The 139,778-nt window shown below is 50.5% G+C and overlaps 18 protein-coding genes across 18 annotated transcripts; 10 read left to right on the top strand and 8 right to left on the bottom strand.

Annotated features, from left to right (window-relative positions):
- Positions 1 to 6,495: 6,495 nt before the first annotated feature.
- On the top strand, positions 6,496 to 7,784 carry EI90DRAFT_3082535 (uncharacterized protein). Its single transcript, XM_039062015.1, has 3 exons — positions 6,496 to 6,997; positions 7,058 to 7,676; positions 7,744 to 7,784. The coding sequence occupies exons 1-2, from the start codon at positions 6,991 to 6,993 to the stop codon at positions 7,477 to 7,479; spliced, it is 429 nt and encodes a 142-aa protein (XP_038909989.1). The 5' UTR covers positions 6,496 to 6,990; the 3' UTR covers positions 7,480 to 7,676; positions 7,744 to 7,784.
- Positions 7,785 to 8,400: 616 nt separating this feature from the next.
- On the top strand, positions 8,401 to 9,041 carry EI90DRAFT_3002177 (uncharacterized protein; the record flags this gene model as incomplete). The annotated part of the gene is made up of 1 exon (XM_039056343.1): positions 8,401 to 9,041. A coding segment is annotated over exon 1 (459 nt), but the record flags the coding sequence as incomplete, so codon positions are not given.
- Positions 9,042 to 17,797: 8,756 nt separating this feature from the next.
- Positions 17,798 to 19,045, bottom strand: EI90DRAFT_3020847 (uncharacterized protein; the record flags this gene model as incomplete). The annotated part of the gene is made up of 6 exons (XM_039057556.1): positions 17,798 to 17,969; positions 18,021 to 18,041; positions 18,210 to 18,355; positions 18,407 to 18,535; positions 18,567 to 18,992; positions 19,031 to 19,045. The coding sequence occupies 6 exons, from the start codon at positions 19,043 to 19,045 to the stop codon at positions 17,798 to 17,800; spliced, it is 909 nt and encodes a 302-aa protein (XP_038909987.1).
- Positions 19,046 to 19,325: 280 nt separating this feature from the next.
- On the top strand, positions 19,326 to 21,736 carry EI90DRAFT_3257004 (uncharacterized protein; the record flags this gene model as incomplete). The annotated part of the gene is made up of 8 exons (XM_039066602.1): positions 19,326 to 19,436; positions 19,491 to 19,814; positions 20,049 to 20,290; positions 20,325 to 20,405; positions 20,434 to 20,645; positions 20,703 to 20,749; positions 20,833 to 20,871; positions 21,018 to 21,736. The coding sequence occupies 8 exons, from the start codon at positions 19,326 to 19,328 to the stop codon at positions 21,246 to 21,248; spliced, it is 1,287 nt and encodes a 428-aa protein (XP_038909986.1). The 3' UTR covers positions 21,249 to 21,736.
- Positions 21,737 to 23,176: 1,440 nt separating this feature from the next.
- Positions 23,177 to 26,765, top strand: EI90DRAFT_3002174 (cytochrome P450 monooxygenase pc-bph). The gene is made up of 15 exons (XM_039056342.1): positions 23,177 to 23,467; positions 23,542 to 23,710; positions 24,309 to 24,379; positions 24,521 to 24,534; positions 24,598 to 24,640; positions 24,719 to 24,751; positions 24,824 to 25,100; positions 25,180 to 25,381; positions 25,452 to 25,515; positions 25,573 to 25,739; positions 25,801 to 26,022; positions 26,113 to 26,256; positions 26,321 to 26,392; positions 26,450 to 26,549; positions 26,626 to 26,765. The coding sequence occupies exons 1-15, from the start codon at positions 23,330 to 23,332 to the stop codon at positions 26,695 to 26,697; spliced, it is 1,788 nt and encodes a 595-aa protein (XP_038909985.1). The 5' UTR covers positions 23,177 to 23,329; the 3' UTR covers positions 26,698 to 26,765.
- Positions 26,766 to 50,056: 23,291 nt separating this feature from the next.
- On the bottom strand, positions 50,057 to 50,612 carry EI90DRAFT_3020844 (uncharacterized protein; the record flags this gene model as incomplete). The annotated part of the gene is made up of 2 exons (XM_039057555.1): positions 50,057 to 50,539; positions 50,595 to 50,612. 2 exons carry the CDS (start codon positions 50,610 to 50,612, stop codon positions 50,057 to 50,059), a joined length of 501 nt encoding a protein of 166 aa, XP_038909984.1.
- An 8,768-nt stretch (positions 50,613 to 59,380) lies between these two features.
- Positions 59,381 to 59,917, bottom strand: EI90DRAFT_3132776 (uncharacterized protein; the record flags this gene model as incomplete). The annotated part of the gene is made up of 2 exons (XM_039064504.1): positions 59,381 to 59,805; positions 59,869 to 59,917. The coding sequence occupies 2 exons, from the start codon at positions 59,915 to 59,917 to the stop codon at positions 59,381 to 59,383; spliced, it is 474 nt and encodes a 157-aa protein (XP_038909983.1).
- A 1,261-nt stretch (positions 59,918 to 61,178) lies between these two features.
- EI90DRAFT_2685635 (uncharacterized protein) lies at positions 61,179 to 62,668 on the top strand. The gene is made up of 2 exons (XM_039053466.1): positions 61,179 to 62,174; positions 62,228 to 62,668. The coding sequence occupies exons 1-2, from the start codon at positions 61,424 to 61,426 to the stop codon at positions 62,497 to 62,499; spliced, it is 1,023 nt and encodes a 340-aa protein (XP_038909982.1). The 5' UTR covers positions 61,179 to 61,423; the 3' UTR covers positions 62,500 to 62,668.
- Positions 62,669 to 63,722: 1,054 nt separating this feature from the next.
- EI90DRAFT_3282387 (mitochondrial carrier domain-containing protein) lies at positions 63,723 to 65,586 on the top strand (the record flags this gene model as incomplete). The annotated part of the gene is made up of 9 exons (XM_039066900.1): positions 63,723 to 63,804; positions 64,035 to 64,143; positions 64,338 to 64,401; positions 64,538 to 64,706; positions 64,777 to 64,903; positions 64,986 to 65,124; positions 65,193 to 65,321; positions 65,377 to 65,403; positions 65,459 to 65,586. 9 exons carry the CDS (start codon positions 63,723 to 63,725, stop codon positions 65,501 to 65,503), a joined length of 891 nt encoding a protein of 296 aa, XP_038909981.1. The 3' UTR covers positions 65,504 to 65,586.
- A 331-nt stretch (positions 65,587 to 65,917) lies between these two features.
- On the top strand, positions 65,918 to 66,662 carry EI90DRAFT_3082505 (uncharacterized protein). Its single transcript, XM_039062014.1, has 2 exons — positions 65,918 to 66,086; positions 66,152 to 66,662. Exons 1-2 carry the CDS (start codon positions 65,949 to 65,951, stop codon positions 66,536 to 66,538), a joined length of 525 nt encoding a protein of 174 aa, XP_038909980.1. The 5' UTR covers positions 65,918 to 65,948; the 3' UTR covers positions 66,539 to 66,662.
- Positions 66,663 to 93,245: 26,583 nt separating this feature from the next.
- Positions 93,246 to 94,542, bottom strand: EI90DRAFT_3082498 (uncharacterized protein). The gene is made up of 3 exons (XM_039062013.1): positions 93,805 to 94,542; positions 93,338 to 93,705; positions 93,246 to 93,265 (listed from the first exon to the last, which is right to left on the bottom strand). The coding sequence occupies exons 1-2, from the start codon at positions 94,451 to 94,453 to the stop codon at positions 93,338 to 93,340; spliced, it is 1,017 nt and encodes a 338-aa protein (XP_038909979.1). The 5' UTR covers positions 94,454 to 94,542; the 3' UTR covers positions 93,246 to 93,265.
- Positions 94,543 to 97,496: 2,954 nt separating this feature from the next.
- On the top strand, positions 97,497 to 98,473 carry EI90DRAFT_2685519 (uncharacterized protein). The gene has a single exon (XM_039053465.1). It carries the CDS (start codon positions 97,831 to 97,833, stop codon positions 98,356 to 98,358), a length of 528 nt encoding a protein of 175 aa, XP_038909978.1. The 5' UTR covers positions 97,497 to 97,830; the 3' UTR covers positions 98,359 to 98,473.
- Positions 98,474 to 99,312: 839 nt separating this feature from the next.
- EI90DRAFT_3132768 (uncharacterized protein) lies at positions 99,313 to 100,004 on the top strand (the record flags this gene model as incomplete). The annotated part of the gene is made up of 4 exons (XM_039064503.1): positions 99,313 to 99,375; positions 99,416 to 99,604; positions 99,685 to 99,757; positions 99,817 to 100,004. The coding sequence occupies 4 exons, from the start codon at positions 99,313 to 99,315 to the stop codon at positions 100,002 to 100,004; spliced, it is 513 nt and encodes a 170-aa protein (XP_038909977.1).
- A 1,853-nt stretch (positions 100,005 to 101,857) lies between these two features.
- Positions 101,858 to 105,501, top strand: EI90DRAFT_3132767 (uncharacterized protein; the record flags this gene model as incomplete). The annotated part of the gene is made up of 6 exons (XM_039064502.1): positions 101,858 to 102,276; positions 102,333 to 102,662; positions 102,718 to 102,863; positions 103,223 to 103,299; positions 103,359 to 103,582; positions 105,171 to 105,501. The coding sequence occupies 6 exons, from the start codon at positions 101,858 to 101,860 to the stop codon at positions 105,499 to 105,501; spliced, it is 1,527 nt and encodes a 508-aa protein (XP_038909976.1).
- A 1,687-nt stretch (positions 105,502 to 107,188) lies between these two features.
- Positions 107,189 to 107,731, bottom strand: EI90DRAFT_3132766 (uncharacterized protein; the record flags this gene model as incomplete). The annotated part of the gene is made up of 1 exon (XM_039064501.1): positions 107,189 to 107,731. One exon carries the CDS (start codon positions 107,729 to 107,731, stop codon positions 107,189 to 107,191), a length of 543 nt encoding a protein of 180 aa, XP_038909975.1.
- A 480-nt stretch (positions 107,732 to 108,211) lies between these two features.
- EI90DRAFT_2837337 (uncharacterized protein) lies at positions 108,212 to 108,373 on the bottom strand (the record flags this gene model as incomplete). Its single annotated transcript, XM_039053667.1, has 1 exon — positions 108,212 to 108,373. A coding segment is annotated over one exon (162 nt), but the record flags the coding sequence as incomplete, so codon positions are not given.
- Positions 108,374 to 108,926: 553 nt separating this feature from the next.
- Positions 108,927 to 110,186, bottom strand: EI90DRAFT_3132765 (uncharacterized protein; the record flags this gene model as incomplete). The annotated part of the gene is made up of 4 exons (XM_039064500.1): positions 108,927 to 109,296; positions 109,356 to 109,438; positions 109,490 to 109,570; positions 109,635 to 110,186. The coding sequence occupies 4 exons, from the start codon at positions 110,184 to 110,186 to the stop codon at positions 108,927 to 108,929; spliced, it is 1,086 nt and encodes a 361-aa protein (XP_038909973.1).
- An 18,757-nt stretch (positions 110,187 to 128,943) lies between these two features.
- Positions 128,944 to 130,137, bottom strand: EI90DRAFT_3082480 (uncharacterized protein). The gene is given in 4 exon segments (XM_039062012.1): positions 128,944 to 129,520; positions 129,790 to 129,850; positions 129,879 to 130,042; positions 130,053 to 130,137. The coding sequence occupies 2 exon segments, from the start codon at positions 129,848 to 129,850 to the stop codon at positions 129,312 to 129,314; spliced, it is 270 nt and encodes an 89-aa protein (XP_038909972.1). The 5' UTR covers positions 129,879 to 130,042; positions 130,053 to 130,137; the 3' UTR covers positions 128,944 to 129,311.
- Between the last annotated feature and the right edge of the window lie 9,641 nt (positions 130,138 to 139,778).

Below are 139,778 nucleotides of genomic sequence, written 5' to 3'. Positions count from 1 at the left end.
TGTAGGTAGACAGAGATAGGGTGTCAGTCATTGGAACAAGTCCGGAGGCGACAGGGAAAGGCGATGGTGAGGAGGAAAGAAGGTGATCTCATACCCGGACAACATCTACTCGGGTCCATTACTCAACGGAGTCTCAGGGTGAGCAGGCATCAGCCAGATACTTGAGCACAAACTTATCCAAATGGGAGACGTTAGACGTCTACAGATGGGATCCTAACTCAAAAGAGAGAGGACGGAGGGAACGGGTCAACCAGCGGAGCTAGGTCCGGAGGCGATGGAAAGAGTATGGGGAGGTTGCGGTGGTGTGTCCGGTGTTTCGGGGGTACTGCTCATGATCTAGGCTCAACGGAGCACATAGGTGAGACAGTTATCCTAGCAGTGGATCAATGACCGAAGGCAACGAGGCGAGGTAGAGTCGGGATTGGAGTGTGAGGTGGTCAAACTGGGGTGTCCGAAGTTTCCGGGGTAATGTACTGCAGTACCAGTCGCTCGACGGAGCAAGGAGGTAGAGTACCAGTGTCCTAGACAATAGACAAGGTCCATTTGACAAAGGCAACATATGAAAACATCTTCGAAGTTGGTAAGGGGGTGTGTGTGTCAACCAGCGGTGTGGGGTCCGGAGGCGACAGAAGAGTAAGTAGAGGTGGGTGAGTTGGGTTGTGGAGTTCGGAGGTCCGGGCAAGGTGAGCTCAAGAACTACCACTCAACGGAGCGTGTAGGAGAGACAAGTTATGCCATGAGACGACCGAGACACTAGCCAAAACAGCCAGGGTGGCGTAGAAAATGTCATCGAGAGAGAGGAGGATGTGGTATCAACCAATGGTGTGAGGTCCGAAGGAAGATGGGGCCAGATGGGGGGAAAGCGGAGCGTGGCTCGCTATCCTGGAGGAGGGCGCTTGGCATTACTGATGGAATGCCAGGCAGTGGGGAGTGCAATGGGAATCAGGTGAGGCACCTACCGACGGATGAAGTCCGAAGGCAAACTGGGGTGATATATTGCGGAATAGCCTGGGATGTTCAGAGTATGGACCTGGTAACTGCTCTTAAACCCCTCGACCAACGGGTCGAATAGTGGGCGAGTCAGTAGGTGTCCTAGAACTAAGAGACAGGGTCCAGCTATGGGTGACAAGGGATTGTCCAGGGTGATTCGATCCAAAGCGAAGCAGATTGGGTGGGTCGATGGCATGGGTACTGGTGTGCCAGCAGTGCCTGTCGACGCTTGGATGATGACCAGCGAAGAGCCGGTGCATCGGAAGGTGGGGGAGGTCAAGGACGAGGTGTCCAAGACGGGGGTGTGGAGGTCCGGAAGGACCAAGAGGCAGGGGGAAATGAAGGGCGAGGTATGGGAGTGAAGGTGATAGAAGGCAGCTCCCAGGGACCTAAAAGTGGTGTTGGGGTGTGTGTCAAACGCGTCTGACAGTGCCGAAGGGTACGGACCAGACTGGTCCATACGATGGAAGGCGGTTCCCATGCGACGCAGCGGATGGTGTGTACTGCAAAGCGACAAGGGACCGAGGAAGAAGGAAGGTGGGGGTTGGGTGGCCTACCCGAAGCCAAGACAGAGGGTGCGGTCAACTGTGGGAGGTGGAGGCAGTTGGGTGCCAGGTGCTCGATGTCGGAACTAGACAACAGCAATGTGGAGTCCGAAATACTGTTAGAGATGGGCGGATTCAGACAACTCCGGAGTGGAATCAGAGACTTAGCATGGAGGGACCTTGGCCTCAGCGACTCAAGCGGAGCGCTGTGCCATTGCTGTTTGTCCATTTGGTCCTTAATTTCACAGTAGGTGAGCAGGAAGTCTCTAGGGGGCATTTCAGGTCGGTTTCGGACTGAACCCATGAGTATGTACAAGCGCTGATATATATAATGGAAGGGGCAAAAGCACAAGGAAACTGTCAGGGCCCAGCCTCGGACTTGGAGGCTCCCTGACCTCAGCCCCCATCTAACCTGTCCTCACACTATGCAGGGCATGAGATGTATAGTAAAAGAAAGGGAATATATACACTTGCCTATGTGGGGCATGAGATGAGAAGAAGGGTAAAGGTCTCATCTCCCTGCATGGTTGCTATATATAAAGGAATGGGTCACATGCCCACAACTATACAGCTCCTAGAGTTGTGTAGTGTGACCCGGAGGGAACATCCAGGTGGCAGTGCCCAGTAAGCGTGGGAACGTTCTGGGCGAGTTGCTCGCCCAGAACTGTGGCTGTGACCCGTGGGAACATTCTGGGCGAGCTGCTCACTCAGAAAGTTCCCACGCTATCCCGTGCGCGCGCATGTACACAACACACAAAGGCAACAACAAGGCAACAGTCAAAGAATAAAAGGGGGTAAAGTAGGTGGGGAGTCCGGGGCACCCTAAGGCAGGGTGCTGAACCCTGACAGAAACAAAGGGGAACCGAATCGGAACGAAGACGTCCGAACGGGGACAAAGGGAAGAAGGAGCGGAGCGGTACCAAAAGGTCATAAGGGAGGACCTGTGATACATCCGAAAGGAGGTAGGGAGAGCAAGGCAGGAGGATGAGGAGAAGTGGGGATGATGACTAACTGGCTAGAATGGGAAGAAGCAGTAGTCCAAATAGGGATGAGGGGTAAACGCGAGAGATACATTACAAGCGGTGAAAGTGCCGAAGGCGATCCGCGAAGCTCAGGGGTTGCAGAGCTTATGGGGGTTACGGGAGCGGGGTTGAAAGTCCGAGGGACATTGGCAATGGTGTTTACGTAGTATGAGGTCACCAATGCAATGGACTAAGACCAAGGTGGAGTCAAAGTCCGAGGTCGTGACTATGATGGAGGCTCGGAGCGAAGATACGATCGGCATCTGAGTAGGAAGTACGGGACAGTGGCGGAAGGTCGTAACTTGGCAGAAGGGTGGTGGAGGAGTACCAGAGGGAGGAGAGAGGGGAAAGGTAAGGGGGAAGGAGTGGTGGAGAGGAGGGTTGTCAGGTCTGAAGGCAAGTATTGGAGCGGACGGGGGAAGCATAGGAGGATTACGGGAGGGTGGAGGCGTTGCGGAGGGGGAGTGGAGTAGGAGGAGGAGGAGTAGAGGTGGTGTGGGGGGTAAGGAGGAGGTGTGTTGCCAAGACCGAAGGTGAGTATCGGAACGGCAGCGGTAGGTTATGACTCTGGAGGTGAAGAGGGTGGAGGTCCGGAGGTCAGGTCAGGGTCGGGTATGCACAGATATGACATATACCTCATGGACAAAGTAAAATCCCTGCATAAAGATATACGCACACATATCAGAAAAGCAAAACAGGAACACTATCGTAAGCTCACAGAAGAAGCCAACCCGAGCAACTTGTGGGACTTCCGAAAGGCCAAAGAACATATATTTCACCCCCAATCATGAGTGATAAAAACCACCCGGCAGTAAACCACAAAGACAAATGCAATATACTACATGAAAACCTCTTCCCCCAACCACCCCAATTACCTGACGCCCCAGAAATCAACCTCACCCCCTCCAATGAGGATATGGAGTACATCAGTGTAACCAAAAGAGAAGTCCACGATGCCATATTCACAGCCGCCCAACTCAATGCACCAGGTATATCAGGCCTGACGGGCCGAGCATGGCGATGGGCATGGCAAACAATGGAAAATGAGATCTACCACCTCCTGAGACTATGTGCCGACTCAGGATACCACCCCAAAATATGGAGAACCGCCATTGCGGTAGCCCTGCAGAAACCCAACAGGGACTATGCACTCCCCCGATCCTATAGACTCATCCAGCTCCTAGAGGTCTCAGGCAAAGCCTTGGAAAGAGTTCAAGCACGCAGACTAGCCTTCCTAGCTGCGAAACACCAGCTATTCCCCAACACCCAGTATGGTGGCCTACCTGGAAGATCAGCGCAGGATGCTCTACTCACGATCACACACGACATAGAGGCTGCCAAAGTGGTATCAATGCTTACCTTTGACATAACCGGGTTCTTCGACTTCATCCCCCATACACACCTCATCGACACCATGAGGAAACACCACATCCCCATTCCCATAGTCAAATGGACCCACAGTTTCCTAACGGACAGAAAGGCGGCCATCTGTCTCGACGGTAAACGTGACAAACTCAAACTGATCACAACAGGCGTCCCACAAGGATCATGTGTCTCCCCAATCCTCGCCGCATTCTTCACCTCCCCGTTGTGCAGAGCAGTAGCAGAGGAGACCATGGAAAAGCTGGCTGCAGACCCAGAGCTAAGCCCGCAACTCAACAAGGGACTAATAAAACTATCGCCGCTAACGCTATATGTAGACAATGGCTCACTGGCAGCATCAGCTCCATCAAGAGCCGAAGCGTCAAAAGTAGTTCAGCTGGCATTCACAGCAGCCCACGGCTGGCTGAGGAGGAGAGGACTCAAAACTGACCAAGTAAAGAACGACCTGATGCACTTCACCAAATCCAGGACCGGCAGAAATGCAGGCCCCGGCCCATCGATCACCATACCCACGAACGAGGAAGGCACAACCAGAACGATAAACCCCTCCAGCCTAATGAGATACTTAGGCATCTGGTTCGACCCACAACTCAAGTTCACCGAGCACATAAAGAAAACAGCCGCGAAGGCTGCAAGCGCGGCACAGGCACTGAGAATGCTGGGAAACTCAGAGAGAGGAATACACCAAACTCATCTGCGCCAGATGTATATAGGAGCCGTCCTCCCAATCGCCCTCTATGGGCTCCCTATTTTCTGGCGCTCCAAACCCGGACTCATACTAAAGACTTTGTCCACCTTACAGAACAAGTGCCTCAGAATGCTAACTGGAGCATTCTGCACAACCAGCATCAATGCCATGGAAATAGAAGCATCCATCCCTCCCATTGACCTATACCTAGATTACAGGATGGAAATGGAGGCCACCAGACTTGCCCACCTCCCCGATGACCACCCGGTCATCAATAGACTGTACCCACACCAAAGAAGATGCACCACCCCCTCCACCCCACCACCCCTCCCAGTCTTCGACCCCAGCAAAAGACACAAGGCAGACCCGAAAAAACGATTTTCCACCTGCATAACCCGGATCGCCAACAACATCATCTCAGGGACAGAAAGGATCAACCCCCTCCTTGAAAGCCCATGGGCCATCTCCGAACATGACATCTCCGAACGCATACAACTCTTTACCCCACCCAATAAACCCAGCGACTCAGTAAAACAGGAATGGGCCGATGACCACTCGGCATTCACCACTGAATGCGAAGATGACCCAGACCTCCTCTTCGTATACTCGGACGGCTCCCGATACAAAGAAGATGGAAGGATCAAAACCGGCTACGGCACAGTAGGATATACCTGCGGAAAAGTCATATTCGAGGAAAAAGGTGCCATGGGAGAATACATGGAGGCCTACGACGCGGAAATGATGGGCCTAAAGACGGCTGCAGACAATATCAGATGAGCAATGGATGACGGTAACATCACCAAAAAACCCACACACATTGTCATATACGCAGATAACACAGGGGCACTGAAACGCATATTCCAAGGCAAACCACACAAAGCACAGGAGACGGCGAGAGAATTCAGGAAAACAGTATGCAAAATACTAACCGAATTTGAAGACGTCAAAATTGCGCTGCACTGGTGCCCAGGCCACTTTGGGATACCAGGCAACAAGAGAGCGGATCAACTAGCCAAGGAAGGTGCCCACCTAAGCCCAGCCCGGCCAAAATTCAAATCCCTATCTTACGTGGAAAGCCTATGCAAGAGAGAGATGAACGAAGAATGGACGCACCGATGGGTGAATGCCCCAAACCCCCCAAGGTCAGGTTTCTACGAAGCGAACCAGTTCGCACCAAAACTCAAGCCCACCAAACGATTCCGCAACCTCAACAGAAAAACCTTCAGCCAAGTCCTCCAATTCCGAACAGGACACGCCCATATAGGCGAATACTATCACCGATTCGGCATCACAACGGAGAGTAGTGATTGCCAGTGTGGCAAACCCAGACAAACGAGGACCCACATCCTTGCAGAATGCCCCCGAACAAGCAGACACAGGCACCTACTAGGACGCAGCAACCAGACCAGGTTCAGAACCCTCGTAGGCAGAGTGAAAGGCGTAGAGAGACTCTCGTCCTTCATCAAAAAGTCCAGAACAGGCGACAAGCCCAGATCCGACAATCGACCCAGGGAAAGCATTGCGACTCCTGAGATAAGGGATGCAGGTTAGACCAGGAAGCGCAACGGACTCAGTAAGGAAACACGACACAGCTGGAGAATGGAGATGGATGAAGGGAAGAGGCGATCGAGGTACTGAGGCGGGCAGGGTGAACAGACGAGAGCGTCAAAAAATTTTCTTTCTTTATTTCTTTTTTATCTCTATTATCAACAACACGACAACACCCACAGATACCACAAACCCCGAGGATCACTATCACCCGACGATACCACCCAGACTACCCACACACTATGTATAGAAAGTCCCTCATGTACGCCACGGTGTACCGATGGGACAGCCGCACTGCCACGTCATCACGAGGCCGCGGGGTATTAAGATAGATTTATCATCATCATCAACCCTCTGCTTTGCTGGCTGCCGGGTTTACACATCCTGCTTTCCCTTATGGCTGTTTGGGCGCCCGTGGACTCCGACGACCCGTTGTATACCTTATGGATTTGACGCGCCTTGCAGGTTCCATTGACAGAGGGGAGTAGACAATAAAGCGGAGGCAAATTGAGTAGGGAACCCATACACGCCCCTTTCTATCCAATGGACGCACAGTGAGAAAGAACGACCCGCCTTCCTTTCTGCTCCAACACATTTCTATCACCTGGTCTCGACGTGTGCCCTTGCCCCGGGCCATTCCCCTTGAAGCTCTCAGCTTTTCGGTCACAACTTACTTTCTTTGGGGCACCCTGTTTCCGGGCTTATTCTGTCTTGGATCTCTCCCTTCTTGTGTAGCTCATCGATCAGCGTTATACTCTATTTCTGGGCCATACCTACATGTACAACAAAGTGGCGAACACATCACTTCCGTCATATGAATAGTACGTATCGTGTTTTTTTTTTTCGCTCGCAAGCAATGTTCATTGAATTCGTTCACACAGTGGTATATTCCATTTATTTCGGGAGAGCGGAGGAGGGACACTTCGGCGGGACGCCCTGTGGCGTCGGTATGGACATGTTCTCACAGCCCCCTCCTGTTAGGGTGGGACCGTGCGAGCCAGTTGGCTCGCATGATGTCCACCCAACCGTAAGTATCATTCTCCTCACTCGTGCTGACATCCTTGCATGTCCAGGAATATCTTACGTTCCCTCATTGTTGGGCAAGAAGAAATTTTTCAATGGTAAGCCGATCAGGTCCACTTTTGTATTTTTTTCGCCATGGCATTGGGTTACGCCCCCTGCATTAGTCGATTTTATGGCTCGGCCCCCCCATATGGTGCGCTATTATCCAGGTAGCTGCGTACAATATTACTATTACTTCTTATTGCACTGTTTACGAGAGACTGAGACGTGTGCCTATTGAGCTCTACGTTACTTCCTTTGGTCTATCTCCAATGCGCTGAAACTTAACTTGCTGCTATGTACCGGGCCGCTGCAAGTGGCATGGATGCAAGCAACGCTGGGTTATCAATAGTTAAATCCACGTTGCTTATTTGATTATCTTGTGGTCCTGCGACATGCGAAGGCGAGCTAGTCCCCCTTCTCACCACCACTTCGAAGGTAGTGGCTTCGTTTCTGAATGTCAAGTGCTTAAATCTGATGCCCGTTCCGGGCGCATGTGGTCCAGCTCATCCTTTGTATCACATTAATCGTTGGGTCCAGTTCGCGTGGCGCTCCGAAATTTCGGGATCTGCATCACGCAATCAAGTCTGCTGTTGTTAACTTGGTGCCTACTCTGCTAGCATAATATGATCACTCACATGCATCAGACACCAGGTCATGCATCCGGCGTACTGATGATCATAACTGGGTCGGAGAACGTTCATTTGTGTTCGTGTATGGGGTTCACCTGAAGTAGTAAAAACTAAATATCCCTACCTACATGCAAGTCCAACTCTTCACTAAGACCGAGATGGCAAAGCTAGGGGAGGCTCGGGCTTGCGAGCGCCATGCGCGAAAGGGTTAACGCTCCCATTCATGGATGGCACGATTGGCTTCGGAGTGGGATTATGCTATTATCAGCGTGAAGAGAAGTTGAACGGCAACGAGAGTGGAAAGAAGGCATTATTCGAACGAGGGGCTTCGACATCATCGACGAGTTGGCACGCTTCCGCCTGCTCCTGCTTCTCATCGCAAGGTTCGATCTGGCGCGCTGGGATTTCTTCACTGCGTTCGAGATTCAAGCATTCGCCAAGAAGGGGACATTGATGGTTCACAATGCCTTAAAGCCACCATCGGCGATAATACTTCAACAATCCCATCTACAATGGGGTCAGCCTGGTTGGGCGTTCGACGGGCGTGTTTGGAGCTACCCCCAAGGGTGACTTGACCACCAAGTCTTCCTGGCCGGAGGAGACGCATACCAGTGTGAGGTGGACATCATCAAGGAGGCAACGCAAACCGGTGAAACCAACGACCTGACGAAGGATCACATCCCCCCGATGTTCGACCATATCGACCCTCCGTATGCAACGTGTTCGACGAAGTTCAGCTGAGAGTTCCTGGATCCAGAGACGACTGGCGCGCGAGTGCTCCGGATCAACATATCCAGATATTTGGGAAAACTCAAGTATCTGGGCAAGGAAGACATACCAATCGCATTCGTGGACTGTTTCTTCTGTAAGGTTTTTTTTTCTGCTCATTCATCTGTTGGCAGGCCATTGGGTACTGTGGGACAACGAGATCCAGCATGGGGACATCAGCGTAGACAACCTGACGCACACTCCAGCCACGAAGCAAAGGGTTCTTAACGACTTCGACCTGGCCCGATTGGACCAACAGAATCGGAAACCAAGTGGAAAGGACAACACTGGGACTATGCCACTCATGACTCTGGACCTATTCAGTGATCAGGCATCCGAGGGTTTGGCTCCACGTCACTACCGACACGATACCGAGTCTTTCGCCTGGTGTCCCATTTACATCTGCATCTGCATGGAGAAGGGTGATGACGATCAAATCCGCACCATCAATCCCCATCTGTTATTATGGTTCGGGAACCTAAATAGCTGCTGTCGCTCCAGGATGGAAGATAGAATAACATGCCTTCTTCAGGAGACCCCCCTCCCCCAGAACTTCAGTATACCGGGTTCGGCGGTACCATGAGCAATTAGCAGCCCAAAACCAGCAATGAATGACGGGCCGTTCAGTGTAAGCAACCACCTGGGGTGTTTGCTCTAAGTTTGGCACATCCACTCGGGAAAAGGGGGTATACCAGATCGTGAATCATTCTAGCAAGTTTCTCGGCTATCATGGGAAAGATTGGTGTGCTAGATTCCGAGGGAGCTTTTGACCTAGAGTGCTTGCGCTTCAAGCTTCGCCAAACTCTGCACTACTCACTTGTTCCGTTCTCATCAAATAACTATGTTGTTATGTTGCAAGCGTCAATGGAATTCGATCATCTTTCTCGCAACAACCCGATACAGGGGAAAACATTCAGCCATGGCAGCGAGTGAAGGTCATACATGGTGGCCTTCAGATATGATGGTACTGATCAAACTGAACCGATACCAAGGGGCCAGTGTTGCACAGACCTGGTCCCACGAGGTCCCAAAGACCGAAGTCCATGGGTCCGACTCAATGGTCGCAAGTCAATCCCACGGTCCGTGCCATCTTTCAACAGGAAATCCCAACATTCAAAGTCGTTCACGACCTTCCACATCTCACTTCTTTGCACAGGATGTATGCTACATTATGCATTAGATACCGCAATGACTGAGTAATTTGCAAATGTGGCCTTTCGCCACCCTGAGTTGCCACGCTTTAAGTTTGTGTTGGGATTTTCCAAAATGTCGGAGCATGATTCATTATTCACCTATCCTCACCATCCTTCCCTAGCACAACATGGGTGTTCTTAGTCCCATGTGGGGACATTCCTATCATCTTGATAGGTTTTTTGGAAATAATAACCACCAAGTCGCAAAGTGCAAGGGATATGTAGCTTTGCATACAAATACACTGGAGGCTCGGGATTCCGAGGGTATTTCAGATGGAAGCATTACAGAAAGGCGCTCAGCAGAAGAACTACAGGTGACTGGTATGCAGACATCTCGTAAATTTGATTCAAGCGTATTCATTACCATACTGATGAATCCTAAGCTCTCGCGCTTTCACCTGATATTCAAGGCACAGTAGCAAAGCTAGCTTGTTATCTTGTGAAATGCATGCACCAACATACAGTGGAAGGCTCACACCGGAAGAGAATTCGTCACTCATTTGGACTTGCTCCTTCCGCCAGTGATTGTGATCCTTCTGGGTGTCAGGGCTCGGTCCTCGATCAGGGACAGCCCGACCTCAGGCCTAGGTGTGTGTGGTGTTCCGGATGGTTGGGCACTAGACCCTGTCCTCAGCTCCTCAAACTCACTGAAGGGACTAAGCGGGGATTGAGTTGTCATGTATTACAGAGGGTAACTACAACTTGCCTAAGCGGGGATTGAGTTGAGAAGAAGGGTAAGTTTCCCTATTCCCCGCTTGGCTACTATAAAAGGGAAGTGTACTGTACAGTTCCTAACGTGACTCCGGGTAGAAGCCGAGCATGTTCCCACGACTCGGAAAAGGTGTCACATGGGTTAAGGCGAGTTGCTCGCCTTGACCCATGTGACTTTTCCCGCAGGCTCGCATGCGGGCTGAAGTTGTGAGGGATATGTAGGGATATGTAGGGATGGGGAGGTCTGGGAAGGTGGTTCTGGGGTGTGGTTGGGTGCCCTGACAGCGGGGTCAGGGGCCGATCCCTGACACTGGGAGTCGTCTGGAGCCTGAGCATGGGCATCCCACATCCATCACTGATGATGTGAACCACGACTATCATCCATTCCATGCCCACCTTCTCCAAGACCTCACAAGTGACAGCAACATGGAACATGCTGAAATAAATTTTGCACGGAACCTCCCATCAAGATCCCCAAGTAAGTCTCATTCCCATTCTTCTCGGAAGATTTATTCATGATTTGCTTTCAGGGTGTAAGCTTACAGGGGAAGAGGATACAAGATATCTTTAATTTGACACACAATACAATGTGGGATCTTTATTGGATCCAGGGTGAGCGCCACTTAGCGCTGGAAACAGAGATGGAAGATCTCTTAGCACGAGAGAAGACTTTAGAGATGGTGGCAGGATGGCAGGTTGGTGCAGGTGCTTGTAGCTAAATCTGTTACTCCATCATAACTCCGTTTGTTCAGACCAACAGACCCGGGACACGCAGTCCGACCTCGGACCTGACCGGGGTCCCCATGACCACGGGTGTGGACACCTTGAAACGTAAGAAAAATTATGTAAAGTGAAAAGAAAGAAACCAAAAGGGGAAAGAGATGACAAATTTTCAGCATCGAAAAAAGCGTAATATTGCTATGAGTGTATGACTCTGTGCAGAGTAACACTCCAAAGCCTGGGTATGACCCTAACAGATATGAGCGTTTTCAGGTGGAGAAATCTGTCAGGGCACGCCGCCACCGCCACCTCCTTTTCCTTTTGTCTCATTCCCTCATTCTCTCTCCTTTCCTTCTTCTCTTTTTCTATCTTTATACAGACGACCTCTCTTTCTTTCCTACCCTTGTAGCATGGATGCGTCCGATGCTGAGCACCCCGTAGGGGCGCCGCAACACCGGATGCGCCGCGCACTTCTACTTGTACTTCCCCTCCAACACTCGGGATCGACTGCGGAACCACCAACGGTAACCCGGCTTCATCCGAGGGTGACATGGCAACCCCACGTGACCCATTCACACATGTATATAAACTAAGCCAAAGCAGGACTGAAGAAGCAACCTTCTTCTCATTTCCCGCTTCAGGCAAGTACCCTAGTTTAGTCTGGCTTCTCACCCTAATAACAATACATTTCCCGCTTCAGCCTAAGAAGCCACACAGGGACGTAAGCCTGAGTAAGGGCTATCCACTATACGGTCTCACCGCCCCGCCACCGTCCGGGCCGCTAGCGCCAAGCGTTACACCGCTACCTCTGCCTTCCTCGAGCCATCCCTGACAAAATCCTTCTGAGTCAATTGTAAGTAGAAAGAAAGAATATGTAATGAAGAACAGGTCTGAGCGCAGGCAAGTCTTGTAGGAAGTTAATAAATTGACGAGTTAAGCATTGGTCAGTGCATGTCAGGGCACACACCCTGACTAGCCCGGACCCAGACCCGCATCCGGACCCGCATCCGGACCCGCATCCACCCACTGCGCTTCCCGCATGCGTGCACACTCCGCGCACCGCATGCTCCGGGCCCGGTCCCTATCCCTTCATGTGACTTCCGGGTATCCCCAGAAGTTTGCTTGATATTGTGGCCACTGTGGGAAGATGAGAAGTTAGCTTCCTTCTCATCTCACCCACAGTAGGCAAGTGTACCTTACCTACTGCTTTATCTATTCATCTCCTTACCCACAGTAGGTTGTGCCCTGGATAGGGCTGGTTACACCACAGGCTGTGGACCATAGGGGAGGGTCATGGGGACCCGGGAGTTGTCCCCTGACAGTGCAGGAATGCGAAAGCGGTCGCTGAAATGAAAAAAAAAAAATGGAAAAATCAGTTGTTTATTCTGGATATTTAACCTGCAAACTGTAGGCTGCTCGTGAGAGCGCCTGTTAGAATGGGGCGGAACAGACGACTCCGGAGTGGAATCGGAGACTTAGCGTGGAGGGACCTTGGCCTCAGCGACTCAAGCGGAGCGCTGTGCCATTGCTGTTTGTCCATTTGGTCCTTAATTTCACAGTAGGTGAGCAGGAAGTCTCTAGGGGGCATTTCAGGTCAATTTCGGACTGAAACCAAAACGAGTATGTACAAGCGCCGATATATATAAAGAAGGGGCAAAAGCACAAGGAGAACAAAGGGTGACCGAATCGGAACGAAGATGTCCGAACGGGAACAAAGGGTAGCGGGAGTGGAGCGGTACCGAAGGTCATAAGGCAGGACCTGTGATACGTCCGAAAGGAGGTAGGGAGGGCGAGGCCCAGAGGGGCAGGAGGATGAGGGGAAGTGGGGATGATGACTAACTGGCTAGAATAGAAAGAAGCAGTAGTCCAAATAGGGATGAGGGGAAAATGCGAGAGATACATTACAAACGGCGAGAGTGCCGAAGGCAGTCTGTGAAGCTTGGGGGTTGCGGAGCTTACGGAGGTTACGGAGGCGGGGTTGAAAGTCCGAGGGATATTGGCAATGGTGTTTACGTAGTATGAGGTCACCAATGCAATGGACTAAGACGGAGGTGGAGTCAAAGTCCGAGGTAGGGACTATGACGGAGGCTCGGAGTAAGGTATGAGCAGTGTCCGAGTGCGAAGTACGGAACAGCGGTGGAAGGTCGTAACTTGGCGGAAGGGTGGCGGAGGAGTAACAGAGGGAGAAGAGAGGGGAAAGGTAAGGAAGAGGGAGTGGCGGAAAGGAGAGTAGTCAGGTCCGAAGGTGAGTATCGGAGCGGGTGGGGGAAGCGTAGGAGGATGACGGGAGGGTGGAGGTGTTGTGAAGGGGGAGCAGAGTAGTAGGAAGGGTGGCGAGTGGGGCGGTGTTCGGTCTGAGATGAGTATCGGAGCAGACGGAGATAGGGTCAGAGAGGTAAGGGGAGGTGTGTTGCCAAGACCGAAGGTGAGTATCGGAAACGGCAGCGGTAGGTTATGACTCCGGAGGTGAAGAGGGTGGAGGTCCGGAAGTCAGGTCGGGGTCAGGGTCGGGGTCGGGGTCAGGTATGCACGGATATGACAGTGCCAAGGGCAGGGGTCGAGATAAATACACAAAAATAAGGTGAGAAAATAAAGAAATAAGTCCGATTCGGGTGTCCTTAATCTCTCTGATAAGGCATTGCCCAAATGCTGCTCCACTTTTGAGTTGTCGTGTTGGGTTGACCGTTTTTAGGTGTCGGTTTCGAAAATGGGATGGGTTCCGCCTTCTGTTGGAATATGGGATGGAGTAACCTCCCACCATCAGGCCATCAGCAAAAAATTGTTATGCTCCTGAGTGCTCCAGAGTATCAAGAGCACTGGGAGAATCAGGAGGAGATTGGCCGGTCCAGGAACAGCCCATTTCCTCCGGAGTTGGCTAGGTACTCCAGGGCACTCCCAGGAGGGCCTGGAGCATTGCTTTGTGCACAAACATATGTATCCAGTAAATACAATTTAAATGCTTCAAAGTGTATAGGGGTGAGAAGTTTCTGGGAGCTCCTGGAGCATTTGAAAATGAAAAGGAAAAAAAGAGGGAAGATCCCCCATGAATACCTCCTACCACAAGACTAGCACAACAAGACACTGCTTAACATTTAGATCAAACACTATACTATATATCAAGGACACTGAGACTCACCAATACACAATCAAAATTTATGGCCTGATATATGATTAATCTGGCAACTTAATCACTTTCAGGCTGGCAGAATATGGGGGAGGGGGAAATGGGGGAGAATGAGGGGGGGAAATGAGGGGGAAATGAGGGGGAGAATGAGGGGAGAATGAGGGGGGGAATGAGGGGGGAATGAGGGGGGAATGAGGGGGGAATGAGGGGGGAATGAGGGGGGGGGATATAGAGGGAAATGAGGAAAATTTGAAAAATAGGGACTTCTAAAAAGTTGAAAAAAATAATTAGGGAAAAAATAAAAAAAAATTCAGGAACTGTAGTGCCTTTGAAGTGCTTTCAGGATATATAATTATTTGCAAAATTGAGGAAGAAATGATGGAGAAAAATGGAAAATACTTTCGGAGACCCAAGAAATAATGAGAACTGAATTGATGGGAAAGTCTGAAAATTGAATAGGGAAGTGAGGGGAAGCCTTGTAGCATTGTTATTTTCTGCTGTTCTAATTTTTCCTGATTGTTCTTGGTCTCACTCCCAGCTGCTACTGGATACTCCTGGATACTCCTGGAAGCTCCTGGGAGGGTCCAGGAGCAGCTAATGGAAAATACTTTTGGAGACCCAAGAACTGAATTGATGGGAAAGTCTGAAAATTGAATAGGAAAGTGAGGGGAAGCCTTGTAGCATTGTTATTTTCTGCTGTTCTGATTTTTCCTGATTCTTCTTGGTCTCATTCCCAGCTGCTCCTCAATACTCCTGGAAGCTCCTGAAAGCTCCTGGGAGGGTCCAGGAGCAGCTGGGAGTGAGACCAAGAACAATCAGGAAAAATCAGAACAGCAGAAAATAACAATGCTTACAAGGCTTCCCCTCACTTTCCTATTCAATTTTCAGACTTTCCCATCAATTCAGTTCTCATTATTTCTCAGGTCTCTGAAAGTATTTTCCATTTTTCTCCATCATTTCTTCCTCAATTTTGCAAATAATTATATGTCCTGAAAGCACTTTAAAGGCACTATAGTTCCTGAATTTTTTTTTTCAACTTTTTAGAGACCAAAAATTTTCCTCCCACTGCTCCTGGCACATTACATACTCCTCACCACTCCCAGCTGCTCCTGAACCCCCTCCCAGGAGAACACTATTGGCTCCAGGAGTGCCCAATCTGCTGTTTTGTCTTCCACATGCTCCAGCCACTCTTGATGCTCTGGAGCATAACAGACTTTTGCTGATGAGGGATGGAGTGACCTCCCTGGCATAACGGGCGAGTAGTGTATGGATGCACGCTAGAGGTCCTGGGTTCGATACCAGGCCTGTCCATTTTATGTCATTTGTCCAGTCACCTGGTTTACCTCAGTTGAATTCATGACATAAGTCTATAGCGCTAGCAGTGTTGAATTTCTTCACCTTCCAGCGGTGTCATATCTTGGGGTGTGTCTATTCTGTCCTTCTCTCTTTCTCGTATGCTCCACTCGCTGACAGAAATCCTGCTACCCTCTCTATTCCTTTCTCATCCACCAGGCGGTCGGCAAGGATCAGTTTACCTTCATCGTCTGGGAGCAAGTTTCGGTGGTGTTCGTGCTTGGGACATTCGAGAAGTATGTGTTCTCGCGTTTCTACGGGTTCTCCGCATGTGCAACTGGGGTTCTCTTCTGGTAGGAAGCGTTTGTAGAATTGTCCGATGAACGCATGGCCGGTGCGAAGCTGTACTAGGCGGCTGAAGGATTTGCGGGAGTGGGACTTAAACTGCTTTGTTGGTTGCAGTTGCGGTTCTATGCGGTTACAGCTTCGGTATTCTGATGGCTTTTGTTGTATAGGGTCAGTGTTCCAGCGAGAGATCCATTCGTCCTTATATTGGCGTTTGTTTAGGTTTCTCATGAATGCCGCTGAGGTTCTGTACGGGTATTCGGACGGCAGGTTGGAGCCTTCTTTGGCTAGGGTGTCTGCCCGTTCGTTCCCTTTGATATCTTCGTGTCCTGGGACCCACTTTATAATTACGTCGCAGAGGGGGCGTTCTGAAAGAAGGAGAGAGATGTTGTTGCGGAATCGGAGTGATTGTTGGATGTCCAGTCCTGGGGACGTGGCCATTATGCGCTGGAGTGCTCCAGTGTTATCGGAGAAGATTGAGAGGGTGAGTTTGTCTCCTTTTTGGTAGTGCTCGTCGAGCCAGATCTTGAGGTTAGCTGATCCTTGCGCTAGTCCCTCCATTTCCGCATCATACACCTCTGCTCTAGGTCCTGTTCCCCCCTTCCCACGGAAAAATCGGTTCAAGTAAAATTTCTGCCTCGCACGCTAGCTGCCGGGTGTCCTGAATTGAATCAAAGCTCAACAAATCAAGTGTTCACCCGAATTGCACACGTTCATTCTCGCATGGTGAACACGACAAGGAGAGCACTCACTCGTACGGAGCGGTACGGGTGGTTCGGTTAGGGAATAGACAAGATTGTTCCTACGTGAACCGGTCGCGGGAGTTCGGGCAGTGTCGGGGTATATCCGTCTCCTACCGGTAGAAGCGCCTGGCCAGGATAATGCTCTGGAACCATTGGCCTCACACACGGGAGTGGGGGGTACCGTTTCGGTGAGATCACGGAATTGGGGATGCACCTCAACAAGCTTTCGCTTCCTCCGGGATGTCACCCCCGAGGTGAGGAGACGAAACAACAGCTACAGCAGTCCATATGGCTGTCGTTAGCAGGAAAACCAACATGCTGTAGTCCTCCAACGCTCGAGATGAAGGCAAATGGAAGTAAGCGAGTGTGGAAGGAACTTCCATTTAGAGTACTGGGTCGCCAAATTCATCTCTCTCTCACCTGGTTTCCAGGTCCCATTCCTCTCGCAGCACAGGACTTTGCCTTGTCCATCCTTTCAGATGATCGGAAATTGAGTCGGTGTCTCTATGCGAAATCGCCATACTCCAGCTGATGGTTGGGACGACATCCTGGTTCTAGAGACTTTCTCAGACCTGGTGGCGGTAAGTAATCTCGTGTCTCAGAATAGAAGGATTACCTTGCGAGGTGTGCACGATGTTTATGCTCGTAATCGGGGAATATGCGTCAGCGTTCAGAGTCGGAACATGATTTGAGTCGCTCTTGCTGAACTGACTAGCACCCCTATGCTAATAGCGGGCACCACGACGATTCATTCGCTGCGCATGATCCAGGGCTCCGCGGGCCTTTCGATTTTTAGGACAAGCCGGGTGGGTTCGATGTCCATCAGTCTGTTATGTGACCTGAAGGTCAATGTCTCCGTTGTTCAACGGAATGGAGGGGCAGAGTGTCTCTCCATTCCGGTGAAAACAAAGACTAGACCTTCATCAACCACCATATTGGCCTGATGTCTATTGAAATTTTTCAGGCGGTCAGAAATCGCCGCATCATTCCTTGAGAGCATCAGTGGCGTTTACATTCGCAGACTACGGTGTCAGGCAGCCTTCACCCCAATGTTCGATCGCGTGGCAGTAACGGGTCGAAGGGGTGGCTTCGTTCGACTAGGTGGTGCAGCCCATCGGTAGACGGGTCCAAGTCTAATATTCGACACGTGAAGACGCATGTACGAAAGGGGGGTGTTCTCTGCAGCAAATGTGTCCCTAAAACTGTCAACTTCATGTGGCAGACGCAGGGAAAAGGTTAATGATGAGACTTACGTCGGCGTTCCACCACCCATCCTGTAATGAATAGAAGCTGTTCGTGGACGCTAACATTAAGCGGATAACGGGGGGTAACTCTATCAGTTATGGATTCAACGTATATAAGCCGAGAAACCATCTCGCCACCTAGGGGACTGGAAGCGCTTGTCACAAGATTTCAAAGCTCTCCCCAAGCTAGACGTATACTTCTGCAATTGCTTAGTGCGGCTTGCCATTGGCGTGTTTTGTCTGTGCTTTGTGACGTCTGGTGCAGTTGCACCTTGTGCTTGTGCTTGCCGGAGTGTGGGTCCAATTTCCATCCATTCATCGCAGGGCAGCCGGTGGGAACGAACCTTCCACATTGATCAACACCAGCTAATACTAAGGTAATCTTTGTTACAGACCTCCGTTTTTTGCGTGGCATTCCTGATGAGATGGGCTTGGTTTCCTAATTTTTCCGCGACGTTCAAACACCAGATCGTGAGCTCATCTGGCCCGTCCTCTTCCAATCGCTCAGCTTCGTATGAGCATTTCTACACGCTCAAGCTGAAGGGTCCATGTCACATTTGTGGAAGCGTCGACGTTGACTGGAATTTCCTTTGCCACGAAGTGGCGTCGGCGACACCGTGCATCGTTACACTCTTCAGCGAAGGTCCTGGTGTATTCAGGCGTGCGGCAAACTTTGTACCCCAGTGCAGCAACGGTTTTGGGGCATGGCCTTGTCAGGGGTGCGCAAATTCTTCTATATAGAGTGAATTCGGATAATAATCTATGAATAACCAATCTGGCTAATATGCTGATGCATTTCCTTGATGACTGGATCCTTCCTAGCCATCTTCCTAGCCAAAGAGTGAATATGTCTTCCCAACGGGCCTTCTCTCCCCCTCCTGGCATCGTCTTGTATCGTCCCCTAATCTCCTGCTCACGGATATTGTAGCGGGACGTTTTGGGAGCCGTTTCGCGGTTGAACAATGCTAAACGGTACACTGGCTGACGAGAAATTTCGAAATTTGTGAAATATTAACTACGTATTCCGGGATCATATCGCTGGTTGGAATTTCGACGAAGCAAGTGGCTTGATTTGGAAGGTTTTATTCATTCTTGCAGCAGTCCGGAGCGTGATCATCACAAGGAGAGGATTGAATAGATCTGAGAGGCATAAAAGCGTGGTCTGAGCATTAGTTCCCCCCACCAGTTCCTTCTTCTCCCCCCTCGCTTTCGGGCCCCCCAGTCGCTACTCGCCTTTGCCGTCCTTGGATTGTCTCTCGAAGCCTGGTCTGCAGTCATTCCGAACCTCTTTCGCTCCATGGATCAAGGCCCTCGATGTCCCACTTGTTGTCCACGTTAACGTTCCCCAATCGATCTTTTACCCCTTCACTTGACACCCTTAGCGCGTCACTCATGCTGCCATTCGAACCATCCGCCATCCTTAAAGTACAGGTCCCCTGCCGATTACACAACAACTCTGATGTTTCGGATAATCTCTAGGCTGCCGATCTTCGCTCACTACACTTTGGCACCTTGGCCTTCTCATCGACCTGTGACCCACGCGCCTTGTGGATTGAAGCGAACAACAACCAACTGAGTCGAGCGCAAGGAAGCATGGAACCCTTTCAATCCGATGGATGCGCAATCGCAGAGCACGGCTCGCTCTCGCTCCAAGTTCTGACACATCTGCTAGTTCGTTTTTCCCTGCGCCCTTGCTCCCGGAACTCTAGTCGTCGCGTGACTTCACCATCCTTGGACCACCAATGCCTCGTTGGTAGCCACTCCAAACCTTTTGCGACGTCAACCCTACCGGATCCTGAAGCTGTGGGTTATATCTAGGCTGTCGATTTTCCACTTATTAGAGATGCCCCCTTCGTCTATCCAATCGACCTATGATCACAGCTCTCAACATGGCCGTGTCTGCTTTGGCGAACTGCTCAGGGATCAGTCTTACTGATTATCGGGTCTACACATCCTGCTTTCCCCCTATGACTGTTCGGGCTGCCCATGGACTTCGACGACCCGTTGTATACCTTATGGATTTGACGCGCCTTGCAGGTTCCATCGACAGAGGGGAGTGGGCAACAAAGCGGAGGAAAATTGAGTACGGGAACCCATGCACACCCTTTCTATCCACAATGGACGCACAGTGGGGAAGAACGACCCGCCTTCCTTTCTGCTCCAACATGTTTCTATCACCTCGTCTCGACGTATGCTCTCGCCCCGGGTCGTTTCCCTCGAAGCTCTCAGCCTTTTGGTCAATCCACTTCGGAGTACCCCGTCGCCAGGCTTCTTTCTCTGTATTTCGTCTTGGATCTTTCCCTTCTTGTGTAGCTCATCGATCAGCGTTATACTCTATTCCTGGGCCATACTTCCAACAAAAGTGGCGAACACATCACTTCCGTCATACGGATAGTACGTATCATGATTTAATTTTCGCTAGCAAGCAATATTCGTTCACGCAGCAGTATGTCCCATTTATTTCGAGAGAGTGGGAGAGTGGGAGAGGGACACTTTGGCGGGACGCCCTCGTGGCGTCGGTATGGACGTGTTCCCACAGGCGCTTGCGCCTGTTGTCCATGCCCCTTTCCTGTCAGGGTGGAACTTTGCTGCCGGCCAGTTGGCTCGCATGGTGTCCACCCAACAGGTTTGGCCGTAAGTATTATTTCCCCTCTCACATTGAGACCCATGCTGACATCCTTACATGTCCAGGAACATCTTATGTCGCCCCCATTGTTGGGCAAGGAGCAAATTTAATGGTAAGCCGATCGGGTCCACTCGTGTATTTTTCGCCCCTAACATTGAATTATGCCACTGGCGGGAGCTTCCCTCGATTTTATAGCCCAGCTCTCCCATATGGTGCGCTAGAGATATGTTGACTGTAAGTACAGCTCCTTTCTTATACCTGGATTCGTGCTGGGATCCGTTCCGCTCTGTTTCACCTGTTCTGGAAAACGTGTATTTATCCAGGTAGTTGTGTGCAATATCTGAACTGTTTACGAGAGACTAAGCCGCGTACCTATTCAGCTCTACGTTACTTTGGTCTATCTTCAATGCGCTGAAACTTCGAAGCTACTATGGGCCGAGCCGCTGCGCGGGGCATGCATGCAAGCAACGCCGCGTCAGGCGAGCTACCCCCCTCCCCACCGCCACTTCGAAGGTAGTGGCTTCGTTTCTGAATGTCAAGTGTTCAAACTTGACACCCGTTCGGCGCCTGTGGTCTGGCTCATCCTCTATCACGTTAATCATTGGGCCTAGTTCGCGTGGTGGTCCGACATTTCGGGATCTGTATTACGCAATTAAATCTGCTATCGTCGGTGCCCACTCCGTCAGCATAATATGATCCCCCACACGCATCAGACATCAGGTCATCCGGCGTACTGATGATCATAACCGGGTCGGAGAACATTTGTGTTTGTGTACGGGGGTTTGATCACCTCAAGTCCAACTCTTCAATTGTGAAGACCGAGATCACAAAGCTAGGGGTGGCTCTCGGGTTTGCGAGCGTCACGAAGGGTTTAACGCTCCCATGCATATGTGGCACGTCTGGCTTCTTCATCCTCGAAGTTCAGGGGCGGAAATTATGATCAGAGTGAAGAGAAATGATTGAACGGCAACGAGAGTGGCCGAAAGAAGCAAACGACCATGTAAAGCGTGTGAACATAAGCGATTTGTGTACATCTGCCTCTCTTCCGAGATTCCCGCCTAACGATAATATTTATGTAGTTCTTGTGCATGGGTCACGATGGTCTGCTTATTTTATTAATCGCAACGGCCTAGAGGGGGGGGGGGAACCAACCCCTGATGTATGATCCAGTAAGCTGGGAGGCACGGCAGATGACGAGGCAAGTTGAAGTGAAAGGAGGGAAGATTGATTTTTTTGATTTACCTGTTATATTGGATAATGAAGGCACGGCGAACAGCCTTGGAACGCAGCAGCGTCCGAATTTTGGTGGCCATCGACGCGGAAAGAAAGCGTTTGATGCCGCGTGGGCGATGGGGTCATGTAAGCGGGGGCGATCAATCCGGATTATTTCACATGAGCTTAGCTAGAGGAGGGGAAGGTCCATCAACTCTGTGTAGGATATACATAAGGCCTGCAGAGATGAATGCAGGAGCTGATGACCTGCTTACGGAGAAACATTGGCGGCAGGGCTAATGAGTTTAGGCGGTACCCTTCGTGTCGGCTGATGGTGTGATGACCTTTCACCTTGTAAGATCGATTATTCATTAATTAACCAGAGGACGGTGACCTATCTAGGTCAGCCAAAAAGAAAGCCGGTCACGCCAAATGAAATCCGCGGTGATTACTACACGTCGGGCGGGGGATTCATGGAAAGATCATGAAGAGCTTATGTAATGCAGAATCGACGTTATGTATCATCCAACAAGCTTGTTATATTCTGATCAGCCTGACCGGTGGAGTCGGTGTCACCCCACAGCCGAGGGGTCAAGGAGAGCTGATCTTCGGTGGTCTCGTAAGCCGAAGTGTTCGGACATCTATATGAAGCTTCGCGGAGGGTATGATATGGGGAATCCATGATTTGCGCATGCAGAAGACGATCTTCCTTTGCTGATCACGGGCGAAGTGCCCTTACCCAACAGGAATGGATGCCACGGTTTGAATGCAAGGTTCTTCCGACCGTTCAAACTTGGCGGTTCCATTCGGAAGCGAGCCCACGCCATAAGGCCTCACGAGATGCGAAAATAGATGGGAAACTGACACAAGCGTCCGATGGAGCATAGCGGCAAAGGCGGTTTGTGTAAAAAGTCGTATGTAGTCAGGGCAAGGCACAAACCGAAACCTCTTGAGCTGAAATAAGTAAGTCCATTTTCAGTCAACTGAATTGGTAAGGTATATTGATAAATTCGGTCAAGTATTACATAACCAATTTAGATAGAGCGATCTCGTGATGGCGGAACGATCTGCTGCTGAATTCAAAACAGAGACAATAGAGACATTAATATTATATCGGCCCCTCGTGTGAATTGGACTCATGATGCTGCCCGTGCAGGTTAAAAGGAAGCTAGACGGTCAACTGGCAACGCCTCTGGACATCTTGTAGCACTCATCTCTCCCACCTCACGCCAGCTGGTTCTATTCTTACGAAAACTTTCTTCACACCCGAGTCGTGAGATCGCCGAGAGTCGCAGAATAATATTGTGTTCCTAACATACAAGAGTCTGGGAATCATCCTCGCCCGTGTCCTCTCTTACAATACTTGCTCTGATCTGCCTTCAACTCACCACCGACGTCGCGCCTTGAGCACTTTTTTGTGCCCGTTGTTAAACACTTGCAAAACACACAAGTTCACGCCTGTGACTGTGATACAATTTTCATGCAGAAAGGGAACATAGTAGGAATTGCCCTCGGCTCGGCACTTATCACTGCCCTCCGACCATCTGGGCTCCTCGCGCTCATCCTCACCATCCTACACTCACCTCTATACATCCTCCTATCTACCCTCTTCGGAATCGTGCGTCTTCTGCACTTTGCTTATCCCACGCACCTACTCACTAACATTATTTCTTGGTCCTGTTTTGTCTGTAGATCGCTTTTCACGTCATCGAGTATCTGAACGATCCATACGGCTATAACACTTCAAGTCCAACTCCCATTCCTGGACCATGGATCGCAAAATTAAGCGACATCTGGCTTTCTCGCAAAGCTGCACTGGGAGATCGTTCGGGCCGAATCCACAAGTTACACCAGAAGTACGGTGCGTTTTTTTCTTTTTCAAATTTCCGTCAACACAGGTTATGCATTTTACTGATGATTTGCGTGCAACTTTTTTTTCTTCCCCTATTTCACACGACCGACCGCGTCTCGTGAAAATGCAAACGCAATACACCCTTTTCCACATATCGTACCAACATTTTCATCTCGCCCTTCCTTTCATTTCCCGGACATTAACAACTTTTCCCATACTCCGTCGCATTCGTTGTTTGCGCGATTCACGGACTCGTGGATTCCTACACGTTCGACCTCTTGCCATTCTACTTGCTGTTGCCTCCGCCTGCGACGCGGATTTGGTTCCCCTTCGATTTTGAACCTAACGACCATCTCTGGTCCAATCGCCATTTTGGGGATTCAAACCGCTTTGGACAACCCAATCCTCCCATCCAAAACCTTTTGCTTCGCGCGTTGGACGGAAATGAAATATTCGTGTAATGGTTATCGATGTACCCCACACCCCACGCCCCACGCCCCGCCCTCTGTCCCCAATGATCACGCATTGAATTGCCGCGGGGGGTTGGGCCCTTTCATTATGTCTTCATGTCTCTATGCGTCCCCGGGGTTTTTCCAAATTCATATAGGCAAAGTGGTTCGTATTGCTCCGAACCACATATCCATTGCGGACCCGGAGGCACTTCAGATCGTTTATGCGGTGAGTAGATGATGCTCTGTATTTCCCCCCCTCTTTCGCACTTTCTCGCTACGCCATTACTAGTCATCAGTTTTGGCGGTGGTAGTTGGAGAATGAGTACTGATTTTTTCCTTTCCTTTCTTTCTTTTTCACAACTGTTAGCATGGTAATGGAAGGTTAGTATTTTTTTTTTCGGTTTTCAAGATGATGCACTGCTAATCCCCTGTTTTTCAATATAGTTTGAAATCCGACTTTTACGATGCATTCGTTTCATTGCACCGAGTACGTGTTTCTCTCCACTCTCCCTCGATTTTTTTCGATAGTTCGACCTCATTGCTGATGAATTTGCATCATTTATAGGGACTTTTCAACACGCGTGATCGTGCGGAGCACGTACGTGATCCTTTTCTATCCTTCCCATCCATTTTTATTCGTAACTCTAACAATCTCCCTCTACCTGAACAGACTCGCAAACGCAAAATAGTCTCAAGTATCTTCTCGCAGAAGAACGTCCTCGAATTCGAACCCTACATTCAAAACTTGATTGCGCTGATGATGGTGAAGTGGGATTCGATGACGGGCGAAGCGGAGGCGTGCAAGGATCATGAGCAGGTTAAGCAGGAGTTCGATTTGAACCAGGGTGGGATCGGCAATGGGAAGAGTGGTGAGGGGAAGAAGGTTGTGCCCCTTAAAGAAGGAACGTATGCCGAAGGTGGACGAGTTTGGTTTGATGCTCTCAAATGTGAGCCTTCCCCTCTTCTCACGAGCATGAGGATTGTGAATTGGTCATTTGCTGATGAAATTTATGGCGCAATATATAGGGTTCAACTACCTCGCATTCGATATCATTGGCGATCTCGCTTTCGGTTCGCCCTTTGGAATGCTTCAAGCCGAGAAGGACGAAGCGGCTGTGTTGATGCCTGGTGATACGCCCGACAAGACGGTTTACCTACCTGCGATCCAGATTTTGAACGATAGGGGGAATTATAGTGCTAGTTTGGGGGTTATCCCTCCTGTCTTCAGGTGAGTGGGAGGGCGTGTTAAGAAGTAGTTCGAATTGGTTCATTGATTGGCTTTTTTGGGGGGGGCGTAGGCCGATTGTGAAGCAATTCCCGTGGTTCAAGCGCGGAACTCAGGCGGTGAAGAGTCTTGCTGGTGTGAGTTTACTCCCCCATGGACTCTATAACTCGAACTCATTTCCAAAATTTCGTCAGATTGCTGTGGCAGCCGTAGGGAAACGTCTTTCGGAACCAAGTGACAGGAACGATCTTCTTTCCAAGCTTCAGAAGGGGAAAGATGTTAATGGGAATCCTATGGGCCGCGCGGAGCTTACGGCTGAAGCTCAGACTCAGCTCATTGCGGGGAGCGATACCACCTCTAAGTATGTCTTTTCGACTTCATCGCTCGGAAGCTCCTTCTCACTTTCACCGATAATAATTCAGTTCATCATGCGCTATAACGTACTTCCTTGCCACTCATCCTGAGGCTCAGAAGAAGTTGCAGGCGGAATTGGATGAAGCGCTCGGACACCCTATTTGTCCTAATGTGGGTCTGGAGGCAACGGTCTCTGAGCTCAAGTCGGACGTTGCGCCGTACGATGCTATCAAGGCGCTGCCTTACTTGCAGGCATGTATCCAAGAAGGGCTAAGAATGCACTCGACAAGGTATGTGGTTTTATTTTTTTTCGGTCTCTCGTGGCGGAGTGGATGATGCGACTGATTGGCATTATTATTGTTATTATTGTTGCATGGCAGTGGGATCGGATTGCCGAGGATCGTTCCGGCTGGTGGGTTAACGGTTATGGGGAGGTTTTACAAGGAGGGTAGTATCCTTAGTGTTCCGAGTTACTCGATTCATCGTGATAGGGATGTTTGGGGCGAGGATGTTGATGAGTATAGGTGAGTTTTGTGAATCAGCTCTCAGGTATTGTTCTGGCTTATCGATATATATTCCACTTTACAGACCCGAGAGGTGGTTCGAAGGAGATGAGGAGAAGATGCAGAAAACATTCAACCCGTTCTCGTGGGGACCACGGTATGTTCTGTTCTTTCTTTCACCGGTGTATGGGGCTTCAGCTGATGTGACCAACAGGGCGTGTGTCGGCAAGAATCTAGCGATGATGGAACTTTTGATGATCATTGCCTCGGTGTTCCGGAGATATGAGTTTGTCCCAGTTGAGGAGGACCAGAAGGTGAGTCATAGTCGCGCTTCTCGTACACGCCATGGAACAATGGGAAATCTGATGACATGCGTGTACTTTTGCGTAGATGGAAACCCTTGAGGGTTTTTTAAGGAAACCTCTTGAATGCGTGCTTGGAGTGAAGAGACGCGATATTTGAATCTATTTCATTGTGCAACTGCCATATCTACGGGTTGATCTGATATGGTGATGGTTACTGTATTTTAGCTGGCTGCTTGGCGAATCCACCTGCATGTGGAGGGCCGTATTTGTACCATTAATGCAATTCTTTTCTCTTCTAATTGAGCAAATCATTCACTTGGCCTATGCACGCGTTATCGTTCCCCGCTGTCCATCTTTCAACCCTGATTCTAAGTGCATGTTATGTTGTCGGACAGTGGTCTAGATAAGATGAAACGAATGTCTAGTACCACCATTCTGTTGGACCACTGTGGGAAGTAAAGCCCCGTAAAAAACCATTTTTTGTCTAGTTTTTCACCATTTTCGTGGTATTTTTATCATGGTAAATTACAATGTACGTTAAATACAAGACTCAATCCGTAAATTACCACTCAATTCATGGTATTCGAGCTGCGACATATTATACAGAGTTCAGATGTGCGGATGATGGGAAGTGGCAATGTTCGAGTAGTCATCATTGTCAACGCTAAAAATTGGCCTCGTGAGTTCGCAACTGCGATCAATGCGGCCCAACTAGGGGTGCCACGGTTCGGTTCGGTTCTGGGGCCATTTTTTGAGAACCAGAACCAGAACCGGTTCACATTTTGACAATAGTGTCGAACCAGAACCGAACCAGTATCTGAACCAAACCGAACCGCATTTCGGTTCGGTCCCGGTTCAGTTCGGTTCAGAACGGTTCAACCAGGCCTGTACCACCAACCAAGTAATGCGATTTTTGGTCCATATCGAACTCGCTTTCAGGCCCCCATAGATTCATCTAAAATTTGCCAGATTTGCGCCACTGGTGTCCAAGACTCCAAATATGTGTAGCCAATTTTCCTTTTCAATTTTTTTCAGCCATCCCCAAACGCATCCAACACAAAGACTTTAATTTCTGAAGCCATGAACAAAATACTTGATGAATGTATGCGCAATATCTGTTTATTCAACATCATGGCTGAGGCTACAATCCTTCAATGGTTCTGTGGTTCAGTTCAGTTCGAACCGGTTTGCGATACCCTCCCAACTTAAAGAACCAGAACTGAACTGGATTGGAATCAGATCAGAACCAAACCATGGTTTGGTTCCAGTATGGTTTGGTTCACAATTCGGTCCCGGTTTGTATAGAAAACCATAGGATGAGGCCGCAATAGGGCCGGGGTCGGACCAGATGAGAGTAGACCACTAAATAGAATTGTCGGCACAAATATATGTAAATACATGTTTTGAGGTTGATCTCTAACAGTTCGAACCGGTTCTCTGAGAACTGCAGCACCCCTAGGCCCAACAATGAGAATTTGTGTGTAAGGTCGGTTGGGGTTCTGACCTGGGTGACTCCTCAGTCCTCTGGCTGTCGAGATCTAGGCTGTATTGAGCTTATGATTCGACAAGCAGGTGAGGGTAAAGAGTGAAGAACCCTTTACCTGAGCCCGAGCCATACATATGTAAATACAGTTGTTTTACGTTGTATACAACAAGAATAAAGAGGAATAAACAAAGAATAAAGCACCACACATCCATTCCCTACATCATGCCACAAAGAAAGAGGCCACAGACTGATGAGACTTGTCAGAGACCAGGTTGAGATGAGGGAGTGTCTCCATGATGGAGGGCTTCGGCCTCAGCGACTTGTGCCAGGAGCGCTGTGCCAAGTAACATGTCTGTGCCCTAACTTACTAAACTGGCAACCAGAACTGAAGGGGGGTAAACTCTAGTCGATTTTATTACTGAGGTGTAACCTATGTACAAGTTGAGTATATATATGGTTACAACGAGAGCAGGCCTGCAAATGGCGGAGCTGAGTGGAGTGGAGCTAATGGGGTTAGACATTAGCTGATTGAATATTACCGACGAGTCAGGTTATGGGGTTAACGGAATGGCAGGCGATAACCCAGAAACGGAAAGGAGGGATAGGCCCAAAGGAGGGCTTGCAGGGCAAGCAAGTGTATTGCCCAGTGGAGGCGGGAGTGCACTAGCAGATGTCGGAGCTGTCTGGAAGCCTTCGGGGCTCCGTACTTAGGGAGGCATAGGTAATAAATTGAAAGGAGGGGGTGGTGTCAGGGCACACACCCTGACTAGCCCGGACCTGGACCCGCGTCCGGACCTGCTGCACTTCCCGCATGCGTGCACGCTCCGCGCGCCGCATGCTCTGGGCCTGGTTCCTACTCCTTCATGTGACTTCTGGGTATCCCCGGAAGTTTTCCTGATATGGTGGCCACTGTGGGAAGATGAGAAGTTAGCTTCCTTCTCATCTTCTTACCCACAGTAGGCAAGTTGTATCTTACTTGCCTTTATCTATTACATCTTCTTACCCACAGCAGGTTGTGCCCTGGATAGGGCTGGTTACACCTCAGGGCTGTGGACCATAGGGGAGGGTCATGGGGACCCGGGAGTCGTCCCCTGACAGGTGGTGACCATCGAGAGGTACTGAGGTGATTATGGAATACAGGAGCTCCAAGGTTAGTGAAGAAGGAGCGGAGGTAGACTGGAGGGATCGGAGGGAGTGGAAGTCGATGGCCGGGGATGGATATGACAAGACTGATGTGAGTGTGATAATTTGAGTGGTGTTGGAGAGCTTGGTGAAAGAGGTTGGTGTCTGCTTTGGATAACCGATATCTAGGCCTATAGAGGGTGGTTCTCAGCATGTTCAAAGTGGAGGATGTTGTCCTTGATTCAAATTGAAGTCACATGTCTGTTGCTATCCACTTCTGTAGCTGTGTGCATCCTAGAAATTGCAGAATCTGAGTTGGAGTAATAATACGAAATAAAGAGGAATTTTAGTGCAAAAAACCCAATGGAAAATGGTTGAGAACTGATGGAGAAAGAGAAATGTGTGATTCTCAGTTCACTCAACACTGCACAGGAGTGGCATGCATGGGAAATGACATGCAAGGTCAAAGCTCAGTGCCTCTCAGCATGTCAAGACATTGTCCCTTGGATAGGTCTGATCGCTATCCAGGCAACACTGTTGGGCAGAGCTCAGTGTTCCAGGTCATCTGATGGTGGGTTGGAGACAGACCGGAGGTGGGGCGGAGCTCCGAGGGTGATGGGGTGTTGAAGGGACTCGGCTTCAGCGACTCGGAATGGAGCACTGCGCCTGGTACGTTCTCATTGTCCCCAATTTGTTGGGGGAGCTGGTGATGGAGGAACCAAGGCTGCCAGCAGAAGGGGGCCAGAAGCCCCCCCCTCACTACTTAACGATGGAGGCGTTTAGTGAGGGTCAATTGTTTGTCACATGATTCGTGTGGGTTTTATACCAAGGCGTCTCTAGATGCGCCTGTTACTCAGTTCTTAGTTCTAGGGTGGAGCAGCAGACGAGTGGGATGCGATAGATGTCCTGGAGGAGGGTTTGGAGGGTCTCAAGACTGTTTTTATCATAACTGGGGGGAGCTATTTACTAGAGGGTATGCACATACATATAGCGGAAACAATTGGATCTGAATGTAAACAAAAGTTACCAAGGGGAAGGGGAAGTAAATAGGAAAAGGCTCCACAGGACAAATAGGAATAGGTGAAAAGCCCGAATTACGTCTGAGGTTTGTGGAGTGAGAGAATTAAAGGCCAACTGAACAGCAAGGTCTGGAACCATCTAAGAATAAGCAGGGGACTACAGAGAAAGACATCTGGAAAGGTCCAGAGCCTGGAAGTTGTAGTCCGGAAGATTGGGGTTGTAGGAAATATCAAATGGTAAAACAATAAAGATTATTGAGCCCGGAGGTAAGGTAGGAATAGGAAGGTACTGGAGGTAAGGAGTTACCGGAAGTGAGGAGGTACCGGAGGCGAGGAGGTACTGGAGGTACTGGAGGTGTGGAGACCGGAAGTAGGAAGGAGGGTGGATAGGCAAGTTGAGGTTTATCCACAACAAGCAGGTCCATCTCCTTTGAACAAGGGGTCTGAGGAGGTGGAGGTATGGTAGTGGAGGTCCGGAGGTGATGTGGACGTAGATGGGAGGCAGAGCAGGAGAGAGTTGAAGGAGGAGGTAGTCCTAGGGCTGTTGGCATCGACTGGAGGCAGCAGAGAGAGAGAATGGAAAGGCTGGGGGGGGGTCGTTGGAATCGTAAAGGGATAGGGCAGAGGGAGGCAGAAGATCTGGGATATGACACAGCACACCAGACTGTAAGTGTTACAATGGTGTTAAGCGGTAACCGGAAGTTGCTGCTTAGCCACGTGACTCTAAGCACACCATTGTTACATCAGACTCGGGGTTCAGGGCTATTGCCCTGACATTCTCCCTCTTTGCATTGCATATGGCAATGCATACATGGTTTTAAGAGGAAGGAAATGAATTCAAGGTAAAAATATTTTTCCAAAGAAAGTTTGTTATTGCCACTTTAAAGTGGGTGATGTGTACATCTAGGAAGAGGATGGGAAATAAGAAGAGAAAAAAAAATGAAGGGGTGTGGGGCCATTACTTTAAAGTAAATGGCTGTCAGGGGACGGACCCTGGGTCCCCATGACCCCTCTCTATGGCCCACAGTCTAACCTGTAAACACAGTCCATCTCAGGGCATAACTACTATGGGTAAGAAAGTGATATAAAAGAAGGGGCAAGTGTCACAACTGACAAATCCTGGGGCTCCATGTGAGGCCCCAGCTCATGTCTATATTCTGCCCATGACATCAATTGATGTTGTGTTGTCTGATAACTATGTCGCGATGCTAATGTAGCATCATGGAAGCTTGGCTATTTATTTGTGCCAAGAATGTATTCAAATGTATATAAACCCTTGGGGTAGCTGTAAAAGGCAGACCAGCCTTTACTTCTACCCTGTCAATATACAGCAACTAAAAGCATATACCTAGATGGACCAACTGAGGCCTAAGGTGAATGGGGGAATGGAACATACTGTCCCCAAACAAGTAAGACACCCTTCACTTTTTTACACTATATTTCCTTTCCATTCTCGGCACTGTGTTACCAGTGCCGAAACTCCATTTGGGAATGTGTGTCAGAGACCAGATCGAGACAAAGGAATGTCTCCGTGGTGGAGGGCTTCGGCCTCAGCAACTTATGCCAGGAGCGCTGTGCCAAGTTACATGTCCATGCCCTAATTTACTTACTGGCAACGAGAACTAAAGGGGGTCAACTCTAGTCGATTTTATTACTGAGGTGTAACTTATGTACAAGTTTAGTATATATAGTTACAACAAGGGCAGGCTTGTAAATGGCGGGGCTGAGTGGAGTGGAGCTAACGGAGTTAAACATTAGCTGATTGAATATTACTGACAAGTTGGGTTATGGGGTTAGCGGAATGGCAGGCGATAACCCAGAAACGGAAAGGAGGGATAGGCCCGAAGGTGGGCTTGCAGGGCAACCAAGTGAATTGCCCAGCAGAGGTGGGAGTGTGCTAGCGGACGTCGGAGCTGTCCAGAAACCGTTGGGGCTCCATACTTAGGGAGGTGTAGGTAATATATTGAAAAGAGGGGGTGGTGACCATCGAGGGAAGCGGAGGTGATTACAGAATACAGGAGCTCCAAGGTTAGTGAGGAAGGAGCAGAGGTAGTCCGGAGAGATTGGAGGTAGTGGAAGTCGATGGCCATGGATGGATATGACAACGTGTGCATCACCGGCCCCTGACAATGTGTGACTTCGATCAAGTTCTCATGCAAACTTGTTGAACGACACATCCTCTTGATGTCGAGGTATAACACCAGGAGCACTTCTAACGCTCCTGCCAACAGGGCCGGTCCCTTCACTGGCTGTAGGGTGGAAGACAACACCACCTCAGTTGATAGTGGTGATCTGGACCTGCAAAGGCCCAGCGACACGTCTCAGACTTGTTGGATTTATCTAAGAGATGTTGACCAAGTTACAACATCTGAAGCCCTTGTAGCTGAGACTCTCACAGCATACGTCCCAAGGCACGCATCGCATCCTCCATCCCCAACCCACTCTCTCATGTCTGAGACAGCACGAGTATTAAGAAATTGCATTGACCAAGTTGACAATGACATCGCCGACTTGAGGGGCGATGTTCGTAACATGAATACCCAGATCTCTGGGAATAGCGACAACATTGCTTGTTTAGATCGCAACATCATTAAGGTGGAAGAAAGATTGAATGAGAAATTGAACGAAATTCTCCTCGCACTCTCTTGATGCAATGAGCCAAAGCCACCTGCAGTAATGGTGGAAAACCCACCTCCAAACCCATCAACTGATGGGGATCCCATTGTCATCTCTGAGCAGACAAAAGAACCCACTGTTGAGGTGCAAGTGCCCCAAGAGGTCCCTGCAGTCCCTGTCAGTCAAATGGGTCAACCAATCATTGAGGTCCCAGTACCTGAAGGGATCCCCACTGCCACCGCCATCGTCACAGAGGTGGCAAATTCATGCCCATCCGTTGAGGTACAAGAACCCAATGGATGATTTGTTCCCATCTTTAGTGGAACTAAGCCACCTACCCTGTTGATGGCGCCAGTAACCACTGACGCCAAGGGGAAAGGTAGGGAGATCGACCCAGGACAACTGGCTGGATTGTCAACTGCAGGGGAGAGTGGAATTTTTCCACTCCATTTCAGGCCAGGCTTTGTGCCTGCGCCATTCATTCTGTTGTTGCAACCCATGCACAGTGGGGTGAAAATACCACGCGTTGACATTACTCAAACACATAATCTCCCTCCTGACTATGGGAGGAAGAAAACAGTGCCAATGAAGGCCACTGTGGAGACGATACAGGAGGAGGATGATGCGGAAGTCGTCAATGGTCCATATGATTATCACACACAGAAAAAGCACCTGATCCATGTCCAGGATCGTGTGGATGACCTTGGTGGATGGCCAGCCAAGGTCAGACCAATCTTTGCTGAGTGTAGTCTCAGTGAATCCACTTTCGATTTTAATGCCTGTCTGGATACAGATGCGGCATTCGTATACTGTACAACGTGGGTCATGGGGCAAACAGTGAAAACCCTGAAAGACTGACCCATGGCACAGCACTCAGATGGGTGCTGGACAACTACCACTGTTTCTCACAACCGGCTGCAGCTCCAGAAGGGAGCAAGAGGCATGTAGACCAAGTATAACTCAGGAAGAAGTGTTGTAACTCAGGTTATGGCACCTCTGAGATGAACTGTAATGTTTATACAAGAGTAGAAACAGATAGAGTTCATCTCTGCAGTCATGTGACACATAAAAGGAAAAGAAAAGGAAATCAAACAAGAGGTAGATGTACTACAACAAGAAGGCCCCACCATCTGAATGGGGATGGTGATGACAAGGATGGTGGTGAGGGTGGCTCGTCCTGGCCCAACCCACCATTCCCTGACCCATTTGGCACTGAGATAAAATTGGAGCCTTCATCTAATTTCCCAAACTGCTCGTCTGTATGACCAGGTTTGTTTGATTCAACCATGCATTCATATGCAGCTCCTGTGGCATGAGTAGTGCCTGATCTGTCTGAGTTCATGGCTTGGCTTCTTGAGTCTGCATGCCGAAGTGTAGAAGTTCAGATCCTGCAGCCACTGCCTGCAGATGTCCGTCCAGAACTGCTCAAAAAGATGCAGGGACTAACTCCAACCATTAAATGGTCTGGAGAAAATAACTCAAAGTTATTTCACAACTGGCTGCACTCCTGGCTAGCATATATGTCATCATGTGGGTGGAAGGGTGAGGCATACAACGAGTTTCATGTCCACACTTTGACAACCACCATCGAAGGTGAGGCACTGTAGGAGTGCATAATGGGTGGGCTCAATTTCATGGAACCTTATGCAGCAAAACGTCAAAATTGGGCTCCTGCACTTGTACATTATTAGGAAAAAGGAATCGTAGGAGGGAGTAATAAGAAGGAAGAAAGAAGGTTTTCGTACAAACCGAAAGAGTCTTCTCGCGAAGGAATTGGTTGAGATTTGGTGGAGAAATTCAACCTGAGATGTCCTCATGTGCAAAGTCCATGCACTTGACTGTGACCATGGGAACAAGGTCAAAAGTTGACGGAAGAGGACGATCTTGGGGTCATTAAATCCAGAAAAATGCCCAAAGACTCAGTGTTGAATTTCATCCTAATCGGTTCAGTGGTTGTGGAGATATTCTGATTGTCGGGCATGATGGGAGTCATGGGATGATATGAACTGTTTGGATGCTCACATGCAAGCTAGTCTCAATGAAAATATGGACTAGTCAAATAATATAAATGCTGAAGAAGTCATTGGAGGAGTCTTGGAATTATCGCATTTTATTTGGACCAAGTTTCCCTGTGCACAGATAATCGAGATATGTATACTGCTTCTGAGAATTCCTGTTCTCAGTCAAATCTCCACCAAATTTCACAAAATCGGTATCGTTAGAAAGCTATGGATAAGGAGAGTCGGATGAAATAAAGGGACGGAGGTTTAACGCAGTGTTTGGAGTGGTATGAGGAAGTTTGTGTTCTCCTTTTCAGTTTCTTTTGTTGTTTGGAATTTTATTCTAAGTCAATGGCAGCTGAACCTTACTGCCATTGTTGGTGGAGGCTTAGCTCAGCCAAACCCGTATATTTTGGACTCTTTTCACAAATTGTATGATTGCTGTATGAATATCTGTACATAGCGATTGAAACGGAATAGGCGATTTCCCCCCCTCCTGCTACTTTTGAAGTCCATGTACTTGGGTGCTGTGAGTGGCCACACGATTGGTAAAGGGCTATTGTGATCTTTAGGGAAATCCACCACAGAAAGAAGATAAGCAAGAGTTACCAGAGTTATATATTTCCCCAAAATTCCCCCCCCTCCCCATTGATTGTACAGATGCATTCTTACTGCAACACCCTTTCAGCCCCCTTTCTCTTTCTTCCCTAGCTTTTGGGGAGTGGGTTGGAGTGCTACCTTCCGTTCTCAGGGAGACAGTAGCAGATTTCCCACTTGCAGTGCAAGACCTCCTAATGCACTATATATGCATTGGAGTGCAGAATGGGGAAACTCCCACATTCTGGGATCTGCTAGAGATCCTTATCTGCACTTTCATCAAGAAGTCTGCAGCGGTAGCATCCACAAAAGCGTTCAAAACGCTTCATATGATTCCACAAAGGGAATCAAACACTTCTATAATCAGCTGTATTGTGCAGCTGAGGAGATGATCACACCTCCCGACCAGGCAACGTTCAATGAATGTTTCCTGAATGCCATCCCTGGCAAAATGTGTTGGGAGATGGTTATGTGCCACAAAATTTCCATGGATTACACAACGAAAGATGAGCTGTGGACTGCTGTGCTCTGCCTGGACCATGCGTACGATTCAATTAAGGCAATCCCTGTGTATTGTAATGACTCACAGGTGCCAACCACATTGAAAACAATGCAAAAATCCAATACCAATACTGCAGCAGCAACCAAAAAGGCTGCTGATTCCTCATCCACCAAGAAAGTGTATAAAAACACCTTCAGCGGGAACACATCAACTCAAAAGAGCAGGCAATGCTTGACCTTCCATGCAAGCTATTTGCTGGCTCCAAAAACAGAAAAGTCAACGTCATCTACAACGACGAAATTGATGCCATCCTTGGATAAGGATGGGAAACCGTGTTGTTATAAATGCGGGAAGGTAGGGTATCAATGTGATTGCCCAAATCATGACAAGCCCAAGCCACGCATGTACAATATAGCTGTCAAATTTGACAAGCAAGACCTACAGGACTCAGTGTCATATCCATCCCTGGCCATCAACTTCCGATCCCTCCAATCCCTCTGATTACTCCCACTCCTTCTCCACTAACCTCGGAGCTCCCGTATTCTGCAACTCCCTCAGTACCCCTCGATGGTCACCACCCCCTCCTTTCAATTTATTACCTATGCCTCCCTAAGTATGGAGCCCCAAAGGCTTCCAGACAGCTCCGATGTCTGCTAGCGCACTCCTGCCTCCGCTGGGCAATTGTCAGGGACAGCTCCGAAAGCGGTGAGGTCCCGGCGCGAGGGACTCGATGGGACAGGTGTCGGCTATACGTAGCGGCGGTCCCGTCGCGGGGTGAGCGTCCCCGACCACTTAGGCTGAAGTGGGAAGTTGAGTTATCATTAAAGGGGAAAGCTATGGTACTTACCTGAAGTGGGAAGTTGAGAAGAAGGCTGCTTCTTCTGTTCCCACCCCAGGCGCTATTATATACAGGTGGTCAGGGTCACGTGGGAGAAGCCATGTCATCTCCGCACACAGCCGCGCCCCCCCGGGTGTCTCCGCGGGAGATCCCAGAGGTGGCTGCTCAGTAGGTGGGAGAGTGTGCGCAGCGCGTGCGGCGATCAGGGGAGCGGGGTTAGGTACATAGTGGTACATGGAGAAAAGGGAAATTGACTGTAGAATAGAAATAGAGAGAGAAGGGGAAAGTGAGAAAGGAGGGGTGGGGGGTGATAGCAAGGAAAGCGGGGTAGGCGCGGGGTGCGGCGCAGGGTTGGGCGGGTGTGCCCTGACAGCAATACACTTGCTTGCCCTGCAAGCTCACCTTCGGGCCTATCCCTCCTTTCCGTTTCTGGGTTATCACCTGCCTTTCCGCTAACCCCATAACCTGACTCATCGGTAATACTCAATCAGCTAATGTCTAAACTCCATTAGCTCCGCTCGGCTCGGCTCCGCCATTTGCGGACCTGCCCTCGCTGTAACTATATATATACTACACTTGTACATAGGTTACACCCCAGTAATAAAATCGACTAGAGTTTACCCTCTTCAGTTCTGGTGGCCAGTTAGTAAGTTAGGGCATGGACGTGTTTACTAGGCACAGCGCTCCTGGCATAAGTCGCTGAGGCCAAAGCCCTCCATCACGGAGACACTCCTTCGTCTCGACCCGGTCTCTGACAGTATTTTATTACTCCCTGACTAGTACACGTCTTGTATGGCACCAAAAGCCCCTTGTGTCAGGGCACATACCCTGACTTAGCCCGGACCCGGACCCACGTCCGGACCCGCTCCACTTCCCGCGCACTTCCTGCGCCGCACGCCGCATGATCCGACTCCCGGATCCCACCTCATGTGACTTCCAGGTATCCCCGGAAGTTTTCGCCATATTGGGGCCACTGTGGGAAAGTGAGAAGTTAACCTTCTTCTCACTTTCTTACCCACAGTAGGCAAGTGTATCTACTTGCCCCTTTGTTTATATCACTTTCTTACCCACAGTAGGCAAGTGTATCTACTTGCCCCTTTGTTTATATCACTTTCTTACCCACAGTAGCTATGCCCTGAGATGGGCTGTGTTTACAGGCCAGACTGTGGACTGTAGAGAGGGGTCATGGGGACCTGGGGTCTGTCCCCTGACACCTTGCACTTGTTCGCAACTATGCACATTAGTTCCCAACTCTGCCTCGCTGTCCCCAGAACCCTCACAGCCTGGTCCTAGTCAATTGGCGAGAAACCCAGTTGAGTTTCGAAGCTTTTCTAATCTTGAAACCCCTCTCCCATCGACCCTGATCATGCGCCCCATTAGGAATCGATCACCAGTTGCAGATTCCGACTTCGGAGACACCATGGAACAACCCATAGACCCCGTCCACTTCTTTGGACTTGGTTCCAAGGTCCCTGACTTCATCGACCCTCCTCCTGCTGATCCTCCCATCCCCAATGTGGCTATTGCACAATTAGCCCAAGCCATTGCCAGCTTGGCTCGTCACACCGGTCATCCACCACCTCCACCATCCTCTGCTCTCCGGACCAAGGTCCATGAGCCCGAACAGTTTGACGGGAAAGATCCCCGAGAACTCCGAGTATTTCTGGTCCAATGCAAACTCAATTTCCAGGACCGTCCCCTTGCTTTTGCTAGTGACTGCGCTAAGGTCATCTTTGCGCAGTCCTACCTCAAGGGAATGGCCCTCGATTGGTTCAAACCGGATCTATTATTCGACCAAAATTCTACTCTTCGTCCGCGATGGATGAATAACTACAAGAGTTTGTCAACGAACTTCAAATGAACTTCGGTCCTCATGATCCTGTGGGCGATGCCAAAGTTCAACTAATGACCCTGGACATGAAGGATGGGCACCACATCAATAAATACGTTGTCGAGTTCAACCGACACGCCTCTCAACTTCATGGTTATGGAGAAGCTGCGCTTCGTCGTTTTTTCTATAACGGATTGCCGGAACGTATCAAAGACGATATTGCCAGAGTAGGTAAACCTTCTACTCTTTCGGAACTTCGCACCTTGTCACAAACTCTCGATGTGCGCTATTGGGAGCGTAAATCTGAAGTTACACGTCATGCGAAACCTTCCTCCTCTAATGTTTTCGACAAGTCCAACACCGCTTCTTGTTCCGACCCCATCCCTTCCTCCTCCTCTTTCAACTCCGCTTCTGGTAGCAAGCCTCCGAAGGACAACAAGAAGTCCGAGGCCAGCTCCGCTAAACTGGACCTTTCATCTAAACTCGGAGACAATGGCAAGCTCACGCCACAAGAGCATAAGCATCGTCTTGACAAGAAACTTTGTATTTCTGCAGTCTGTCTGGCCATATGGTCAAGGATTGCCCCAAGTCTTCTTCTCGTGCATCTAAGGCCCGTTCGGCCCAGACCGAGGAGCAAGGATCCGCTTCCGCAGAAGCAAAAAATTAGTCCGCACCCCTGTGGACTCCGCATGGACCGGGGGTTGCGATCCTTCCTTCCATGCGCTCAAAGAAGTGCATTTAAATGTGTCTTCCATCTCCGACTTATCCTCCCTCCATATTCCTGTTTCTTTTTCTCTCTCAAATGGTCTATTTTCCCCTCTCAATGTTGACCCCCCGGTTAATGTTCTACCCGTTGTAGATAGTGTTGCTGATGTACCACTCTCTCCTCTGCCTCCTCCAACTACTTCCGTAGATCGATCCACCTCTCTCTGTTTCTCCTCTTTCTCTTCTCCTGTTCCTTCTCCTCCATCCAATAATAGGACACAAAATAAACTTTTTCCCTCCTATGAGAACGTACCCACACTCATAGACTCTGGGTCTTCGGACTCCTTCATCGACAACACATTTGTAAAGAAGTTGGCCTTGAAGACATACCAGATTAAACCCCTACAACTATGCCTAGTTGACGGTAGCACCAACTCAATCATAACCCGTGCCATTGATATTCCCCTCCGCTTCGCTTCCGGAAACATCACCCCCACGACTTTCTTTGTCACGTCGCTGGATGGATCTTGTTCCTTAGTCCTAGGACACAACTGGCTTACCCGCTACAATCCACCGATTGACTGGGTCTCAAGCAGTATTACGTTCCGAACTTCCGAACCTACCAAGACAGTTACTCCGAGCTCTCCCCTGTCATCTCCGGTACTATTGCTGTCATCCAACATCCAACCATCTGATGTTTCGCCAGCACCTCAGTCACAGGCTCCCATTCCTCCATTACCATCTATCGAGTTTGTCAGCCGTTCCGCATTTGCGAAGGCTTGTCGACTCGAAGGATTGGTATCCTTCAGCCTAACCATCCCTTCCGAGGAAAGCCGCTTGAGGGCTGCCTCATCCCACACCAAGTCCGTCGACCTCTCGGCCATTCCGAAGGAGTATCATGAGTTTGCGGATGTGTTCAGTAAGAGCAAAGCCTCGATGCTGGCACCGCACTGTGAGCACGACCTAAAGATCGACCTTGAGGAAGGCACTTCTCCTCCCTTGGGTACTATGTACTCTCTCTCTACTTCGGAACTCAAGGCCCTCCGGGCGTTCTTAGATGAACACCTGGCCTCCGGGTTCATTCGTCCTGCCACTTCCGCTCATGCAGCACTGGTCCTCTTTGTCCGCAAGAAGGATGGATCCCTCCATCTTTGTGTTGACTTCCGAGGGCTGAACAAGATCACCAAAAAGGATCACTACCCACTCCCCTGCATCTCCGACCTCCTTGACGCACCTAGCCATGCCACAGTCTACACCAGACTCGACCTCCGGCATGCTTACCACCTGGTTCACATTGCAGCAGGCGATGAATGGAAGACCTCCTTCTGCATGCACTATGGTTCCTATGAGTGGCTTGTCATGGCATTCGGTCTTACAAATGCACCTGCAGCCTTCCAGCGATTCGTCAACACGATCTTTGCCGACCTCTTGGACGTTTCTGTGGTAGTCTACCTAGACGACATCCTTACCTACTCGGAAGACATGGCTTCACATCAGGAGCATGTCCGAGAAGTTCTTAGGAGACTCCGCAAACACGGCCTATACACCAATCCGAAGAAATGCGAGTTTCATATGGACACTACAGAATATCTCGGATACTGCCTCTCTCCCTCCGGACTCACCATGTCCATCGAGAAGGTTAAAGCCGTCCAAGATTGGCCTGAGCCCCGTAAAGTCAAGGATGTCCAATCCTTCCTTGGCTTCGCTAACTTCTATCGGCGTTTCATCCACCAATACTCCGACATTGTGGTCCCCTTGACGCGCCTCACGCGTAAAGGAGCCCCCTGGTTATTCTCTGACGATTGTTGCTCTGCTTTCAACACCTTGAAAGAAGCCTTCACTTCTGCTCCTATCCTCACACATTGGCTACCTGACACCCCCCTCATTGTAGAAACCAACGCCTCCAACTATGCAATCTCTGGAATCCTGTCCATCTGCTGTGATGACAGAGAGATTCACCCCGTCGCTTTCTGCTCTAGAACACTCTCGGCACCGGAGCTCAATTATGACACCCATGATAAGGAACTGCTTGCCATTCATGATGCATTCCGATCATGGCGTCATTACCTGGAAGGTTCAGGAACCCCAATCGACGTCGTCACCGACCACAAGAACCTCGAGTATTTTTCCACCACCAAACTCTTGACCCGGTGGCAAGCCCGCTGGTTGGAGTTCCTCTCCCAGTTCCACATGACTGTCCAATTCCATCCTGGAAGACTCGGAGTAAAACCGGATGCATTGACTAGATGTTGGGATGTCTATCCCAAAGAAGGGGATATGGACTACGCTTGCGTCAATCCGCAGAACTTCCGACTGGTCTTCACTTCGGAGCAGCTCACTGCGTCCTTACGAGCTATGTTCCTAGCTGCCACAGTAATCCAAGCAGCCATACTCATCGACACAGAGGCTCTTCATCGAGACATTCTAGCCTCCCTCTCCTCCGACACCACAATCTCTTCTCATCTCGCTTCCCCCAACCTCCCCAATTCCCGCTGGTCCGTTGATGCTGAAGGCCTGTTAAGGCTGGACAACCGCATTTACGTCCCGGACTCTAACGATCTCCGTCTCTGCGTTTTGCGAGACAAACATGACCACCAACTTTCTGGGCACTTCGGTCAAAACCGGACCCTGGATCTAGTGCGTCGTGAATATACCTGGCCGGGCATCTGTAACTTTGTCAAGAGTTATGTATCCTCCTGCACTTCTTGTGCCCATGCCAAAGTCCCCCATCATAAGCCTTACGGCTTACTCAAACAACTCCCCATCCCTGAACGTCCTTGGAACTCCATCTCCATGGATTTCATCGAACAGCTACCCTCCTCTTCCAGATTCACTTCCATCTTGGTTGTCGTGGACTGCCTGTCCAAACAGTGCATTTTCATCCCTACCCACGACACCATCACCTCTCCGGAACTGGCCAAGCTCTTCCTCCTCCATGTGTTCTCCAAGCACGGAGTTCCTTCCCACGTCACCTCTGACAGGGGTCCGGAGTTTGTCTCTCATTTTTCCGTTCACTTGGTAAGGCCCTCGACATCTGCCTCCACTTCACCTCCGGTTATCATCCAGAAGGACACGGTCAGACCGAACGGATGAACCAGATGCTCGAGCAGTACCTGCATATCTACAGTAACTACCAGCAGGACAATTGGTCCGAACTCCTGCCTCTCGCAGAGTTCGCATACAACAATGCTCCGAATGCCACCACAGGTGTTTCCCTGTTCTTCGCCAACAAAGGCTACCATCCAAACATCACCGTTCACCCAGAGCGAGACCTGACATCAGTACGTGCCCAAGAGTACTCCGTAGATCTCGACTCCCTCCATCACTTCCTTTGCGAGGAAATGCATCTTGCTCAGATCTGTTATCAGGGCCCCGCAGACTCCCACCGGAGTCCTGTAGGAACCTCGGTCTACCTAAAGGCCAAGTATTTCCGCTCCACCCCACCCTCCAAAAAGCTCTCCAAGAAGAACCTTGGCCCATTTGAGATCATTGCCCACGTTGGAACCCACTCCCTCACCCTCCACCTGCCGGAAAACATGTGAGCCATTCACCCAGTTTTCCATGTCTCGCAGATCGAACCCTCTGTCCCGAACACCATTCTGAACCGCCACCAGCCACCTCCACCTCCCATAGAAATCAAAGGCGAAATGGAGTACAAGATCGAGGAGATACTCGACTCCAAGATCAACCAACATAGACGCAACAAGTTGCTCTACCTGGTCAAGTGGCTAGGTTATGAAGGGACCGACGAGGAGACACAATGGCTCCTTGCCAGGGAACTTGATCACACCTCCGACCTCGTCGAAGTGTTCCACTCTCGGTACCCAGATAAGCCTGGACCCGAAGCCCCTTAGGAACCCCGACGCCTCTCTCCTCTCTCCTTTCTCTCCACTCCTCATTTCTGTTTTCATTTTTTTCTTTTCTGTAAGTACAGCTCCCCTCACCTTACTAATTCTGGGCCTTCAAGGGTTCAGGCCTAAGAAGGGGATACTGTCATATCCATCCCTGGCCATCGACTTCCGATCCCTCCAATCCCTCCAATTACTCCCGCTCCTTCTCCACTAACCTCGGAGCTCCCGTATTCTGCAACCCCCTCAGTACCCCTCGATGGTCACCACCCCCTCCTTTCAATTTATTACCTATGCCTCCCTAAGTACAGAGCCCCAAAGGCTTCCGGACAGCTCCGACGTCCACTAGCACACTCCTGCCTCCACTGGGCAATACACTTGCTTGCCCTGCAAGCTCACCTTCAGGCCTATCCCTCCTTTCTGTTTCTGGGTTATCACCTGCCTTTCTGCTAACCCCATAACCCGACTCGTTGGTAATATTCAATCGGCTAATGTCTAAACCCCGTTAGCTCCGCTCCGCTCGGCTCTGCCATTTGCGGACCCGCCCTCACAGTAACTACATATACTACACTTGTACATAGGTTACACTCCAGTAATAAAATCGACTAGAGTTTACCCTCTTCAGTTCTGGTGGCCAGTTAGTAAGTTAGGGCATGGACGTGTTTACTAGGCACAGCGCTCCTGGCATAAGTCGCTGAGGCTGAAGCCCTCCATCATGGAGACACTCCTTTGTCTTGACCTGGTCTCTGACACCACACCTCATAGAAGAGTTCCACTGGACCCACCCCACAGCCCCCAGGCAAAGGGAAACCAGAAGGCCCCCACAACCAAGAACCTCAGCCACTTCGAGGTGAAGTGGCATAGAGGGGGGGTGATGTCAGGCCCAGCACCCAAGCCCTGACCCCACACTACCTCCTCCCCTTGTTGTTTCACTGCCCTGTACACTTGTGTGAGCACAGAAGTGTGAGAAGACCTCCAGACACTGCCACAGTTCTGGGTGAGCTGCTCGCCCAGAATGTTCCCATGGGTCACAGCCACAATTCTGGGCAAGCAACTCGCCCAGAATGTTCCCACACCCTCTGAGTACTGCCACCCGGACCCTCCCTATAGTCACACTGCTCAACCAGGGAACTGTACAGTCTTTCCTTTTGTGGGCACCGTGCAGGGAGTTGAGAAGGTTACCCTTCTTCTCAACTTAGTGCCCGCATAGAGTGCCCACATAGCATAAGAGTACTTCCGGGTCCCAGGTCGGGCCCTGACACAATGTCTCAACAAGTGGAGGCAGATACTGCCAGTACTAGTGCTACTAGTGCAAACACTTAGCCAAGAAATGGAAGTGGTGGGAAGGGCCCAGCAAAGGACAAATGGCCAGCCAATGGATGGGTGAGTTGCATCTACCAGTGGTGGGGTGGCCCAACTGATCCAGCCTTGGGTGCCCAGGACCCGGTGTGAAAGGCACTGCATGATGTAATGGGCTGTAATGTGAAAAGGCCAGAGGCTGAAGATCTTCCTTCACCTTTGCCAGAGGGTGCCTTGACACCATGTAGAGAAGATGGGGATCCACTCCTGATCCCAGACTGGCGGTCGGGGCTTAAGGGAAAAACTAATTGGAAAGTGATAAATGAGGCAGTTAGGATCAGTTTGAATGATCTGGTGTGTGAAAGTGACCCACTAGTGTACCCTTGCACAACTCCTGATGTCTAGCACAGACAATCAAGATCTACATCGCTGAAAAACAGATTAGTCAGAACGATGTCAATGATGCAGCAGAGCAGTACTTCACTTCCCTCAAATCGAAGTGGACTAAGTCACAGACTGAAGCCGGTTGCCAAAGTCTGGCAAACACACGACTACAAAACACAATTATTGCGTGGTTGAAAGCAGTGAGTTGATCCTTGCTTGATGATTGGCAATCTTAATGTTAATCGAGTTTCTCTCCAGAAAGCTGCCAGGAGACATGATGTCACGACCATGCATTCTGACCCGGATGCCGGCCCTTGTTCTGTGTTCTTTTGTTAATTCATCACCTGACCCATTCAGTTCCTCTGACTATATATACAATGTATAATACATTAGTATAGCTTTAGTCTGAATATCGACATGGTTTGTCCCCCCTAACAAGGCAGCCTCAAGTCATCTTGAAATGTGGGCACTGAGACAGTAGGTGGGCACAGTGCTCCTTCAGAGTCGCTGAGGCCGAAGCCCAACCCCCCGGGGCCTTGTTCCTTGGGCCGTCGATCCAGTACCTAACACATGAAGGCATAGCAGGCTTAGTGGGTAAAGTCAGCACCACACAGGATGAGATGGAGTCAGTTATACTTATGGACCATATGTCTTCCGACAATGACATGGAAGCCGAAACTCCAACCACTGAAGGCCCGAGGCATGACAATGTCCTGGTTCACAAACAAAACCTGTGGAGAAGCTCTAAAGTAAGTCATAACCCAAAGCTTTAATATTGCACAACACTAACTTGTGTGCCAAGTTTGTTAAGTTCCTTTATGCCTCAGATAAAAGTTGCAAGTTGGAGATGGAGGCAAGGGTGCATGCGAAGCACAAGAGAATGCACCTCCAAAACACCCACAAACCTGCAGAACATGCAGATTACAATGGAAATACATTATCACAGCGACTTCCGAGGCTGCCAGTCCCAAGGTCTCTAATACGCCCAGCAATCAAAGTGGAAGTGGAGGAGAGGACGACAATCATGGAAGTGTTGCCCTGGTGGGACGCTATGGATGTTGCTGATGCATTAGTGGATGGGCCAGACTTGGAAATCCTTCAACAACTCGAGGAGCAAGAAAGCGAATCCACTCCCAGTACTAGTACTAGTACTACTGTTAGTTAAGTATCTGTTCACAGAAACTGCTGTAAAATATCTAAATAGTCTTAGCAATGTACTGTGCAAAAATCCAGATATGTAGGTCAGAAGTACATACTGATGAGTGAAGTCACATACAGGGCTGTCGGCTGCATGCATCTGGGTAGATAAAGAAGGTTGCTTGGACAAAAGACTCTGGGCTGGGGGTTGTGCTGGCCATTGCTTGAACGAACATCGTTGGAGTGAAAACATAAACAAACAACAACATATACATATTGAGCAACGACAAGGACTTATGGGCTATATACCTTCTCCATGCTAGAGGAAGAAAAGAGCATTAGCTATTTAAATCATTAGGGCTTAAGTTTAGATATCACCCTTACAGGATCAATGGTGATGGTCAGCCAGAGTTTGATGCCTTCAACCTCTACCTCCAATCATGCAAGATGGCCCTTTATGCAGTCTAAGGCGACTATGGTCAATGCACCACCATTCCACCACTTTCCAACATTCCATTGTTTAATATGAGCATCCTTTTCACTGTTAAATAAGTTTTGAGTGAGGGAAATGCAAACAAAATCCCAACATACAATCGCACCCAAACTGTTGGCTTCTGAGGCTGATACGGAACGAACCATTTGACATACCCAAAGGATACTCTTTTGCCACCAAGACCTAAACCCTCATCGAACAATAAAACTTGAGTGAGCTCCCCACAATAACGCTGGCCCGCAATTTCCACCTCAACCAATGAGCTCCGAGGGTTCTTTGCTGACTGTGACACAAGGCATCTTCTTGACCTGACTACAACATAGGATGATTCCAACAATGAGTTGGCAGTGGGATGCTATTTGGATCGGGGTTCGGTGCAGTGTACTGATGCAGCTGCAGGGCGGAATTCCGATGTTTAAGATGGTGGATTATTGAGAGAGACTCAGAGATGGTTAGTTCAACCTTTCGCTTCAGAGCAGGGCCCAACATGACCATCTGGAGTGGTACTTCCTCTGACATCCAGAGGTGGTCAAACACAACAGGGATGGCGATCTGGCAAGCCTTACCATCTATCCTCTTATCTTCAAGCTCCCTTGCTAAAGCTTGCATGGTGCCACAATCATCGCAGCTCGCATTTATCAATAACATTGCAGCTGAACTCTCAATCACATTGGATGACCGGGATGCCTCATTGAGCTGAAGGAATTCTGTCAGCCTGACTGTGGCCCAGCAAGGATGTGTGTATATATCTAGACATACTATTTGTGACACCTGGTTTGCACAGTGAAACTCATGAAAGAAGGAGACCTCCAACTGTCCACATCCATGATTGTTAGACTTGTAACTTTTGAGGACTTTATTGAGATGCTCGAAAAGGAATGTCCAGAAGCTGTATACAGGACCAAAGTCACGAATGAACTTGGCTGTGTGAATGGCATAATGATGGTTGGGTCTAATCATATCAGGACCAAAAATCTATTGTATAAAGTGGGATCCGGTGTTCCAATTCCACAAGCGATTACTTACCTCCAGAACACCTTTGAGGTAACCCAGCATGTATTTTTCACCTTTGACGATTTGCACCTTGCACCTCCATAATTCTACAAGACAACCAACACTTGAGAGCCATTGTGAGATTGAAAAAGTTCACTGGCTCATCAGGATGTAGATTTGAGGGCAAATCACCTGCAGCAGCAGCAGAAGATTTCTTATTTGCACATCCACACAATTTTCCTGACTTTGTGGAGGTTGCAGTTGTAAGCGAAATCAAAACCTCGCATGATGAAAGCTCTCGGTGGGGTTGAGTAATGGTGGACTAACATTGAGGTTTATACTCAATTCAAAAATTCAAGTTCATGACATACCATTGACTCTCATGCCATTTCCTTCAATAATTTGACTTGGCCACATCTCTCTTTGGCATCCTCCTTCTCCTTCGCCTTCTTGGTGATACAATTATTAATGAAATGCACACAGGCTTCTCATGCACGATCTGCATCCTGTGATAGATATGTGTCCCATATCAAAGGGACCTAGCTGAAGGATTAGTGGGAAGAAACCACCAAGGGGCACACTACAAACGTACTGTAACTGGACCAAAAACTGTTACCATGAGCAACCACCGATCAGCTGTCAAGGAGCCTCCTGCTGGCTCACCAACAGCAGTTGGAAGCGTCGCCATGTGTCCTGGAACCGTGAACTAGGGCACATCAGTGCCTAACATGAATCTGTGAAGCATCAAAATGGACACATGCATACCTTTGAAAGCAGGGCATGAAGTTGTTGGACAAGCTCATGTTTTGGCCGGATGTCAGGGATCAGCAATGACCCTGGACCCTATGCCGGCTGCGCATATGCACGTGGGAAGTATGCTGGCAATCCCCATCTACTCCGCTTACCTAAGCCCCAGTGGCCCGGATCATCTCTGGCATTGTTCTGGAACATTCTATGATCACATGATTCTATCAGCAATCTGTTTGGTTTCCTTATTGCTGGACTCTACATGTATATAGCTGACCCCAAGATGGGGACATCCCTTTCCCCTGGCTTTAATCACAACTAGGTTATCGGAGCAATTTGTGTGAGCACACGCATCCCCTGACACCAGATGATGTTTTGAGGGACCCACATATGATAGAAATGGTTTTTACTGAGACCTAAATTATATATGGTCAGCATGAAGGTTGCACTAGTACTGTAGCTTCCTTGCATCGTACCAAGAATGAGGTTATGCATTGGATCAATTACTATCATCCAGCACAAGTCGAAATATGGGAGACATGACAACTCCGACCACTGGTTAGAATATTGTGTGGCATGTTTCTCCTTCAAAGTTCTTGTTGGGAGATCTTGGTATATCTCTCCCATCCTGCAATGCTCTTCATTAGAATGATGCCAGAAACCTAAGACAACATGATAGGATAGAGAGCTGGGACACATATGACATTGCATACCTCTGACAAGAACTCTAACTTGTTCTTTTGAGATAGCATCACCCAGCAGCGAGTGCAGAGCATGGTGTGGCTATGGGAGCCAAACCCTCTGAGCTTATGTGCCGCAGGCGCATCACAAACAATGCACAGTAACACAGCACAGACACGCCTGCCTTGAGGACACTTGCAGGTCTTGACCATTATCCCTTCCTTCCACAGGTGCAGAAGATCGTTGACCAATGGTCTCATGTACCATTGGACCTGATCGGGGCTTGGCTCCTTGGGACCAGGAATGATACCTGCAAGAAAAAGATTGAACGCTTTATACCTGCTGGATCCTTAGAGATACATCGAGGTGATGGGAATTAATACTTACTTGACATGAGGAGGGAGATTTGCTACACATAGCGACATTGGCCCTGATGAATGTGATGCAGACTGCTGAGATTGACAATATGAAAACCTGAGGTACTCACTTTGGTTCAACTCAACCATGACAAAAGGGGAAAACTTGCCAATCAGTACCGAGTGTGAGACCAATACAAAGCTCTCCATTAGGACCCATCTCGTAATCTTCTGGTTCATTGTGAAAGAAAAGGGACCCATCATGGCCCAGAATCGAGTGGGCAACATGGCCATCAAAAATATCTTCCAGTTCCGGATGCCAGTCAGGTAATTTGTGCCACTGATCAAGGAGATCCTCCATCCCAGGTTCCCGCAATAGCTCATGAAGCTGCTCGCTGATGGATTTGAAAGCAAAGCACATCCTGGGCTTGTGTCCCTTTGTGCTCTTATCTGTTGTGTGTGTATTCCCATTGTTTTCAAACAGGGGAATGTTGTGTTCGCATTTGGTACAAAGTGCCGGTGTAGTGTTGAGCATGGGGTAGACTTCTTGGCATGCAGGACATATTGGGAGAACTTGAAAGGAAGGTTCAACAGACATGTGTGAATGGACGGTGGTTAACATCATGGCAGAGACAGTGGAAGGATCCAAATGAAAGTTTGCAGCACTAAGGATAAGTTGTACTACAGACAAAATGGCTCCTATAATTTGAAATGGGACATGGTGGTAGGCATGGAGCCAGATGGCCAAAAGGTAGAGAATCCGAATGGGCACTAAATAGTGAGTTTCAGAATAAGGTGTCCAGGGCTGTGTATCAGCATGAGATAAGAAAGGGTCTGGGGAATTCTCATCCACACCATCCGATCAAGGGGTAGAGTGGACCAAGGATATGGGAGAAGGGAGAGTAGATGAAGACCCAGCCTGAAGGGCGGTCTCATCCAGAGGTGAAGACCCAGAATCGATGGGAATGCCAGTGGAATTAGACTCCTCATCGCTGGATGTTTGGGATCCATTATCGTCTTCAGTTGAGTCATCATTGCCAGGCTGTATGGCCTCGAATTCAAGAGATAAGTCATTGTTGCAGTCATTAATGAATCCAGGCAAAGGTGGTGCCAGAAATACATCTGGCTCTAGATTGTTAGAACCAAGTTGCCAGAGAAGTGGGCCACTTTCAGGCTTGTCGAACATCAGTTTAGTATCAATATTTGAGCCAGATGCGGACGCTTTCAAGACATTCAAGGAGTAGTGCTGATGGCTAGCCCATCGCCTTTCAGCGTTCTGATGGTCATTCCATGTCTTGATGTGGAGCACCTTTCCCTCGGTCCCACATTTGCTACAGTGACACCGCTAGAGTTCCGAAACCTACAAGTATCAGATTAACTACTGAGTGGCAGACAGTTACCTTATTCCTTGTGCTCATGGGTTGCTGCGAGATTTGTTGACAATAAATCGAGACCAGTAGAATGTGGAAGCACTGAGATAAAGGGTTCAGCAACATCCATCCAGAAAGGATAATATTTTTATTGGTGGAACCTTCAGTAGCTTTCATGGGCAGGTATGCCTGAAGGTTTGTGAGGAAGGCAAAACCTTCCAATGCTCAAGTATCGTGTGTCTATCATAAGGAGGGAGGGATAATCATTTTAAATTTGTGATATGTACATCCATAAATTCAACTTAAGGTGCTTGGGGGGGACCAGTTAGTGATGCACAAGCTTTTGAAAACTTCAAACTTTAAACTAAGGCTCTGTCATATCCATCCACGGCCATCGTCCTTCATTACCTCTGGCCCCTCCAGACTACCTCCACTCCTTCTTCACTAGCCTCAGAGCTCCTGTATTCCGCAATCACCTCCACCTCCCTCGATGGTCACCACCCCCTCTTTTCAATATATTACCTATGCCTCCATAAGTACAGAGCCCTGAAGGCTTCTGGACAGCTCCGACATCCACTCACACTCCCACCTCCGCTGGGCAATTCACTTGCTTGCCCTGCAAGTCCACCTTTGGGCCTATCCCTCCTTTCCATTTCTGGGTTATCGCCTGCCATTCCGCTAACCCTGTAACCTGACTTGTCAGTAATATTCAATCGGCTAATGTTTAACTCCATTAGCTCCACTCTGCTTGGTCCTGCCATTCACAGGCCTGCCCTTGCTGTAACTATATATACTTAACTTGTACATAGGTTACACTTCAGTGATAAAATCGACTAGAGTTGATCCCCCTTTAGTTCTCATTGCCAGTAAGTAAATTAGGGCATGGATGTGTAACTTGGCACAGCGCTCCTGGCTTGAGTCGCTGAGGCCAAAGCCCTCTGCCATGGAGACAATTCTTTCATCTCGATCCAGTCTCTGACAGTATTTTATCACTCCCTGACTAGTACACGTCTTGTATGGCACCCAAAGCCCCTTGCACTCGTTTGCAACTATGCACATTAGTTCCCAACTCTGCCTCACCATCTCCCGAACCCTCGCAGCCTGGTCCTAGTCATCTGGTGAGAAACCCAGTTGAGTTTCACAGCTTCTCTAATCTAGAAACCCCTCTCCTGTCGACTCCGATCATGTGTCCCATTAGAAATTGATCACCAGTTGCAGATTCTGGCTTCGGAGACACCATGGAACAGCCCATAGATTGAGTTCACTTTTTTGGACTCAGTTCCAAGGTCCCTGATTTCGTCAATCCTCCTCCTGCTGATCCTCCCATCCCCAATGTGGCTATTACACAGCTAGCCCAAGCCATCACCAGTTTGGCTTGTCACACCAGACATCCACCACCTCCACCATCCTCTGCTCTCCAGACCAAGGTCCATGAGCCTGAACAGTTCGATGGAAAAGATCCCCGAGAACTCCGAGTATTTCTGGTCCAATGCGAACTGAACTTTCAGGACTGCCCCCTCGCTTTTGCTAGCGACCACACCAAGGTCATCTTTGCACAGTCCTACCTCAAGGAGATGGCCCTTGATTGGTTCAAACCGGACCTGTTATTCAATCAAAATTCTTCACTTCATCCTCAATGGATGAATAACTACCAGGAGTTCGTCAATAAACTTCAAACCAACTTCAGCCCTCATGATCCTGTGGGCAATGCCGAAGTCCAACTAATGACCCTGGATATGAAGGACGGTGTAACGGGTCTACAGTGGGCAACAAAACTGTTCACATGTTTTGCTGTTTTGAAAAGACACACTCATACAGGCTGAGGAAAAATTCTGAAATTCCTGAGAAATTCATAGAAGATGCTCTGACATCACAAAATGTTGCTTCCATCAGCCCAAGGTCATATACCTTTTTATGGCAATGCAATTGTCAGATGAAGTCACCCATTGCATGTGAACAGTTTTGTTGCAGGCAATAATTCTACTATATTAATACTTGGTATAACCCCCCTTTGCCTTAATTACAGCTTGTACTCTTCTAGGCATACTTTCTATCAAGTTCTGACACACCTCCTTTGGTATCTTCTCCCATTCCACCTGACAATGATCCCAGAGCTCCCCCACACCACTTGCAGGAGCTTCATAGTCAGCCAACCTCCTTTTCACATGCCACCAGAGATGCTCTATGGGGTTAAGGTCTGGGGACTGTGCTGGCCACTTCATAACAGTGTAGTTATGACCTTGGAACCACTTTTGAGCAAGTTTGCTGCAGTGCTTTGGGTAAACAAAGTCATGTGACCAGAGTCAAGTATAGCCCTGCTTCTGCATTAAGAAAGCCAAGGCAACAAAACTGTTCACATGCAATGGCTGACTTCATCTTACAATTACATTGCCATAAATGGGTGTATGACCCTGTGCTGATGGAAGCAACATTTTGAAATGTCAGAGAATCTTCTATGAATTTCTCAGGAATTTCAGAATTTTTCCCAAGCCTGTATGAGTGTGTCTTTTCAAAACAGCAAAACATGTGAACAGTTTTGTTGCCCAATCTAGACTCACAACTCAGGTCTAGGGGGGGTAGGTCTCTCTCTCTCAGGTAGATGTGGGTCCTGCAAGTACAGTGCTGATACTCTGTGTAACCTCTAACTAACTGTCTGTACAGTTGTCATGGAAGAGTCCGATATAAAAGGAAAGTCACATGCATGAATGAATGAAAACAGTAAAGAGAATAAAGAACAAGTCATATCTCCTCAACCACTCCACCAAATCCGACGATCTTGGACTCGTCAGAACCACCTCCACAGTCTCTACAACTCCTACTATTACCACAACTCACCAATCCTAGTCCCTGATGCAGTAGGGGGTGAAATGTGTGATAAGGGTTGGTTTGACCTGCACGGACTTGTCCCCACAACAATGGGCACCACATCAATAAGTATGTTGTCGAGTTCAATCGACACACCTCTCAACTTCATGGATATGGAGAAGCAGCGCTCTGTCGTTTTTTCTATAACAGATTGCCAGAACGTATCAAGGATGACATCACCAGAGTAGGTAAACCTTCTACTCTTTTGGAACTTCGCACCTTGTCACAAACTTTCGATGTGCACTATTGGGAGCGTAAGTCCAAAGTGACACATCATGTGAAACCCTCCTCCTCCAACGTCTTCGACAAGTCCACTGCCGCTTCTCACTCCGACCCTGTTCCTTCCTCCTCCTCATTCAACTCCGCTTCCGGTAGCAAGCCTCCGAAGGACAACAAAAAGTCCGAGGCCAGCTCCGCTAAGCTGGATCTTTCATCAAAACTCGGAGACAATGGCAAGCTCACACCACAAGAGCATAAGCATCATCTCAACGAGAAACTTTGCATGTTCTGTGGTCAGTCTGGCCACATGGTCAAGGACTGTCCCAAGTCTTCTTCTTGCACATCTAAGGCCCGCATGGCCCAGACTGAGGAGCAAGGATCCACTTCTGCAGAGGCAAAAAATTAGTCTGCACCCCTGTGGACTCTGCATGGACTGGGGGTTGCGATTCTTCCCTCCGTGTGCTCAAAGAAGTATGCATAAATGCATCTTCCATCTCCGACTTATCCTCCCTCCACATTCCTGTTTCTTTTTCTCTTTCTAATGGTCTATTCTCTCCTCTTAATGTTGACCTTTCAGTTGATGTTCTACCCATTGTAGATAGTGTTGCTGATGTACCACTCTCTCCTCATCCTCCTCCGACAACTTCCGTAGATCGTTCCACCTCTCTCCACTTCTCTTCTCTCTCTTCTCCTGTTTCTTCTTCTCTGTCCGATGCAAGGACAAAAAATAATAAACTCTTCTGCACCTATGAGAACGTTCCTGCACTCATAGACTCTGGTTCTTCAGACTGCTTCATCAACAACACATTTGTGAAGAAGTTGGCCCTGAAAACATACCAGATTAAACCTCTACAACTATGCCTTTTTGACAGTAGCACTAACTCAATCATAACCCATGCTGTTGATATTCCCCTCCACTTCGCTTCCGGAAACATCACCCCCACAACTTTCTTTGTCACATCGCTGGATGGATCTTGTTCTCTAGTCCTAGGACACAACTGGCTTACCTGCTACAATCCATTGATTGACTGGGTTTCAAGCAGTATTATCTTCCGAACTTCCAAACCTACCAAGACAGTTACTCCGAGCTCTCCCCCATCGTCTCCAGTACCACTGCCATCGTCCGACATCCAACCATCTGATGTTGCGCTAGCACCTTAGCCCCAGGCTCCCATTCCTCCATTACCATCTATCGAGTTTGTCAGCCATTCTGCATTCATGAAGGCTTGTCGACTTGAAGGATCGGTATCCTCAACCTAACCATCCCTTCCAAGGAAAGCCACTTGAGGGCTGCCTCATCCCACACTGATTCTGTTGACCTTTCGGCCATTCCAAAGGAGTACCATGAGTTCGCAGATGTGTTCAGTAAGAGCAAAGCCTCAATGCTGGCACCGCACCATGAGCATGACCTGAAGATCGACCTTGAGGAAGGCACTTCACCACCCTTGGGTACTATGTACTCCCTCTCTACTTCAGAACTCGAGGCCCTCTGGGTGTTCTTAGATGAACACCTAGCCTCCGGGTTCATTCATCCCACTACTTCTGCTCACATGGCACTGGTCCTCTTTGTCTGCAAAAAGGATGGATCCCTCCACCTTTGCGTTGACTTCCAAGGGCTGAACAAGATGACCAAAAAAGATCGCTATCCACTTCCCCGCATTTCTGACCTCCTTGGTGCACCTAGCCATGCCACTGTCTATACCTGACTCGACCTCCGGTATGCTTACCACCTGGTTCGCATTGCGGCAGGCAATGAGTGGAAGACTTCCTTCCGCACGTGCTATGGTTCCTATGAGTGGCTCATCATGCCATTTGGTCTCATGAATGCACCTGCAGCCTTCCAGTGATTCGTCAACACAATCTTTGCCGACCTCTTGGACGTTTCTGTGGTAGTCTACCTAGACAACATCCTTACCTACTTGGAAGACATGGCTTCACATCAGGAGCATGTCCAAGAAGTTCTTAGGAGACTCCGCAAGCATGGCCTATACACCAATCTGAAGAAATGCAAATTTCATACAGACACTACGGAATATCTCGGATACTGCCTCTCTCCCTCCAGACTCACCATGTCCATCGAGAAGGTTAAAGCCATCCAAGATTGGCCCGAGCCCCATAAAGTCAAGGATGTCCAGTCCTTCCTTGGCTTCGCTAACTTCTATCAGCATTTCATCCACCAATACTCTGACATTGTGGTCCCCTTGACATGCCTCACACATAAAGGAGCCCCTTGGTTATTCTCTGATGACTGTCGTTCTGCTTTCAACACCTTGAAAGAAGCCTTCACATCTGCTCCCATCCTGACACATTGGGTACCTGACACCCCCCTCATTGTAGAAACCGACACCTCCGATTACACAATCTCCGGAATCCTGTCCATCCATTGCGATGATGGAGAGATTTGCCCCATCACTTTCTGCTCTAGAACACTCTCGGCACCGGAGCTCAATTATGACAACCATGATAAGGAACTGCTTGCCATCCACAATGCGTTCTGATCATGGCGTCACTACCTTGAAGGTTCAGGAACCCCAATCGACATCGTCACCGACCACAAGAATCTGGAGTATTTCTCCACCACCAAACTCTTGACCCAGCAGCAAGCCTGCTGGTCAGAGTTCCTCTCCCAGTTCCACATGACTGTCCGATTCCATCCCAGAAGACTCGGAGTAAAACCAGATGCGTTGACTAGATGCTGGGACGTCTATCCCAAAGAAGGGGATATGGACTACACTCGCATCAACCCACAGAACTTCCGACTGGTCTTCACTTCAGAGCAACTCACTGCATCCTCACGAGCCACATTCCTAGCTGCCACAGTAATCCGGGCAGCTGTACTCGTCGACACAGAGGCTCTCCATCGAGACATTCTAGCCTCCCTCTCCTCCGATACCACAATCTCTTCTCATCTCGCTTCCCCCAACCTCCCCAATTCCCACTGGTCTGTTGGTGCCGAAGGCCTGTTAAGGCTGGACAACCACATCTACGTTCCGGATTCCAATGACCTTTGTCTCCATGTTTTGCAAGACAAACATGACCACCAGCTCTCTGGACACTTTGGTCAAAACCGGACCCTGGACCTAGTTCATCGTGATTATACCTGGCCAGGTATCTGTAACTTCGTCAAGAGTTACATGTCCTCCTGCACTGCTTATGCCCATGCCAAAGTCCCCCGTCACAAGCCTTACAGCTTACTCAAACAACTCCCTATCCCTGAACGTCCTTGGAACTCCATCTCCATGGATTTCATCAAACAGCTACCCTCCTCTTCCGGATTCACTTCCATCTTGGTCATCATGGACTGCCTGTCCAAGCAGTGCATTTTCATTCCTACCCATGATACCATCACCTCTCCGGAACTGGCTAAGCTCTTCCTCCTCCATGTGTTCTCCAAGCATGGAGTTCCTTCCCACATTACCTCCAACAGGGGTCTGGAGTTTGTTTCTCATTTTTCCATTCACTTGGTAAAGCCCTTGACATCCACCTCCACTTCACCTCCAGTTATCATCCAGAAGGAGACGGACAGACCGAATGGATGAACCAGATGCTCGAGCAGTACCTGCATATCTATAGTAACTATCAGCAGGATAATTGGTCCAAACTCCTACCTCTTGCAGAGTTTGCATACAACAATGCTCTGAATGCCACCACAGGCATCTCCCTGTTCTTTGCCAACAAAGGCTACCATCTGAACATCACCATTCACCCAGAGCAAGACCTAACATCAGTACACACCCAAGAGTACTCGGTAGATCTCGACTCCCTCCACCACTTCCTTTGCGAGGAAATGCACCACGCTCAGATCCGCTACCAGGGCCCAGCAGACTCTCATTGGAGTCCTGCCCCAGCTTTCGAGGTAGGAACTTCGGTCTATGTAAAGGCCAAGTATCTCCGTTCCACCCAACCTTCCAAGAAGCTCTCCAAGGAAAACCTCGGCCCATTCGAGACCATTACCCATGTTGGAACCCACTCCCCACTCTCCACCTGCCAGAAAACATGCAAGCCATTCACCTGGTATTCCATGTCTCGCAGATCAAACTCTCCATCCTTAACATCATTCCAAACTGTCACCAGCCACCTCCACCCCCAATAGAAATTGAAGGTGAAATGGAGTTCGAGATCGAAGAGATACTCGACTCCAAGATTGACCAGTGTAGACGCAACAAGTTGCTCTACCTGGTCAAGTGGCTAGGCTATGAAGGGACTGACGAGGAGACACAATGGCTCCTTGCCAGCGAACTTGATCACACCTCCGACCTCATCAAAGCTTTCCACTCTTGGTACCCAGACAAGCCTGGACCTGAAGCTCCTTAGGAACCTCAACTCCTCTCCCATCTCTCCTTTCCCTCCAACTCCTCATTTCAATTTCCATTTTCATTTTTTCTCTCTTCTGTAAGTACAGCTCCCCTCACCTTACTAATTCTGGGCCTTCAAGGGTTCAGGCCTAAGAAGGGGATACTGTCATATCCATCCACAGCCATCGCCCTTGACCACCTCCCCTCCTCCAGATTACCTCCCCTCCCCTGCCACTAACCTTGGAGCCTCCGGTTTCCGCAATCACCTCCGACCCCCCCAATGGTCACCACCTCTCCAATTCAATATATTACCTACGCGTCCCTAAGTACAGAGCCCTGAAGCTCTCCAGACAGCTCTGACATCCGCTAGTGCACCCCCACCTCCGCTGGGCAATTCACTTGCTTGCCCTGCAAGTCTACCTTCAGGCCTATCCCCACTTTCCACTTGCAGTTCTTAACCCATCATTCCATTAAACCCGCAACCCGACTCGTCGGTAATATTCAATTGGCTAACATCTATCCCCATTAGCTCCACTCTGCTTGGTCCTGCTGTTCACAGGCCCGCCCTTGCTGTAACTATATATATACTTAACTTGTACATAGGTTACACTTCAGTGATAAAATCGACTAGAGTTGATCCCCTTTTAGTTCTCATTGCCAGTAAGTAAATTAGGGCACAGACGTGTAACTTGGCACAGCGCTCCTGGCCTGATTCGCTGAGGCTGAAGCCCTCCACCACAGAGACAACTCCCTCATCTCGATCTGATCTCTAACACCCTCCCAATTTCCCCCCTCAATTTTTCCCTCATTCCCCACCTCATTCCCCCCCCCCCCAATTCCCACCTCAATTTCCCCCCATTTCTCCCCCATTCCCCCCTCCAAATTACCCCCCATTCCTTCCCAATTTCCCCCTCATTTCCCCCTCATTTCCCCCCCCCCCCCATCCCCCCCCATTCCCCCTTCAATTTTCCCCTCATTTCCCCCCCATTCCCCCTCCAAATTTCCCCCCATTCCCCCCTTCAAATTTCCCTTCATTCCCCCCCTCAAATTTCCCCTCATTTTCCCCCTCATTTCTCCACTTATTTTCCCGCATTTTCCTTAAGTAATTTCAGATTAACTGTATATGTATATCCCTAAATTTTGTTAGAGACTGGATCAAGACAAGGGAGTTGTCTCTGTGGCAGAGGGCTTTGGCCTCAGCAACTCAGGCCAGGAGCACTGTGCCAAGTTGTCTGTGCCCTAATTTCTTACTGGCAACGAGAACTAAAAGGGGATCAACTCTAGTCAATTTTATCACTGAAGTGTAACCTATGTACAAGTTAAGTATATATATAGTTACAGCGAGGGCGGGCCCATGAATAGCGGGACCAAGTGGAGTGGAGCTAACGGGGATAGATGTTAGCCAATTGAATATTACCGATGAGTTGGGTTGTGGGTTTAACGGAATGATGGGTTAAGAACTGCAAGCAGAAAGGGGGGATAGGCCCAAAGGTAGACTTGCAGGGCAAGCAAGTGAATTGCCCAGCGGAGGTGGGGGTGTGCTAGCAGACGTTGGAGCTGTCTGGAGAGCTTCAGGGCTCCGTACTTAGGGAGGCATAGGTAATATATTGAATTGGAGAGGTGGTGACCATCAGGGGGGTCAGAGGTGATTGCAGAAACTGGAGGCTCCAAGGTTAGTGGCAGGGGAGCTGTCAGGATACCAAGCTGCTCGGAGCTAAGGTCAAGAGATCCAGTGGAAGTGGAGGTAAGACTAGGAAGGTCTGGATTGGAATCAATAGGAGAACCGCGAGGTGTGCTAGGCGACACAGGCTCCAGCTGAGCAGCGAGGGGAAATGAGAGAAGAAAGCTGGTCTTCCTGCTCGCTACTCACGGTGTAATATACTGTAGCCCACACACACAGCTAATCTACGAGGCACTGTACATACCAACAATCAATGATCCAGGTTTGTCTGGCTGTGTTGGATCATGGAACATGGAACATGGATCTTGGAGTGGGATCAGATCATAAGGCTGTACAGGGATCATGGATCATGGAATCCGGGCGATCATAGATCATGGAATCAGATCATGATGGTAAGTAGGCTGGAAGTGGCCAGAAGTGGGTGTACTCTGACAGGAGCGGAGGTAATCCAGAGGAGCGGAGGTGGTTGAGGGGGATGGCCATGGATGGATATGACAAATTTGGTCTATATATTAATTTGGCTATATACCCTTGGTGTGTAGTGCTGCATTGGGGGCTGAAAGTTTAGCTCAGTTTGTTCAGTTTCCTGCATGGTAGGGACTTGGCTGTGACTCATCACATGATGCCAGAGTCAATGCTCTTAAATTTTAATTTTGATATCGGATAAATTAAACACTCAGGGAGCTCATATAGATAATAGTCCCCTGTGTGCAAATATAACTCTATGAGCTTTGACTACTTTGGGGAGCTCTGAGAGAAGGGGACCTGCAATTTCAAAGTACTGAAGCTCTGAGAGCTCTGAGAGCTCTGAGAGCTCTATGAGCTCTCAGGCCTCTGCATCCAGGTTTGCTGATGTAACAGCAGCTGAAGGGTCCATGTTGCATTTGTGGAAGCATCAACTGATGTTTTCTTTACCACAAAGTGGCGTCTGCGACACAGTGCACCGCTACACTCTTCAGCGAAGGTCCTGGTATATTCAGGCATGTGGCAAATTTTGTGCCCCACTGCAGCGATGGTTTCGGGGCATGACCTTGTCAGGGGTGCACAAATTCTTCTACTATATAGAGTCAATTCGGGTAATAATCCACGAATAACCAACCTGGCTAATATGCTGATGCATCGCCTTGATGACCGGATCTTTCCCAGCCATCTTCCTAGCCAAAGAGTGAATATGTCTTCCCAACGGGCCTCATCTCCCCCTCCTGGCATCGTCTTGTATCGTCCCCTAAACTCCTGCTCACGGAAATTGTTGCGGGAGGTTTTGAGAGCAATTTCGCGGTTGAACGACGCCAAACGGTGCACTGGCTGACGAGAAATTTCGAAATTTGTGAAATATCAACTACGTATTTTGGGATCGTGTTCATATCGCTGGTTGGAATTTCGGCGAAGAAAGGATCTAATTTGGAAGGTTTCATTCATTCTTGCAGTCTGGAGCGTGGCCATCACAAAGGGAGGATTAAATAGATCTGAAAGGCATAAAAGCGTGGTCTGGGCATTAGTTCTCCCCATCAGTTCCTTCTCCCCCCCTCGCTCTCGGAACCCCAGTCGCTACTCGCCTTTGCTGTCCTTGGATCGTCTCTCGACGCCTGGTTTGTGGCCATTCTGAACTTCTTTCACTCCATGCATCGAGGCCTTGACGTCCCACTCGTTGTCCACGTTGACGTTCCCCCATCAATCTTCCACCCTTCACTTGATACCCTTAGCGCGTTACTCATGTTGCCATTCGAACCATCCACGATCCTTCAAGTCCCTTCCTGTACAAGTTCCCTGCCTATTACGCAACAACTCTGACGTTTCGGATGATCTACGCATGGGGCCCTCCGATGGGTGCGCAACCGCAGAGCCTGCCAGTTCCTTTTTCCCTACGCCCTTGCTCCCGGAACTCTTGTCGTCACCATCCTTGCATCATCAATGTCTCGTTGGTAGCCACTCAAACCCTTTCCTTTCGCGAACTATCGGATCCTGAAGCTTTGGGTCATATCCAGGCTGCCAATTTTCACTTATTGGCGCACCCAAATCTACAAAAGAAATGCCCCTTCCGCCTATCCAACCGACTTATGATCACAGCTCACATCTTCATGCAACCCGTCGCGTCTGCTTCGGCGAACTGCTTGTGGGTCAGTTTTACCGGGTATCGGGTCTACACATCCCGTTTCCCCTCTGTGACTGTTTGGGCTGCCGATGGACTCCGACGACCCGTTGCATACCTTATGGATTTGACGCGCCTTGCAGGTTCCATGGACAGAGGGGAGTGGAAAACAAAGTTGAGTACGGGGACCCATACACACCCCTTTCTATCCAATGGACGCACGGTGAGAAAGAACGACCCACCTTCCTTTCTGCCCCACCATGTTTCTATCACCGCATGCGCTTTCCTCGGGCCGTTTCTCTCAGCCTTTCGGTTTGGGGCACCCCGTCGGCAAGCTTCTTTCTGTGTATTTCGTCTTGGATCTTTCCCTTCCTGTGTAGCTCATCGATCAGTGTTATACCCTATTTCTGGTCCATACTTCCAACAAAAACGGCGAACACATCACTTCCGTCATACAAATAGTACGTATCATGATTTTCTTTTAGCCAGCAAGCAATTGAATTCGTTCACGCAGCAGTATGTCCCGTTATTTCGGGAGAGTGGGAGAGGGGCACTTTTGCGGGATGCCCTCGTGGCGTCGGTATGGACATGTTCCCACAGGCGCTTGCGCCTGTTGTTCATGCCCCTTTCCTGTTAGGGTGCGAGCCAGTTGGGTCGTATGGTATCCACCCGACAGGTTTGGCCGTAAGTATCATTTCCCCTCTCATATTGAAACTCATGCTGACATCCTTACATGTGCAGGAATATCTTACGTCGCCCTCATTGTTGGGCAAGGAGCAAATTTAATGGTAAGCCGGTCAGGTCCACTCGTGCGCCACTAACATGATTACGCCACTAGTGGGAGCTTCCCCTACATTAGTCGATTTGATAGCTCAGCTTCGCCATATGGTACGCTAGAGGCATGTTAACTGTAAGTACAGTTCTGGATTCGTGCAGTGATCTGTTCCACTGTTTCACCTATCCTAGCAGACGTGTATTTATCCAGGTAGTTGTGTACAATTAATATTACTTTTCATTGCACTGTTTACGAGAGACGGTGCCTATTGAGCTCTGCGTTACTTTCGTCTATCTGGTATCCACCCAACAGGTTTGGCCGTAAGTATCATTTCCGAGACTCATGCTGACATCCTTATATGTCCAGGGATAACTTATGTCGCCCTCATTGTTGGGCAAGGAGTCAATCTAATAGTAAGCTGATCAGGTCCACTCGTGTATTTTTTTCGCCACTAACATTGGGTTACGCCACTGGCGTGAGCTCTCCTGCATTGGTTGATTTTATGGTTCAGCTCCCCCATAGAGGCACGATGACCGCAAGTACAGTCCTTTTCTTATGCCTAGATTCGTGCTGAGTTTTGTTCCACCTGGGAGGCAAACCCACACCGAACGTTCCATATTCTATGCTGAGTCGGTGAAACACCCGGCAATTGTTGGTCTTCTACGTAGCCCCTTCTCATTTCCATTATATTAGCCCTCAATTCTCATTACACTATCCGCTAGAGACACGATGTTTGCCTGTACCGCGCGTTCTTTCGTGTTTCACCTGTCCTAGCAGACGTGTATTTATCCAGCGTGGCTGCTAACAGACCTCAGCCTCGCAGCCGACACGAACGTACGATGTAAACTTATTGAAGTGTGCCAATGCTTGCACGCGGGCCACTAGCATTGTCTTTGTGGCCTAGCTGAACATCCATGGACCGCCGAAACGACTCATCCCCTTCGGCAAGAGGAATCACGCGGTTCCAACAGCCGGCTTAGCGGAGTTGCCCGAATTTATTCGTTTATTCGTTCCCACCCCCCAAGCCAATTCATTTTCAACGGTTCCCACAATAACCGGCGAATCAAAGCTTGCTCCTCTTTTCACTCCTCTCTCTGTCAGGTCCTAGCTTCCTGTCTTGCTGCGATACTACCTTAGGGTCCCCTCATCCGGATAACCGGTCTTAGACTGTTTGCAGTAAAATAAGTAGATCATAGACGCGTATCGAGGAAAGCACCACTCCGTGTACAGGAAGATGTCAGAGAAGAAGCAAACTGCTAGTTCTATAAAGTCATTTATCTCGGGTGGATGTGGTGGTGTTGCGGCTGTACTCGTTGGTAAGTGCGAACACTGTAAACTGAAATGTGACAAAACAAATCCGGGCCACTAACTATCTTACATTTACCCTCCTTGGTGCGCGCGCCATCATTATGTGATTATTGCGCTCGTCCCTCGCGTTCGCTGTGGTGACTGACTCATTATCGACTTCGAATGTGCTCCGGATCCGGTTGTGAATGGGAATCTCATTCTGAACGTCTAATTTTTCTTTAAACACCGCTGCTTCTAGGACACCCCTTTGACCTCACGAAGGTCCGACTACAAACTGCTCCGCAGGGGACATACACTGGTGCGATCGATGTTGTGAAGCAGACACTTGCCAGGGATGGGCTAAAAGGGCAAGTTCATTCTATATTTCCTATCCGAACAAGAATTCCTGTGAATTGCGGAGGGGTCACCCTTAGTGAGCCTGATTGGTTCGGCATTGAGAATGGTCATGTACGGGTGTCGGGGCGACTGATATCTTGACTATTTACTTTTGGCGTGAGACCTGTTGAATGATGGACTGACTGAAACGATGCCTGGTCTTCAGGATGTATCGAGGAATGGGACCGCCTCTCGTTGGAGTAACACCCATCTTTGCTATTTCGTTCTGGGTATGTTTACACTCATCTTCCTCTTTCGCCCTCCGCTCTTCACTGATCATTCCACTTTCTGCAAACAACCCCACCCCCACTTCTTAACTTCAATGAATATACCTATGCACATCACTACTACTGACCGTAACAACAGTCATACGACCTGGGGAAGAAGATCGTCTATTCTTTGACACCTAATCGGGCCAATACTAAATTATCAACGGCGGAATTAGCCTTTGCAGGGTTCTTCTCTGCTATCCCTACAACCCTCGTCGCAGCACCAGCGGAACGAATTAAGGTCGTGTTGCAAGTGCAAGGTCAAGGTGCATTCGTGCCAGCAGTTCCCTGGTAATATTCCGGGTAATCAGGTTGCTCGGTATCTATTTCTTATAGGCACGGCTGCTACTGCATATAACGGGCCTATCGCTGCCGTAAGAGGGCTGTATAAAGAAGGGGGGTTGAAGAGTATATTCCGTGGTTCGGGGGCGACGCTAGTCCGTGATGGACCGGGTAGCGCTGCGTACGTCCAGTTGTCCTCTTTCCCCCGCTCCTCCCTCCGTCTTACAATGCTAATTTTCGATGGACACTTTATGGGAAAATAGCTATTTCGTAACATACGAAGAATGCAAGAAAGCACTCACACCTGCTGGATCGGACCCTTCGCAGTTGAACCTGGGTGCCGTGATCGTTTCGGGTGGTATGGCGGGCGTTGCGATGTGGTCTTTGGGTATTCCTCCTGATGTACGTCAGTCTTGTCCCTCTGGGCGATATTTAGGACTCATGATCATTACCGGGGGACCGCTTGATAGGTGATCAAATCACGTATCCAATCCGCACCGCAGGGAACATATAGCGGATTCATCGATTGCGCACGGAAGACAATCGCTCAGGATGGAGTGATGGCGCTGTTTAAAGGGTTTGGTCCTGCTATGGCTAGGGTACGTTTCCTCCCTTCAATAATGATGGTCTATGATTTATCTTTCGTGTGATTAGGCTTTCCCGGCTAACGCAGCTACTTTCGTACGTTCTCTTTCATCTAGTAACATACTTACCTTACACTGTTGTTTTTCTCAAGCTCGGTGTGGAAGCATCACTGAAATTGATGGACAAGCTGTTCTAGCTGCATATATGTCTCAAGTGATCAGATACGATACTTAGATAATATACACACTCGAGCCCCCCCGCAACTTAGAGTGCCAATGCTGCTGAGGTTCATTCACTAAGCACTGGAAGCGAATGACAGTCCGGCTTGCAAGGAGAAAACCATAGGACCAGAATCTTTTCAGCTGCCAGTGGTACGAATACTGCTGTCGGTATGTCGTGTATGATTGACGGCCAATTGACGGCCTTGAACCTCTGCCAACCCCCGCGGTATTCAAGATTCAAGATTGGCTCTGAGATTCCGACAATTGTTTTAGCGAGGTCAACCAGTAAGAGATGTGATGGTTGTATGTTCTCGAGATGGCTAGTGAACGCAGTCAAGACTGGAGTCGTGGGAAGCAGTACACAGCCATCTTTCGGTTCCGTTTGCGCTCTGCATTTTTTATACGCTTTGCTGTCGTAAGATGGGTCTCCTACGCGTTGAAGAAAGCGATGAGAGTTCCGAAACTGTTCAACGCCCGTTGATCCATGATGCGCAGGGTACTTTCCTGCTCAACACTGATTTTCCTCAGCAAAATGGAGAGGATGAAGACCCGTATCCGGTGGATGCCATTCAACTCACGGCCGTCCGCCTTGATGACTGAATCCCTGTTTCTTTCCGTTATAGGAAAGTTTCTTTGGGACGAAACCCGGCTTGAACGTCCTGCTTGCCATTGATCCAATTGCAGACGGCGGGATCACCAGCCTTGCCACAGCTGGACGACCACACCCGCTTATGCGGGCCTTTTCTACCTCATTCACCTTCACCACGTTCTCAACTTTTTCCAATGCATCGACCCTATCAGTCCGCAGTTCCGGGAGGACATTTTTCCTAAAGGAACTGTGCAAACAAGTCGTGGATAAGCATTTGTGGCTTCAAACTGCCAGGATTGTTAGCACAACCTGCTATGCTGAGCGGCTATACCTATGGCTCCTAGCGGATCGGATCGGATCGGATCCGGATCAGAATCCGCGGATTTTGAGGTTTGAAATAAAATCCGTATCCGGGGGCTAGAAATCCGCGGATATGCGGATCAACCGCAGATTGTAGATAAAATGTTCCAAAGTTGCATTTTGTCAGAATTGTCCTTGACGAGAGCTTTCTAACAATCCCAAATTTGTCCATATTGGTGGAGAACTGATGGAAATATGGGGAGAATGGTGGAAAACTTGGAGGTCAAATGCCTAATTTGGGAATAACAGGCCTGGGTGGTCAAATAAGACTTGAAAAAATTGGAAGAAAATATAGAAACATAGGAGGGGTATCTAGAACAGTAGCAACAATAGATCCGCGGATAATCCGCCCATCTGCAGATTAGAAACCGCGGATATTATCCTGTCAAAAGCCAAATCCGCATCCGCGGATTTTCGGATAAATCTGTGGATATCTGAGTGTTATCCGATCCGCTAGGAGCCCTAGCTATACCTCATCCTCCATTGTTTCCTTATCTTCCAGTTACGCTGTCCAGAGAAAAAGGATATATGGATGCAGATTGATAGAAGGACTAGATTAAGCATCTTCTTGCTTGTGCGAAGACTTGGGAAAACTTGCATCAATGATACAGTTGTGGACAGGCAAACACATTAAAGTTTCCAGACTGGGATTTTTAGTGCTGGACAATTTTTCAAGGAAATGTTTTAACAAATGTTATGAGTATTTGGGTGACTTTTGCAAGAGAAATATCCAGTATGGCAATCAACATTAATAGGCTGGTGGATGAATTATACTTGAGAATGGCCTCCATTTTGCTAGACTCATCCCCTTCTTAGGGATGTAATTGTGAGGTCTCAGTGGGTAGCTCAGCACACAGAGCTGTAAGTGTGTCAGGGCACACCCCACCTGACCCCACGCCACGCCACCCTACTGCTCCCCTGCTATCACTCCCTGTTTCTTCTTTCCCCTTTTCCTTCTTTCTTTCTATTTCCATTCCATGGTCGACTTCCCCTTCTCTATGTATTACTACACACCTAACCCCGCTCCCCCGATCGCCGCACGCATTCCCGCTCACAGAGTGGCACACCTCCAAGATCTCCCACAGAGATACCCAGGGGAGTGCGGCTATGTGCGGGGATGACATGGCTCCTCCCACGTGACCCCAACCGCATGTATATAATAGCGCCTGGGGTGGGGACAGAAGAAGCAGTCTTCTTCTCAACTTCCCACTTCAGGTAAGTACTGTAGCTTCCCCTTTTAATGATAATTCAACTTCCCACTTCAGACTAAGTGGTCGGGGACGCTCACCCCATAACGGGACCACCGCTACGCATAGCCAACATCTGTCCCATCGGGTCCCTTGCACCGGGACCTCGCCGCTGTTGGAGCTGTCCCTGACAGCAGAAGAAGGCTTTAACCTCATTTCCCCCGCCTCCCCCATCTCCCCTGCTATGGTGACCGAAGAGCAGTATGACGAGCTGCTGTCCCGATTCCAAGAGCTCCAAGCTATTGTAGAGAGCCAAGTCCAGAACCAACCCCCAGCTGTGCCTGCACCCACGCCAGCACCCACACCTGCACCTGCCTGCCCCAGACCCAAACCGCCTAAAGTTGCCCCCCCCCACCCCCTTCTCTGGAGCAACAGAAGACCTTGACCGCTTCAAGGCTGAATGTGGCATCTACTTCCATGTTCGGGCGGCGGAGTTTCCTGACGCCCTCTCCCAGATCCTCTTTGTCCTGTCCTACATGAAAGGAGGGACTGCGGGAGCATGGGCAACGCAGCGTACCATTGCACTGCTGACGATGGGCTCCCCTGGGCTTACCATGGACGAGTTCAACATGGAACTCGACGCCATGTTCCAAGACCTGAACCGTGAAGCCACGGCCAGGCAGAAGCTGGCCACCTTGCGACAAGGCACCGACTCTGTGGACAAGGTCATCCAAGAGTTTGAGATCCTCGGCCCCACCTCGTGGCTAGGAGACGTAGGGCTAGTAGACCACTTCGAACAGGCGATCAACTCCTGACTCTGAGAAAGCATCTACCGCCTCCACCCCATGCCGACTACCTGGGCCAAGTGAAAATGCGAGGCCACCCTCCTTGACAACCAGTGGCGATGCTTCCAGGCAACCCAACCCTGCTTCCCCCCAGCCAGGCCCCAGCTCCCACCTGTGAGATTCCCACTCCCTACCACCCTCCCACAAGCCTGCCCAGCCCCTGCACCACCGCACCCCCAACCTGCTGCTGCACCGCTGCCTCCTGCACCACACCCTGTGGCGGGAGGAGGGCCGCAACCTATGGACCTCGACCGCTCGAGGATAGACCAAAGACGAGGTGGCCTCTGCTACAATTGCAACGCACCGGGGCACATCGTGCAGGACTGCCTGCAGCCAAAAACCCGCTGAGCCAGGTGGATGCACCCAGAGGACCTCAGGGCACTCATGGAGGGGCTGAGGAGGCAATTGGTGGATGAACCAGGGACAGAGACAGATGGAGGAGAAGGGCAAGAGGTAGGAGCCCAAGAGGATTTTCAGGAAGGCGACCGGTGAGGGACACGTCCTGGCCGCCTGTAGGCGATAGTACTAGCTCGTGTAGATACCGTGATGTGCCTAAACCAGCGCCGAGGTCCAAATTCCACCAAGTCATCGCCAAGAAAAAGAGGAAAACTGTGTCCTCGAACAGTAAGGACAGAGAAACACCAAGCGCAGCACCGGAAGTAGTGGTCCCGCCACCCGCCATCTACGTACTGTCCAAGCAACCCCCCAGATCCCTCAACCTAGCTGTAAAGCTGACTACCCTGACCTCCCTTGCCACTGTCTCTGCGTCCGCCCTCCTAGACTTGGGGGCCACTGGGAACTTTGTAAGCCCCGAGTTTGTCAGAAAACACCGGCTTGAGACGATCCCGCTCCCCCAACCCATCCCCATCCGCAATGTCGATGGCACCCCAAATGAGAATGGGGCCATAACCGAGGAACTAGAGGCACTCCTGACGTTTGGATGGCACATGGAGCGGGCCCGCTTTGCTGTCGCAAACCTCGGGCGACAGTCCCTCATCATCGGACACTCATGGTTGCTGCACCACAACCCAGAGGTAGACTGGATGTGGCAGAAGGTCAGTATGTCCCGCTGCCCATCCTCCTGCCGGTCGGTGCAAGGACATGCTGACTTGGACCCCACAGTGGAACCTGGGGACGGGATTTACGCTGCCATCATCCCTCCAGGGTGGGGACATGAACTGAGAGCAACCATGACACCATCTCAGCGGATGGCCCAGGAAGCCCGTGAACCAGAAGTGGAACCCATGCCATTTGAGGCACTAGTCCCAGAACAGTACCAGGACTTCCAGGATGTGTTCTCGAAAGAGGCCTTCGACCAGCTGCCCCCCAGAAGCCCTGGGACCACGCGATAGACCTGGTGCTGGATGCCAAACTCCCAAGAGGGAGGACCTTCCCCCTGTCACGACCAGAACAGAAGGAGCTGGACGAGTTCCTGTGTGAAAACCTGTGGAATGGGTGCATATGTGTCAGGGTTCAGCACCCTGCCTTAGGGTGCCCCGGACTCCCCACCTACTTTACCCCCTTTTATTCTTTGACTGTTGCCTTGTTGTTGCCTTTGTGTGTTGTGTACACGCACGCACACGGGATAGCGTGGGAACTTTCTGAGCGAGCAGCTTGCCCAGAATGTTCCCACGGGCCACAGCCACAGTTCTGGGCAAGCAACTCGCCCAGAACATTCCCACGCTTACTGGGCACTGCCACCTGGATGTTCCCTCCGGGTCACACTACACAACTCTAGGAGCTGTATAGTTGTGGGCATGTGACCCATTCCTTTATATAGCAACCATGCGGGGAGATGAGACCTTTACCCTTCTTCTCATCTCATGCCCTGCATAGTGTGAGGACAGGTTAGATGGGGGTTGAGGTCAGGGAGCCTCCGAGTCTGAGGCCGGGCCCTGACAATATGAGCATCCAAATCCCCGATGGGAGCCCCAGTCTTCTTTGTCAAGAAGAAGGATGGATCTTTGCACCTAGTCCAGGACTACCGAAAGCTCAACGAGATCACGGTCAAAAACTCATACCCCCTCCCACTCATTTCGGACGTTCTCGCACACCTCCGAAACGCTAAGTACTTCTTGGCGCTAGACCTGCGCTGGGGATTTAACAACGTCCGCATCAAAGACAGCGATGAGTGGAAGGCAGCGTTTTCGACCAACTGGGGATTATTTGAGCCTACTGTCATGTTCTTCGGCTTGTGTAACTCCCCGGCGATGTTCCAAACAATGATGAACGACATTCTCCAAGGCTTCATTGACCGAGAGGTCGTCATCTGCTACATGGATGACATATTGATCTTCACTGCCACCCAGGAAGAACACCGGAAGGTCGTCTGAGAGGTCCTGGAGACGTTGCCGAAGCAGAGGCTCTTCTTGAAGCCGGAAAAGTGCAAGTTTGAGCAGAAGCGGATCAAGTACCTCGGCCTTGTCATCTCCGAGGGAAGTGTTGCGATGGACCCCATGAAAGTCCACGGTGTCCTTGACTGGCCAACCCCAACCAAGGTCAAGGAAGTACAGTCCTTCTTGGGGTTTGTCAACTTCTATCGCCGGTTCATCAAAGACTTTTCCAAGACAGCCCGCCCCCTCCACATGCTGACCCGCAAAACCAAGTCATGGACCTGGGGACCTGATGAAAACTGCACTTTCCAGGCCCTCAAAGACACCGTCACCTCCGCCCCAGTCCTCGCCTTCCCCACTGATACGGGCCGCTTCAAACTCGAGTGCGATGCCTCTAACTTCGTGACCGGCGTGGTCCTATCCCAGCTCCAGACAGACGGAGAGTTCCACCCCGTAGCTTTCATGTCCAAGAGTTTTACGGACGTGGAGCGTAACTATGAGGTGTATGACAAGGAGATGCTCGCGATTGTATGCGCCCTCGAGGGGTGGCGGTGCAAGAGGGCTTGCGGCTCTCTATGCCAACTAAGCTCGTGGGGCCAAACTCTCCAAAATCCTACTTTCTTGACTAAACTTTGCTATGCTCGATCTTTAACTCCACGGTGGGTTCTCCGGGATTCCGCAAGGTCCGGGCTTGTCAGAATCGGGATTCTTGTCAGAGTCGGAATACTGTCAGAGATCTGGGATGCTGTCAGAGACTGGGAATATTGTTGGAGTCTGGCAGACTGTCAGAAGACAGATAGACGACGGATTGGGTTCTGTCTGAGTTGAGGTCGGAGGTGATGCAGAGGTCTGTTGGAGCGCGCGCGCGATATGCGGGCGGAAATATGCGGTGCGTCCGGAAGTGCTGTTCAAGGTTAGCAGAGTGGGATCGCGGCCTCAGCGACTCAGGTGGAGCGCTGTGCCCTGAGCTTGACGTTTGGGGGAGATCCCGTATTTACGGATTGACACTCACAGCGGACTTCAAACAAGACTTGCGGGCGGAGCGGACCTATAGGAGGAGCGCAGGCTCCGCGAGCACGGACTCAGAGGGGGGGAAGCCCCCTTTGCAGAAGGAGAGACTCAGACCAGACAGGGGGGTACTCTAGTTGATTTCAGACGGGGGTCCCCGAAAGTATTTACAAGGTATATAAATAGGCAAGAGGGAATATAGAAAGGCCGGTCAGTCTGGCACGGTCCGGCGCGGAGATAAGCGGGGATTGTCAAACTAAATAAGGACAAGAGCCCGGGAACTGGAAACGAGGAACAGATCAATAAACAATAAGTGGCAAGGGTTATTGATGAATAACTGAATGAGATCAATAACCTAGTGCCAATAAAGAGGGGATCAAATGCCGATATTGGCAGGGAAGCAAACAATAAATGGCACTCGGCAAGGAATGAATGATAAGCTGCCAAGTGACAAATGGCCAGAGGAAAAGCGGAGGTCAGCGCGCGGCGCCGATACAAGTCCGCAAATAAGCGGGGTCGGTGCGGTGCCGACACAAGTCCGCAAACAGAAGTTGATCTGCCAGCACTGTCACATAAGGACAGCATGAAGGCCAACAGAGGTACAGAGGTGTTGACCTGACCAGAGGTGTCAAGGGCAACCAGAAGTGGCCAGAAGGTGCAGAGATGGGCAGAGGGTGCGGAATGCACGGAAGCAGGGCATGGCTGTGACCACATAGCGGGAAGCGATGAGTGTGGTTCGGATGGAGACAAGGCAGGCATGACTGAATGCCGGGAGCGCCAAGGGCTCAGGAACTGGAGGTAAGGTTGGAATACCGGCAGGGTCTAGGTTCTGATTACTGGCCAAGTCTCACGCAGTAAGGCAGGGGGCCAGACATGGGGTTGGGGGCTGGTTAGGATGGGTTTCAGGTTGGCGGATTCGCCTATTGGCATTGGTTCGCCGCTGACGGAGCCCCGGGATTTGTCGGTCGTGACAGGGCTCAGTGTCCACTACTCACTCGTTGTGAGCTAGATCACTGCCCTTATTCCTACTGTTGGAATTCCACACACTCACACCCTCTCTAGCGCATCCAAGCACCTTAGAGAAAATGGGGGAGGGGAGAACTTCTATTCCAGAATCCGGTATGTACAGGATATAAGGAACAATTATTTTTAGAATAATTGATGGGAAATATTGGTACCATATGGCACCTGCATACCTTATTAGGCGAAATAATAAAAGAAAGGGTAACAGTAACAATAAAAGAATATCAATCAATATCTGAAATGATGGCAAAATATGAAAATAAAAGAAAATAAGCGATATCTCAACGGATTTACGGAATTAAGAGCCGAAATTGGAAATGTGACTGAATAGAACTATTATGCAGCCAATGAGCATTTTTACCAATTTATTAGACGCCGTGGGAATGAGTGAGGCTGGAATTCTGGGTTGCCACTTGAGATTCCCATGCCTGCACATGCTCGTGACCTGCTGTGCCTAACTTCCCCAACACGGAACTCCGTCAAATCTCCACTGATTGGGACGTTCTTGGTATCGTCAGAATCGTACGAATTAGCACTATCTTTAGATACCAATTCCATACCGAGTCGTCGCATGAATGAAAGGTGGTTTTCTAATCATGGAAACGGGTATCCAAGCCGGTGCTGCGCATGGGCAATTATCCCGCCTACAGCGGCATTTCCTACAAGGAGTGGAGGAGAAAGTCGAAGTCTACTCTGACCACTGCAACCTAGGGTACTTCCACACCACGCAACGACTGAATTGCCGCCAAGTGCAGTGGTCACTCTTCCTCTCCCAATTCCACTTCACCCTCATCCACCGCCCAGGGAAACTCATGGGGAAACCCGATGTGCTCTCACGCCGTGCTGACCACCCGAAAGGCAAGGACGACAACGATGGGTTGACTCTCCTCCAACCCGCCTGGTTTGAGGCCCATGCAGCGGAGGCGGTCATTGTCAAAAACCCGGGTTGGAAGGGGGTAAATGCATGAGTCCGAATGCAGGCAGGGCTCAACTAGAGGGGGTCTGAGGGCTCCGGTGGTGAACCGAAGCTTCTCAGGGAGCCCGGTTCTGCTGGATGGTACAAGAGGCTCTAAGAAGGACACAGCCTCAGCGACTCGGAGGGAGCGCTGTGCCTCCGTTACGTCTCAGTTAGTCCTTGTATTTCTTATGTCTGAGGTGTCTTGTAGAACAGGAAAGGGAATCACTCAGAGGGACTTTGGGTGGCATTTTAGTCGAGATTAGAACTGAGGAACTACAGGTTCTAATCTACGGGTATTTATAAAGGAGAATGGGGAGGACTTTAGTCAAAGTCCGAAATGACAAATGGGACAACACCAAAAGGTCCCGAATGATATCTAAAACGGGGAACCGAGGTGTTGGGCCAAGGAGGGCAGAGTTGGAGGCCGGAAAATGAATGGGGAAGACAAATGGGTAAAGGGGGTTAGCCGACTGAATGGTAGTAAAAAAGGTAGTCGTGCTAAGAATGGAAGGTGACTAATAAGTGATAACGTGAGGGAGATCACCGAAGGATGCAGGTAGCTCCGAAAGCGGAGTTGCGTATCCGAAGGATGTTAGGTGACTCAAATAAATGAAATGGGTGGAGGAATGGTTTAAGGGCATGTCACGGGATATCGGAGGTCCGTCGGGATATCGGAGCAAATCCGGGGTCTCCGAATGTATCAACTCGGGACCGAGCTTCCGGGATGGGGTGGCCAAGGTTCAGTGTGCCGCAACCAGACCAGAGCTGAGACAGTCAGGAGGGAAGGTGACTTGGGGAGTGGGGAGGCATGGTGTAGGGGATGGTGAAGTTGTTAGGAAGGTGTGGTGTGGTGGGAGTGCGCAGGGTTGGGATTCCAGGATATGACAGTTATGGTGGAAGGCGAAGGGGTGACCATCCTCAAGAGGATCAGCAGGGCAAAGGACCTGGATGAGAAGGTGGTAAAGGTGATGCGGGAACTGGGAGAGGGCACGCTGAGGTCAGATGAGTGGGAGAAACAAGGAGAGCTGGTTCTGTACAGAGGAAAAGTATACGTCCTGAAAGACCTGCAACTCTGCCATGACCTGGTGTGCCTGTACCATGATGTGCACGCAATGGGGCATCCAGGGCAGTGGAAGACCCTGGAGCTCGTCTCCCACGACTACTGGTGGCCATGGATGGCAGAGTATGTTGGGCGGTACGTACGCGGATGCGACACCTGCAACCGTGTCAAATCCTTCCCCTCTCGTAAAGTAGGAAAGCTCATCCCGAACAAGATCCCTGCCCGCCACTGGCAAGTAATCTCAGTAGACATGATTGGAGAACTCCCTGAGTCCAAGGGCTACAATGCCATCCTGGTCGTAGTGGACCGCCTATCCAAACGCATCCACGCAATTCCAACGGTGACAATGGTGGACTCAGCAGGGATCGCGCAGCTTTTCCTCGAACACGTCTGGAAGCACCATGGTCTCCCTGAAGAGATCCTCAGCGACAGAGGGAGCGCATTTGTGTCGCGATTCTCGAAAGAACTTGCGGACCTCCTCGGCATCAAACTCACCCCCTCAATGCCCTACCACCCCCAGACAGATGGGCAGACGGAGAGAGTAAACCAAGAGGTAGAGGCTTACCTCCAGGTATTTGTCAACCATCGCCAAGACGACTGGGCGGACTGGCTCTCGCTAGCGGAGTTCGCCTATAACAACCGCATCCACTCCTCCACCTGCCAAACCCCTTTCGAGCTCGACACTGGCCAACACCCTAGGATGGGGACAGAGCCCACATGCACATCCGAAGTAGAAGCTGCTGATGCCTTCTCATCGAGGATGATGAAGATGCAAGAAGAGGCGAAGGCGGCGCTAGAGCATGCGGCGGACGAGATGGCCCACTACTATGACTGGAACTGTGAGGCGGCCCCTACATACCAAGAAGGCAACCAGGTCTGGCTCAGCACCCAGAATTACATGACAGACCGCCCAACCAAGAAGCTGGACCATAAATGGACCAGCCCCTTCACGATTATTAAAGTCGTCTCCCCCACCGCTGTCAAACTCCAGCTCACTGCCCGACAAAGAGGGATCCACCCAGTCGTATCTGTAACAAACATCAGACCGCACCGCCCTGACGAGATCGCAGAACGCCCTGCCAACCCCCGCCCAGGCCCAGACCTCGTGGATGGAGAAGAGGAGTACAAAGTGGAGAAAATCCTGGACTCTAAGTGGCTACACTGAAAACTCCAGTACCTGGTAAAGTATACAGGCTGGCCACACTCAGAAAACCAATGGCTCATGCCCGACGACCTAACCCACGCCTCAGACCTAGTCGAGGAGTTCCACCGGACGCACCCACATGCCCCAGGGAGAGAAAGAGAGAACTGCCCAGCCGCTTCGAGGCGAAGCGGCTTAAGAGGGGGTGATGTCAGGGCGCACCCCACCTGACCCCACGCCGCACCGCCCTACTCCACTCCCCCGCTATCACTCCCTGTTTCTTCTTTCCCCTTTTCCTTCTTTCTTTCTATTTCTGTTCCATGGTCGACTTCCCCTTCTCTATGTATTACTACACACCTAACCCCACTCCCCCGATCGCTGCACCCACCGCACACATTCCCGCTCACAGAGCAGCACACCTCCAGGATCTCCCATGGAGATGAGTGCGGCTATGTGCAGGGATGACGTGGCTCCTCCCTGTTAGAACGTGCGGATTCGGACGACTCCGGAATGGAATCGGAGACTTAGCATGGAAGGACCTTGGCCTCAGCGACTCAGGCGGAGCACTGTGCCATTGCTGGTTGTCCTGGGGGTCCCTAATTTCGGATCTAGCAGAGGAAAAGTCTCTTGGGGGGAATTCAGGTCGATTTCAGACTGAGGTTACAAGTTACTATGTACATTGTATATAAGGAGGGGTCCGGAATCAAAAGGAGTGAGGGTAGGACGAAAGGAGACAAAGGGAGATGGAAAGAGGAACAACACCGAGGGTCAAGGGTTTGACTCAATGGTGTTTCTTAAAGGAGGAATGAAGGGCCAAGGCCCAAGGAGGAAGGAAGGAGGTTGGGAGTGGGGAATGGCTAGCTGACTGAATAGAAAGGAAGCAGCAGCCCAAATAGGAATGAGGGAGAATAGCGGAATTGAATAGGACAATGCAATAGTTGCAAGGTCCAACATAAGTCCGGAAAGTCCGAACTCGGAAGTTAAACTCCGGAATATTGGCAAACATAATTAAATGGAATGAGCTAACCAATACAATGGGTATAAGCGGAGGTGGGGTCAAAGTCCGAGGTCGGAGCTAAGACCGGAGGTTCCGGAGACAGAGATGTGAACGAGATTCCAGAGCGGAGGTCCGGAGTCAGGAGCATAGGTTTTGCGTACTCGTCTGGAAGGTGTCGAGGTTGGGGTCAGACCCGGAATGTTCCGGAGTTGGACCCAAGGTGGTGTCCAAGCCAGAGGTGGGGTAACCTCTTGGGAGTCGGCAAGGAGGAGGTGACGGAAGGGAAGTAGGACTCTGGAAGTCAGGTTCGGAGTTCCAGGAGCCCGGAGCGGAGGTCAGGGTTGTATGGATATGACACTCCCACATGACCCCAACCGCATGTATATAATAGCACCTGGGGTGGGAACAGAAGAAGCAGCCTTCTTCTCAACTTCCCACTTCAGACTAAGTGGTCAGGGACGCTCACCCCATAACAGGACCACCGCTATGCATAGCCGACATCTGTCCCATCGGGTCCCTCGCACCGGGACCTCACCGCTTTTGGAGCTGTCCCTGACAAAGTGATACAAAGATGTGTATTTTACAGTGTGTGTAAGCAGTTAACCGGAAGTTATTGCTTACCCACGTGACTATATGTATCTTGTAATTACATATGGCTCAGGGTTTGGGGCTATTGCCCTGACATCCATCCCCACACTCCTCACCAACCCCTGCCCTCCTTCCTCCCCCTGCCCTTTCCCTTTCCTTCCTTTCTCCTCCTTTCTCTCTGCTCTCTTCTCTCTTCTCTCTTCTTTCCTTATTACATGGATGACTTTCCTAGTATCAATGTACCATTGACCCAGCTGCAGTGCAACATGCCCAGACCTGGACACACTGGGTGACTGTCATATCCGTGCATACCCGACCCCAACCCGACTTCCGGACCTCCACCCTCTTCACCTCCGGAGTCATAACCTACCGCTGCCGTTCCAATACTCACCTTCAGTCTTGGCAACACACCCCTCCTCTTACCTCTCCGTCCGCTCCGATACTCATCTCGGACCGAACATCGCCTCACTCGCCACCCTTCCTACTACTCTGCTCCCCCTCACAACACCTCCACCCTCCCGTCATCCCCCTACGCTTCCCCCATCCGCTCCGATCCTCACCTTCGGACCTGACTACTCTCCTTTCCGCCACTCCTTCTCCCCTCTCTCCTCCCTCCGTTACTCCTCCGCCACCCTTCCGCCAAGTTACGACCTTCCACCGCTGTTCCGTACTTCGCACTCGGACACCGTTCGTACCTTACTCCGAGCCTCCGTCATAGTCCCTACCTCGGACTTTGACTCCACCTCGGTCTTAGTCCATTGCATTGGTGACCTCATACTACGTAAACACCATTGCCAATATTCCTCGGACTTCCAACCCCGCCTCCGTAACCTCCGTAAGCTCCGCAACCCCCGAGCTTCGCGGACCGCCTTTGGCACTCTCGCCGCCTGTAATGTATTTCCCTTCATCCCTATTTGGACTACTGCTTCTTTCTATTCTAGCCAGTTAGTCATCACCCCCACTTCCCCTCATCCTCCTGCCCCTCTGGGCCTCGCCCTCTCTACCTCCTTTCGGACGTATCACAGGTCTTGCCCTATGACCTTCGGTACCGCTCCGTTCCCTCTACCCTTTGTTCCCGTTCGGACGTCTTCGTTCCGATTCGGTCACCCTTTGTTCTCCTTGTGCTTTTGCCCCTTCTTTATATATATCGGCACTTGTACATACTCATCTTGATTTCAGTCCGAAATCGACCTGAAATGCCCCCTAGAGACTTCCTGCTCACCTACTGTGAAATTAAGGACCAAATGGACAAACAGCAATGGCACAGCGCTCCGCTTGAGTCGCTGAGGCCAAGGTCCCTCCATGCTAAGTCTCCGATTCCACTCCGGAGTCGTCCGTTTCCGCCCCCTTCTAACAGTGACCTCCCACACACTGGATGCTCCTGGGATCTCTTGCAGAGATACCCAGATGGATGTGGCTGTGCGTATAGATGATGTGGTGCCTCCCACGTTGCCTTAACCACATGTATATAAACACAGCCTAAGTGGGAACACTTCCCACTTTAGCCTAAGTGGCCAGGGATGCTTGTCTGCACCGGGCCCTCAGCCCTGGGTGATACACCTGGACACTCTCAACCCCAGGTCAGTCCCTGACAGCTGCTTGCTCTGTGGGCTTGGCTTGCTCAGCATTGATTTCTTTGATTTCCTCATCAACATTAACTGGTGGATTGGCAGGTACCTCCTCCTGTGGCACTGGCTCAGTGTCAGGGCATACACCCTGACCTGGCCCATACCTGCATCACCCACACTCACACCTGCACCCATGCCCACACCTGGCCATTGCACCTCCCATGCATGCCCTGTGCTGGACACTTTGTGTGGCCAGATGCAGCCCCAGGCCTCAGGTCTCATGTGACTTCTGGATATCTCTGGAAGTTTTCAATATATTGTGGCCACTGTGGGAAGATGAGAAGTTAACTTCCTTCTCATCTCTGACCCACAGTAGATTGTGCCCCGGATAGGGCTGGTTACACCTGAGGCTGTGGACCATAGGGGAGGGTCATGGGGACCCAGGAGTCGTCCCCTGACACTCAGGTGCTGGGTTGGGCACTGACTCAAATGGGGTCTGGGCCATTACCTTGGCCTCATTGCCCAATGAATTGCTGTCAACTTCGCTCAGCATTCGTTCCCAGTGGTATCAACAGCATTTCACTGGTGTTGAGGACTGTAGGTCTGCCCAGTCTGCCATGAAACTCTCAAACAGGGGTTCGTCTGACTCTTCCCTATCAAACAATATGTGGGAGCTATACAGTGACATGGCAGGACCAGCCACTGGAGGGCAGGTCTGGGAATGGGTCATAAGTTTTTGGGACATGGTATTATTCATCAAGAACGAGAGGAGTTCGAAAATATTGTCACAGGTTGTGTCAGGGGCATTGTAACCAGGCCCAAGGAGCACTCAGGTCTGACAAGAACGTTGGGGACTGTCAGGGCTCGGTCCTCGATCAGGGACAGCCCGACCTCAGTCCTAGGTGTGTGCGGTGTTCCGGGTGGTTGGGCGCTAGACCCTGTCCTCAGCTCCTCAAACTCACTGAAGGGACTAAGCAGGGATTGAGTTGAGAAGAAGGGTAAGTTTCCCTATTCCCTGCTTGGCTACTATAAAAAGGAAGTGTACTGTACAGTTCATAACGTGACTCCGGGTAGAAGCCGAGCATGTTCCCGCGACTCGGAAAAGGTGTCACATGGGTTAAGGCGAGCAACTCGCCTTAACCCACGTGATTTTTCCTGCGGGCCCACATGCAGGCTGAAGTTGTGAGAGGTATGTAGGGATGGGGAGGTCTGGGGAGTGGGGGAAGTCTGGGAAGGTGGTTCTGGGGTGTGGTTGGGTGCCCTGACAGCGGGGTCAGGGGCCAATCCCTGACAGGGACTAGTGCTGGGATAGGGTCGGTGATGGGGGGTGGCAATGTGCCATGGTCCTGGTGCTGTGTCAGGGGACGACCCCCAGGTCCCCATGACCCCTCTCTATGTGTCAGGGACATGTCTGGGGTTGAGGGCATCAGCAAACCTGGATGCGGAGGCCTGAGAGCTCATAGAGCTCATAGAGCTCTCAGAGCTCTCAGAGCTTCAGTACTTTGAAATTGCAGGTCCCCTTCTCTGAGAGCTCCAAAAAGTAGTCAAAGCTCTGAGAGCTCATAGAGCTATATTTGCACACAGGGGACTATTATCTATATGAGCTGAGTGTTTAATTTACCTGATATCAAAATTAAAATTGACTATGGCATCATGTGACTAGCCATAGCCAACTCCCTACCATACAAGGGACTGAACAAACTCAGCTTCACTTTCAGCACCAATGCAGCACCAGACACCAAGGGTATGTAGCCCAATCAATATATAGACCAAATTTAGGGATATAAATGCAGTTAATCTGAAATTACTTAGGGAAAATGCGGGAAAATGAGTGGGGGGGAAATGGGGGGGAAGTGGGGGGGAAATGGGGGGGAAATGGGGGGGAAATGGGGGGGAAAATGAGGGGAAAATTGAGGGGGGGAATGGGGGGAATTGGGGGGGAATTGGGAGGGGGAATGAGGGAAAAATTAAAGGGGGAAATGGGGGGAAAATGAGGGGGGAAATGGGGAAATTTGGAGGGGGGGATGAGGGGGGAAATGAGGGGGAAAATGAGGGGAAAATGGAGGGGGGGAATGGGGTGACATTTGGAGGGGGAAATGAGGGGGGGAATGGGGTGAAATTTGGAGGGGGGAATGAGGGGGGAATGAGGGGGGAAAATGGGGGAGGAAATGGAGGGGGGAAATGGGGGGGAATGAGGGGAAATTTGGAGGGGAGGATGGGGGGGAATGGGGGGAAAATTGAGGAGGGAATTGAGGGGAAAATTGAGGGGGGAATGGGGGGGGAATGAGGGGAAATTTGAAGGGAAATTGGGAGGGAATGGGGGGGGGGGAATGAGGGGAAATTTGGAGGGGGGAATGGGGGAGAAATGGGGGGAAATTGAGGTGGGAATTGAGGGGAAAATCGAAGGGGGGGATGGGGGGAAATTGAGGGGGGGGATGAAGGGGAAAATGGGAGGAAAATGAGGGGGAACTGGGGGGTTTCTAAAAACTTGAAAAAAAGTCAGGGAAAATTAAGGAAAATTCAGAAAATGGGGGACTTTCTAAAAAAGGAGAATGTCCAAAAAATCAGGGGGAAAATCAGAAATTTTGGGATAAGTTAGGGAGAGATATTTCAGGAAATTAGGAATAATTGGAAAAAAAATTAATTCACTTTTTTGATAATTCAATGTGCATTGGAAAGTGCCAAAGTGGGGCAATGTAGCAATGTATGTTTCAGTGTTAGAAAAGTCTCCCACCATGTTTTGGTGAGTGTCAGGGCACAGCCCCTCACTATTCCACAATCCCACATGCATGCAGACCCATGGGAAAGTTCTGGGTAAGTTACTCACCCAGAAACCATCACAGCCACAACTGTGGGAACTTTCTGGGTGAGCAGCTCGTTCCCACGGGGGGGTGCCATTTATGGGGAGTCAACAAAGAGCTGAAAACTGTATAGTTCCTGGCTCCCATTTGTAGAGGAGGTTGAGAAGGTTTAGCCCCCTCAGTGAGTTTGAGGATCTCGGACTGGGACTAGATACCCCAGTGTCAGGGCATGCCCTGACACGCCCCGCCCGACCCCCGCTCCGCCTCCCCGCTCCGCACCGCCTCTCCCTCCTCTCCTTCTCCCTTTCTCCTGTTCTCCTTTCCTCTTTCCTTTCTTTCTCCCTTTCTCTTACATGGACCACCTTTCCCTCTGCTCAATGTATCATCGGCGCACACGCCCATCCCCCCTCCTGTATCTTACATCCCTACACCGCCGCCGCCGCACTCGCCTTGCACCCTCAGCAGGCCCTCTTGGGATCTTCCGCGGAAGCACCCGGAGAGCCGTGGCTGTGTGCAAGGGTGATGTGGCGCACCCCATGTGATCATTCCCGCATGTATATAATAACAGCTGAAGTGGGAACTGAAGAAGTAGCCTTCTTCTCACATTTCCACTTCAGACTAAGTGGTCGGGGACGCTCACCCCGCGACGGGATCGCTGCTACGCATAGCCGCTATCCGTCCCACCGAGTCCCGCATGCCGGGACCTCGCCGCTTTCGGAGCTGTCCCTGACAGCAGAAGAAGGCTTCAACCTCATCTCCCCCGCCTCTCCCGCTATGGTGACTGAAGAGCAGTACGATGAACTGCTGTCCCGATTCCAGGAGCTCCAGGCCATCGTAGAGAGCCAAGCTCAAAACCAGCCCCCAGCCACGCCTGCACCGGCGCCGGTTCCCGCACCCACACCCGCACCCGCCCCCAGAGCCAAACCGCCTAAAGTCGCCCCCCCCCCACTGCCTTCTCTGGAGCAGCCGAAGACCTTGACCGCTTCAAGGCCGAGTGCGGGATATATTTCCATGTCTGAGTGGCGGAATTCCCCAACGCCCTCTCTCAAATCCTCTTTGTCCTGTCCTATATGAAGGGAGGGACTGCGGGGGTGTGGGCAACGCAGCGCACCATCGCGTTACTAACGACGGGCTCTCCCCAGCTCACCATGGACGAGTTCAACACGGAACTCGACGCCATGTTCCAAGACCCGAACCGCGAAGCCACAGCCAGACAGAAGCTGGCCACTCTGCGGCAGGGCAGCGACTCCGTGGATAAGATCATCCAGGAGTTCGAAATCCTCAGACCCGCCTCACAGCTAGGAGACGTGGGGCTAGTAGATCGCTTCGAACAGGCGATCAACTCCCGGCTCCGCGAGAGCATTTACCGCCTCCGCCCCATGCCGACAACCTGGGCTGAGTGGAAACGCGAGGCCACCCTCCTCGACAACCAGTGGCGGCGTTTCCAGGCTACGCAACCCCACTTAGCCCCCGCCAGGCCCCCACTCTTACCCCCAAGACCCCCACTCCCTACCACTCTCCCGCAGCCGCGCCCCCTACCTGCCACCGCCGCACCCCAGCCCCCCACGCCCCGCCCCGCAGCAGGAGGAGGGCCACAACCCATGGATCTCGACCGCTCGAGGATCGACCAGAGGTGGAACAGGCTGTGTTACAACTGTGACGCACCAGGGCACATCGCGCGAGATTGCCTGCAACCGAAAACCCGCCGAGCCAGACGGATGCACCCCGAAGACCTCAGGGCACTCATGGAGGGGCTGAGGAGACAGCTGGTAGACGAACCAGAGACAGAGGGAGAAAGGCAGGAGGCAGAGGCCCAAGAGGATTTTCAGGACGGCGACCAGTGAGGGACGCGCCCCGGCCGCCTGAAGGCGATAGTACTAGCTCGTGTAGATACCGTGAGGCGCCTAACCCAGCGCCGATATCTAAATTCCACCGAGTCATCACCAAGAAGAAGAGAAAAAACGCGTCCCCGACCAACAAGGGCAAAGAAACCCCAGAAACGGCATCAGAAGTAGCGGTCCCGTCACCCGCTATCTATGTGCTGTCCAAACAGCCCCCCAGATCCCTCAACCTCGCCGTGAAGCTAACCACCTTAATGTCCCTCACCAGCATCTCCGTGTCGGCGCTCCTGGATTCCGGAGCCACAGGGAACTTTGTGAGCCCCGAGTTTGTCAGAAAACACGGGCTCGAGACGACCCCACTTCCCCAGCCCATCCCTGTCCGCAATGTCGACGGAACCCCGAATGAGAACGGAGCCATAACTGAGGAGCTAGAGGCCCTCTTGACATTCGGGCGACACACGGAGCGGGCCCGCTTCGCTGTCGCAAACCTTGGGAGGCAGTCCCTCATCATAGGACACTCGTGGCTGCTGCACCACAACCCGGAAGTGGACTGGGCACGACAAAGAGTCACCATGTCCCGCTGCCCAACATCCTGCCAGTCGATACAAGCGCGAGCCGACTCAGACCCCACGATAGAGCCTGGAGATGGGATCTACACCGCTATCATCCCCCCGGGGTGGGGACATGAGCTAAGAGCGACCACGACCCCATCGCAGCGGATGGCCCAGGAGGCCCACGAGCCGGAGGCAGAACCCGCACAGTTTGAGGCACTGGTGCCAGAGCAGTACCAGGACTTCCGGGATGTATTCTCGAAGGAGGCTTTCGACCAGCTGCCTCCGCGGAAGCCCTGGGACCACGCGATAGACCTGACACCAGAGGCCAAACTCCCGAGAGGGAGGACCTTCCCCCTGTCGAGGCCAGAACAGAAGGAACTGGATGAGTTCCTCCACGAAAACCTGCGGAACGGACGCATACGGCCATCCAAGTCCCCGATGGGGGCACCAGTCTTCTTCATCAAGAAGAAGGACGGGTCGTTGCGCCTGGTCCAGGACTATCGCAAGCTCAATGAGATCACGGTGAAGAACTCATATCCCCTCCCCCTCATCTCGGACGTCCTCGTGCGCCTCCGAAACGCCAAGTACTTCTCAGCGCTAGACCTCCGCTGGGGGTTCAACAACGTCCGCATTAAGGATGGCGATGAATGGAAAGCGGCATTCTCGACCAACCGAGGGCTGTTCGAGCCTACGGTCATGTTCTTCAGCCTATGCAACTCCCCGGCAACGTTCCAGACCATGATGAACGACATACTCCGAGACTTCATTGACCGGGAGGTTGTCATCTGTTACATGGATGACATCCTGATCTTCACCGCTACCCTGGAAGAACACCGGAGGGTCGTCTGCAAGGTTTTGGAAACGCTGCGAAAAAGGAAGCTCTTCTTGAAGCCGGAGAAGTGCAAGTTCGAGCGGACCCGAATCGAATACCTCGGCCTCATCATCGCTGAGGGCAGCGTCGCGATGGATCCCATGAAGATCCGCGGAGTCCTCGACTGGCCGACCCCAACTAAGGTCAAAGAAGTACAGTCCTTCCTGGGGTTCGTCAACTTCTACCGCCGGTTCATCAAGGACTTCTCAGAGATAGCCTGCCCCCTCCACGCCTTAACCCGCAAGACGAAGACTTGGGCCTGGGGACCAGATGAGGACCGCGCATTCCGCGCCCTCAAAGACGCCGTCACCTCTGCCCCCGTCCTCGCCTTCCCCACTGACACAGGCCACTTCAAGCTTGAGTGCGACGCCTCCAACTTCGCAACCGGTGCCGTCCTCTCCCAGCTCCAGACAGACGGAGAATTCCACCCGATAGCCTTCATGTCGAAAAGCTTCACAGATGTGGAACGCAACTATGAGGTGTATGACAAGGAAATGCTTGCGATAGTGCGCGCCCTCGAGGAATGGCAGCATTTTCTGCAAGGAGCAGAGGAGAAGGTTGACGTCTACACCGACCACCGCAATCTAGGGTACTTCCGCACCGCGCAGCGCCTGAACCGGCGCCAAGCACGGTGGTCGCTCTTCCTCTCTCAGTTCCACTTTACCCTCATCCACCGCCCAGGAAAGCTCATGGGGAAACCGGACGCACTCTCATGCCGCACTGACCACCCGAGAGGTAAGGACGACAACAAGGGGCTAACACTCCTCCAACCAACCTGGTTCGAAACCCGCGCGATGGAGGCGATCTCCGCAGAAGGAGAGGATCCGTGGGGCAAAGGACCTGGATGAGAGCGTGGTGAAGGCGATGCGAGAACTCGGAGAGGGGACAGTTAGGTCAGATGAATGGGAGAAACAGGAAGAGCTAGTCCTATACAGAGGAAGGATATACGTCCCCAAGGACCCGCAGCTCCGCCACGACCTAGTGTGGCTACACCACGACACACGGGCGATGGGGCACCCAGGGCGATGGAAGACCCTGGAACTCGTCTCCCGTGACTACTGGTGGCCCCGGATGGCGGAGTACATAGGACGGTACGTGCGCGGATGCGACACCTGCAACCGTGTCAAGTCCTTCCCCTCCCGTAAGGTCGGAAAGCTCATCCCGAACAAAGTCCCCGCGCGCCGCTGGCAAGTGATATCTGTCAACATGGTAGGGGAGCTCCCCAAGTCGAAAGGATACAATGCCATCCTCGTCGTGGTAGACCACCTATCCAAGCGCATCCATGTGGTTCCTACGGTGACGATGGTAGATTCAGCGGGAATCGCACGGCTCTTCCTCGAACATGTCTGGAAACACCATGGCCTACCCGAAGAAATCCTCAGCGATAGAGGAAGCGCCTTCATCTCCTGCTTCTCAAAGGAACTTGCAGACCTCCTCGGAGTCAAGCTCACCCCCTCGACACCCTATCACCCACAGACGGACGGACAAACCGAGCGGGTAAACCAGGAGATAGAAGCCTACCTCCGAGTGTTCGTCAACCACCGCCAAGACGACTGGGTGGACTGGCTCCCGCTAGCAGAGTTCGCCTACAACAACCGTGTCCACTCCGCTACCCGCTGCACCCCCTTCGAGCTCGACACCGGGCAACACCCCAGGATGGGGACAGAGCCCACACACACGTCCGAGGTGGAAGCCGCAGATGCGTTCTCTTCAAGAATGATGAAAATGCAAGAGGAGGCGAAGGCGGCGCTGGAGCACGCGGCGGACGAGATGGCCCGCTATTATGACCGCAATCGCGGGGCAGCCCCTACATACCGAGAAGGCGACCGGGTCTGGCTTAGCACCCAGAACTACACGACTGACCGCCCGACCAAGAAGCTAGACCACAAGTGGATTGGCCCCTTCGTGATCACCAAAGTCGTCTCCCCCGCCGCCGTCAAACTCCGACTCACCGCACGACAGAAGGGGATCCACCCAGTCATGTCCGTGACGAACGTCAGACCGCACCGCCCTGATGACATCGCGGAACGCCCCCCTGACCCTTGCCCGGGCCCAGACCTCATAGATGGGGAAGAAGAGTACGAAGTCGAAAAAATTCTGGACTCCAGATGGTGGCGCCGGAAACTCTGGTACTTGGTAAAGTATACCGGCTGGCCAAACTCAGAGAACCAGTGGCTCACATGCGAAAATCTGACCCACGCCTCCGACCTAGTGGAAGACTTCCACCAGACGCACCCCCACGCCCCAGGGAGAGAAAGAGAAGACCGCCCAGCCACTTCGAGGCGAAGCGGCTTAAGGAGGGGGTGATGTCAGGGCATGCCCCGACACGCCCCACCCGACCCCCGCTCCGCCTCCCCGCTCCGCACCACCTCTCCCTCCTCTCCTTCTCCCTTTCTCCTGTTCTCCTTTCCTCTTTCCTTTCTTTCTCCCTTTCTCTTACATGGACCACCTTTCCCTCTGCTCAATGTATCATTGGCGCACACGCCCATCCCCCCTCCTGTATCTTACATCCCTACGCCGCCGCCACCGCACTCGCCTTGCACCCTCAGCAGGCCCTCTCGGGATCTTCCGCGGAAGCACCCAGAGAGCTGTGGCTGTGTGCAAGGGTGACGTGGCGCACCCCACGTGATCATTCCCGCATGTATATAATAACAGCTGAAGTGGGAACCGAAGAAGTAGCCTTCTTCTCACATTTCCACTTCAGACTAAGTGGTCGGGGACGCTCACCCCGCGACGGGATCGCCGCTACACATAGCCGCTATCCGTCCCACCGAGTCCTGCACGCTGGGACCTCGCCGCTTTCGGAGCTGTCCCTGACACCCAGCGACTAGGAGGATCCCCCTGGGCCCGTCACAGAACAAGGGCTGGGCCCTGACAGTGAGCCAAATAACCATGGCTTTTTGACCATGGGAAATTTGGTGTCAAAGGCTTGGTGTCAGAGTACAGCCTGGTTAAGTCCGGACTGCTTACACACAACTGATGACACACCTGCCCCATACCCGCACAGCCTGGTCATCATCCCTGGACTGGCACAGACATTTGTTATATTTCCTTCTGCAGAGCGGCCCCGCTTCGCCGGGTATACTGACTTTATCATTCCCTGGGTAGCGAGTGAGGAAGATAACTTTCTTCTCTCACTTCCCCTCGCTGCTCAGCTGGAATCCCTATCGCAATCCGCTTTGCCGGGTTCCCCTATTGAGACTGATCCTGTCCCCCTCAGCCTCAGCTCCAGCGAAGGCTCGAGATCCCTCGACTTAGAGTCCGAGCAGCTCGGTACCCTGACACTTGGATGATATCTGAAGAATACATCAGCTTTTTGTTTGCTTTATTTTCAATTTACTTCATTTGGAACACTTTGTTAAAACTGATTTATACCCTACATAACATGCATGGTTACATTGCCACACTTTGGTGCTTTCCAATTCACATAGAATCATCAAAATTGGTTGAGTTTTGAGCAAGAAATGAGATGAAAGATAAAGTGCAAATTTTTGAATTTCAGAGTTTTCCTCAAATTTTGTAAATAGCAATAAAAAATAAGGTGCTGATTTTAGTAAACACAAAAGGTATATGAGCTCTATGAGCCCACTGAGTTCATAGAGTTCATAGAGCTCATAGAGCTTTCAGAGCAATGACAATGGCCATTTTACACACATATATATCCATATTATCTTTGCACTACTGGTGCCAAAATAACTAAGCAGATTTCATGGAGATATGAAGACCATCCATGATTTAAAAACAAAAATAGAGTGTTTCAAGTAATGATGCTGGCCATGGAATATGCATTTCCAAAAATGTATATACATATTATCTTTGCACTTCTGCATCCTTAGGAGAATAAAATCATTCAAACATTTAATTTTCTCCACCCAATGTGTAGAGGGTGCACAGCAAAAAGACTCAATTTGCTCACAGAGCTCTGAGAGCTCCAAGAGCTCCCTACCAAGTTTGCTGATGGGGGCCCAGATGTAACACCCAGCACTGAGGCCTTTGCAGGGTGTGGAGTGGGGGTGCATACTGATGCAGGACAATGGTCCCTGGCCACTTAGACTGAAGTGGGAATAGTGAGAAGAAGGTTACTTCTTTGGTTCCCACCCCAGGTACATTTATATACATGTGGCTTGGGTCACATGAGGTCTGCCATGTCACCCTGCATACAGCTGCAGTCACCTGGGTGTCCCCATGGGGGATCCTGAGGGTGTGTGCTGGGTTGCACCATGAAGCCATCTGGGTCATCTGGGGCTAGGTGTGTCATGCACACATCATGGGTGGGTCAATAGTACATAGATATAGAGAAAGGTCATCCATGTAGATAGAAATAGAAGAAAGAATAAGAGGAAGGAAGAATAAGAAATAAAGAACAGTGATAAAGGATGAGGAATAAAGATAAGTGGGATACTGGGTGAGGGCGGGTGGAGCCAGGTTGGGTGGGTGTGCCCTGACATCACCCCCTCCTTAAGCTGCTTTGCCTTGAAGTGGCCAGGGGGTTCATCCTCTCCCTTCCTGGGGCATGGGGGTGTAATTGGTGGAACTTCTTGATCTGGTCATGGGCATGGACTAGTTGGTCTCAAGGGAGCCATTCATTTTCTGAGTTTGGCCAGCCAGCAAACTTTACTAAATACCAGAGCTTTCAGTGTAACCACTTAGAGTCCAGTATTTTCCCCACTTCATATTTCTCCTCTCCAGCTACGAGTTCTGGGCCCGGGCAGGGGTCAGGGGGTCATTCTGCAATCTTGTCCAGGCGGTGGGGTCTTATGTTTGTTGCAAGTGGGCTAGGAATCTAACCCCCTAAATGCAAGCAAATTTGTGGGGAGGGAGTCTAGGATGTCCTTAGCTTGTCCTAGGTTCAGTCTGGGTGCTAACAAAACAAAAACAATCACAAAGAATTATGTACCCCTGGTCCATCTTGGACAATCATCAGGGATTCCTTATAATACTCAAGGAGTCAAGCTTAGGGTTTTTTATCTCTCAGCGCTACAGTCTCTTTTGTAGTCAAAAGGGAGGTCCTCTTTCCATTCCTATGTGTACAGGGTGTCATATCCCAGATCTTCCACCTCCCTCTGCCCTATTCCTATATGACTCCTATGACTTCCACCAGCCCCTCCCAATCTCTCTCTGCTACCTCCAGTCGATGCCAACAGCCCTAGGACTACTTCCTTCTTTGACTCTCTCCTGCTCTGCCTCCCATCTACATCTGCATCACCTCTGGACCTCTGCTACCACACCTCCACCTCCTCAGACCCCTTGTTCAAAGGAGATGGACCTGCTTGTTGTTGGTAAACCTCAACTTGCTTATCCACCCTCCTTCTTACTTCTGGTCTCTGCACCTCCAGTACCTCCCCATTCCTACCTGACCTCCGGTCTTGATAATCTTTATTGTTTTATCATTTGATATTTTCTATAACCCTAATCTACAACTTCCGGGCTCTGGACCTTTCCGGACATCTTTCTCTGTAGTCCCCTGCTTATTCTTAGATGGTTCCAGACCTTGCCATTCAGTTGGCTTTTAAGACTCCCACTCCACAAACCTCAGAAGTAATTCGGGCTTTTCACCTAATCCTAATTTGTCCTGTGGATTCTTTTCTATTTACTTCCCCTTCCCCTTGGTAACCTTTGTTTACCTTCGGATCCAAATTGTTCTACTATATGTACACATGTACCCCTCCAGTAAAATAGTTCCCCCAGTTATAATATAAACAGTCTTCAGCCCTCAAATCCAAAACCTCTTCCAGGACGTCTATCGCATCCCACTTGTCTGCTTCTCTACCCTGAACCAAGAGCTGAGTACAGGCACATCTAAAGATGCCTTGGTATAAAACCCAAAAAGAATCACATGACGAACGATTGACCCTCGCTAACGCCTCCATCGTTAAGTAGTGAGGGGGGGCCTCCAGCCCCTTCCTGCTGGTGGCCTTGGTTCCTCCATCACCAGCTCCCCCAACAAATTGGGGACAACAAGAATGTAATGGGTGCAGCACTCTGTTCCGAGTTGCTGAAGCCGAGTCCCTTCAACACCCTGTCACCCTTGGAGCTCCACTGTCAGAGACTGGGAATATTGTCGGAGTCGGAAGTACTGTCAGAGTCGGAGCACTGTCAGAAGGTGGATAGAAGGCAGATTGGGTTCTGTCTGAGTTGAGGTTGGAGGTGATGCAGAGGTCTGTTGGAGCACACATGTGGATATGCAGGCGGAAATATGCGGTGCATCCAGAAGTGCTGTTCAAGTGGGATCGCAGCCTCAGCGACTCAGGTGGAGCGCTGTGCCCTGAGCTTGACGTTTGGGGGAGATCCCATATTTACGGATTGACACTCACAGCGGACTTCAAACAAGACTTGCGGGCAGAGTGGACCTGTAGGAGGAGCGTGGACTTGTCAGGGTTCAGCACCCTGCCCTAGGGTGCCCCAGACTCCCCAACCAATCCCTTCCTTCCATTCCTTCATTGTTGCCTTGTTGTTGCCTTTCTGTGTTGTGTATCCGCGCGCATGGGATAGCGTGGGAACTTTCTGAGCGAGCAGCTTGCCCAGAATGTTCCCACGGGTCACAGCCACAGTTCTGGGCAAGCAACTCGCCCAGAACATTCCCACGCTTGGCACTGCCACCTGGATGTTCCCTCCGGGTCACACTACACAACTCTAAGAGCTGTATAGTTGTGGGCATGTGACCCATTCCTTTATATAGCAACCATGCGGGGAGATGAGACCTTTACCCTTCTTCTCATCTCATGCCCCACATAGGCAAGTGTATATATTATCTTTCCTTTTACTATACATCTCATGCCCCGCATAGTGTGAGGACAGGTTAGATGGGGGTTGAGGTCAGGGAGCCTCCGAGTCTGAGGCCGGGCCCTGACAGGACTCCGCGAGCATGGACTCAGAGGGGGGAAGCCCCCTTTGCAGAAGGAGAGACTCAGACCAGACAGGGAGGGTACTCTAGTTGATTTCAGACTGAGGTCCCTGAAAGTATTTACAAGGTATAAGTAGATAAGAGAAATCAAAAGAGGGACCGGTCAGTCTGGTGCGGAAATAAGTGGAAATGAGCAGGGACTTGTCAAACTAAACCAAGGACAAGAACCTGGGAAATGGGAGGCAAGGAATGAATAAAGTCAAAGTGGATCAAGTACCAATATTGACAGATTAAATGAATGAATAGGAAAGTGCAATAGCACACAGATCAAATGCCAATATTGGGGTGAACATAATAGGCACTGTTGATGTGGCAGCCCGACGCCACACAAGGACAAAGGGGAGGTGGAGCTGCAGGCAAAGCGTTGCCGTGTGGCAAACCCTTAGTCGCACAAAGCGCCGGAGGTGCTAGTTTCACCTTTGTTATCCGCTTTGTTGTATAGTTAGATAGACATAAAAGAGCGAGGATTACCTGAGTGCGATGCTCAACCATGTTTGACATCGCGCTCTAGGTAAGTCCTCAACCTTATAGATTGTACATAGTTTACATCTTGCCTAACATAAAAACCACGTTTGACATCGCACTCTAGACACTGTGCTCTAGTCTTCCTCCCGCTGATTTACAGGCACTCGGCAAGGAATGAATGTTATGTTGCCAAGTGACAAAAATGGCCAGAGGACAAAAGCGGAGGTCAGTGCGCGGTGTAATGGGTCTATCCAACTAGACTCACGACAGGAAAGAGGGGGATAAGGATCTCACTGAGGGTCAGGTCAATGGTGGTATATTGGTCCTCTAGAGTGTGGTGTTGATAACTCTCTACCAAACTGTACAGTGGGTCACGGAAGAGTCCGATAGACAAAATAGGAAAGAATATCACATGACAATAAGAAAATGGGAACATCGGCCTCTGGACATCGGAAATGGAATCAGAAAAATAAGGAAAAATAGGAAAGTGTGTAAGGAGTGTGAGGGGATATAGGCTACATGTGATGGATGTGAGGTGCTTGCTGAGGGTAGTAGAATCGCGGGATTTGGCTCATTTATGGTACACCGGCAAATCCCCGTGACATACAGGCCTAGCTCTTAATCGTGGTCCCTCACGATATCCTCCAATCATCCTAACAGATTGCCTAAAGGTCGTTGCCACATCAGATGATCATGCATCGGTCTCCTGGTCACGACTAGTCAACTAGGACACTTGGATCTATGGGAGCATCCTTTGGACTCATCGTCATCGCCGTCGTCGCCTCTTCTAGGTCGCAGGGAAGCTTGTCCAGCAGCGCTGCTGAAGTAGGTCTCAGCCCTTCGGGCATGTGGCACCGACACTTCGGTTCTAAGCCCAGCCGAGGCTTGGAGTGGCTCATACATGCGCTCGAGCGATAGGGAGGCCTGGACTCTTTATCTGTGACCTCTCGGCTCGCTGATGGCATCTTGTCTAAAACACGCCTGCGATCTTTGTCAACCATTCCAGGCCACAAAACCTGTTTCAGGGCGCCAACTTGGCTGCTGATGTCTCGATCCGATCTGTTCTGACTATCCTGGACTTCATCTGGCATCATTGCCTCGCCAGCTGAATTTATAGGCACAGGTATGGTCGCGCTCGCCAAGTCTCCGAGTCCAGATCCGACATCCAGCAACTTCGCATCACCTCGATCTCTGCTTTCTGAGGCATCTGTCACCTCTTGGAGAACCAACGGTCGTATAGGAGGATTAGGAACAACAGTATGTTTTGTTTTCACTCCCATCGCTGACTCGTGTGGGCCGTCACTGATTTCACTCACTTCGGCACAAAACTCCGTACTCGACATGCAAACGACTCCCGACTCGACCCCGGACTCCCAGGTTCGAGTTGGACGCTTGTCGTTCACGGCAATCTCACGATCCAAGGCCGGAACTCGCGTGGCCTCAACAGCTCCCTCATCTGGAACTTCGCTAATGAGCTCGTCGCTGAGGCCAGGAGGCCTCAGCTCTTTGACCTCGTGCTCTCGTGCCCATGGAATCTCAATATGCATGTTCGGTCTTCCTGGATGAAGATCCTTTGACTGGCAGCAAAACTCTAATGCGTGGTCAACACTCGCGTCTCCGACCTTCAAAGCCATCATGTATTCAACATAGTCTGTAATCGCGCTTGGATCGAGGCCGTGAGGCCTAAGCTCTTTAAACTCGACGTCTGGCTCGCTTAACTCGGATGCCATGTCTGTGGTCTCTCTGACAACTACAGTATCTCCTTGAACGATGGGAGAGCGCTCTAGCATTTCTAGCGGGCGTGGTTCAACCTGGAACTCGGCCACTGACATGTAATCGACCACTTGAGTCAATTCGGACTCGCATGCTCGGGCCCCCGCACTCTGATTCATGCTTGAGACCTTGTCTGGGTCTTTCTCGGGTGGGCGTTCATATCCATCGTCAATCGCATCAGAGGAACAAGCATGCTCCAGCGCTTTCTTGCTGGGATCATTGCTGGCGGCACATTTCGCATTTGTCATAATGTAACCACGATGTATGATAGCACAGTGATCAATCAAACCATGAACTTGTTTTTCGTGTGGCACAAAGGTGGGAACGGCTTCGTGTAAGATAATGAGTCTGGCGCGCTCAGCCTGAGGCACATCAGCATCAACTGCGGTGTCGTCGGATTCATATCCAGAATCCCAAGTGAAATCTTCGGTTGAGTCAGTGATTTTGAACACATCCCTGAAGTACTCTGTGTCGTAGTAAGGCACTTCAGACTCGTCACAACTATGCACCAGACTTTCATCGCGATCGAGAGTAACAGTGGTATGCCCTTCACTGGCATGCTGTTCAACTAATCGGCATGTCTTGGGACTTCCTTCATTGTGAACAGTCTCGGCTAACCCATGGGGGAACTCGTCACCATAGCGCGCGGGACTCAATGCTTCCACATCCGAAATTTCGACTTCTTCTCTGCCCAAATCGTTGAACTCAATATCGCGCATGCGGGGCAACTCTAAGACGCTGGCTGGCCCATTCGACTCGATTTTCGGTAACTCTATCACTCGTTCTGGGACAGGCTCGGCCTTAAACGCAAGGTTTGGCTCAGCTTCCTGTTCTTGCATCGCTCCGGTCCCTGTGCACGCTAGACCATTTGGGAGCTCAAAATCGACGACTGCTACAGTCGGGTCGACTGCCTGGGATGCAGTTGTACTGGACAGCACTGAATTGATGTGCCTCTCATCGCGGGTTTTCCTCAGTGCATGATTTTGCTCAATCTCGAAATGTCCGTGCAGCTTTCGCAGCTCAGAACTTTGGCTATCCTCGGAATGACATGCGACGTGACTTGAAACTAACCGTTGGACATCGATGGGTGCATCTCTGACGATTCTGGATGCATTGGGCTCGATCCCGGGGTCAAATGGGTACTTCTTAGCCACCTTGGCTAACTCGGCGCTTATTCTGCGATGTGCGGGGCTCTGGCCATGATCAGGTACTAAAACACACTCCGTTGGCTTGTACGATGGACGACAACAATCGTCTGGAAGCGGATGTTCATTTGCATCATACACAACCGCAATGTCCAACTCAGACTCTGAGGTGAGATCGCATTCAGTCGCATTCTTGAATGCAGTGAGCAACACTCCAGGCTCAATCCTTGTCACAAGGGCATCTGGACCATCATATCGAGGCTCACTGGCTGCCGTAGGGTCACTGGGTGTCATATCGGATTGTCGCCATTCCAGATCCTGAGTAAGGTCCAAGATCGGGAGCGGGCCAAAAGGTCGTGAGTTCAAAGTCGTCGCACTTAAGTCATTCAGCTCATTCTTGTCAACGCATGCCATTGCCTCCATTGTCTGAGGCAATCTAGCTTTGTCTGAGCACGTATGAGCTGTCTCAGCCCAATCTGAGGTCTGAGGAGCTAAGGTGACTTCGCAAACTGGTGGATCTGAGATGCGTTCAAGGCCAATAGGCCTAAGCTCTTTCGCTTCTAGCTCCGGTACTTCGACACGGCTCCCTAGTTGGTCACAATCGCTGGCTTCTAGGTTCTTAGTGCTGAACCCTGATCCAGACTCGTAATCAGTGGGTACAACGATCGGCTCGGCGCAAACATGACTCAATTCAGTTGGAAGCGCTGCGCTTCTGACTTCAACTTCAACACCAACTGGCGCCCGCTCCAGTAAGGAAACTGCCGGGACTTCGGACTGTCCACACAACCTGGACTCGGGGATGCCGCAACTGGGATGTAGTGGCAAGGCTTCCTCATGGGGAGCTGAGCTCTCTAGGTCCTGGGCTTCATGTCGTTCAGCCGCTAACTCCAAATCCGTGGAATCTGCCATCTGGCACAAGCTTGCGCTGTCACTTCCATGGTCCGCCAAGTCATTGACTGGATCATCATCACTGTCCTTTCTGGAACATGGGCGTCGCTCGGACTTCACACTGGAATCAACATCGTATATGTCGCCTTGGAGCAGCTCCTGTGCAACTGCTACAACATCATTCATGTGCGGTGGTCGGGTCAGGTCTGACCAAAGACCTTGTGCCCTGAGTTCGTACTTGAGCTCCCGTCTGAACTTTGACGGAAATCCACGGTAAAACAAATCATCGCGGTCAACGACAGTAAGGGCATTCCTTTTCTGTAGGCACTTCGCAATAACATGGAACTCGCGCCGGTACCGTGCAAGATGGTCTACCCTTTTTATCTTGCGGGCTTCCTTGACAAACTTTCGTAGATCCTCCATTCGATATCCGGGCTCATCTTCATCGGCACTGTAGTAGCACAATAGCTCTGACTTGAGCATGGGCCAGTTCTGGGTCTCGAAACCGGGGAGGGTCCGGACAAATTCGGCTTCCTTTTCGGTGCAATAGGTGATCATGTAGGCGCACTTGCCTGCATCTGTAAGGGAAGCAATGTCGGCCAACAACTCGAACTCGCGTAAAAACTTGGTAATCATTTTGCCCTTGAACCGGGGTGCTTCTGGGCTTCGGTTACCTGGCATCAATGGGGCTTCGATATAAAACATGGGCACTGTGATGGCAGGACTTGCAGCCATCTCGAAATCGGTTAACAAAACACGCAAAACTTGGAACGACTTCTGGACGTCTGTCTATTGATGTCCGGCAATTGAAGGAATGTGGATAAAACGAGTGTATTGCCTGGTAAGATGAAGGCAATTTGGTACAATTTTTAGGTGAAACAGCACAGGACGACTTGAGTGGTGAAAAATGAACTCCTGTGCCTCGTCTTGAGGTCCGCCAGGAGGCAATGATTGAGATAACTTGTGTAAACTTGCGTAACCGTGTGGATCCGTAACGCGTAGATCCCTAACACGGGCTCCTGTGCCTCTTCTTGAGATCCACCAGGAGTGAACTAAACTTGAGCAATCAAATATGATCTCCTGTGCCTTGTCTTGAGGTCCGCCAGGAGGAACAACGTGTGTGCGTGCGTGTGTAGCTTGGGTGGTCTAGTGTGATCCCTAATACTTGTACTTTCTTGACCTGCGTCTGTAACCAATGTAGATACTCGATATCCACGGCAAAATGATGAATTTCCAAATGAATGAACTGTGCAAACTTGCGTGATTGAAAACCTGACCAAGTGGATTATCCCCCCTGTAAGGACCACCAGATTTGTAACGGGTCTATCGCCTAGACTCGAGACAGGGAAAGGGGGGAGGGTGGTGTCGGTGTTGGAGTTGCCGTAGGCGGATATGGTGTCCCTATGAGCAATGGGAAGGGAATGAATGGGTATGGCATCTATGGAGGGGCCTGTGGTATTGTTTTCACCAACAGATGCTGCGTAACCAAAGGGATTACGTCTGCTTACCCTCAACCTCCCCAACCACATTCGCATTCACATCCCCATTCAAGCGGAAGTGAGGGCCATAGAGAAGCTGGTAACCCTTCCTCGAGCTACCCTTCTCCTTTGAGTCATTCTGGAACTGGTGCCGGTGGGAACGGTGTGAATGGGACCAGTGGAACTACCGGCAGCGCACACCCTGGAATACATTGTTCTAATTCTTATGCTTCTCATCATTCGAGCACACATGATTCGCCATATCACTCTGCTGTTACAGCCGATTCCAAAAAAATCGGCCATTTTGATTTCATCGAAAGAGATCTAGGGGCACTCATTCTCTGCCAGAAACGGCAACTTTTGAGCGCAAGGCGGCAAACCCAATGGTACCGTGGAACTCCCTCTAAAAAACATTGTGTTTGCATACACTTGCGTCCGTTTCTCCCCCTCTAATCAGCATGGGGAAACATCTTGAGTGCGCTAGACATTCTAGTCTTCATGCCCTCAAAAACAAGTCCGAATTTTGTGTATCAATGTCACCAGATTTTTTGTTCATCGCACATGAGGGCTAAGCTATGCTCAGAGCATGGAATGACTTGTATATACATGTGAGAAGTCCTCAAAACAAGTCCCAATCAAGCTCATCATCAGGCTTTTCTTCCTGACTGACTTCGCGCAATCCTTCATCAAACCCTTCGTCTGAGTCTGAATCGATATGCATTACTGGAAGATGCAGCGCCCGCATGTGTGTGGAGGGCTTGAATTTGAGGATAATGTGAGCGAGTCCGGAAACCCGAGCTTGCCATAGTGTCGCGCACGAGAGTGGGGATGCAGTGAGACCAAAGACCCCGGCGCTAAGCAGATCCATCCAAGTAAGGAAACCCCTTTCGTGGGGCGTGATCCGACCAACTTTTTTAGGAAGGAAGAACCCTCCTAGATCTCTTTCAATGAAATCAAAATGGCCGATTTTTTTGGAATCGGCTGTAACATTAATTCTGGATCTCACGTAAGTCACTTCATTTTCTACGATTTTCCCTCTTCTTCGATGCACTGGCTTTGCTTCTCTTTCCGAACCATGGTTCCATTGTATTGATGACCATCGCTCCAGACACTCCCCCCTGGCTCTGCATCAGAGTCGCCCACGGAGGTTCGCACCCAGACTCACTCTGCCGGCTATCCAGACAGTTTGGCATACACCATTCCATTGTCGGGCCATTCCCACAGCGGCTCACTAGCAAGTATCCCTTCAATGTCCAGTCTCGGCCAGATCATCAAGCCCAGCAGATGTAATCCCTTTGGTTACACAGCCACTGTTCCACCTCCACCTCCACTTCCTCCTCGACTCATCATCCCCATGTGCGAATGGTGTGCCTCAGCAACTGCCTTCGAGCGACATCTCATGTATTCATGGACTCAACCCCATCTAATGATGAACTCGGTTTCGATGTGATGCCGGACCCCTCCAACATCGTAAGCGCTACTGTATGTGTCCGTTTTGGATATTCCGCAGGCAGACGGATGGACTGTAGAGCAACATGACGACCCTCACATTCTCCTGCAAGCTCGCTCGCCAGATCTCACCAATCCTTCCCTCTCACCACCCATTCCCTATTTTGGTGCTAAACTGGACACATCCATTCTTCACCCTCTCCTGCCCTATCCCTCGTCACCTCCTTGTGTCGCTCTCGACTCTATCAAGGTGACTGCACGAATGGCACAAAGGCACTGCAAAAGAATGATAGGGAGACAAAACCCCGCACCAGCATTGATTCCGAAAAGGAGCGCGAGAAAAAGAAGTGGACTATAGGCTTAGGAAAGGACAGCAAAGACAAAGAGAAGCAAGGCCGAGGCAGTAAGTGCTATTTGGGCACTCACATGTTAATCCACCCTCTCGTTAACCCCCCATATTAGCCACTGTCGCTGGTACACAGACATCGAGCATCTTGCAAGGGTCGTCTCAACCGGCTTCAATCTCATCTGTGTACATACTCAGTCCAACCACCCCATATCTTTCCCCTGACTCAGCTCATGCCACCTGCACCTCGTCTTGCTTCGCTGACGGAGTACTTGCGGCAGCCCAGCCTGGTGGTGCTGCATGAGAGTACAGTGAGTGTGGCGTGCTCTTTCTCCATCTCTTTCTTTTTTGTCTTTTCTCTTGCTGACAATTGATCTCTGCCATTCCCCAGGACTGTAGCCATCCCAGACATGCTGTATCTCCCTCGCCCATAACATCCCATCCTCACCATTTCAGATGAAGCTGATGGCATTGGATTCGCTTGTGGGCTTTCAAACGCCATCCCATCCCATTTGGAAGAGTGGTTGGGGGAACATGCAAATCACACGCACAGCCACGGCAGCTCTGCTCACCAGCTTTGTCCCCCACTGGGACTGCACAATTCCTTCTTAAGGGACCCGAGCAAAACCATGGTGGATCTCTTGCTGTGCAACCGATGCACTCAGTTCGCTCCATGGCCAGAATAGGTGGTTGGGGTCGCAATTCTCCTGCAACTTCATGGAGTCCAAGTGGGAGGCTAGATTCTTGGTGACGGACTGTGCCCCAGTCGTGGAGAATCTGTAACGAGCATGTCATCTCTTGGATTCATTATTGACTCAGGTGTATCTGATCCATTCGGATACAAGGATGAAATATCTGGTCCTCACATCCCATTTCCCCCTGCTCCATTGTCAGGCCATTCCATTCCATAGTCTTCATGTAGATAGTAACATAACTGTGTGTGGTGTGTGCGACTCGTTCAAGGATGCCCACCCTATCGCCAACCTGTCAATGTCAACCTGCTTCAGGCAATTGATGCATCTTTGATGGATAGTGAAATCCTCGTTGGACTCCAGCTGCCCCAATGGTATGAAAGGATTAAGGGATGCAATCCCTGGGTGCTGTGTCCCTCACTATCAGCCTGTGCTTTGATGTGACACGTTGTAACGGGTCTATTGCCTAGACTCGAGACAGAGAGAAGGGGGAGGGTGGTAGTGTGTGCGGGTGTGGTTCGTTGGGCCAGGTATTGGTCCGTGGGTGCTACCGAGTCTGCAAAAACCTCAAACAAACACTCACCTACGTCTCTCTTGGACGTCAAGGCTGAGGATTCTGATAAGAGGGGTCTTAGACGTTATCAACTAGCTCAATGGGGGCGTTAGGGTCGTGGATAGCGTCTTTGCCACTTGGATGCAACTTCTGCTTGTCCCTTCACGGGTCTATTCAATACTAACTTGTTATGTACAAGCTGTTATCTAGTTTTTATATGTTTGAAATGAAATGAATGGACTGGGGGAATGTAAACGGGCCGTTACGCAACCGTAAATGATGAATATCCAATTGGGAACAAAGAAACAATAAAAGAAATATGAATGAATGGGGAAAATGTGACAACGGGTCCGAAATAGGAATTGTGAAAATTAACTCCGCAACAGTTGGCCACAGCGCCCGCCTATCCTCCCGTCAGCAACCTCCTCGTCTCCAGCTTTCCAACGAGCCCCTATTCATCCCATTTGGTGCAGTACTTCTTGAGATGTGGCCATTGACAGGTGCTGTCAAGACCACGTGAGAGTATACTCCGTGCTGAACCATCCGGGTATGGGATTGCCATTCTGGGAAATGCTCCGGGGGTGAAGAAGGGTGGTAGAGCATCACTATCGGGTGGAAAGACGGCTGGGTTGTGAGTGTGGGTATGGAGGTCTGGAGAGGGGGTGAAATTGGCGGCATGGTTGGGCATGGGAATTTTGCTTGGGGTTGTCGGGAATGATGGGGAAAATATGGAAAAATATGGAATGAGTGTAAGGAGTGTTGAATAGTGATAGAATGAGTATCAGGAGTGTCAGCGGATATGTACTGCGTGTTGGTGACCAAATTCTGCAGAATCCAACTTTTTGCGGTACACGGAGTTGTCCCCACAACAACGTTCATAACTGCCCATCCATCCTAGTACTTTCACCCACTATGCCCAAAGTTAAGAAGGGCTGTCATCTGCTGAAGCATGCAACTTCAAATGTGCGGAAGAAGCTGGCTCCGCACTCTGAGCTGGGGTCAGGCCCCACTTCTGCGCTGGAATTGATAAATACACACCTCCAGTCCACTTCCACGCAACGGAACTATAGCTCAGCAATAACCAATGCCAAGAAGTGGTTGGAAGAGAATTGCCTCAAGTACAGTAACCCACTGTTGTCATCCCCTGAGGATCCAAATCCGGAGGCATATCTCTTTCAACACAAGGATGCTCTCCTTGCTTTCGACAAACCTGTGGAAATTACTGCCAAACTACTGGCTGCATACATCACATTCTGCACTACTGATCAGAACAAGTCTGTCTCAACTGTAGACATACTCCGCTCCGCATTCCAGTGGCACTCCAGGAAACTGTGAGTAGCGACATAAAATTTATGAAGTGAAGTGATCATTTCTGATTCCCCTCTAGAGAATTTGAGGGCACTTGGCATCTGCACCCTTATCCTGAAAAGTGCCAGGGAAACCCATGTGAATCCAGTCTGATCATTGACCTTGTCAAATCTGTGAAGAATTTGCACGCATCTGAGGGAACTATCCAGAATCATGCAAGGGCAATCCAGATTAGCGACATTAAGGCTATTCAGGCTGTCACTGCTGCTCAATGTCCTCCAGACCTGATTAGCAAGGCTCTTGACCCTAGTATTCCCAGCGAGTCCTTCACCCTTAAACAACATGACAACATCCACTCCCACCTCATGTTGTGTACACTAACATCTTTGGGCTGGACTCTATGGACAAGGTACCTACATCTCTGCTGTACCAACCCTTTATTCATATTTCAACTTTCAACATAGGAATGAAGAGCTCACTTCAATCCTTATTCAGCATCTTGATTGGGGACACGAGGAAGTCAGTCACAACCTTCCACACCTGTGGGTCACCCTGGTTAACCGCAAGGGCTGGCAAAAACAGAACCATAGTGATGAGTCTGGCTGCCAAGGTAAACTAAATCCAGTGGCCATCAGTCTATTGCTGGTCTGAGTCCGAGTTTATAGGGACACGGTATAATATCTATCCCCTCTATGGCATGGACACATTTTCCCAGCATGACGGACCCAATGTGACTCCGGAGCTTGATGCATATTGCCATGTGAGGCACTGGACTCAGTTTCTTTCTCTGCGATATTGCAGTGGAAAACCCTTGAAGCCTCACTATCCCCTCTTTCCCTCCTGCTCCCACCGTTCTCATGACATTCACTGGAATTCAACGCTCTCAACCACCACCATTAATGATCTTCTTGCCTATTATGGAAGGCAAGCGCAACTGGAAACTGACAGACTGACATCACACTGCTTCAGGCATGGTGGTCTTCAGCACTGGTTTGCTCTTGCACCGGTTTTCAGAAGGTGGCCACTTCATCAGTGCCAGTGGTGGGGTGGGTGGGCACCTGGAGAAAATGTGAGTCCACACCATTATCTCATCCACATTCCCAAGGCTCTCACAATATTCCAGCCATCTACACTCCTCAAATATGCTATGGATATGCTGATCACCACAGAAACAAACTATGGCAACTCACTTGCCCCGGTTCACATTGACAACTTAGAGTCTCAAAATGGAGCGATGTCGCAACTCAAAGCAATAACTGCAGAAGAAGCCCACTCTCAGTTTGGCCACCTGGGTGAATACATAGGCCATTTTGAGGAACGCATAGGCTGGTATGAGGAACACATGCACCACTTCAGGCATGGGCTCTGAAGCATTGATGACAGATTTGCTCCATTCCAAGTCTCACTGGATCAACTCAGGCACACGATAGGCTATCTTATTCCTCCTCACCCTGTTGCCTTCCACCACCATGTTACTGGTATGTCTGCTCAGTAATGGATCATACGTCCCTAACAGTTCAGCCAGGAGGACTGTCAGAGACGGGATTATTGTCAGAGTCGGAAGTACTGTCAGAGTCTGGAATATTGTCAGAGTGAGGAATATTGTCAGAGTCAGGCAGACTGTCAGAAGACGGACTGAAGACAGATTGGGTTTCTGTCTGAGTCGAGGTTGGAGGTGTGCAGAGGTCTGTTGGAGCACGCGCACGGATATGCGGGCGGAAATATGCGGCGCATCCGGAAGTGCTGTTCAAGGTTAGCAGAGTGGGATCGTGGCCTCAGCGACTCAGGTGGAGCGCTGTGCCCTGAGCTTGACGTTTGGGGGAGATCCCATATTTATGGATTGACACTCACAGTGGACTTCAAACAAGACTTGCGGGCGGAGTGGACCTATAGGAGGAGTGCGGACTCCGCGAGCACGGACTCAGAGGGGGGGAAGCCCCCTTTGCAGAAGGAGAGACTCAGAACAGACAGGGGGGGTACTCTAGTTGATTTCAGACTGAGGTCCCCGAAAGTATTTACAAGGTATATAAATAGGCAAGAGGGAATATAGAAAGGCCGGCCAGTCCGGCGCGGTCCAGCACGGAGATAAGCGGGGATTGTCAAACTAAATAAGGACAAGAGCCCAGGAACTGGAAACAAGGAACAGATCAATAAACAATAAGTGGCAAGGGTTATTGATGAATAACTGAATGAGATCAATAACCTGGTGCCAATAAAGAGGGGATCAAATGCCGATATTGGCAGGGAAGCAAACAATAGATGGCACTCGGCAAGGAATGAATGATAAGCTGCCAAGTGACAAATGACCAGAGGAAAAGCGGAGGTCAGCGCGTGGCGCCAATACAAGTCTGCAAATAAGCGGGGTCGGTGCGGTGCCGACACAAGTCCGCGAACAGAGGTTGATCTGCCAGCACTGTCACACAAAGGCAGCATGAAGGCCAATAGAGGTACAGAGGGGAGTGGGAGTGTTGACCTGACCAGAGGTGTCAAGGGCAACCAGAAGTGGCCAGAAGGTGCAGAGATGGGCAGAGGGTGCGGAGTGGGCAGAGGGTGCGGAATGCATGGAAGCGGGGCATGGCTGTGACCACATAGCGAGAAGCAATGAGTGTGGTTCAGGTGGAGACAAGGCAGGCATGACTGAATGCCGGGAGCACCAAGGGCTCAGGAACTGGAGGTAAGGTCGGAATACCGGCAGGGTCTAGGTTCTGATTATTGGCCAAGTCTCACGCAGTAGGGCAGGGGGGCCAGACATGGGGTTGGGGGCTGGTTAGGATGGGTTTCAGGTCGGCGGATTCGCCTATCGGCATTGATTCACTGCTGACGGAGCCCCGGGATTTGTCGGTCGTGACAAGGACCTACTCAGTCAATGTGGCCACAGCCAACCTTACCCAGTGCTCCTCCCCCCCTTCCCCCCCAGCCCCATCGCTTCCTCTCCACTTGCCCAGTCCCTATCCCACCCTCCATCAGGCTCCAGTCGGCCCCAGGAGCACCACGATGATGATGGCCGACCCGCTCCGGGCGCTGAGCACACCACCATTCCCCCAGTCCGCACACTTAAGGATGCCATTAAACAATGGCTGCATGGGGATGAGAATGAGCTCCGAGTGCCACTGAAGAACTGGAAGTGGGAATGGTACACTGACAAGCACTCGAGCACACATGGAGTGACATATGGCAAGCACCGTCGTGTTGGCAAGAAATATGACAAGTCTGTAGTCTCTTCCTTCTCTTCTCCTTTTGGTGACTAAATATCCACTAACACTAACACTTCCCCACTGTACAGAATGGGTGAGGCGGAGTTCCTGAAACACTATGGACTGAAGATGAGCAACAATTTCGGTACTGCACTTGAAAAGATTGGAGTGGAAGGGAAAAGAGACGGCACCATCAAGAGTCGTAAGAGTGGAAAATTACACCACTGAATGTACCTAAGTGTCATTTCACAATGATTATATTGCTCTTCCCAGTCAGATCACACATACCATTCGCGAGAGATCAGTGAAGAGATTTGTGCATGGCTAGAAAACCTCACAGCCCATACATCCTCTGAAAACCATCCGTTGGAGACGGGACCGACAGTGTCCGAAAGCGCTCGAGTAGGAAAACGCAGGGGATATTTTTGCTGATTTTTGTATCGTTTTCTCCCGGGGCTGACAAAGACATCCGCAAAATATCAGCAAGAGAATTCAGGCATGGCCAGGGAATCTCACAGCCCATACCTCTCTCAAAACTCATCCGTTGGGGACGTGACCGGTGGCGTCTGAAAGCCCTCGAGTAGGGGATTCCAATGAATATTTTCGTCGATTTTTATCATCGGTTTTCCTTCCTCAATGGTGGACAAAGACATTCGCGAAAAATCAGTGAGAAAATCTGGGAATGGCTAGGAAATCTCACAGTGCATACCTGGCTCAAAAACCATCCGTTGGGGGCGGGACCAATGGTATCTGAAAGCATTCGGGCAGGGTAACCCAGCGGGAAATTTCACTGAATTTTTGTCATCACTTTCTACTGGACTGGAGGTCGACAAAGACACTCACGGAAAATGAGCAAAAAAAAAAATCCGGGCACGGCTAGTAACATCTCACCATATGACTCAAAAACCATCCATTCGAGAGCGGGGCTCGAGTCAAGCAGAATGGGATCGACGATGATGGCGGTGGCGAAGCGTCAGAAAGGGGCCGTGTGCGCGATTTGCATGTTCCCCCAACCGCTCCTCCAAATGGGACGACACAGCCCACGAGCGAATCCAACGCCATCAGCTTCGTCCAGGGCCGCAAGGATGGGATGTTGTGGGTGAGGGAGATACAGCGCGTCCGGGGAGCGGGGAGGGGATGGCTACAGCCCAGCCCTGGGGAACGGCAGAGATCGATCATCAGCAAGAGAAAAAAAAAAAAAAAGGTAATGGAGAAAGGGAAAGAAAGAGTGCACCGCACTCACTTGTCTTCACTCTCGTGCTGCCGCAAGTACTTACTCCATCAGTGAGGCGAGGCGAGGTGCAGGCAGCATGAGCTGGTGAGCGGAGCTGGCCGTGGCCGTGTGTTCTGCAACGAGAACGTGACTGCAATGTGACCATGAAGATTGAATATTGGTTGGTGGGGGGGGGAGGGAGAGAGCAAGGAAGGGGAGAAAGCCGAAATCGAACCAAACAAAGAAACGTGACAGGAGCTGGCAGGTGATTTGAATTTTGGGGATGCGAAATAATGAATGGCGGAAAGGGCCGGGTTACATGGGTCCATATGGGGAAACACCCAAAAAAAAAATTCCAACAGAAGCAAACCAGCCCACCATGGCACGGACCGAATGAATCCATCCATCTGTTTCGGGCTCAGGTTTGGATCCGGATCCTTAAATTCCGAGATACAAGTTAGTATTGAATAGACCCGTGAAAGAGAAAGCAGAAGTTGCATCCAAGTGGCAAAGACGCCATCCATGACTCTAACGCCTCCCCTGAGTTACTTGCTTACATCTGAGACCCCTTTCCTCATAACCCTCGGCCTTGACGTCCAAGAGAGATGTAGGTGAGTGTTGAGTTGAGGCTCTAACAGACCCGCTAGCGCCCCAGGACCCAAAAACCCGAACCTCCATCACACACGCATTCACTACCAGCGGTAGTGGTGGCACCAACACCATGAGAGAAGACATTGCACCATATGTTGCTCCATGTCCCGGATATGGATCACCCCCAGCCCTTTCAGAAACCGGATGAAGTGTTATACTCCCCCCATTTCCAGCACCTCCAGTTCCATACGAACCACCCAACCCCGTAGCACCATCAGGACTAGTGGGAGGGGTAGGGGTATAAATCTCCCTATCCCTCTTCGTCATTGCTTGAATCACACTCCCATTGGCGCCCCGATTCATCAAGTTGGCATCATTGTTCATCATAGTTGTTGCTAATGCGGCATTAGCGACTGACATTGCCACAGCATTAGCATTCGCAGCCGCAGCCACAGCAGCATTGGCATTAGCAACCGCCATTTGAGCTCGTTTGTTGTGGGAAGTTTGTCGGGATCGAGGAGAAAGATGAACATGGAAACTATTTTAGAGGAAAGGGTATCACTCCATTTAATATCCAGGTGGTGTGTACGTGGTTATGGGGGCCGGACCGATAGTCAAATGGGTGTGGGTGAAAGGTAAATGAAGAGGGAAAAGGGAAGACAAAAGGAACAAGTATTTCGTACAAGAACGATCGATGAACAGATTGATGTGGAGACAAACGTGTTTGGCGCGGAATAGGGATGTCAGGATGAGAGTGAGTTTTTTTGGTTTGATGGAGAGTGGCATGCGTGGGTAAACGGAAGCAAGACCAGGCCACAGATATGTAGGTCGATGGATCGTCAGGGAAGAGAAGTAGTCATAGTCACGAGATTGGTCGTTGAGATCTAGTGGGATAAAGAAAAACACATTGGTCAGAAACGCCCCAGTACAAGTGCACACACACAAGTGGAAAGGTCATACTCACTGTTGCTGCAAGTTATTCTGCCTTGAACATCTTGTTTCACAACCTGGGAAAGGGCATTTGTGATTCCTTTTGCCCATGTGGATGCGGGTGTGATGGGCAAGATGTCCACTGGTGGTAAATGCCTTGGAGCACGTCGTGCAAACATGATTACGCTTCTTCTCGGTTGCAGTGGCATGACCGGTTCCTCCATTTGGTAAAGCGTGTGGTTGTGGTGGTTGTGGAACAAGGGAAGTTGGATTTGTGGTTGGGGTGGCAGGGGAGGGGAGTTGCTGATGTTGAATGGATGATTGTGCAGGCGCAGAGGCAGTGTATTGAGGTAAATGTCCTGCGGCAGCTGCCGCAGGAGACGTTGTGGTTGGAGTGCCCATCGCTGAGTGAACAAGATGATTTAAGGGTGATTGAGGGGATACTTGATGGTGATGAGGGGCACCAGATGTAGGTATAGCCGAAGGAGTACCATTAGCGGTCGTCGGGGCCAGACCCAAATGAACGACAGCAGCATTATTAGCGTCATCATTGAGCAGAGAAACTACCCTTCCATCTTCCGACAAACATGGGCTCGGCAGTGGATGAAGACTTTGTATTCATCGTGTTTAAACCTTCTGCCACTGCACCAGTAACGACAGCAGAGGAGGCCTGCTCTGAAAATAGAATTGCGATTTCTCAGAATCGATTTTCTGCCCTTCGCCTTTTGCTCCCTGGGATTTGCGTTCAGAGAGAAGTCGGTAGCTTGAGAGATGCTTCGCGAATGACTGTTGTCAGTGGTCGCATAGCCGAAGGGATTGCATCTGCAGGCTTGATGATTCGGCCGAGACTGGACATTGAAGGGATGCTTGCTAGTGAGTCGCTGTGGGAATGACCTAACGACGGAGCAGGGGGCAATGGGATTTGAGGACCAGCTATTTCATCCCAGTATCCGAACGGATCAGATACACCTGAATCGATAATGGATCCAAGAGGTGAAATGCTCATTACGGATTCTCCACGACTGTGGCCGCTATGGGATGGGGCACAGTCTGTGACTGAGAATCTAGCCTCCCGCTTGGACTGCGTATCAGATTCCAATGAGATACAGCACTCCCTTTATTTTGGGAGGACAAGGGGTGGATGAGGGAAAGGTTTAATGTCACCAAGGCGCACATTGAAGCATCCAAATCTTCGAGAAGCTCAATTTCGCGAGCACTTAAGTTACTCGTCTCAGTGTTTGTGCGAGAGTGAAGTCCCTAAAAATGCATTACAGATGAAATGTTTGACGCATGGTTGAATGAAAATACCTTCATTGGGGGAACGGCGATGTTTAACGGCGTTGTTGGCTTGCCAAACTGGAAGCCTCCATTCAGCTCCCCAGTTCGATTCTGCATCGAAAATTATGCATCAATACCATCCCAAACCAAAATGCATGTCTAAACAAGGACTCACGAGGTTGGCCTTAGGTTCCACAGGGAGCTCCCAGTCCAGTGAGACAGGGGAAATTGTGTGCGACTCTGACGCAGAGCCAGAATCAGAAAGGAATACTTGCGGTGTCTTGAAAGCCTCTTCCAACTGCTCTACGAAGCTGAGTCGCACACCACCTTGATTCAGACGGTTAAGTTCACTGGTGAAGTCGAAGCTCTTCTTGCCAGTGTCGTCCTCACGCATATGGTCGCCTTCTTCATCTGAATATGTTGGCTCATAACTGATCCCAGACGGTGCAGTAATTGTTAGGGAAAAATGAGGGCCTGGTAATGAACCAGGAGAGGAGTTCGAGTCCGATGTTGTAACTGGTAGAGACAAGTGATCAGACAAAGGCGACTCAGGGGGCTGAGGGATAGAAAGCATATCATCCAATGATTGGGTAGAACAGCTGCTTGAGAGGATGACTTGCAACTCATCAGGTATGTCCGAATGTGGGTCGGCAGGTGCCTCATCCTCGGAAGACGAGAATGGCTCCTGTGTTTGCTCAGTGTCATCCGCTTCATCGGCGGGTCCCATTGTGCTGCCGAAACCGAGTTGGCAACGTATCTCTGGCCTTGTAATGGGTCGAAGTTGCTGGTGCAGCGATTCTGCTGATGATTGTTCCCAAGGTTGCTGAGGGATGAGTCTTCGTTTCCTACGGATTGTTTCGTGCCATTCATGTGGTCACCTTGATAGAGTCGAGAGCGACACAAGGAGGCGACGAGGGATAGGGCGGGAGAGGGTGAAGAATGGATGTATCCAGTTTAGCACCGAAATGGCACTACAGTGATCATGAGATAGGAAATGAATGGCGAGAGGGAACGATCGGTGAGATCTGGTGAGCGAGCTTGCGGGAGAATGTGAAGGTCATCATGTTGCTCTACAATCTGTCCGTCCATCTGCAGAATATCCAAAATGGACACATGCAGTAGCACTTACGGCGGAGCAGCCAATTGGGTGGGGGGGGGTCCGGTATCACGTCGAAATCAAGCAAGCTTCGGCATTTCATCCCTAGATGAGGTTGAGTCCATGAATATAAGCCAAAATGAGGCGTTGCTCGAGAAGGCAGTCGCTGAGGCCCACATTCTCGCACATGGGGATGACGAGTCAAGGAGGAAGTGGAGGTGGAGGTAGAACAGTGGCCACGTGGCCAAAGGGATTATGTCTGCTGGGCTTGATGATTCGGCCGAGACTGGACATTGAAGAGATACCTGCTAGGGAGTCGCTGCGGGAATGGCCCGACGATGGAATGGTATGCTGAACTGTCCGGATAGCCGGCAGAGTGAGTCTGTGTGCGAACCTCCAAGGATGAGTGGGCAGGTGGCACTCGAACAGTAAGGCGATTTTGGGAGGATGAGGGGTAATCGTGTTCGTATCTTTGTCGCAGCTAGGATGCGCAGTTTTCCGAGTCACACGTCTGGGCCCACCCCATCGCCTCCAGGGTAAGAGGTATGTGAGTTGATGCTACAGGCATGGCGGTTGTGAGCTGAATCGATGGAATGATTCGAGAGTTGTTGCCGGAGTAGGCAATGCAACGATGGCAATGTGCCTCAATGCCGGGTGGCTCAGCTGTCATATCCATACAATCCTGACCTCCGCTCCGGGCTCCCGGAACTCCGAACCTGACTTCCGGAGTCCTACTTCCCTTCCGTCACCTCCTCCTTGCCGACTCCCAAGAGGTCATCCCACCTCTGGCTCTGACACCACCTTCGGTCCGACTCCGGAACATTCCGGGTCCGACCCCAACCTTGACACCTTCCAGACAAGTATGCAAAACCTATGCTCCCGACTCCGGACCTCCACTCCGGAATCCTGTTCGCGTCTCCATCTCTGGAACCTCCGGTCTTAGCTCCGACCTCGGACTTTGACCCCACCTCCGCTTATACCCATTGTATTGGTTAGCTCATTCCATTTAATTACGTTTGCCAATATTCCGGAGTTTAACTTCCGAGTTCGGACTTTCCGGACTTATGTCGGACCTTGCAACTATTGCATTGTCCTATTCAATTCCGCTATTCTCCCTCATTCCTATTTGGGCTGCTGCTTCCTTTCTATTCAGTCAGCTAGCCATTCCCCACTCCCAACCCCCTTCCTTCCTCCTTGGGCCTTGGCCCTTCATTCCTCCTTTGAGAAACACCATTGAGTCAAACCCTTGACCCTCGGTGTTGTTCCTCTTTCCATCTCCCTTTGTCTCCTTTTGTCCTACCCTCGCTCCGTTTGATTCCGGACCCCTCCTTATATACAATGTACATAGTAAATTGTAACCTCAGTCCGAAATCAACATGAATTCCCCCCAAGAGACTTTCCCTCTGCTAGATCTGAAATTAGGGACCCCTAGGACAACCAGCAATGGCACAGTGCTCTGCCTGAGTCGCTGAGGCCGAGGTCCTTCCACGCTAAGTCTCCGATTCCACTCCGGAGTCGTCTGAATCCGCCCCATTCTAACATCAGCTGCAAATGCATAATGTCAGAATAATAAGTCTCACCACCACAAGTGGATATCTCACCATTTTTCTGGTCGCACAGCAGCTGGTTGCTGGGGTGAGCAACGCGATGGCAGCAGTGTGCCTCAGCACTGGGAGCCTCAGCTGTAAATATCAAGTGCATGTTGATGTCAGAATAATAAACATCACGATCCTAAGCGAGTATCTTACCATTTTTCTGAACCAATAGCAGCACCATTGCTGGGTCACGCAGCCTGATGACCACAGCATGCCCCAGCTGTAAAGTACCAAAATGGTGACAATGTCAGAATAACAAACAACACTAATTCTAGGTGCCATATCTCACTGTTTGTCTCAGACCCATAGCTGGATGGTTGCTGGGGCATGGGCACGCAATGCGGCGACCAACAGCCAGGCGGATGGCAGATGCGGCAATGTCCGCTACTTGTCTCCCCCTTTTCCTTTTTTCAGAAATAATCCACCATTGATTTGTACCCTTAAATTTTCCTTAAATCGGCCTTAAACTGGGACTTGTAATTCACTTATTGAATACTTGTAAATACTTATCACCTTAAATCGAGGATGTTGGGCATAGCAAACCCTTATCGAACGATTTTGCATGAAGATATCACCACCCTGTACAGTACTGCAAAATATCAAGCCACCAAAAAATGAGGTGAATTTTTTATGTCCCAAATACGTGTAGCCAATCTAGTGAATCCACATTTGTACACTGTCCACAAACTAAAATTTGACACACTTGGTGCTCACATTCACATAGGCAGAATCTGCCAACCCAGTTTACCATCCCCCAACTAAAAGCCACCGGGTCGAAAGCCAGAGCAGTTTCCACAATCGGCATCCCACAGCCAGCACGCGGATGAATATCCAAGGGTTCACTGAATAATCATTACAATAATATGATTCATATTTCCTGACACAAAGTAATATTGATATTTCTTCCATTTCTTCTCGACAGCCAAATTACAACGTGATTTCCCTTCTCGAAATATTCGGTTCAAAATTCATGTTATTATTTTCAATTCAAATCGTGTTGTACAATGAAAAAAAAAAAACATCCCAGTCAGCAGAGGTGCCAGCAAAGGTGACAGGGCTGGGAGGTGTGATATGACGGGCAAAAAGAAGGCTGCCATCATCAGACAGCAGCGCCAGAAAGTGGGAAAGGGAGGCGTGAAATGGAACGAGGGTGGTATGGTGTTCCAAATTCCCGAAGCACCCATGTTGTTTGGGTACCGACTGTCAGTGCCTTCCATTGTCCATGACTATACTACCCTGATGCGGGGAATCGTCCACGAAGCGCAAATCTGCCCTCAAGGCAGACCACTTTTTTTCTCTCTCTCCTGGCAATCTTAATTTCCTGCCCCCTGCCTTCCTTCTCTCCAAGTAGACCGAACGGACCGAGCGGCGAGAGAGATTGGCTGCGATGGTTCATGAGAACGACGCTCTCATGGCGCTTCCCAGCCCAGCCTAGCAGTCGCAGCTAGCCCAGCCTGGCATGCATGCAGTTAAGTGCCGATTGCTGGTCAGTGTCCCTCCATCATCCATGAGACAGTGCGCACTTACCGATGTGCTGCACAATGCATGCCTGGTGTTAGAACGGGCGGAAACGGACGACTCCGGAGTGGAATCGGAGACTTAGCGTGGAGGGACCTTGGCCTCAGCGACTCAAGCGGAGCGCTGTGCCATTCATTTGGTCCTTAATTTCACAGTAGGTGAGCAGGAAGTCTCTAGGGGGCATTTCAGGTCGATTTCGGACTGAAAACCAGACGAGTATGTACAAGTGCCGATATATATAAAGAAGGGGCAAAAGCACAAGGAGAACAAAGGGTGACCGAATCGGAACGAAGACGTCCGAATGGGAACAAAGGGTAGAGGGAGCGGAGCGGTACCGAAGGTCATAGGGCAAGACCTGTGATACGTCTGAAAGGAGGTAGAGTGGGCGAGGCCCAGAAGGGCAGGAGGATGAGGGGAAGTGGGGGTGATGACTAACTGGCTAGAATAGAAAGAAGCAGTAGTCCAAATAGGGATGAGGGGGAATTGCGAGAAATACATTACAAACGGCGAGAGTGCCGGAGGCGGGGTTGGAAGTCCGAGGAATATTGGCAATGGTGTTTACGTAGTATGAGGTCACCAATGCAATGGACTAAGACCGAGGTGGGGTCAAAGTCCGAGGTATGGACTATGACGGAGGCTCGGAGTAAGGTACGAACGGTGTCCGAGTGTGAAGTATGGAGCAGCGGTGGACGGTCGTAACTTGGCGGAAGGGTGGCGGAGGAGTGACGGAAGAAGGAGAGAGGGGACAGGTAAGGAAGAGTAGTCAGGTCCGAAGGTGAGTATCGGAACGGATGGAGAAAGCGTAGGGGATGACGGGAGGGTGGAGGTGTTGTGAGGGGGGAGCAGAGTTGTAGGAAGGGTGGCGAGTAGGGCGATGTTCGGTCCGAGATGAGTATCAGAACGGACGGAGAAGGGGTCGGAGAGGTAAGAGGAGGGGTGTGTTGCCAAGACCGAAGGTGAGTATCGGAACGGCAGCGGTAGGTTATGACTCCGGAGGTGAAGAGGGTGGTGGTCCGGAAGTCGGGTCGGGGTCGGGTATGCACGGATATGACACCTGGCCACCGTCAGTAACAGTGACATCGACGAATGGCACGTGCCACCCCCAGCTGCCAACGTCAATATTTGTTCTCCCTTTTTTTTTTCTCAACCAAACTGAATGGTGTGAATGGGAAAACCCGCTCAGAGCCGACGTTCGAGTTCCAGCTGGATGCTCGTGATTTAGGACGGTTTAACATTCAACAGATAAATCGGTCAAAACAACAGTACTTGTTATGTACAAGCTGTTATCTAGTTTATATATGTTTGAAATGGAATGAATGGCATGGGGGAATGTAAACGGGCCGTTAGGCAACCGTAAATGATGAATATCCAATTGGGAACAAAGAAACAATAAAAGAAAAATGAATGAATGGGGAATATGTGATAACGGGTCCGAAATGGAAATTGTGAAGGTTAACTCCGCAACACTTCGCCACAGCGCCCGCCTATCCTCCTGCCAGCCACCTCCTCGTCTCCAGCTTTCCAACGAGCCCCTATTCGTCCCATTTGGTGCAGTACTTCTTGAGATGTGGCCATTGACAGGTGCTGTCAAGACCATGTGAGACTCTACTCCATGCTGAACTATCTGGGCATGGGATTGCCATTCCGGGAAATGCTCCGGGGGTGAAGAAGGAAGGTAGAGCATCACTATCGGGTGGAAAAACGGCTGGGTTGTATGTGTAGGTATGGAGATCTGGAGAGGGGGTGAAATTGGCGGCATGGTTGGGCATGGGAATTTTGCTTGGGGTTGTCAGGAATGATGGGGAAAATAGGGAAAAATAAGGAATGAGTTTATGGAGTGTTGGAGAGTGATAGAATGAACATCGGGAGCGTCAGAGGGTATGTGGTATATGTTGGTGGCCAAATTCTGCAGATTCCGACTTTTTGCGGTACATGGAGTTGTCCCCACAACAGCGGCACCAATACAAGTCCGCAAATAAGCGGGGTCAGTGCGGTGCCGACACAAGTCCGTGAACAGAGGTTGATCTGTCAGCACTGTCACACAAGGACAGCATGACGGCCAACAGAGGTACAGAGGGGAGTGGGAGTGTTGACCTGACCAAGGGCAACCAGAAGTGGCCAGAGGGTGCAGAGATGGGCAGAGGGCACGGAGTGGGCAGAGGGTGTGGAATGCACGGAAGCGGGGCATGGCTGCGACCACATAGCGGGAAGCAATGAGTGTGGTTCAGATGGAGACAAGGCTGGCATAGGAACTGGAGGGACTGAATGCCAGGAGCACCAAGGGCTTGGGAACTGGAGGTAAGGTCGGAATGCTGGCAGGGTCTAGGTTCTGATTGTTGGCCAAGTCTCACACAATAAGGCAGGGGGCCAGACATCGGGTTGGGGGCTGGTTAGGATGGGTTTTGGGTCGGTGGATTCACCTATCAGCGTTGGTTCACTGCTGATGGAGCCCCAGGATTTGTCGGTCATGACAGTGCTCCACCCCACCTCTGGTCTGTCTCTGACCCACTGTTGGACGACCCAGAATACTGAGCTCCACCAGACAGCATTGCCTGGGCACCAATCAGACCTGTCCCCAGGAACATGTTCATGACACAGGGCTTTTAAACACATGGAATGGCAATAATGTGGAAAAACAAATGAAAAGAAAATATAAAATGAAAGATTGTTGTTACGGGCACCATGTGGACTGTTATGTATGGTCAATAAGTCCAACGGCTGATGTGGAAGTTCAATAAAAGAAAAAACAGGAGTGATAAGCAGGCCATATCCGCTAATAATTGCCGTCCTCCACCAATTTCCACCATCACACCACACTCATCTGTCTCCTCCTACCCATAGCATCCCTCTCCGATCTCTCCATTCGATTCCCTGGGTTCATAGCTTTCTCCCAATACCAAATTTGTCCCAAATGGTTGAACTGAGTGGTGGGCATGAGAATTGTGAAATTGGCCCGTGCGCAGGGTTAGACATCCTAGAAAGTGTCTGCAAGAGTCCCCATGTCAATTGAATCTTCATATGTGTCCTTTGTGATTTTTCTGTATTTTTCTGAGCACCCCAGAGTGCATTTTGGTTGTTTGTTTACTTTGGTATGGCTTGTGGTTTCCATTTTGGGCTGAAAACCAGTTTTGTGATCTCCTGAAGTATGGATCTTGGCTTCACTGCATGGGACTTTTGACACCACCACCCTCATGTGCCTTTAGCCCTTGTGTGGAACCTCACGGTAAGATGAGAAATTGTCACCACCACTGCTCCACAATGGCTGGGATGAAATTTGGGGAATCCATGTTTATCATTTTTCTCTATTTTCTGAGCCCTTGATCGTCTCTCAGTGGCCAGTAGCGCCAAGTGTAGTTTTTGGGCTGGACCAATTCAGTACCAGCATGTTATGCACTATTGTACTCCGTTATAAAATGAAATAAATTGTTTTTATACTCCATGGGCATTGGTAGGTGAGCTTTGCATGTGAGGAACCCATAAGGAACATAAACTGTGAAAATACCGGTGGTGTAAAGTATAGTAGGTTTTCCTGCCTACATCATCATGGACATGACTGGGTGTACTCCCTTCTGCTGTGCAGTGAGCTGGAGCTTGATGGCAGCTGGGGAGACGACTTTGATGATCTTGAAGGGGCCTAGCCACTTATGGTCCAGCTTCTTGGTCAGGTGGTCTGTCATATAGTTTTGGGTGCTGAGCCAGACTCAGTCACCCTCCTGGTACTTGGGGGCTGCCTTGCGGCCCCAGTCATAGTAGCAGGCCATCTCATCCGCCACATGCTCCAGAGCTGCCTTCACCTCCTCCCGCATCTCTGGATGAGAAAGCATCAGTGGCTTCTACCTCAGACATACATGTATGTGTGGGTTCTGTCCCCATTCTGGGGTGCTGCCTGGTGTCAAGCTTGAAGGGGGTTCGACAGGTGGACAAGTGGACATGGTTGTTGTAGGCAAACTCTGCCAGTGGGAGCCAGTCTGCCCAGTCATCCTGGCAGTGGTTGATGAACACCCAGAGATAGGCTTTGATTTCCTGGTTGACCTGCTCCATCTGTCCATCAGTCTGGGGGTGGTAGGGCATTGAAGGGGTTAGCTTGACCCCTAGGAGATCTGCAAGTTCTTTCAAGAAGCATGAGACAAAGGTGCTTCCTCTGTTGCTGAGGATCTCCTCAGGGAGCCCATGGCGCTTCCAGACATGCTCCAGGAAGAGCTAGGTGATACCAGCCAAATCCATGGACATCACAGTGGGGATCACGTGGATATGTTTGGACAGGCGGTCCACTACAACTAGGATGGTGTTATAGCCTTTTGACTCTGGGAGCTCTCCCACCATGTCTACTGAGATCAGCTGCCAGCGATGGGTGGGGACTTTATTTGGGGTGAGCTTCCCAACCTTCTGTGTGGGGAAGGATTTGATGCGGTTACAGGTGTCACATCCACATACATATCGCCTGACATACTCTGCCATCCAAAGCCACCAGTAGTCATGTGAGATGAGTTTCAGGGTTTTCCATTGCCCTGGATGCCCTGTCACCCCTGCATCATGGTGTAGCTGTACCAGATTGTGGTGGAGTTGCAGGTCTTTCGGAACATACACCCTACCCCAGTAGAGGACCAACTTGTCAGGGACATGTCTGGGGTAGTGGGGGTCCAGGTATAATGCCCAGCAGAGGGGCCCTCCTGGGGTGCAAAGTGGGTGTGTGTGCTGGCAGGTCTGAGGTGGGACAGCAGTCCCTGGCCACTTAGACTGAAGTGGAAAAGGTGTTATTATTATTGGAAGGGAGAGCTATGCTACTTACCTGAAGTGGAAAAGGTGAGAAGAAGGCTACTTCTTTGGTTCCCACTTCAGGTACATTTATGTACATGCAGCTTGGGTCACATGATGGGTGCCACATCATCCTTGGACACAGCTGCAGCCATCCGGGTGTCCCTGCAGGGGATCCTGAGAGTGTCTGCTGCAGGCACATGTGCTGGGCAGCAGTGGGAGGCCATCCAAGGTGCCTGGGCCAGACGGGTCAATAGTACAATGATACAAGGGAAAGTGGTCCATGTAAATAGAGAGAGTAAAGGGAAGAAGGAATAAGGAAGAGTGTTATAGAAATGGGAAATTCCCATTTTTAGCCTCTTATGGCCTCTGTACAGTATATTATCACGTGACATGTATATAATAACAACTGAACCAACTATTACTACCCAAAAAACCCCTTGTTCATGTTACTGTATGTCAGGGGACGCCCGGTTATCCGGCCCCCCTTTACTCTAAGCGATATCAATGAGGTAATTGTTAGCCGAGATTGCGTGAGATAATTACGTAGTTAGAACGCAGATATAACTCATTGCGTTATATTTGTTATCACGTCACCCCTTACCCGATATTCCCTCATTTCCCGCATCTTCTATCTTCCTATTTGATGTCGTGTTTCTATCAGTTACCATCTTCCCAATGTAACTGCGCTCTCGTGAGTTAGCAGAACTCATGTACATAAGGCTACTATGCCAGCTGGGCTAGCCCCCCAGCTTTGATATCGACTAGTTTCCTGGGGATACTCTTACACTGCGAATAGATGCGCGGACTCTGACACTGTAAACTCAACTGTTACAACACTTGTTACATGAATGCTATAGACATGGGCCAATCAGGCCCCATTTTTATAACAAAGAGGGAAGAAAAGAGAAGAAAGAGAAAAGAGGAAAAAGAGAGAGGAGGGAGAGGGATGGGTAGTGGGGTACTGGGTGAAGTGGGGCTGGGTCAGGTGGGTGTGCCCTGACATCACCCCCTCCTTAAGCTGCTTTGCCCCAAAGCGGCCAGGTGGCCCTCCCTCTCTCTTCCTGGGGCCTGGGGGTGCATCCTGTGGAATTCCTCAATTCAGTCAGGGGCATGGATTAAGTGGTCCTGCTGGAGTCATTGGTTCTCTGAGTTTGGCCAACCAACAAACTTTACCAGATACCAGAGTTTCCAGCATAGCCACTTAGAGTCCAATACCTTCTCAACTTCTTCGTACTCCTCTTCTCCATCTACAAGTTCTGGGCCTGGGCAAGGGTCAGTGGGTCGTTGTTAGAATGCGGGGATTCGGACGACTCCGGAGTGGAATCGGAGACTTAGCATGGAAGGACCTCGGCCTCAGCGACTCAGGTGGAGCACTGTGCCATTGCTGGTTGTCCTGGGGGTCCCTAATTTCGGATCTAGCAGAGGGAAAGTCTCTTGGGGGAATTCAAGTTGATTTCGGACTGAGGTTACAAGTTACTAGGTACATTGTATATAAGGAGGGGTCCGGAATCAAAAGGAACAAGGGTAGGACAAAAGGAGACAAAGGGAGATGGAAAGAGGAACAACACCGAGGGTCAAGTGTTTGACTCAATGGTGTTTCTCAAAGGAGGAATGAAGGGCCAAGGCCCAAGGAGGAAGGAAGGAGGTTGGGAGTGGGGAATGGCTAGCTGACTGAATAGGAAGGAAGCAGCAGCCCAAATAGGAATGAGGGAGAATAGCGGAATTGAATAGGACAATGCAATAGTTGCAAGGTCCGAGGTAAGTCCGGAAAGTCCGAACTCGGAAGTTAAACTCCGGAATATTGGCAAACATAATTAAATGGAATGAGCTAACCAATACAATGGGTATAAGCGGAGGTGGGGTCAAAGTCCGAGGTTGGAGCTAAGACCAGAGGTTCCGGAGACAGAGACGCGAACAGGATTCCGGAGCGGAGGTCCGGAGTCGGGAGCATAGGTTTTGCGTACTCGTCTGGAAGGTGTCGATGTTGGGGTCGGACCCGGAATGTTCCGGAGTCGGACCGAAGGTGGTGTCCAAGCCAGAGGTGGGATAACCTCTTGGGAGTCGGCAAGGAGGAGGTGACGGAAGGGAAGTAGGACTCCGGAAGTCAGAGTTCGGAGTTCCGGGAGCCCAGAGTGGAGGTCAGGATTGTATGGATATGACAGTCGTTCTGCAATATTGTCCAGGTGGTGTGGCCTGACATTCATTGCAGATATGACCAGGTGAACTCCCTTTTGTCATGCAGTGAGTTGGAGCTTGACGGTGGCCAGGGAGACAACTTTGACAATCCTGAAGGGGCCAAGCCACTTGTGGTCCAGCTTTTGGTCGGGTGGTCAGTCATGTAATTTTGGGTGCTGAGCCAAACTTGGTTGCCTTCTTGATATTTTGGGGTCGTTTCATGGTCTCAGTTGTAGTAACGAGCCATCTCGTCTGCTGCGTGTTCCAGTACTGCCTTTGCTTCCTCTTGCATTTTCATCATCCTTGATGAGAACGTGTCAGCAGCCTCCACCTTGGACATGCATGTAGGTTCCATCCCCATTCTGGGGTGTTGGCCAGTGTCGAGTTCGAAAGGGGTTCAGTGGGTGGATGAGTGGATGTGGTTGTTGTAGGAGAATTCTGCCAGTGGGAGCCAGTCTGCCCAATCGTCCTGTTGATGGTTGATGAACACCTGGAGGTAAGCTTCGATCTCTTGGTTGACCTGCTTGGTCTGTCCATCCATCTGGGGGTGGTAGGGCATTGGAGAGGTTAGTTTGATGCCTAAGAGGTCTGCAAGCTCTTTTGAGAAGCAGGAGATGAAGGCACTCCCTCTGTCACTGAGGATCTCCTCAGGGAGCCTGTGGTGCTTCCAGATGTGCTCTAGGAAGAGCCACATGATACCCTGCGACTCTACAGTCATCAGGGTGGGGACTGTGTGGATACACTTGGACAGGCAGTCTACTACCACAAGGATGGCATTATAGCCCTTCGACTCTGGGAGCTCTCCCACCATATGTATCTACTGAGATCACCTGCCAGTGACAGGTGGGGACCTTGTTTGGGGTGAGCTTCCCAACTTTTCATGAGGGGAAGGATTTGACATGGTTGCAGGTATTGCACCCACATATGTACTGTCTGACATACTCTGCCATACAGGGCCACCAGTAGTTGTGGGAGACGAGTTCCAGGGTTTTCCACTGCCCTGGGTGCCCTGTCACCCATGTGTCATGGTGTAGCTGTACCAGGTCATGGCAGAATTGAGGGTCTTTTGGGATGTACACCCTCCCTCAGTATGGAACCAGCTTGCCTTGCCCTTCCCATTCATCTGATCTTAATGTCCCCTCTCCCAGCTCTTGCATGGCTTTTACTGCTCTCTCATCATGATCTTTTGCCCGGTGTATCCAATCCAAGATGCCTATCTCCTCACCTTCCACCGAGATTGCCTATGTTGCACAAGCCTCGAACCAGGCTGGTTGGAGGAGGGTTAATCCTTCATTGTCGTCCTTCCCTTTTGGGTGGTCAGCACAATGGGAGAGTGCATCTGGTTTTCCCATGAGCTTCCCCAGACGGTGGACAAGGGTAAAGTGGAAACAGGAGAGGAAAAGGGACCATTGAGCCTGGCATCGTTCAGCCTCTGGGCCATCTGGAAGTACCCCAGGTTGTTGCAGTGGTTGGTGTAGACCTTGACCTTCTCTTCAGCACCTTCTAAGAGTGTTGCCATTCCTTGAGAGCTCAGACAATTGCAAGCATCTTCTTGTCATACACCTCATAGTTATGTTCCATGTCCATGAAGCTCTTAGACATGAATGCTACCAGATGGAACTCCCCATTGGGTTGGAGCTGGGAGAGGACTGCACTGGTTGCGAAATTGGAGGCATCACACTCAAGCCTGAAGTGGCTGGAGTCAGTGGGGAAGGAGAGAACTGGGGCAGTAATGACAGCTTCTTTGAGGGCATGGAAGGCATCATCTTCGCTCATGCCCCAGCTCCAGGCCTGGGCCTTCCGGGTCAGCTTGTGGAGCGGGCATGCTTTCTCAGAGAAGTCCTTGATGAACCAGTGATAGAAGTTTATGAACCCCAGGAAGGACTGCACCTCCTTCACCTTGGTTGGAGTCCCCAGTTGAGGACTCCACAGATCTTTATGAGATCCATTGCAATACTACCCTCTGAGATGATGAGGCCAAGGTACTCAAGCTGGGTCTGCTCGAACTTGCACTTCTTGTCAGGGGATGCGCATGCTCGCACACAAGTTCTTTACAGTGATCTTGTTCAGCTTCCAGTAGTCCTGTACTAGGTGTAGTGATCTGTCTTTCTTCTTGACAAAGAAGACTGGTGTCACAGCCATGCATTCCGGCCCATTAGCTGCCCATCCCAATGCTGCCCAAGCCCATTCCTGCTATGCAAGTGTGAGCACGAGCCCCGACCTCAGCCCTATCCTCCCTGCTCACTCCCTGCTCACTCCCTGCTCACTCCCTGCTCACTCCCCCACTTGCCCCTAGGCTCCCCTGCACCTGGCCGACTCCCCCACAGCCACACCAACCATCCTGCCCCGAGTCTGCCTCCGGCACCATGCCCAGCATGACTCCTCTAGCCCACTTGGCCCCTACAGGGCCGCTACCATTCCCGTGCCTGACTCCGGTGTTAGACACTGGTCCGGGGTCGGCACCGAGGGTCGCTGTTGCGGGCCGCTATAGGCTGCGATGGCCGTGATGCCGCAAACAAGGCCCGAGGGTAGGGCATTTGGCCTCAGCGACTCTAAAGTAGCACTGTGCCCCCTAGCTGTCTCTTGGCCCTCATTTCAGACTTGCTGGGGTTGCCTTGTTGGGGTCAGGACTTAGAGGGTTGTGGTCAAATCGATATTAGAGCTAAGGTACAATAAAGTATCATACAGGATATATATAGGAGGAAAGAATGAATGGAAGCGGACCCGGGCCGAAGGCCGAAGGGTCCGGAAGCAAACAAGAATAAGGAGTGGGGTTGGCTGCATAGCAGCTGGCAATGACTGAGGGTCAAAACAAACAATAACAGATAAATAAAGGAAGGAGCGTGGGGCCGCGATGGTATCGTAGCGGCACCAGACTCGGAGTTGGGCCAGAGTCAGGCACGGGAATGGTAGTGGCCCTGTAGGGGCCGAGTGGGTGGGGTAGAGGAGTCACGCTGGGCACGGTGCTGGAGGCGGACTCAGGGCGGGAAGGTTGGTGTGGCTGTGGGGAAGTTGGCCAGGTACAGGGGAGCCTAGGGGCAAGCAGGGGAGTGAGCAGGGGGTCCTCAGGGAGGATAGGGCTGAGGTTGGGGCTCGCGCTCACGCTCGCATAGTGGGAATGGGCTCAGACGGCATCAGGATGGGTGGGGAGCAGGCCGGAATGCACGGCTGTGACATCCGGCCCAACTCCGAGTCCAGTGCCACTACGATACCATTGCCACTATCACGGCCCTATGCTCCTTCCTTTATTTATCTGTTATTGTTTGTTTTGACCCTTGGTCATTGCCAGCTGCTATGCGGCCAACCCCGCTCCTTATTCATGTTTGCTTCCGGACCCTTCGGCCTTCGGCCCAGGTCCGCTTCCATTCATTCTTTCTCCCTATATATATCCTGTATGATACTTTATTATACCTGAGCTCTAATATCAATTTGACCACGACTCCCCAAGTCCTGACCCCAGCAAGGCAACCCCAGTAAGTCTGAAATGAGGGCCAAGAGACAGCTAGGGGGCACAGCGCTCCTTTAGAGTTGCTGAGGCCAAATGCCCTACCCTCGGGCCTTGATCATGGCATCATGGCCATCACGGCCTATAGTAGCCTGCAACAGCGACCTTCAGTGCCGACCCTGGACCAGTGTCTAACAACTGGTGCCCCCATTGGAGACTTATGGTCGTGTGCACCTGTTCTGCAGGTTTTCACACAGGAACTCATCCAGTTCTCTCTGCTCCAGCTGTGAGAGGGGGAAGGTCTTTCCTCTGGGCAGCTTGGCATCTGGTACCAGATCTATAGCATGATCCCAGGGCTTCCAGGGGGGCAGCTGGTTGAAAGCTTCTTTTGAGAACATGTCCCAGAAGTCCTGGTAGTGCTCTGTGTCAGGGGACGACTCCTGGGTCCCCATGACCCTCCCCTATGGTCCACAACCACTGGTGTAACCAGCCTTATCCAGGGCACAACCTACTACTACTGTGGGTAAGGAGATGAGAAGGAAGCTAACTTCTCATCTTCCCACAGTGGCCACCATATCAGGAAAACTTCCAGGGATACCTGGAAGTCACATGAGGGCAGGATCCGGTGCCGGACCATGTGGCGCATGGAGCATGTGGCATGGGAAGTATGCATGGGAAGTGTAGTGGGTCCAGATGTGGGTCCGGGTCCGGGCTAGTCAGGGTGTGTGCCCTGACACTCTGGCACCAGTGTTGTAAGCAGGCTAGGGATCTAACCCAGCAGGCAAACAGGAAAGGACGGGGACTGGATAGGTATCCAACAGGTCAGGGAAAAAGGGGGTAATGGTAATGGTAAATATGGTCTAGTGTAGTGCATGGGTGGTAGAATTGCGATAATCAGCTCATTTGCGTGGTACCAGCTGTGCCCGCCTAGTGTCTCAAATGATGTGGGCTGTCATATCCTGGATCTTCCACCTCCCTCTGCCCTATTCCTATACAACTCCTATGACTTCCACCAGCCCTCCCAATCTCTCTCTGCTACCTCCAGTCAATGCCAACAGCCTGTCAGGGACAGCTCCAAAAGTGGCGAGGTCCTGGCGCAAGGGACTCGATGGGACAGGTGTCGGCTATGTGTAGCAGCGGTCCCATCACAGGGTGAGTGTCCCCAACCACTTAGGCTGAAGTGGGAAGTTGAGAAGAAGGCTGCTTCTTCTGTTCCCACCCCAGGCGCTATTATATACATGTGGTCAGGGTCATGTGGAGGAGGCCACGTCATCTCCGTGCACAGCCACACCTTCCCAGGTGTCTCTGCGGGAGATCCTGGAGGTAGCTGCTCGGTAGGTAGGAGTGTGCGCAGTGCGTGTGGCAATCAGGGGGACGGGGTTAGGTATGTAGTGGTACATGGAGAAAAGGGAAATCGACTGTAGAATAGAAATAGAGAGAAAGGGGAAAAGTGAGGAAGGAGGGGCAGGGGGTGATAGCGGGGGAAGCGGAGTAGGGCAGTGCGGCGTGGGGCGCGGGGTCAGGCAGGTGTGCCCTGACACAGCCCTAGGACTACCTCCTCCTTTGACTCTCTCCCACTCTGCCTCCCATCTACATCTGCATCACCTCCAGACCTCCGCTACCACACCTCCACCTCCTCAGACCCCCTGTTCAAAGGAGATGGACCTGCTCGTTGTTGGTAAACCTCAACCTGCCTATCCACCCTCCTTTGTACTTCTGGTCTCTGCACCTCCAGTACCTCCCCATCCCTACCTGACCTCTGGTCTTGATAATCTTTATTGTTTTATCATTTGATATTTTCTACAACCCTAATCTTCTGGACTACAACTTCCGGGCTCTGGACCTTTCTGGATGTCTTTCTCTGTAGTCCCCTGCTTATTCTTAGATGGTTCCAGGCCTTGCCATTCAGTTGGCTTTTAAGACTCCCACTCCACAAACCTCAGACATAATTTAGGCTTTTCACCTATTCCTTATTTGTCCTGTGGATTCTTTTCTATTTACTTCCCCTTCCCCTTGGTAACCTTTGTTTACCTTTGGATCCAAATTGCTCTGCTATATGTATGCATGTTGTAGGTGGGATAACCTACTATACCTTACACCACCAGTATTTTTGTGGTTTTATGTTCCTTAAGGATTTCCCATATGCGATGATCACCTACCAATGTCAATAGTGCATAAGAACATTTTATTTCATTTTATTATGGAGTACAATTGTGCATAATGCACTGGTACTGAATTGGTCCAGCCCAAAAACTATGCTTGGCACTACTGGCTGCCAAAAGACGATCAAGGGCTCAGAAGATAGAGAAAAATTATAACTATGGATTCCCTGAATTTCATCCAGATCGGCCCAGCTGTTGTGGAACAATGGTGGTGGCCATTTCTCATCTTACTGCGAGGTTCCACACAATGTTGAAAGGCATGTGAGGGTGGTGGTGTCGAAAGTCCCATGTGGTGGAGCCAAGATCTGTACTTTTGCGAAACTGGTTTTCGGCCCAAAATGGAAATCACAAGCTGTACCGAAGTAAATAAACAAACCAAAATGCACTCTGGAGTGCTCAGAAAAATACAGAAAAATCACAAAGGATGTGTATGAAGATCCAATTGACATGGGGACTCTCACGAACACTTTCTGGGATGTCTAACCCTGTGCATGGGCCAATTTTACGATTCTCATGCCCACCACTCAGTCAAATCTCAACCATTTGGGACAGATTTGGTATTGGGAGAAAGCTATGAACCTGGGGAATTGAATGGAGAGGTCGGGAAAAGATGCTACAGGTAGGAAGAGATGGATGAGTGTAGTGTGATGGTGGAAATTGGTGGAGGACAGCAATTATTAGTGGATATGGCCTGCTTATCACTCCTGTCTTTTTTTATTGAACTTCCATGTCGGCCATTGGACTTATCGGCCATTGGACTTATCAGCCATACTTAACGGTCCACATGGTGTCCATAACAACAATCTTTCGTTTTATATTTTTCCTTTCATTTGTTTTTCCACATTATTGCTGTTCCATGTGTTTAAAAGCTCTGTACACATAGGAATGGAAAAGTGACCTCCCTTTTGACTACAAAGAGACTGTAGCGCTGAGAGATCCAAGTAAGAGAGAAATTCACTTGACTCCTTGAGTATTATAAGGAATCCTTGATGATTGTCCAAGACGGACCAGGGGTACATAATTCTTAATGAGTTTTTGTGATTATTTTTGTTTTGTTAGCACCTGGACCGAACCTAGGACAAGCTTAGGACATCCCAGACTCCCTCCCTACAAATTTGCTTGCATTTAGGGGGTTAGATCTCTAGCCTGCTTGTGGTATTTGTAGAGATGGGTGGATTCAGACGACTCCGGAGTGGAATCGGAGACTTAGCGTGGAGGGACCTTGGCCTCAGCGACTCAAGTGGAGCGCTGTGCCATTGCTGTTTGTCCATTTGGTCCTTAATTTCACAGTAGGTGAGCAGGAAGTCTCTAGGGGGCATTTCAGGTCGATTTCGGACTGAACCCATGAGTATGTACAAGCGCCGATATATATAATGGAAGGGGCAAAGGCACAAGGAAACAAAGGGGAACCGAATCGGAACGAAGACGTCCGAAAGGGGACAAAGGGAAGAAGGAGTGGAACGGTACCGAAAGGTCATAAGGAAGGACCTGTGATATGTCCAAAAGGAGGTAGGGAGGGCAAGGCCCAGAGGGGCAGGAGGATGAGGAGAAGTGGGGATGATGACTACTGGCTAGAATGGGAAGAAGCAGTAGTCCAAATAGGGATGAGGGGTAAACGTGAGAGATACATTACAAGCGGCGAAAGTGCCGAAGGCGATCCGCGAAGCTCGGGGGTTGCGGAGCTTATGGGGGTTATGGAAGCGGGGTTGAAAGTCCGAGGGATATTGGCAATGGTGTTTACGTAGTATGAGGTCACCAATGCAATGGACTAAGACTGAGGTGGAGTCAAAGTCCGAGGTCGGGACTATGACGGAGGCTTGGAGCGAAGATACGATCGGCATCTGAGTAGGAAGTACGGGACAGTGGCGGAAGGTCGTAACTTGGCAGAAGGGTGGTGGAGGAGTACCAGAGGGAGGAGAGAGGGGAAAGGTGAGGGGGAAGGAGTGGCGGAGAGGAGGGTTGTCAGGTCCGAAGGCGAGTATCGGAGCGGACGGGGGAAGCGTAGGAGGATTACGGGAGGGTGGAGGCGTTGCGGAGGGTGGCGGTGTTCGGTCCGAGGTGAGTATCGGAGCGGACGGAGATAGGGTCGGAGAGGTAAGGAGGAGTAGAGGTGGCGTGGGGGGTAAGGAGGTTGCCAAGACCAAAGGTGAGTATCGGAACGGCAGCGGTAGGTTATGACTCCGGAGGTGAAGAGGGTGGAGGTCTGGAAGTCAGATCGGGGTCGGGTATGACAGTATTGGTGGTCCTTACAGGGGGGATTGATACAGTTTTCTGCCATGCAGACATCATCTTTTTCTTTCATGCAACATCACCATCATTTTCTGTTCTGAGCTTGATTCACCTGTGGACATCAACTACTACATCGCTGATTACAAGAGTTACAAGAAGAGACAAATACAAGCCAAGATCTATGCATTCCAGAGTCTAAAGTCACAAGTCACCATGGCTGCGCCCCTGGTGGTCCCAAGATGGGGCACAGGAGTTCTTTTGTTATCACTAAGCCAATGGTTGTTCCCCCTGGCAGATCCTATGATAGGGCACAGGAGGACACCATGTGTTCGCAATGTTGGAGTTTGATGCACTGCTAGTCATTGATGACACAATTCACGACCCCCTTCCCCAGCCAGACAACATTCTTTCGAGTTTTCACAAGTATTCTTACGATTTTTCAACAAATGCAACATGCGCACTTATTCTTACATGCAAAACCACATCATCATTTCTGTCTGAGCTATATTCTACACCGTGTATTGACGATTTTACATGCTGAGTACACAAAAGTTTACAAGAGGAACAAGTCAAACTAAAGATGCGAGCATCGGAGTCAAGAGAAAAACACGTCATATTGCTGATTCCCCCTCATAAATCCCACAGACAGGTGTAGGGGTGTGTGATCGTTGCTCTCCTGGAGGATCCTACAATAGGGCACAGGAGAAGCAGTTCGTGTTTGAGATCCATGAGTGGTCCACACAGGTTGTGCAAGTTGACACCAGTTGCTGTGGCTGTTGCCACTCAAGACTATGCTGAGTCCTCCTGGCGGACCCTACGAGGGGGCACAGGATGGCTTCAGCATTCAAAGTTCCACCATTTCTCGGAGTTTTCCCTAGTCGGAGGCATCGTTAGTTCTTGATATTGTGACATTTGAACCCCTTCCCCTAGCCAGATGACCTTTGTTCAAGTCTTCACCCAATAAACCCACATTCCTTTCACTTTCTATTCGATTTTCCCCAAGTTTTCGCACTGGAGTCGCCAGATGACATCGTGAATTATGTTGAAGTCCCCCAAGCACAGAATACGATGCTGCAACCGTACCTGAACTCACAGTGCCAGAGTGAATCCAAAAGAGCTAAGGCCTCCTGGCCTTAGCATCAGTTTGTCATCCGACATCGATCCCGAGCCCATGCATGTGCCTATCATGGCAACCCCAACCCGAGCCGTTGTATTTGATATGAGAGTGGAGTTCAAGTTCAAAGAGCTGAGGCCTCCCAGCCCTAGCTTCGGTTTCCCCGCTTCTGATGACGATTCCGAGCCTGTGCACGAGTCGCACAATGCTGCAGCCAGAGACAAGCTGAGCCCAGTACCCAACAGCGCCAAGTACAAACTAGAAGAGCTAAGGCCTCCCGGCCTTAGCAATGAATCCATTGATTTTCGAGCGCAAAGTTGATCACATGTTGGATCTGCAAAATTCCATGCCGATGTGAGCAAAGTTAGTAACCATGCACATGCGGGTTAGTTATGGGAGTGGAAATGGGGTGTACTACTGTGCCCAATCCTCCCATTTGCCTGGTGGTTCTCCAGTGGCATGCATGGTAGTGTGAGTTTTGGGTGTAGTTTGGCGCTGGAGCCAGATGATGAGTGGTGATGTGATGAGGGTTGAGGGCTGAGTTGGATGATTGAGTGAGTGCCAAAGGAGGGAGGAGTTATTGAGCATGCAGGCGCTTGTTCTGGGCGAGTTACCAGAATCTTCTCATGCCTTTGCACCACATGTGACTTCCACGGTTCCAACTTCATCATATCTCAGCTTCCACTGGGCCGATTTGGGCGAAATTGGTATTATTGGAAAGCTGCGATTTAGGAGGTTTTTATCGTGAGGATGGGAGAGACTGTACAGAGCAGGATGGAGTTGAGCATGCACATTGAGATTGTGTGGGAAGGTTTAGAGGTCACATGGCATTTAACACTGTACGGAGTTGGGACTTTCTTTTCTTTTATGGTCGACTTTCTTTTGCTCTTTGTTGTTTCTTTTTGGAGATTGCAAGGGACTGCAATCGAGAGCTAGGCCTGTATGTTGCAGGGATAAACCCTTGCACTACAAAACAGTGCTCTTTCATTCTTTCATGTACATACATTGGCGAGTGTAGTTGGGGTAGTCCCGTGACTGCACAGCCACAACTATACAGCACTGTACTACAAGGACCTTTGGTGAGATTGAGAGAGGCAGGCAGGAAGTTACTGTCCCCCCTGTGAGCCTGTGTGACATTGGGATAAATTCCCTGTTACAGTGTACCCCTCCAGTAAAATAGTTCCCCCAGTTATAAATATAAAAGTCTTCAGCCCTCGAATCCAAACCTCCTCTAGGACGTCTATTGCATCCCACTTGTCTGCTACTTTGCCCTGAACCAAGAGCTGAGTAACAGGCACATCTAAGGGTGCCTTGGTATTGAGCGCAGATTGAATTGCTAGTAAAGTGTGGCAACTCAGTCTCAAGCAAATATGTGAAAGAGAACTATTATTATATTACCTAGTAAAGCGTGGCAACTAAAGGTAATATACAGAATATAAGTTTAGGATGAAACTAAAGAATGTACTGTCACTGACCTCAGTCTCAAGCAAATATGCAAAAGAGAACTGAGGGAAAAAGGAATTGAATGAACAGGAATTCCCATATAGTTTGGGAGCAGAGTAGTCTGAAATGAATACAAAAGTGAAAAATATTAGGTGGCCAGCCAGACGAGTTCCTTGCTCGGCTGTGGGAATGCAGCTGTACAAACTTGCCCAGCTGCACTTGCATGCTGTTCTCCAACAGGTATAAAACCCAAAAAGAATTGTGTGACAAACAATTGACCCTTGCTAATGCCTCCATTGTTAAGTAGTGAGGGGGGGCTTCCAGCCCCCTTCTGCTGGTGGCCTCAGTTCCTCTGTCACCAGCTCTCCTGACAAATTGGGGACAACGAGAACATAACAGGCACAGCGCTCCATTCCGAGTCACTGAAGCTGAGCCCCTTCAACACCCTGTCACCCTTGGAGCTCTGCCCCACCTCCGGCCTGTCTCCGACCCACCATCAGAGACCAGGAACACTGAGCTCCACCAGACAGCATTGCCTGGATAGTGATCGGACCTATCCCCAGGAATGTGTTCGTGACATGGGTGTCAGGGCACACCTGCCTGACCTGGGTCCACCCAGACCCACCTGGCCACACCACACCCGCTCCCCGCTGTCCAACCCTCTCCCTCCTCCTTCCTCCCTCTCTCCCCCTTTCCTTTCTCTCTCTCTTCTCCTCTCTTTATCTCATTCCTCTTATCTCCCTTTTCTTGTTTATTCCTTTCTATCTACACGGACCACCTTCCTTTGTATCAATGTACTATTGACCCGTCCGGCCCACACACCCCGGACGGTTTCCTGCTGTACCCAGCACAGGCACACACAGCAGACGCCCTTGGGATCCCCCACAGGGACACCCAGATGCCCACGGCTGTTTCCGAGGATGACATGGCACTCATCATGTGACTCAAGCTGCATGTACATAAATGTACCTGAAGTGGGAACCGAAGAAGTAACCTTCTTCTCACATTCTCCACTTCAGTCTAAGTGGCCAGGGACTGCTGTCCCTTCCCGGACCTGCCAGCATGCACGCCCGGTTCCCACCCCATGGGGGCCCTTCTGCCGGGCGATACATCTGGACCCCTTCTACCCTGGATGTGTCCCTGACAATGGGCTGCTTGGGTCATCCACTGAGAGGGGGTCGTGGTGGCCCTCAGGTCATGTCCCCAGCCAGGGGGAATGATTGCAGCATAGATCCCATCCCCAGGCTCTAGTGCAGGGTCTTGGTTGTCTCGTGCTCACAGCTGTCTACAGGAGGACAGGCAGCAGGACATGATGACTTTCTGTCATGCCCAGTCTACCTCTGGGTTGTGGTGTAGCACCCATGAGTGCCCTATGATGAGGGACTGCCATCCAAGGTTTGTGTTAGATTCAGACGACTCTGGAATGGAATTGGAGACTTAGCATGGAAGGACCTCAGCCTCAGTGACTCAGGTGGAGCGCTGTGCCATTGCTGGTTGTCCTGGGGGTCCCTAATTTCAGATCTAGCAGAGGGGAAGTCTCTTAGGGGGGAATCAAGTTGATTTCGGACTGAGGTTACAAGTTACTAGGTACATTGTATATAAGGAGGGGTCCAGAATCAAAAGGAACAAGGGTACTCCAAAAGGAGACAAAGGGAGCTGGAAGGAGGAACAACACCGAGGGTCAAGGGTTTGACTCAATGGTGTTTCCCAATGGAGGAGTGAAGGGCCAAGGCCCAAGGAGGAAGGAAGGAGGATGGGAGTGGGGAATGGCTAGCTGACTGAATAGAAAGGAAGCAGCAGCCCAAATAGGAATGAGGGAGAATAGCAGAATTGAATGGGACAATGCAATAGTTGCAAGGTCCAAAGTAAGTCTGGAAAGTCCAAACTCAGAAGTTAAACTCTGGAATATTGGCAAAGGTAAATAAATGGAATTGGCTAACCAATACAATGGGTATAAGCAGAGGTGGGGTCAAAGTCCAAGGTTGGAGCTAAGACTGGAGTTCTGAAATGGAGATGCAAACAGGATTCCAGAGCAGAGGTCCAGAGTCGGGAGCATAGTTGCATACTTGTCTGGAAGGTGTCGAGGTTCGGACTGTCAGGGCACACACCTGACCCTGCACCGCGCTGCCCTACTCCGCTTCCCCGCTATCACCCTCTGCCTCTTCTTTCCCCTTTTCCTTCTTTCTTTCTATTTCCTTCTATGGTCGACTTCCCTTTCTCTATGTATTACTAACACACCTAACCCCGCTCCCCCGATCGCCACGCCCACCACACGCATTCCCGCTCACAGAGCGGCACACCTCCGGGATCTCCCATGGAGATACCCAGGGGAGTACGGCTGTGTGCGGGGATGACGTGGCTCCTCCCACGTGACCCTGACCGCATGTATATAATAGCACCTGGGGTGGGAACAGAAGAAGCAGCCTTCTTCTCAACTTCCCACTTCAGGTAAGTACTGTAGCTTCCCCCTTTTAATGATAATCAACTTCCCACTTCAGACTAAGTGGTTGGGGATGCTCACCCTGCAATGGGACCGTCGCTATGCATAGCCGACACCTGTCCCATCGAGTCCCTCATGCCGGGACCTCGCCACTTTTGGAGCTGTCCCTGACATGGACCCAGAATGTTCTGGAGTCGGACCAAAGGTGGTGTCGGAGCTGGAGGTGGGATAGACTCTTGGGAGTCGGCACAGAGAAAGGTGATGGAAGGGAAGTGGGGCTCTGGAGTCAGTTTCGGAGTTCCAGGAGCCCAGAGTGGAGGTCAGGATTGTATGGATATGACAGTGGCACTGACTATCCCGCCACCCTGTGCGCAGGCAACCCTGTCCAGGTTGCATAAGGGCCCACCCTCAGGAGGGCAAACCCATGTTGAGGGGAAAAGGGAGAGTGGTGGGCAACCGATGGCAGACTCCAAAGTGGGGACCACTGCCAGAGGTGGCAGGCTGCTGAGTACCTCAGCACCCTATGGGCAAGCTACCCTGCAGGGAAGTGTCCACATGTTATACAAGACTGCTGAGCTCAACGAGTTCAGCAAAGTCAAAGCTCCTGTTGACATAACAATTGGCCCCAACTTCCCCATGAGGAGAACAGTGGGTCAGAAGTGGTGCACGATGCTGCATATGCTTGGTGGACAAGTGTGAGTGGAAAAGCATTCATACAATGGTACGAACAGGCTGAAGCCACCTTTAAAAGTGGCAAGGTACACAGAGTCCTTTGCAAAAAAGTGAAGGAAACCAAGAAATACTTCTTGGAACTCCTGAGTATTGCAAAACTTGCGGAGGATTACAATTCCCTGGAGAACAGGAACAGGGGACAAATCTCCTGGGAAAGTCTAGGAAAAGCTGCTTAGGTGAAGTCCCAGTTCAAACCACTCAAGACTCCTGAGGAACGCACTGCAAAAGCTGCAGGGCAGGAAGTGAAAGCTTCCAAGTACCAGGAGAGAGATGTAAGTCTCTGCACTGGACAGACAAGCCAGCAACCATCCTTCCCCATGGAAAGAATGGTAAACTTACCATATTCTACACCTGAGCCAAGTGGCTTGGTGTCAGGGACAGCTCCAAAAGTGGCGAGGTCCCGGCACGAGGGACTCGATGGGACAGATGTCGGCTATGCGTAGCGGCGGTCCCGTTGTGGGGTGAGCGTCCCCGACCACTTAGTCTGAAGTGGGAAGTTGAGAAGAAGGCTGCTTCTTCTGTTCCCACCCCAGGTGCTATTATATACATGCAGTTGGGGTCACATGGGAGGAGCCACGTCATCCCCACACACAGCCGCACTCCCCTGGGTATCTCCGTGGGAGATCCCGGAGGTGTGCCGCTCTGCGAGTGGGAATGCGTGCAGTGGGCGCAGTGATTGGGGGAGCGGGGTTAAGTGTGTAGTAATACATAGAGAAGGGGAAGTCGACCATGGAACGGAAATAGAAAGAAAGAAGGAAAGGGGAAAGGAGGAACAGGGAGTGATAGCAGGGGAGCGGAGTGGGGCGGCACAGTGCGGGGTCAGGTGGGGTGTGCCCTGACACTTGGGAACACAACAACCCACTCCCACTGTCATGACCGACAAATCCCGGGGCTCCGTCAGCGGCGAACCAATGCCAATAGGTGAATCCGCTGACCCGAAACCCATCCTAACCAGCCCCCAACCCCATGTCTGGCCCCCTGCCTTACTGCGTGAGACTTGGCCAATAATCAGAACCTAGACCCTGCCAGTATTCCGACCTTACCTCCAGTTCCTGAGCCCTTGGCGCTCCCAGCATTCAGTCATGCCTGCCTTGTTCCATCTGAACCACACTCATCGCTTCCCGCTATGTGGACACAGCCATGCCCCGCTTCTGTGCATTCCGCACCCTCTGCCCATCTCTGCACGCTCTGGCCACTTCTGGTTGCCCTTGACACCTCTGGTCAGGTCAACACTCCCACCCCCCTCTGTACCTCTGTTGGCCTTCATGCTGTCCTTGTGTGACAGTGCTGGCAGATCAACCTCTGTTTGCGGACTTGTGTTGGCACCACACCGACCCTGCTTATTTGCGGACTTGTATCGGCGCCGTGCGCTGACCTCCACTTTTGTCCTCTGGCAATTTTTGTCACTCAGCAACATAACATTCCCTGCCGAGTGCCTATTATGTTCACCCCAATATTGGCATTTGATCCGTGTGCTATTGCACTTTCCTATTCATTCATTTGATCTGTCAATATTGGTACTTGATCCACTTTGACTTTATTCATTTGTTGCCTCCCATTTCCTGGGCTCTTGTCCTTCATTCAGTTTGACAATCCCCGCTTATTTCCACACCGGACCGTGCCGGACTGACCGGTCCTTCTGTGTTTCCCTCCTGCCTATTTATATCCTGTAAATACTTTTGGGGACCTTAGTCTGAAATCAACTAGAGTACCCCCCTGTCTGGTCTGAGTCTCTCCTTCTGCAAAGGGGGCTTCCCCCCCTCTGAGTCCGTGCTCACGGAGCCCACGCTCCTCCTACAGGTACGCTCTGCCTGCAAGTCTTGTTTGAAGTCCGCTGTGAGTGTCAATCCATAAATACAGGATCTCCCCCAAATGTCAAGCTCAGGGCACAGCGCTCCACCTGAGTCACTGAGGCCACGATCCCACTCTGCTAACCTTGAACAGCGCTTCCGGATGCACTGCATATTTCCGCCCACATATCTGCACATGTGCTCCAACAGACCTCTGCCACAATCTCCGACCCCAACTCAGACAGAACCCAATCTGCCTTCTGACAGTTTGTCCGACTCCGACAATAATCCCAGTCTCTGACAGCAATCCAGAACTCTGACACCCACCCAGGAAGCACCCACCTCATCAAGTCCACAGCTCGACACTGTAGCCCAGGCTATGTCATCGCATCTGACACAGCAGTCAGATGTCCAGATGAACAACCCAGAGGAAAACCCTCCTCCAGGGCAATAACTCTACCCTCAAAGTGACATGGTAATATGCCATTGAGGTGCCCATGGAAACACCTTCCCTGTTAGAACGTGCGGATTCGGACGACTCCGGAATGGAATCAGAGACTTAGCATGACTCAGGCAGAGCGCTGTGCCATTGCTGGTTGTCCTGGGGGTCCCTAATTTCGGATCTAGCAGAGGGAAAGTCTCTTGGGGGGAATTCAGGTCGATTTCGGACTGAGGTTACAAGTTACTAGGTACATTGTATATAAGGAGGGGTCCGGAATCAAAAGGAACAAGGGTAGGACAAAAGGAGACAAAGGGAGATGGAAAGAGGAACAACACCGAGGGTCAAGGGTTTGACTCAATGGTGTTTCCCAAAGGAGGAGTGAAGGGCCAAGGCCCAAGGAGGAAGGAAGGAGGATGGGAGTGGGGAATGGCTAGCTGACTGAATAGAAAGGAATCAGCAGCCCAAATAGGAATGAGGGAGAATAGTGGAATTGAATGGAGCAATGCAATAGTTGCAAGGTCCGACATAAGTCCGGAAAGTCTGAACTCGGAAGTTAAACTCCGGAATATTGGCAACCATAATTAAATGGAATGAGCTAACCAATACAATGGGTATAAGCGGAGGTGGGGTCAAAGTCCGAGGTCGGAGCTAAGACCGGAGGTTCTGCAGACAGAGATGTGAATGGGATTCCGGAGCGGAGGTCCGGAGTCGGGAGCATAGGTTTTGCATACTTGTCTGGAAGGTGTCGAGGTTGGGGTCGGACCTGGAATGTTCCGGAGTTGGACCGAAGGTGGTGTCCGAGCCAGAGGTGGGATAACCTCTTGGGAGTCGGCAAGGAGAAGGTGATGGAAGGGAAGTAGGGCTCCAGAAGTCGGAGTTCGGAGTTCCAGGAGCCCGGAGCGGAGGTCGGGATTGTATGGATATGACATTCCCCCAACTTGAGGCCCTGCACACAATATTGTATGCGAGGAACCACAAGTAACAATTGTGAAACTTCTACTCCATCTAACCCAAATCCACCACTGCTCATGTGTAAACACCATTTACACACGACTCCTCATGGAACAAGTGAGGAGGAATACCAAAGATATTGTCAGGGGACGGACCCCGGGTCCCCATGACTCCTCTCTCTATAGCCCACAGCCCTGTGTGTAAACAGCCTATCCCAAGGCACAACCTACTGTGGGTAAGAAAGTGAGAAGAAGGTTAACTTCTCACTTTCCCACAGTGGCATGCAGCATGCAGAGCATGTGGGGTGGAGCATGCATGTGGGTCCAGGTCCGGGCTAGTCAGGGTGTGTGCCCTGACAGATATACAATCTTTGGGTCAAAATCTACTTTTGAAACTTCCTTCTTCTTTTATTTTCCTCCCTTTCCTGCAATATCCATGTATCACTGTTTACTTTAAAGTAACAGCCCTGTTATAGAGCACATAATTGTCCAGAAGCAGAGAAGGGACTCCATGAGGAGGGACCTTGGCCTCAGTGACTCAAGTGGAGCGCTGTGCTGCTGGTTTGTTGTCTAAGGTGGTCCTTAATTTCAGGTTAGCAAGGGGGAGTCTCTTGGGGGGACAATCCAGTTGATTCTGGTTCTCTAGTCATCGATTTCAGATTAGGGTACAGGAAACTATGTACAGAGTGTATATATAATAATTAGGGCTCCTAGTGGATTGGATCAGTCCGGATCTGGATCAGAATCCACGGATTTTTAGAGGTTTGAAACAAAAACCGTATCCGGTGGTTAGAAATCTGCAGATATGCGGATCAACCGCAGATTATAGATTAGTGGTGGAGAACTGACAGAGATATGGGGAAAATGGCACAAAAGATGGGTGTCAAATGCCAAATTTGGAAATAACAGGCCTGGGTGGTTAGATAGGACTTAAAAAAATTGGGAGAAAATATGGAAACATAGGAGGGGTATCTAGGAAAGTGGGATATATTTAATCCACAGATAATCCACCTATCTGTGGACTAGAAACTGCAGATATTATCTTCTCAAAAGCCACAATAGGGTAAGAGTTACAGTAAATATGGGGAATTTCACCCCTATTTGCCTCTGATCTCCAGCATATCTGCAAGCAATAAATCATGTGATAAAACTGCGGACAATCCGCAAATCCGTGGATTAAAAACCATGGATATTTTCCTCTGAAAATCCAAAACCGGATCCGTGAATTTCCGGGTGCGGTTGCGGATATCCGCAGATCATCCGATCCGCTAGGAGCCCTAATAATAATAATACAGGAGTGGAGTCAGAGGACAAATAGAACCCAAATGGAACAAAGGGAACTGGAAGGAGCAAAAGGGGGACTGGATGAGGGAACAACCCCAAGGGTCAAGGGTTGGAACTCTATGGTGCTTCCCAAAAGGGCAAGGCCAAGAGGGGAAGGAGTGGAGGGGGTTGTGAAGAATGACAGCTGACTAATATGGAAAGGAAGCAGCCATCTAAATAAGGAAGAAGCAACAAGAGGATTAAATGACACCATACAGTAGAGACTGCAGGGTCTGGAGTAAGTTCCAGAGGTCCAGAGTCAGAAGTCAAAGTCCAGAATCTTGGCTAGATGTAATAAATGAAATGCAATAAAGAATACAAGGAGATAAGACAGAGGAGGAGGTCAAAGTCAGGGAGTGGAGATGTGACTGGAGTTCCAGAGGTGGAGGTGTGATGGGGTTCTGGTACAGGAGTCCGGAGCCGGAGGTGTGGAGCATCACAAGCTCTGGTCTGGAAGGTACAAGGTTGGGATCAGACCTGGAGTAAACCGGAGTCGGGCTGGAGGTAGTGTTGGATGATGTGTTGGAGCCAGAGGTAGAGTGGGCTCTCAGCAACCAACAGGGGGAGGAGGTGGAGGATGTGGAGTTCTGGAGGAGGAGATGGAGGTCCAGAATCAGGAGTGGAGGTCCAGAGTTGTATGGATATGACAGGCCCCACACCCCTTCATTTTCTTTTCTTCTTCATCCTTATTCCCCATCCTCTTCCTAAATGTACACATTGCCCACTTTAAAATGGCAATTACAAACTCTCTTCAAAGAAATTTTTTTTAACCTTGAATTCAATTTCTTTTCTTTCTTCCAAAGGTATGTGTCACACATGTAACGCAAAGGGGGAGAATGTCAGGGTAATAGCCCTGAACCCTGAGCCCAATGTAACAATGGTGTACATAGAGTCATGTGGCTAAGCGGCAACTTCTGGTTACTGCTTAACACCATTGTATCACTTATGGTCTGGTGTGCTGAGTGACCCTCTGAGACCTCACACTTACCCTCCTCTCTGTTAATAGTAATTCACACTTCCCACTTTAGCCTAAGTGGCCAGCAATGCCTGTCTGCATCAGGCCCGCTGCTATGCACACCTGCATCAAACCCTACCAGGCCCTCAGCT

This window comes from Cantharellus anzutake (assembly GCF_015039405.1).
Source record: "Cantharellus anzutake strain C23 chromosome Unknown EI90scaffold_92, whole genome shotgun sequence".
NCBI classification, from domain to species: domain Eukaryota; kingdom Fungi; phylum Basidiomycota; class Agaricomycetes; order Cantharellales; family Hydnaceae; genus Cantharellus; species Cantharellus anzutake.
The sequence above is the reverse complement of the archived record's forward strand: the minus strand, read 5'-3'. Positions and strand labels throughout refer to the sequence as shown.

Bases quoted from the DNA above. Each gene is read 5' to 3' on its own strand.
- EI90DRAFT_2685519 (XM_039053465.1), top strand. From the start codon at position 97,831: ATGAGCAATGGGAAGGGAATGAATGGGTATGGCATCTATGGAGGGGCC.
- EI90DRAFT_3082498 (XM_039062013.1), bottom strand. From the start codon at position 94,453: ATGTCAGTGGCCGAGTTCCAGGTTGAACCACGCCCGCTAGAAATGCTA. The intron at 93,706-93,804 runs GTGATGCGAAGT...CAATGATGCCAG, and splicing joins CTCAGAAAGCAGAGATCGAG to ATGAAGTCCAGGATAGTCAG.
- EI90DRAFT_3082480 (XM_039062012.1), bottom strand. From the start codon at position 129,850: ATGGATTCATTGCTAAGGCCGGGAGGCCTTAGCTCTTCTAGTTTGTAC. The intron at 129,521-129,789 runs GTACTGGGCTCA...CTGTGAGTTCAG, and splicing joins TTTGTACTTGGCGCTGTTGG to GTACGGTTGCAGCATCGTAT.
- EI90DRAFT_3002174 (XM_039056342.1), top strand. From the start codon at position 23,330: ATGCAGAAAGGGAACATAGTAGGAATTGCCCTCGGCTCGGCACTTATC. The intron at 25,740-25,800 runs GTATGTCTTTTC...ATAATAATTCAG, and splicing joins GGGAGCGATACCACCTCTAA to TTCATCATGCGCTATAACGT. The intron at 26,257-26,320 runs GTGAGTTTTGTG...TCCACTTTACAG, and splicing joins GAGGATGTTGATGAGTATAG to ACCCGAGAGGTGGTTCGAAG.
- EI90DRAFT_2685635 (XM_039053466.1), top strand. From the start codon at position 61,424: ATGATCTACGCATGGGGCCCTCCGATGGGTGCGCAACCGCAGAGCCTG. The intron at 62,175-62,227 runs GTACGTATCATG...TCGTTCACGCAG, and splicing joins TCACTTCCGTCATACAAATA to CAGTATGTCCCGTTATTTCG.
- EI90DRAFT_3082505 (XM_039062014.1), top strand. From the start codon at position 65,949: ATGGGTCTCCTACGCGTTGAAGAAAGCGATGAGAGTTCCGAAACTGTT. The intron at 66,087-66,151 runs GTGGATGCCATT...TTTCCGTTATAG, and splicing joins AGGATGAAGACCCGTATCCG to GAAAGTTTCTTTGGGACGAA.